Source organism: Uloborus diversus, chromosome 6 (genome assembly GCF_026930045.1).
Source record: "Uloborus diversus isolate 005 chromosome 6, Udiv.v.3.1, whole genome shotgun sequence".
NCBI classification, from domain to species: Eukaryota; Metazoa; Arthropoda; class Arachnida; order Araneae; family Uloboridae; genus Uloborus; species Uloborus diversus.
Genome location: NC_072736.1, coordinates 51,047,289 through 51,191,467, shown reverse-complemented (window position 1 = coordinate 51,191,467; position 144,179 = coordinate 51,047,289). Strand labels below are relative to the sequence as shown.

Below are 144,179 nucleotides of genomic sequence, written 5' to 3'. Positions count from 1 at the left end.
CAACGCAAACAAAGCCCGAAATCGTGTAAGCGAAATCATCCAGCGCATAATCGGGGTTATCCTATATAAAATTATCATCTTCACTCCCCATTAGAACAACAACATCCGGTTCGTCCGGATCCGCAGACGATGAATTGTGAGCGGGAGCGGTTCATTCGAACCACTCGGAGTGCTGCCCTGACAACGAATGAGTGAGGGCGCCTCTCGAAGCTTAGGTTTCGGTTCAATTTTTGAGAACGCCTTCTGTGTGTGTGTGGAAGGTCCATCCGCAGGTTTATCTTTATTAAAAGGCAGCTTCAGCGTTTGGCATTTTATCTCACCCTTTGGCGATTTTTTTAAAATCATAAAATCATTCAATAAATTTTCGTTTTTGGTGCATTATTTATTTATTTTTTGATATTTACTTTATTATTATAAAGAAAGCGAGAGAGAGTAAAAAAATTCTCTCTCTCTTTACCTTTACTATTATTCTAGTACATATTTAAATTACCGACATGCGTCACTTGCGCCGAAAAAAAACCTTTTTTTCTATTTTCTTTGAGATTCTATTTATTCACATCGTTAATACTCGTAAATACCAGTCTAGACTATTTTTCATTTCACTGCTCTCCTTCGCGTTTAATGAAAAGAGTAAGAGATGAGATTTATCTAAATGCAAATCATTTTTAAAATCTAAGCAAGCAAATGCGAGAAAAAAAAGAGTTATTTTCGTTTTTGCTAATGCTCAGTATTTTAATACAAAAAGCCAATTTTTAGACTATCATTTTTAAAATGTGAGTTTACCTGTTAATTTTACAATACACTCATTTGTTCAAATACGTCTTTTTTAAATGAAGTGCTAAATTTTTTTTTTCTTTTTTTTTTGGCAAAGCATTGATAAAAAAAATCAGTCATTATATTTAATTTATAAGGATATCAAAATACAAAGTTACAGTCTGTTGATTTTTAAAAGTTACGTACTTGAATATTTGTCACCTGAGCTTTTAATGCGGAACTTATCTGTGTAAGAGCTGTGGCTGTTGATAGAGACTATTCGCCCACTTTAGTTGATCCCATTATAAAAAAAATACTTTGCAAAAAATCTCAAAATATTGTTCGTAATAGAATTTTTAACACTAAAAATTTGGTTGTTTTGCTTTTCTTTCCTGGTATTAGTTTTCAGGTTGCTAAGATTCTGAACAATTCCAATTCCAAGTGGTGTTTTCTCCCATTAATAATATATTTCGTTCTCTTCTCTTAAAGATTCTATTCACCCTTTTAACTGCTGTGGGATCTATAAAATTGATTTGCAGTTGCAGACTCGGATACAGACCCGTTGTTCTTTGAAATATCGCTTAAAGGAATATTAAAGCTATGTGAAAAAATAACAGCTAAAAAAATCCAGTATTGCTCAACACTGTTGGGATTCGAATCACTCATTCGATTATAAATCTTTTCAAATTATCCAAAAAATCCCCATTTCCTTGGATCTTGATGTATGGGAATCTTTCCACATCCTGCGGAACCGATCTAATTTAGTTAACGACCTTACTACGATTCCGTGTTTTACTTCTGTGTGGACCCCATTTTTGTAATCATTTCGTTGTTCTATTAATTTTCATCTTTTTATTTTTTTTATTTTTTTCCTTTCTTATTTTATTTCGTTATCAACTAATTCCATTATGTTTATCCTTCACTTTGTTTTTTTTTTTTTTGCTTTGAATTTCTCTATTTGTTACTTTGCTTCCGAACACAATTTTTCTCGTCGGTAAATTTATTACTAATATATTCGGTGTAGTTTCATTCTTGGAAAATTTGCATTGTTTATCAGATTTCTTGGAAAATTATTACTTAATGGTTTTTTCCGAATCAAATTATGGCTCCAGGTGTCATTTTGTCTTATTTGTTTTATTCATTTCAAATTTTTGGTAGTTATGCTGTCTCCTGTTCCACCGTGTTGCTTTCCTCGGATGACTTTTCATCAAAAAGCTCTCACTTTTTTGCATTGAAATAGGTGTTTCTTGTAACACCACAACACGTATCTGCAGTAATGTGCAATTTTTGAGCATCAAAATTTTGGTTAATTGATTCATTTAATATTCATGCACAAAGGTATTTATTGTTAAGAATATGTTTTGCTTATTATCCTTATTTTTCGGATTTTCCGTATTTTCGATTCTCCGAATTACCTTTGATCATTGGTAGTCCAGATAAACGAGGTTTTATTGAACTTCTATATTGTGAAAATGCATTGCGAATTGATTAATAGAACCTTAATTCTTCACGCAAATATTAGAAAATAGGTTTAAACACAATGTGAGTATTTAATGCAATTGCGTCACATCCAAAATTTTTGAACCGTTCCATCCTTTGAATTCATCTCTAAGCGCTTTACAAGTGGAAGTAATTTGTATTTAGAAAAAAAAAATCCGCATTTATCTCGACACCGTAGAGTAACTAACGCATAACTCGCAAATGTATTCAAGAAAATCTTTTCCTTTGAAATACGCGGCGGAAAGAATCTCAGCATCGTCTCATTTGCGCTCTTTATTTCCTTTTGCGAGTCTCGCTGTTGTGAGAACTTGCGCACCTGCGAGCACTCTGTCGGCGATGATATCAGGAGAATAATAGCGTATATTTAGCATCAGCCAATGATAGCTTTGGTTTTAAGATTCGCGGTTGATTGATGTTTTCCTTGGTTGAAGATAATGTGCTGATTTTATAAGGAGATCAGTTGATTCGGAAAAGTTGGATTAATTCGTTTATGAATATATGTAATATAAATTCCTCCAGTAGAACGATTCTTAACTAGTTAGGTGTACTGGTATTGCAGGTGGTAGCAGTGATATAGAGCTGGGATTTTCACAAGGCATAAAAATGCTCCTTTACATCTTTTAGAGTCATGAACTTCGTATATGAGAAGCGAAAGTAGGAAAATATATTAGAGGTTAAGGATATTACAAGTGGTAGCAGCGATATAGCTGGGTTTTGCACAGGGAGTAAAAATGCTCTTTGACGCCTTTAAGAGTAGTGAATTTGGTTTTTGAGGAGAGAAATATACAAAAGTATATTAAAGGTCGCGGGTATTACTGGTGGTAGATGCGATATAGCTGGGGTTTTCACAAGGTGAAAAAATGCGCCTGAATGTCTTGTAGATTTGTTTAATTCGTTTAGGGAGTGTGTTAGAGAGCGTGTTAAATGTTGGGAGTCTCGAATTTTCCGCACTAAGGCTAAGTGTTCTGCAGAATTCCGATTTTTTGGCCCACCCTAATGTTTAATAATGCTTGTATTTTGGTTAGCCTCACCAGGGAAGGAAAACAGTTATTAGTTAGGGTAGACCGACTAGTAAATGAGCACTAAATTGTTTTTTTTAAACCATAATGTTGTCAAATATTGTACCGTCAAAATATTTTAATTGATATGGGTTATTATTTATAAAATCGTGAGAGAACTGTTCTTTCAGCTTTTTCACTCAAATCATACTACACTGACTATCAATAAGTATTTGGACACCTGTAATAGAAAAGAAAAACTAACTTTATTCAAAATCAATAATTGATAGAGCCTCTACGAGAGGCAATTACCGGACCCTCCCGGGCATGCTTTCCACAAGTCTTTGTATGACAGCTAGTTGTATTTTCTTCCACTCAGCTTAGAGAAGGCATAGAAGTTCCTTCACCAATTTTGCACGGGGAGTGCACCCCTGAATTCGGCGATGCAACTCGTCCCAGAGGTTCTCGATAGGGTTCAGGTCTGGGCTCTGGGCAGGCCAGTCCATTCGACGAACTCCATTGGCACCATACCAAGCTTTGGTTAACCTCGAAACATGACAACTGGCATTGTCGTCCTGAAAGTAACAAGGGTTCAACCCGTAAAACTGCCACAACGTAGGAAGCACATTGTCATCCCAAATAGTGCAGTAGGCATCGGAGTTGAGCTTACCATGAATGGGGACCAAGGGTCCCAGCCCATACCAAGAGAAACACCCCCAGACAATAATTCCACCTCCGCCGAACTTTACTGTTGGCACAGTGCATTCTGGAGGGAGACGTTCTCCAGGTAGACGCCAGACCCAGACCCTGCCAACCGAACGGTAAAGGGTGAACCTTGATTCATCACTCCAAAGAACTTGTTTCCACTGATCTACAGTCCAATTTCGATGTGCTTTGCACCACATTAACCGAGCAGCGCGGTTAGACTTTGTGATCAAAGGCTTACGGGCAGCAGCACGATTATGAAAACCAAGCAGATGTGCTCCCTTACGGATGGTATTATTTGAAACAATACTCCCGGATGAATGTTGAAACTCCTCTCGGATGAGGGCCATCGGTTGGGTGCGGTTCTTCCGAATTTCTCTGGACAGTACTCGTCGGTCTCTATCTTCTAGTTTCTTGGGTCTGCCGACTCGGGGCACATTCCGACAATGATCGCTCACCTTCCACTTCTTAACCACATAGGCCACTGTCGATTTTGGGTACTTCAGATCTCAAGTAATTTCCCTTAAGGATCGGCCACATTTGTGATACCTGATAATTATACCTTTCTCGAAATCAGAGAGCTCCGAACTGCGAAGCATCTTGCATGCGACTAAAGCCGATGCTGTTTCCTACACGATAAATACCGGCGGAGGCCGTTATGTACTTTAGGACCGCAGATATCGACATTTGCATAGGTGTCCAAATACTAATTGGTAGTTAGTGTATAGCACAATTTAACGATACTTTCTACTATTTTTTGTGAATGCATCACTGCCAGTTCGCCTGACATAAAGAATTTAATTTTTTTTTTAAATACTTGCTGTTTATTCATTTGGGGGCGTTCGTTTGCTGGTCGGTTTGTCATGTAACTTAAGACAATTGCTGGTTTTGGAAATAAATATTCTTGTTTGCGGTTTTTTTTTTTTTGACGCAAAATCAATATTAAATTGCTTTTTTTTCGTTTGATAATTCTAGCCGTATGTTCTGAGATAATAAATGTATGTGCATATTAAATAATCAATTATGGCTCCTAGTATCAAAACCAGCTTTGTGCAATTTTTGAGATTTTGCAGGACGTAGAGAAAAAAAAAACCGTCCCTTAAAAACATTTACGGATTAGGCTTTTTTTTAATCTAATTTATTTTTTAAATTGAAGCATTTTAAAAATGTGAAATATTGCGTAATTCTTTAATTTTAAAGTAAAAATGATTAAACTTTGCAATCGTTAATGCTTGTCTGATCTAGATATTTTTTTTTTTTCGTACAAAAAGCTGCTACATTACTGAGAACTAGGTTCAGATGAAAAACACAATACGTCATCAATAAATGATTTGATGCATTCAAAGTAACTGATATTTAATGCATTTTTTGGAAAACAATAGACGACACACGATGCTAGAAATATGTTTTTCAGACAAAGACGAGTCATTAAACAATCATTATGAAGCTTTAGTTATTTTGTTTTGCTATTTGACTTCTTGATGAAACATCACGCAATAATGCTTATCCACTTTCTTTGAGAGGTAATGTGGTCATTTAAGTGAAGTAAAAATCTTCATATTAATGGCATTTAAATGTCTTCTATATGCATCTAAATCATTGAGGAGAGATAAAATGGAGGGAGTGAAGACTTTCATTTGTGAAGCAAAGAACTTAACCAACGAGTCACGTGGAAGATAAAAAAAAAAATCAGGAAATCATTGAAAGAAATCAGTTTTCTTCGCAGAGTTTGACGCAAAACGAGTTAACCCTTCGTCGTTGTTGGATAACGTGACTTTGGGTCTTTGCCTCGCATTTTCTCAGTCAAGGATTAAACTCACTCCCTCCATCTACTAATTCCAGCTCTAAGATCTAAATTTGTCAAAAAGGAGATAGGAGCTTAAAAAACGTGTTAGATTTTTAACTTCCTAGATCTAGAGTTTCTTTTGCCATGAATTTATTTGTTTAAGGCTTAGCATTATTTCGGACTAGCCGTCATCTCAAAACACTCAAGAAAATTTTGAAAAAGGGACTTAAACCAGAATTAGCCTGACTGACTCATTTTTTTTTTTTTTTTTAAAGAAACCGAATAACGTGCCTTCTAGTGGTTGATAAAATATAATTTTCGAACATCCTATCATCGTTTTAACTAAATACCGTCAGTCAGCTGAAAACAGACGGTACTAGGGAAAAATCCCTTTAGTTCAAACACTAAAATACGTTTTCAAAATAAGCTTTTTTTTCAATTAATTTATTTTTTTAAACAATTAAAAAATTCCCTTTAAGAAACACTTTCTAAGAACAGCCCCTGCTACGACGAACCTACGATGGTCATACAATTAAGTTTGTCATTGTCAAAATCTAGGAACTTAGGAAAATTATCATATAACTTATGGGGCATGAACCGGTATTGGACCTAACAGACCAACATATTAACATTAATTTAAAACCTTGTGTACTTATCAAATTTGAACTTCTTTGGATAATAATCTTGATCTTCCTGGAATATTTGCTTATTATTTTTGAATAATTATTTTGAGTCCCGTAGAATAATAATTCTGTGCTTTTCTGATTATTAATATTGAGTATGTTTTGGATATTAACTCTTAACTTTTTTGGAGGTTAACTCTGATTGTTTTAAACATTACTTCAAAACCTTGGACGTTAATTTGGGGCTTTTTTTGGATATTGAGCATACCCCCTTTTCGGATATAAATCCTAAACAACTTTGCAAATTAGTTCTGAGCCTTTTGTTTAATAACTCTTAGTCTGTTTGGGTAGTAATTCTGAACCTCCTTAGATATTGATTCTGAGTCTTTTTGGATATTTGTTCATCATGTAGGGGAGACCGGGGCTATTATGTGAAGGGGTAAGTGTGCGAATGTTAAATGATTTTCTCGGTTTTGGTTTGACAGCTCTGCGTGAGCTGTCACGTAACCACGTAGATGCCTCGCTACTTTCAGTGTATTTTCAGATAAATGTACCAAACCAAACGTGTTGCAAGAGAGAAAAATGTTTTTTCGCAGTGTTAAGTATTTTTTTTTTCATCCTTAGTTATTTTCTTGTAAAACGTATAATAGTAGAGTAATTTACCAAAAGTTATTAATATTGAATAGCCCATGCTTCTACGCAACAAATGACGTCTTATTCGGATTATTTTGTGAAACCATCTTTGAACCAGTGTAACTTTATTTTAATACTGCGAATTGGAGCTAGTAGGCGAACTTCTTTTGAGTTTTTCGGGGTAAGTTTGCGAATTTGCATACATGCCCTCAGTTTTTAGAGTCAAAACATTAAACAATTGAAATTTGAATTCTATAAATTGTCAATGTAATGAAATAATTGAATGAGTTACACTAGTCTTGATCTTATCATTTCTTATAAACATGCTTATACAATTGCCAACATACGTGATCTTCTTTTCGGAAATGAGAAAATACAGAAGAAAAACAACAACGGTAAAACCGCACCAGATGTAATGCTGCGTGTATGGTGCATTCCCTAGCGAATAGATGACAGCTGAAAAGTATCCAGATTTCTTAAAGGATTTTGCTAAAAACACTAAATGTTTAAAGAAAAAGCTCTGATTCTCTTACTAGTAGACATTTACGACTCCAACGTCAGTAGAAGGGCTTGATTTTTGTAAGTAAACTTCTACACTACTAAAAAAAATAATAATAATACTCTCTTTCTCACCACATTGTGGCCATAAGTTGCTGCCTCTTGATAAGAGTCTACATAGCCCACTGAAAAAGTATGTTGATTTCGCCTGTGATTCTTAGATGGTGAATAATCCAGGAAAGTCAATGACTTGTACCAACGGTTTGAACAGTTGCTTTTCTACAAGAAGGCCCATAAATATTATGAATGGTCTCAAAAAACTGGTGCAATTCCAACATTTTTCAGAACTGTGACTTCATGCCAAGTTTTATTACTGATTGGCGAGACTCCCAATCGCCTGGATCTATGAGTGAATCTATTTGCCCCAAAATCAACCATGTTGGAAGAAGGTAATAAAACTGGATAAACTTGTCCTAGAACAGATTCAGCTGCTACTTCATTCAGTAATTCAGATTTAGAGTTTCTTACTGAAGATAGCGCTATGTCTCAGCTAAACCCACAAATGTTTCTGAGCATTACTCCAGATCATATACTCGTACGATCTTATACTAAAGCTGGAGAGGGTCAGATAAAAAAGGAGGGAAACGAAAGTGGTCTACAGAAATACTCTTTAATACTCCAGTGAAAAAGGATCTTCAGGAAGAAATAATCTTAGCAGAAAAACGAAAATCATCAAAAGAAAAAAAAGTCCACAAAACATAAAAGAAATCTCTGAATCCAAAAAAAAAAAAAAAAAGGAATAAGAAAAAAAAAAGTTAATTTGAATTTTGACATTTTGAATTAAAATTTTGTTTTTCGCAATCACGAATGTGTGTGTGTATGTAGGCGTTTGTGTTTGTATCTGTGTGCAGGCGTGTGGGTATGTGTGTGTGCGTAGGTGTGTGTATGTATACTTGTGTGCTTGTGTCTGTGTGCAGGCATGATTGTGAGTGTGTTTAGGTGTGTATATGATGCGCGTGTGCGTAGGATATTGAAACAACCTGGAAATGATCTGATGATGATGGAGACCTATGATTTTCGCAATCACGAGTGTGTATGTATGTAGGCGTGGGTGTTTGTGTCTGCGTGCAGGCATAAATGTGTGGGTATGTATGTGTGTGTAGGTGTATGTATGAATGCCTGTGTGTGTAGGATATGGACGGAACCTGGACACTTTGCTTGCTAGAGGAACAGCATCGGGAGGAAATGGTCGACGGGTGGTGCTGTATAGGGAGGCGGAGGGGGGAAATAAAATCATAGGAACATCAAAACAGTCAAGTGAGAACAATAAGCAATGTGATTGCTCAATAAACCCTAAAGAAACATAAAGAAAAAGTACGGAGGCAAGTAAAATAGTTCATTTCAAATAACGTTTGCATTTTTCAGCATTTACTTCTAAAATTAGTTAAACCTTTTATAGTGTAACAAACCTAATTTTAAAGCAATTAAAATACTAATTTTGCTTTTTTTCATTCATTGGTAAATTTTACTTGCTTATTTAAAGTATCATTCAGGCTTTATGTAAATTTTTCTGTGTCAATTATGAGTTTTTCTCAATTCGCTAACATATCTCATATGGCTCGCCAATTTACCCCGTGACGGGGCAAGTGTGCGAACTCTGCGAAGGTTCGCAAAAAATTATGTCAAAAATAGACAAAGGATAGTACGGTCAAAAAAAATTTTACTTTATTGCTGATACCATACAAATTATGTAAGCAATAAAAGAAAATTTTTTTTTTATCTACAAACTTTAAAAAAAATAACTTTTAAATAGTTCGCTAACTATCCCCGGTCTTCCCTATTTTTGTCTTGATAAATTACATAGGCTAAAATAGCTAAATTGAAAATACAAAGAAATCTCGTTACAACAAACTTCAAGGAATCGCATTTTTTGTTCGTTGTAAAGAGAATTTTATTGTAATTATATTTAAGCTGTTTCTTGACAATTTAAACAAAACTTAACATTTATTTCGTTTTAACCAATGTTTTGTTGTTTTGGTATTCGTTGTGACGGGGCTTCACTGTACTAAAATTCCAATAACTAAAATTGTATCAGAACATTTGACTTGAAATTAGAAGCAAGAATTTTATTTCATCGCACACGAATATAGTAAAATTTTACAGAGAGTGAGTAAAATATTTAAGCACTTATTACGATATTAAATGCTTAAAAAAATACATCATATGTTTTTTAACTGTCAAAAGCTCTCTATAATGAGTAAAATGTTTTAGTGAACTAATATCTCTCTTATGAAGCAAATGAATCAAACACTTTCCTGTTAAACAATTTGCGAAATTTTTTTCTGTTTTTACTCACTAATCATTTGAGCAGATATTTTCTTACTATCAGTATTTCTTGTATTTACAAATTTAAATCTTATAAATAAATTTCAGTCACCATTTCCCCCCATTAGTGTTCTATTTTTAGTGATGCTTTTGAAAAGAGTAGGTTTATTATTTACCATACGAATTTAATTGTTTGCTTCATAATTAATATGTTAAACAAAAGAAAACAGATTTTACAAAAGCTAAATCATTTTAATCCAACTGTGTAACAACATAAAGCAAAGTTTAAAGGCTACTTTTTTCCTACCATTTCATTTTGACTTGAAAATTTCATTTATATTTTTAAAGAAAAATATAACACGTTTAAGACGTTGGTAATAGTCCGCGTCTCTAGTGCGAAAAAAAAATCTAACGCCGAAGTAATCCAAAAATAACTTGGAAACCCAACTCAAATAAATACTGCTTTCGTGAGCGAAGAAATTAAACTTAACCAGTTCAGGTTCAGACACGGTTTCCATGGTTACCTTATGTGATCTACCTCCAATTACCTCTGCAAAAACGACACCGATCTTCCTCGTCGTTCTCGAGCAACCCCGCAACCCCAGCCCAAAATAAGAAATTCCTCTTTCCGTTCACAAACAGAGCTGTTATGCAAATTGGGGTCTTTTTTTTTTTCCTTTCCCTCTCTCTCTCGCGAATGAATTGCCTGGGAAGAGGTTTCCGTTTCCGATGTCTCCATCTGAAAAGACCTTTGGGAAATGTAATTGTTCAGGAATGAAAGAACTGAATAGGTTGCCACCTTTCTGAGAAGGTATAATTATTTAAGCATGTGGATTTTTTTTTTCAGAATACATTTTAAAACCAAAAATCTAATTTTAATGTGTAGACAAGGGACTTTCATTAAGCAGTTGCTAGCTTAACGTTTAATACTTAGTTGAAGAATTACATTTTTTTATCTACCCTAGCAACCTTTTTTAATGCTAAAGTTTTCTCCATAGAGAATATATCACGTGCCAAATTTTGTCTCTAAACTTTACAGAAAAAATATCTGTCAAACTCAAACTTTGAAAAATTGCAAGTTTTATTAATGCATTTAAACCTACTGGCTGGGTGGAAAGTAAATACAGTCAGATTTAAATAGCAGGAACTTATAATACGAACATACCTTTATCTCGAAGTTTTCATTAAGTTCCAAACTCTTGAGACCGTTGTAAATACTTCCCATAACTCGAACTACCAATAACTCGAACGTTTTAGCCGGTCCCTTGGGACTTCGAGTTATCGAGAGTTGGCTGCATCTCAAACTGCGGATATCTTTCTTAATAGTTAGCCTATTTTATTGAAACAAGTTTTACAATAGAAATTACGAACTTGAGATCCGCAGAAGTGGTCGGTTCTCGTACTCGAAGTGAAAGCAGTTCTTGATGGACTTCACTTTAGCTTGTTCGCTCGACGAGGATTACAACACCAAGTCAAGAACTTTGGTTGAACTAGAATTTTCCCGGCAATGCCCTCACTAATGTACTGCAATAGTTGTCACTTTTTTTTCCCCGGACGCAACATAATTGCAACTATTATATTCTGGAGTCATTAACACTCGTGTAAAATGCTGGTGAATTTGAAAATTTGAACTTTTACTGTGTAGCATTACAGCAATAAAAATAGGTTCAGTGAAATTGGCTATAAGAAAAAATACTGGATGAAGGAAATGGAAGGATGAAGATAAAAAAAATACTTTTTTGCAATAAAAATGACTTCCTTATATAGGCTAATTATGATAGGAAATATTGACAAATTGAAAAACATTTTCTTCCATCCTATTGTGTTCGTGCATTTTTTGGGTTTAAGATGAGAATGATTTTTTTAAAATTATTATTTTAAACGTAAAATGTATTTAAAATTAAGTAAAAATGATGTTTCAAAAGAAAAATATTTTGAATTTTGTTAACTCTGGGACAAAATAAAAAGTATCAAAATAGTTTTAAAATTTTTTAAATCAGCTTATATTTCCTAAAAGTTTCTTTTCTGAAGGAAACAAAGCTTTTTTTCCTATGATGCTTCAAAATATAATAATATTGATCATAATAACAATAAAAATAATCACAATGCTTTATTAAAAAATCTAATATTCTAACAAATGTTATAAAATGTGTAACCACATAATAATTTCCGCAAGAAAAGACAAAGACAATTTAAGTTTGAAACATGGAATATTCTTTTTTTCTTTTAAAAAACTTATCTCCATTGTTCATAACTTCTTTTGTTCGGTGTTTTTTCTAAGCCATAGTTTCTAGTTTGAATGGATATCTAGACAATTGCTGTAATTAAACTTTTACCAAACTTAAAACTTAAACCTACTTTAAAAGGTTTCTGTTTTTTACAAGTAACCCAACACCTTTTGATGACAGGTTATGTTCTGGATTTAACATCGAATTTCAAAAACTGTGTACACTTTTGATCAAATATATTATTCTTTTGTCCTCTTTTTTTATCCAATAAGTTCAAAAAGAATAAAATCTAATTATTCTTACTCAATTGAGCATGACAACATAAATATATAACGGTTCGTCATGCTATGCTGAATATCTTAATTTAGAGAAGAAAGATCCACTTCTTCCTTGAGCCTCTTTGTCCATACCATTTCTTGCCGACACCAGTTTACTCTGAGCAGTAAATTATTTGTTTGAGTTTCCATGGAAACTTGCAATCATATCTGCATCCAATTGCGGTATTTTCTTCACAGTAGCATTTGACAGTGATACTTTACTAAAAAAGTGTTCCTTACGTGTAGACAAGTAAAGTAAATAAGTGATTACATAATTTGTATATCCTGTATTGAGTCTGTAACCAAACCTGCTCTTTGAAAATTTTAAAAGTAAATTGTTTCTCATTATCCTTATTTTAGGGAAATAAACGATTTATTTTTGTTTAACATTTCTTATTTTTCTTACCTTTACTGTTTGTGGGTTCTGTAAGAACAAAGATAATTTTGATTGATTGTGGTCAAGCTAAAATATAAAAATTTTGTCATATTACCTATAATTTCAACTATTTTTCTATTCTCAATCGAATATCATGGTGGAAGTCTTAACTGGGATATATATAGTGCCTGTGAATATTAATAACTGCTACAAAAAAAAGTTAAACGAAAAATAATAAAGAAAATTGATGCGAAAGCAAAGTTAAAAAACTGAAATTCTGTATTTTAGAACTGTTATCTGCGTTTCATCTAAAATACATAGGCGCAAAGTTGAAAGGGATGGAGTTTACTGCTATTATTTTATTATGTTACACTTAAAGTATTCTTCGTGCTCATCATTACTTAATAACTACTGATATAACAGTAAAATGACAATTGGTAAAATGTATCAAATAATACTGATTAATGGAATCCTTAACCATAAATCATAAATAGACATAGATAAGTTCTAAATTAAACGAATGTGTCGCGTTTATAGAGACAAAATCGGTTCAATCCATTGGAACTGGGAAAAATCTGTTCTTCCTAAAGGTACTAAAGAAAAGATATTGAAGGTGACTAACTTGAACTACAGCGCTTGTAAAACAAGCTTTTTTTTTATACGTGAAGGATTTTGATGGCCAATGCGAATGACAATATTTTACGAAATCAATATTTACGTTCGGGAACCGTAGCACAACAAAAACACGTATTTTGACAATAGAATTACGAAGTACGAGTTTCTGAATTGTTTGTGTTCAAATTATATGACATTATTTATTACAGAAAAAAAAAATCCCCACCGCGTTGTCAAGAGTAAATGCGTACTACACAAAAAATAATGAGCTTAATCTCACAAAATACTAGAATGTATATCAGCGGAAAGTATTTCAGGCTTCGAAAATTTAAGGGTCTCTAGTGCGATAAAATGTTTTGCAGCCTTTGCCTAAACATAGCAATTATTTCCACAAAGCTGATTCACCATTTTGGAACACTGTTTTAGGGGATCCTACATCCATTGGATCCCTCAAAACAGTGTTCCATTGGATTTGGGTGTTAAAAGCGTCAAATATTGTGAAAGTTAGTTTCAAAGGCCTTCACCTATGTAAAATTTCATCCAATGGAGTCCTTTCCGAAATTTTAAAAGTATTTTTTTCCTGGAAGATAATACAAAAACATAGGTTTTGACATTTTTTTAAATAGTTTGACAAAGTTTAATATTTTTAAAGAATTATTTTTATAGGCACGCATATTTAGTATATTTTTTTGCTTCTGCACATGACATTACAAGTGATGAAATACCGTTCACCATTAGCGACAAGCGCAAAAATGTATTTCGCTTCTTCATTCACATGTAGTGGCAACGATATGGTTGATAGCAAGCGTAGAGTGCAATATTTAATTTGCTTCTGAATTATCATAACCTTTAAACGCAGTAGACAGCAAGTGTAAACATTCAACACGCCAGTGGAGTAGCGCCAAAGTACATCACTTGTGACGTCATAAAGACCACGCCCTGTTTGAAAAATTGGACAGTTTGAAAAATTAATTAAAAATTAAACGTTTTTAAAATAAAAGATTTTTCTCGCTCCATATTTTTTTTTGAGCAATCACGATTGCTTATTGCTTTCATTTGACTGTTTTTGGCGTCCTATCATTTTATTTTCCCACCGCCACCCTCCGCACCATCACCGTCGATCGGCTCCTCACAATGCTGCTCCTTCAGCGAAAGCCGTCTCCAGGTTGCATCCATGTCCTACACACACGCGCATACATACACAACTACACACACACACGCACACATACACACACACACACAAACACACACATACACAAACACATACACACACGCATACATACAGACACCTACACATACAGACAGCTACACATACACAACTACACACACACGCACACACACACACAAACACACACATACACAAACACATACACACACGCATACATACAGACACCTACACATACAGACAGCTACACACACACACACACATACACACAACTACACACACATTCATGCCTGCACACAGACACAAACACATATGCCTACACACACATACAAATCCCCCCCCCCCCACACACATTCATACACACAACTACCCACACACTTATGCAAGCACACAGACACAAACACACATGCCTACACACACATACACATACCTCCTACACACAAACACACATACCCCCACACATAAACACACACGCCTACATACACACACTCGTGATTGCGAAAAACATAATTTGAATTCAAAATGTCAAAATTCAAATTATTTTTTTTTCTTTTTTTCTTTTTGCTCATTTTATCATCTTCAGTGACTAAAAGTAGTATTTTTGACTGATGGAAACAACCCAATTCGAAGATTATCGGGTGAGGAAGATTTGAAAAATCTGGCCAGTTGATATGGAATGACTCATTAATTGTTGTTTTTCTGAGGTAGATATTTAACCATGTGATTTTCTAACGTGTACCTAAAGTTTTTCGCTTATTGATTAAATAATTAAAAAAAGCAACGATAAAATTAAAAATTTTAAAAACTCTCGACTGAGTCGTAACTGTAGATTCAGGAAGGTAAATTGAAAATCCTTTTAAAAGCCTTATATTATTAAAACTTAATGTCAAGTATTTTACTTGCTATTAAATAGAAACTGGCAACAGATAAAAATTTTTAAGTATTGCATTTTATTTCCTTGTGGGCTAACAATGAATTCGGCTATCAATCGCGTGAATCAAGGCTTAGCCGTTATTAAAATCTGCTTTAATGAAACGTCACAATTCGAATTCTATGAAGCATGTAAGTTCCAAACACATTCTATCAGACGCGGAATTTTTTTTTTCTTATTTTGCTATTAAATTTAAAAGTTTTTTCACTTCAAAATCGCGAAAAACCTTATTGAGTTTTTAAAATTATATCATCGTTAATAAATGACATCCAAAGATGCAATCTAGCTAAGAACACTTTTGATTAACTCTCCTTTTGAATATTTTTTTATTTTTTTTTCAAAATCGGTCTATCCGTTTAGGGGTTAGAGTGCCACAGACAGATACACATTCGCGTCAAACTTACAGGGTGTCCTGAAAAAGACTGATTGTTTTCAAAAATTTATAACAAGAAAAGGTTAATGGTAAAAAAAAAATAATTCTTGCTAAAAATTCATGTGGTGAGCCGTAAATTTTTTATCCATGAGTTCCAAATTTTAGTTGAAAAATTTCCCAATAGATTGCGCTGCAGATAGTGAGCCCGTAAATAAAAAATAGATAGACAATTACATCATATTTTTTCGAAAATAATGAACAAAAGAACAAATCAACATTTTCAAACAATCGTTGACTGAAATCCCATGTCGCAATCGAAAAAAAATCGGTGGATTTCGATTCTTCGTTTTCGACTTACAGGCTTGCTATGTGCTGCTCCATCTATTGAAATATTTTTGAACTAAAATTCGGAACTCTTGAGGGAAATAATTTAGTTCCCGCCACATGAATTTTTCTGCAAGAATTTGTTTTTTATCATTAATCGTTCTCCTGTTATAAATTTTTGAAAACAGTCAGTCTTTTTCAGGACACCCTGTATAATCCCCTTCTTTTGTGTGTCGGGGGTTAAAAAAGACCATTTAAGTACACCTACTGATTTCCAGAACAATTGAAAGGGGTATAAGTTTCAGAATTACTATGCTTAAGAAGTCAACGTTTGCCAAAAGAGATCTATATACAATATACTTCAGAAACTCAGAACCATTTCTTTTCGATCAAGAATAACCATTTCCTCAGGAAGAAATGGAAATCCGTGGACCCTCTATCGAACTTAAAGATCCCTTATTACCTTGTTCTCTTCAGAAAATTTTTAAAAAGATTACAGGTTATGGATGAAGCGTAGAGTACGTTACTATGGAAACTTGAAAAAATCATTACGTTTCATTTCCGATTTTGCAAAAGTTTTCTCACAAGAAAACTTATAAATCTAGGAATCCTCTTATCAGCTTATTTTTTCTTCTACAGCTCATGGTGTCAGTTTTTCAGCCATTTTCTTTTTCATTAGAAGGGGATTTAAAAAATAATAACACGAATGAAGAAAATCTTGGATATACGTAATATAGTAAGAGTTAAAATGAAGTTGCTATGGTGATATAACTGGAAAAAAGAACAATAGGATGAACGCTAAAGTTTCTCAGATACATCTAGTATCGCCTGCTTCCCGACACTGAATTAGATAGTCAGATTTAACCCTCTACGGGTGAAGGAAATATATACTTCGTTTTTGGTATCTGCGACTGACCGATTGGATTTGAGATTAGATTCCAGTTCTAAGAGTTACACCCATTTAATGTATCAGAATGTACCGAAAATAATTCTTGTAAAAGCAGGACAACGTAAGGGAGTATCACTGTTACGTTTACTCTGTCTGCAAAGTATTCCTTCAAACTTAAAGAAATAACTGTCATCACAACAATCTCTGTATGTAACTCGCTATCATACTCACGGGGTTTAAGTGCCACATACATACATTAGATATGTTCGTACTGTAAAATATAAGATTAAAACCAAAAATAAATGATATCTACAGTCATATTACTGTTTTTCACATAGCATTGATGTTTAATAACAGCAATATGTTTTCCATACTACTGTATAAGTTTTTTGGTGCATTTACAAACTAACTAATGTTCAGAGCAAGTAATGAATTTTTTGTGCTAGTTGTGCCAATTTAATGATACCTTCAGTTTCATATTCAAATTTGTGCTTATCCATTGTCAATATCTTGCAATGCCTTCATCTTTCCATTAATTTATCTTAATAACATTAATTGCACAGTTAAAAAAAAAATGGTTCCAAACATTTTTGATCAAGTTGCTTATCATATCTTAAATGTAGATGGAACTCGATGGGAGAATCTACCTTTACACAATCTATCAGCTTCACGTTTTCAAACAGACAGTCAAAGCTATCCCATAAACCGTAGTTGCAATTAATCCGCTTTTTGACAATCAAGAAAGAAAATCATGCATGGCTTTTCCCAGCAAAACCGTGATTAGTTAAGATGCTTGAGTTCTTAATATGAAATTGTGGATTTTAAAAATAAGTAAACTATTATTTTAACGAATAGTTCAAAGTTGCTTAGCGATGACGCTTCATAAATCTTAGCCCCGTTGGTTATTTCAGCGATTGTCATGTGATCTCTCTACACTGTTGAGTTTGTGGACTTATGTTTTTATCACGGCTGTCGATACATATTTGGCTACACCGTAGACACTGATGCACTTGAAGATTTTTCTAAAAATGGGGAAAAAAGATATTGTGAGCGCCTAAGACTATGGATATATTAATATATTAAATAATCTGATCTAATTAATAACGAATTTTGATGAGGCCACAGATGTGATATATTGATCTCTGCACTAGACAAAAAATTGTCAAAAGTTAGAAACAAAAACAGCAAAACCCAAAGTATGCACTTGCACAGGGTGACAAGAAATAACTTAGACGCACATAATACACTATAACTTTAATGCTAATGAAAATATTACGCCCAAACTTCAAAATAAATATGAATACATTATTTCGTCTAGTATATTTACAAATTTTCAAAGTGGCTACCTTTAGGATTAATACAGAGCTTTAACCGTGTCACAAAATATTCGGCTCTGGGTAGCAACTCACTTACTGATATTTTATCCCATTCCTTGCATACGGATTTCTTTAGGAATGCAAAAGTGTTAGCAAGTTTAGCTCACCACCTTGTCCCAAGGAACTTCTTTCACTGTTGAACTGCGTCAACGACCCCAATCTAATGGGATATGAGCTAGTGGGAAAATATTACTTGTTTTTGTTGATCAATTGATAAAATTAGTCAAGAAACATATCGCAAACGCATTTTGGTAGATGTTGTTTCACCTTGGTCGCAAAAGAGCTTTGGAAACAAAAGATGGACCTTCCAACAGGATTCCACGCCTGCACACAGAGCTAAAAGCTCTCAAGACTAGTGCTAGACACATTTTCCACACTTCATTGGAGCTCAAAAATAGCCACCGTATTCCCCAGATTCGAACCCAATTTATTATTCTGTTTGATCAATCGTGGAGACTCGAGTGTGTGCTAAATCACATATACTTTGGAATCCCAAAAGAAATCTTTATGCAAGCCATAAGATAAAATATCAGTAAGTTAGTTGCGGCCCGTACCGAAAATTTTGAGATACGTTTGAAGCTCTGTATTAAGGCTAAAGGTAGCCACTTTGAAAATTTGTAAATAGACGAAGTAATGTATCCATATTTATTTTGAAGTTTGGTCGTAATATTTTCAATAGCATTGAAGTTGAGGTGTACTATGTGTGTCTAAGTTATTTCTTGTCACCCTGTAATGGTAGCTCTAAACAAAATGGCCCTTGGAGAAGAAATTTATGAATGGTAGCAAATTCTGGATGACTTTATCGGCATTTCCATTACCGTTGTGACCTACAGACAAACGGGACCTACTACTCCGGATGTAGGCATTTGTGCTACGATTACGGGAACATTAAAGTTTATAATATAATTTTCGTTTCGTGTTCAGTATTTTGAAAACATTCTCAATCAAAAAATTCATTTACTGAAGTTATATATTGTTTTTATAAAATAATTATAAACCTAGAAAGTCGAAGAGGTGAGCAGTGGCAGTACACAGTCGTGAATAATCATTATCTATGGATAAGGCACATAAACAATAAATGTATTTAATTTACTCACTTTACAGTGTCAATGTATCCTTTCAGTTTTATTAAATGCCATACACCATTCAGATTAATATTTAAAACATTAGTTTTTATTTTAAATATCAAATAAAACAAATTCCTTCCTTTTTCGAGAATGATCCATAATCATGTCATTTTTTTCTTTTATCTACTTATTTATTTTTAGTTCCTTTTACAAAAAAGGAAGCATTGTATTCGCAAAAAAATTTTCACTCAAAAATCGACCTTAATTTCCATTTTACTCACCCCAAATGAATATTGAGTTTTTTTTTTTTCGACTCGAACACGCGTGGATAAGTGCCTTAGAACATATAGGCACGCGAAATATCCATAATGACGATTCCCGAGTTAATTACAACGAATTTTCTCGTAAGTATGTGAGGATGTGCGGATGTGCGTATGTATGTCGCATAACTCAAGAACGATAAGTCCTAGGAAGTTGAAATTGGTACGTAGACTCCTTGTAGGGTTTAGTTGTGCACCACCCCTTTTGGTTGCATTCGGATGTTTCTAAAGGGGTCTTTTGATCCTTTTGGGGGTAAATCATTGTTAATTTTGATGTAAACTGAAGTGTTGTTATAACTTGGCGGACACTTGGCGATATATCGCCAGTCTTTTGGTCGCCAAGTTTTGTATATAAGTAAAATTCAAAAATTAAAAAAAAAACACCGTAATGCGATAAATGTTGATGTGATGATGATAAATGTTGCTTCAGTTAAAATAATTTCGAATAATCGAGGCTCTACTGTACTACACACTGCCATTTTTCTGATCGTAGAAGTTATATATGGCATACTTAGTAGATTTACCTATTAAAACGGCTAACAGCCTAATCTTCGTATAAAAATGAACTCTATAAAATGTATCTAACCATAGTTTCCTGTACGATTCGCAAGTTCTTTACACTTTTAAAACTTCATTCTCAATGCTTTGAAAAATTGATCAGAGTAAAACATATATAAAAATCTTTGACAGATGGAATCAAAACCATTTTCTTTTTTCAAAAAAGTCTGATCTGAAAGTAGTGAGAGAAATTGTAAGCAGGTAAGACAATTTTTAGTTTCAGCTAGTTTCTTTGAGTAAAAAGTTTGAAGAAATTGGAGACGGAGCGGAACCATTCTTTTAGTTTCCTTGGAAACATAATCTAAGAATAATAGATTTTTTAAAAGAAATCAGTTTATCGCAGGGCTTTAGATCTCTTTTTGCATTTTTGATGAAGAAAAGGGGATACAAAGTAAGATTTTAAGCCCATTTTTCGGCGAAATCAAAATCCATGATATAAGAATAAAACAAAATCAAAGCAATATATTGTGTATAAGAATCCAGCAGTCTAAACTATTTTCCTTTTAGTAGAAAAATAGCTACAAAATTCTAGTTTTACAAGACTCGCTTCCATAAAGCTTGAACGATAAAATCAAAGAATATCTAATGCTATTTCATAACTCAGAACTAGACTGCCGTGTGCAGGTAAACGGCAGTATCTGCAGAAAAGAGTTTTCGAGGTATTGTAAGTGGATTTAATGTTAGCCATACGGAAATTAGACGTTTTTTCGAGCCATTTTTTCAGCGGAAATAAAATAAGCAAGCTTAAAACTAACGTACAATAGATGACAAAAATGCAAAAAAAAAAAAAAAAAAAAAACTCTTACCTACATACACCCACACACTCGTGATTGCGAAAAACAAAATTTGAATTTAAGAAATCAAAATTCAAATTAATATTTTTTTTTTCTCTCGATAAGATGAGTCTTTACGGGCAGTTGTCTGAAACAGCCGTTTTGATGTAAGATTTTCATCAAGAAATCATTCTTTAAGGGAAAAAGGGACTTTTGAATTTTACTTTTCAATTTTATAATTTTACACCATGTATTTGAAGTAATAGAACAAAAATAATATTTTCATATCAATATTAGACATTTTAAATGTTAATTTAAAAATTTTAGGGTTAAAAAAGGTGTTTTGTGAGGCATATGGAACGCAACATGGGCAGAATTGAAAACACTCCAGGCGCAATTCATGTAAACGAAAACCAACAATATTTTTTTTCCAGATGTAGTTTATCCGTATGAACATAAATGGGCATTGAATTCAATCTATGTGCGTATATAAACTAGAAAAAAAAAAGCAAATTATGAATAGAATTTTACGTTTTTTTAATACGTATGCTACTTTGCTAACAGCGGATAAATAGTAAATTTTTGTATTTGGGTAAAGTAATGCCCAGTTTTATGAAGTATAAGACTGTTAATGTGCTCAAAAAATTTTGAAGCGATACAGTGAAAAATAATGCGGTGGGAGCATTTCGAGCCAAAAATGATGATTAAAAACGTGTAAACAAAAATCAGCTGATACTTTTATCCCTTTAAATACCACGCCCCCTTTTTTAAAAATGTAAATAAAATGCGTAAAAATCATAATATCGCAAAAATGAAAATGGATTATCAAAGCTGGTACTAAGCTCTATTTTTTTGGCGCAAAAACAATTTTTGTGAAATTTGGTTGATTTTCCGAATGTATAAGGTCCCTTGTCCCCTTAAGCACGCAAGAATGAGCGAAGTGATCTGATGATACAGTGAAATGCATATTGAATGTATTGTGCATAAAATATGGCAAACGTACCTATCTATGAAATTAACTGTCATCTAAACGTACTTAAGCGTGGAATGATCTTAATGTATTCGCCATGAAATGATATGTCAAGTCAACATATTTATCCTTAAAACGGGCTGTCATTGAATCAGCATTTATTACAACCGGTGATAAAAATAGCGTGCCTTATATTTGGAGGAAAATGCAGACAATTTGAAAACGCAAAAATGTAAACAGTGAAAGGAAGTTGTTTTATTTAACATTGAGCTTGGCCTAGTTTAAAATGTTGGATGGGGAAGTTATCTCGAATTTTGAATGTTCCAAGTTATGAAAATTCCACTGAAAAATTCATTTGGCTAGTACGAGTAAAATTGCTACACAAAATAGCCGACGTTCTATACAGTTGAAATACGTTTATACGACATATGGGGAATTATCATAGCGAGTAATACTTTGCGAGTTTTCAGCGAGTTAATAAAAACTTTTCCTTGCGAGTAAATCTCTTAAATTACGTTATGATTCCAATATAGATACATAAAAATATATTTTGATAGTTCATACTTTTGTGAATTCACCGAAGATTAGGCAATTACTGTCCTATTTTTCCTGCAGCGGATCTAAAAACATTAACTCGTTATTTACATCATCTAAAATGTTAGCGAGAGTATAAAAATACACCAAGATGTTCAGCTAGCAAAATGTTTTCAAAATTCATTACTTAGAAGCTGCTTGTTTGAAAAACTTAGTGAAAAATGGTGGATCGAAAGCGTATCACAAATCTAAATTATTTCTGTGTGTCTCGGCTATTAGGAGTTTAGACCTTACTTAGTAATTTCTTACATCAAATATGTTAAACAAATTAAATTAAAGTGTTTTACATTTTCACTTTTCTTATTTTAACATAATTACTAAGTTTGTGTTAACGTTTCAAACTTTAGGTGGATTTTCATAACGTGAAATACTTTGCGCGCTTTCAAAATAGTTATCCAAACTATTCCAAACAATAGCCTAATCTACTTATTAAACGTTGCTGGAATAAAAGAAAGCCTGCATTCGAAAGTTAACGATATTTAAAAGAAATAAAGAAATTGGATAGATGAACTGAAATTTGTATAAAATTTTAACTTTTAAAAACAGTCGGAACACATTCTTGATGGTGAAGACTAAGAAATTTTTTGGAACCTATTTTCAGTTTTTCTCTTTTACTTTTTACTTTATTTATTTATAAATTAATATATATTTTTTTTTTGAAGCAACTACATAAAAAAGAACTATTTTGCTTTTTTTTCTGTCACTTACTACTAAAAAAATCATCTGAATGTCAATAGTTTTATTACTTTGTTTAGTGGACTTTCTGCACATTGTCTTGTCCTTTTAATAATGAAAAAAACTTTGAGTAAAGAAACTGATTGAAAGAAAAATAACCTGTGATGGACTAAACCATAAAATGTCATAATGGAATTGAAAGACTTTATCATCTTTTAAATTAATTGAAAACCTGCGACCGATTACAAAGCTCATAACTATCGGTGAAACATATTTAATCCAGAGTTGATTTTTATTAGCCATGACTTATCCAAACATTCTAGTGAAATATTTACTTTCTGACCATCGATTACATGGAAAGGCTAATATCTAGTTTATAGGTGGAAATGGACGTATCTATTAGTTTATAGGGTTGTTAGTTGGTTTGTTACAGATGTGCACTTTTGCCTCTCTATTATTTCGCCTTAGTTTTGTAAAAATGAAAATTTGATCTCAGCAACATTTTTTTAATCTAAAGTATATTCGATCTATATTCTCAAGGCAAAAATTAATTGATTCATTTATTTACAACAAAGTTTTGAGCTTGCCATTTTGCTTTTACGTTCCTGAACGAAATGAAAATATTTTATTTTCCTTTTGTTGTTTCCATGGTAACTATCTTTGTTTTCCCTTATTTCATTTTAGAAAATGCAATAAATGAATAAGGCACTAGTGACATTGTGAAACGAATGCATCAAAATCCCATCGTTATTTTCCCTTCTCCGCTGCTAGATTCATTCAGATGAAATAGTGTTTACTTGGCAGATTGCCAAATTACATACAATCCGCGGTCAAACAGTATGTAATAAATATAAATTTTGTAATACAATTTTTGCTTATGTACGTGCAATATCCCGCGATTTTTTAAAAAAAAAGTTTTTTTTAATTTTTTTTTTTTTTATGTACGAGAAAATCTTTTACAACAATGAAACCTATCTGTTGCACCAGGATATGGATTTCATTCCGATCATATAGGTTCAAATGTATGATTTATGTATGAAATTGCTATCGAGATGTCCATCCCACTACTCAGTGAGATTAAAAAGAAATCAACTGCATCAACACTTGCAGCTCTACTCAAGCGCAAATTTCCTCCCAAAATAGAACTCTTCTTGATGAATGCGTTCACGTGACTGGCAGCCTTTCATTTCTACCTTTTGTCAAACCGTCGACATGTATACGGCGCTAAATAACCTGCTTTCATTGTTAGAACTTGGGTTTCGTCATTCTGGGACGCTTTGGCGAGCAAACCGTATAGTAACATTATTTCAGTCATTAATTTTTCACTGTTCATGATGCGGAATGGCAAAGGGATTATTTGTGTTAATTTAAAAGTGACATTACATATTTTTAGAAGCACTCTCCGGGTGTTCTAAAACTTACTTAAAAAGTCCGAAACACAAAAAAAATCGTCAAACTTTGCAAGGTTTTTTTTTCTTTATTTCATTATTATTTTTATTTATCATTTTGAAAAAAATCTCCGTTTTTCTCTGCTTAAAATGACGTTTGAATCTTGTTTCCATCTTAATTATAACAAAAGCTTTATTTTTGATTCATGCCTCTTTAATGAAGATAGTTCTTAACTTTAAAACTTTAAACACATTTTTCTCTTAGATACAATTTTTTCCGATTTTTCCTTTCAAATTTTTATAAGTCAAAAACTGATTAAGATAAAGTAAATGAACTTTGAAGCATATCTTTTTCAAACAGTTTACTTAAAATTCTATTCGGCAAATTTGAACAAAAAAATCGTTTATTACAAAAAATGTGAGTAAAAAAAATATCTTAGAATTTTTCGATTTTTTATTTTCCAATATTGTTTTTTTTTTCCTTTTTCTTTTTTTAAAATAAACTTTAGATATTTGTGCTTAAGGTGTTGAAGAAAAAGAAATGAAAATTCTCCAAGAATATTTTGAGTTTTAGCGATTTAAAGCAACTCATTTTTTTAATAGAATAAATTAAATTTAAAAAAATAATAATAAAATAAATAAATAATAATCATTTATGCTATGATTTTGCTCATTAAATAGATGGTGAATCAGTGCAAAAAATTTCAGAACTCTTAACTGTTCAGTAATTTTTTTTTCGAAATGTGTCCCAGATCCCCCTAATTTATATGAAATCACTCCCACACAGTTCACGAGTAAATATGACGTAGGTTGTGGACTGATTTTTCTTCAGAGTCGGGGTTGTCCATCCCCCCAAGAGCAATGGAGCATCCCGCCAAAGACCAAAGATTACTCAAACCTACCCCCCCCAAAAAAAAAGAGAAAAAAATGCCCCTGAAGACATCCCCTTTAAACATTTTAGTGGCACCATGTGCCTCTCCCCATATGGGCACCTCTTCCAAAGAAATGGCCCAACCCTCTCAACCTCTTTAAGGCTACAGAAGCACCTCTAAGAACTAGAGCTTCACCCCCAAAAAGAGTAAAACCCTTTACTACCCCCCCCCCGCAAGAATAATGTCAATGGTGCAGTCGGCTCCAGCACCCCATCCTCTTCCTAAAGGATATCCCTGCTTAAAACAGGACATAGCCTTCTGCAAGCTTATAAAATATTGGTTCACATCCACGTCACAACTACGAGAATAACACCGAAAATAAGAGTAACACCCTTCAAAACACCCCGTAGTCCTACCAAAGACCATATAGCTTCGCATAAGACTAGACACTCCGGTAGAAATCAATGCTTTCGCGTTTTCTCCCACTTCAATGAAAGTCGTTGAGCACATAAAAAAAACTTCACAGGCGTGTTGGCGATTGAATTTTGGAGGAAAAAATGTTTTATACTGTGTGCAGCGATTAATCGCCAAGTTCAGCCACTGTGCGTCGTGCGCTGTGTGCCGTGTTTGAATCAGTTCTTCTCCCCTCCCTCTGGCGAAGGGTGGTAATTATATGGGCATTTAAGCCTCAGAGAGGGTCATTAAGAAAAAATGAAAGCAAATAAATAAGCAAAAGGAACACAGAAGTGTGTTGTATCAATAACAGACTGTTTACGAAGATGCAAAGATCTTTCTCATTTCTTTTTTTGCTGTTTTATTTACTTTTATTTTCCTTTTTCACTGCCTATTTATTTCTATTTAATTCATTGACTTTGTATTTATTTACTTTGTGAAGCGAATGCAGAGATGTATTTTCATTTTTGTCACAATTTTTTAACTTATAAATTTTATAATTTCTCTATTCACATTATAATTTTTATTTTTTTCATGTCAACAAATCTTGTATTACATTACAATTAAGTTCAAGATGTCAAACTAGCAGAAAGAAAAAGATGAAAATATAATGTATTTAAGTTAAGGAAAAAGTGTTTGAACACAACGTGGGCTTATAATCTGCGGACGGTTAGAAAAGGGTTATGATCCCCATGACTCTCCCCTCGTATCCCCCTGTTTAATACCGAATATTGATCGCGTCAGGGCCGGATTTAGAAAAGGGAAGGCGGGGCAACTGCCCCGGGGCCTCCACAGCAAAGGGGCCCCCACAATAAAATTTTTACAAAATATCCTCTTTTTTTTTGGTATTTCTACAAAGAATGATTGCACAAGATAATATTATTATGGATATATCAGAAAGGGGGGGGGGCTCCACTCCTTCGTTGTCCCGGGGCCTCCACACTTCCAAATCCGGCCCTGGATCGCGTGAATAACAAATAATTTAAAAATAGAATGGCTAAGTATTTTGTATTCAGTTCAGATAAAATTATCGACGAAACTAAAGTATTATTAATGCATATTTTTTAATTTTTCGCTAATATTTTAGGTATTTTTGATGCATATTTGTTAGAATATGTTAATGATTTTTTTAATGCATATAACACGACTTACTTCGTAAGATTCTTGTGCTTACTATTAAGAAATCGTGTTCTATTGCGTGCTTTATCTTTCCAACAGGTTTCTAAGTACAACTGGAAAAAACAATATTTTAAATAATAATTATTTCTGAAATCCGCAGTTACATATGGTTCTTTATTTTCCTTCTATTTATGTTTAATTTCTTACATTCAGTCGAATCGGATCTTTAATCGACAACCAATTGATTTTTTTTTTCTTATTCCTCCTTTCATGGCATAGAATTCAAGGATACCTTCATTATAAAGTTTAGTAACCTAATTTCGTTCTTTCATGTTATGTCCTATGACTTGGCGAAGGTTTTTCAAAAAATAAATAAAAAGTGAAACAAAATACTAATAATAATCATTAAAATTATCAAACTGCTGTTGTTATAAATCTCATTAAATTAGGATACATAAAGCAATAGAAATAGATTTTTTTCTCATTCTCCATCCATCCCAGCGCCCAAGCGTTGGTATCTGAGCCGTAGAAATGTTGCATTCTACTGTAACAGTAAACGTAGATATAATTCCTCCCTTTATTTAGCCTACCTTTCATGAGTTATTTTTATTTGCAACTGTACAGTTAAGAAACTTTGTTCATCGGCTCTTTGGGACAAATGCAACACTTATACTGCTGAAAAGTATGAAACGAATCTCACAGGAATGCGTTTTTAACGAACTAATCTTGTTACAACAGGTATTTCAGCATTTTAATATTTGAATTAATTTCGAAGAAAAAAATTTCATTTTCAGGATAAAATGATAAAAAACAAAATAATAAATAAATAAAGCATATGTTATAGGAATAAATGATTCAAAAAGAACGTGAGCGAGTACTTAAATGTTTCAATTTTTTATATTATACAAAGATAAATTATTTAAAACGGTGACTACTGCTTATTCAAGGGGACTATAAATTCTATATTTACCGGATTATCAGTATTCAAATGTGTTATTCCGAACTTTATGTATTTCGCTCACTCCTAAAAGAATTTGACCATCAACCCCCCCCCCCCCTCTAGAAATCCGGAACGTTTTGTAGCGTAAAACAGAAGAAAGTTTTTCTTTTTTTTTTAATTTCTCATGTCAGTAAAGGAAAAGAAACAATTTTTTTTAATTCTGAATTTTGAAACTATGAAACGAGTGAAAATTTGAAGAAACACAGAAAAAGCAATTCTAGTTCTCATTAACTACAAAGCATATTTGAAATTTAGACCCTTAAATAGGACTTTCTGCTATCTTTCCAAATTCAATTTTGGGTCGTCCAGGGTCAAGGCAGGTAGGTCCCTTATCAGTTTGGTAGACTTTCCCTCCTCCAGGAGCGTGCACAGAAATTTCGGGGCCCGTCACAAATGACTTTTTCGGGCCCCTCTCCATATTGTTTACCCGTATTTTCACCCCTAGTCATAAAAATATTGGGCCCTCTTCAGGCTCGGACCAACAGGTGTTCCTTCTCCCCCCTGTGAACGCCCCTGTCTCCCCCCCCCCCCAAACTCTTATAAAACTTACACTGCACCGATTTCGAGCCGGGGACTCTCCAAGGACCGGGCCCCAAGTTTCTGATTAGGCTATTATCTGGTTACCAAGATGTGCCAAATTCAGCTCCTTGATACATTCTGAGTAAAAAATGTAAAAAACATGATTCTCGCGTTTTTGCAGCACATTTTTCCAAGATGATTTTTTGTGACTGATGTGTTGCTATTTTTTTAATATCGGATTCAGTAGTTTGGAAGTTCCTCTGCTATTCCACCACATGGGATTTCAATTCGACACAGGCTCTTAACTTGACAATGTTCTTATGAGATGAGAACACCTAAGAAGTTTTTTTGTGAAGGAAGTAAATTAGTGCGGTCGACGATAAGAGTTTATAGATTCTTTTGTGTGAAGCCCAGGGTAGGAAAAACTCTTCTGCCCCTGCTTCTGCGCTGTCTTCGGCTGCGAAGGAGAAAGGACAATAATAGGAGATAACAAAGAAAAATTGGTGACAATGAGGCAGATAAGCAAAGCTGTGGACAAACGCGGGAAGATTTCACGCAAACGGCTACTGCACTTTGAAATACTGATTTACACCCTGAAGATGAACTCAATCCTTTGAAATTTGAATGCAAGGCAGTTCGGTATGGAGTTAATGTTAGCAAGCGTAAGTATAGAATTATGAAAATAGTTTTGAAAGTCTTGTGATTAAAAAGAAAAAAAAAAAAAGTAGGTTTCATCCACAATTACGGGGTTGCGTGACATGAAATTTTTCAAAATGTTAACTGAAATTTTAAACTTAAAAATATGTTTTTCCAAATTAGATTTATCAACAAATTAATTAACATTTACGCAATTCATGTACATACGTGTGCGTGTGTTTTCCTTTCAAATTTCACGAAATCGTAATTCTAAGCGAAGGAAATTTTTCAAATTGAAGTCGTAAAGTGCGAAAAATGCCAAAGCAAGCCATCTTTTGTAACAAAGTATAGAAATTCGAAACACTCTTCCTGGCATTCATTTGAATTTTGAGGTCTTGAATTCAAATTACGGCCGCGATAAAAACCATTAGTAGAAACAAGAAATCCAATGAGCAGGGTCTCAAACTAACCCCCACACTCCCTTAGTTCTATTTTTACTATTTTTTCTAAAAAAAAGTCTATGAAATAGTTTTAAAAAATCAAAATTTTTTTGGGAATAACGTTTTGAAATTTCCATCCCGTTCGCTGTTGCGCCCCTGGAGAGAGTTACTCCGGCCAATCCCTATTTACGCCACTGTTTACAAAGATTATTTTCACAAATTTCTCAAATGTAAACTATATTATTATACACAGGTATACCATTATTATATCAGGAAACCCATAATTTATGGAGCCGTCTCATATTTTGGCGCCCGGGATGACCCCCCGCTTGCTCTCCTCTTCGCTGCACTATTTTGCAGAAGTTGATAAGGTTTAAAAAACTTCTCAGTCATCGACTACATTACTTAAAATTTTTTATCTCGCAAGATTTCCCTTCAATTTTCACTGTGAAGTGGGCGACAAATTCGTTAGATTGAATGAATTTACAATTATTTTTTAAATTCTCACTCCTGTTAATTTTGTACTAGGGGGCTCCACTCCCTGCTCGTTTTGTTCGCCAACCTCCGCTCGCCACTTGTGGCGCGTAACGATTGGTAATTTTAATGCTTACTCCTTGGTGCCCTCGGGACATACAGGGTTCATGATATTCTCAAGACTGGATGTTGAAAGCCCAAAGCGGAATGGCTTTCTCTGGATGTTCGATATCCAACGAGACCAGTTTCGACCTGAGACATTCCTAATCCAGAGGAGATTGGGTTAAAAGACACACAGACAAATGCGTGTTTACCTAAAAATTTATTTCTCGTAAAAAAAAAAAAATGTCTACAAAACTGATTCATTTTAAATCTTAATGTAACTTTCTTGAATTTTTAGATCTCTTCTATTTCAATTTATTTTTCTTTTACTTTGTATATTAATTGGGTTAAAAAAAACGAACTATAAGTCAAATAAATACTTATGTGCAAAAAGTAAAATGAGAAATAACGCCAAATAGCACACTTTGCAGATTACTGCAGATACGTGTTTCGGCGTTACAAATGAATGTCCTTTTCAATGCAAAAGAAATGAGCTTATGTTTGAAAAAACATCGGAGAAATGGTTAGGTTTCTTTTGTCGGGTGTCTTTTCAACCAAAAGCTCATTTCTTTTGCATTGAGAAAGCCGTCCATTGTAACGCCGAAACACGAGTCTGCAGTAATCTGCAATTCAGTCTGTTTGACGTGGTTATTTAATTTTCACAAACAAATGGGGTGGTTTCCTTCAGTCAAAAGTAGTACTTGTAGTCACTGAAATCGATAGAATAAGCAAAAACTATAACTTGGACCCAGAAAATACTTTCATTTTCCCAACACTTATTTTTTAATTATTTTTTTTAAATGTCCGATTTTTCAAACAAGGCGTGGTTTTAATGGCGTCACAAATGATGCAGTTTGCCGCATCTTTCACAACGTTTCCACGTTGTGATAATCAAGAAGCGAATTAAAATTGCGCTCTATGCTTGCCATCAACCATATCGTTGCCAATACACGTGAGTAAAGATTTTTGTTTAAAATATATTTTGATATTTGATCTATTACTGCATCTTTTTTTTTTTGGCACAGTTTGATTTGATCAAGAAGAAAAAATTTGAACTTAAAATTAAAAAATTCTTAGTAGTTCACAACATCATATTTTTTTCTTTTTTTTTTTTTTTTTTGTTTTGTTTGTTCGCAAAAACTTAAAGCATTAATAAGAAAAAGCGTTGGAATTAAAGGGGCGTGTATAAAAATTATTTTGTTTAGTTTTAGTTTTTGACAGCCCACTCCAAACGTATTTGTACTTTAGACTTTCTATGGCATTATGAAGAACACATCGCCGCTTAATCAGCGTCCCGTTAAATAGATTTTCAAAAGAATGGGAAGAGGATGTAAATTGAGTTTCAAGATTCCGTAGGAAATCTGGAATCAATTAGGTTTTGTTATCATTGTCGCGGGAACTGAAACCGGTGGTTAGTATCCCCGTCCTTTCTCCCCACTTTTTCTAAGAATTCTTAGTGTTGTAACCTTTGCGCCAATTCCAAGAATCTCCAGTTCAACTTGGCGGCTATAGCTCTGAATGTCAGTTTTTTTCAAGCACCAGTTTTCATTCTACTTACGCTTGTTTTCCTTGCCATGCGTAAAAACCGGTCGTCGAGTGTCCAATCTTCACTAGTTCTATTATCTTTGGTCCTACCTCCCCCCCCCACAAATAAATTTTTCTATCGCAGTCTGTGTCACAACCCCACATTCTCTCTCAAATCAATTCTACATGAAGGGGGACATAGCCTTTATGGAAACTTGCAAAAGTCTGGCTCACAACACGTCACATTTTGGGGGAATAGTCCCGAAAAAGAAGGTAACCCCTTTGAAACGACACCCCTCCTCCCTAAAATGTCAACGACGCAGCTTGTGGAGGAATCCCACTCTCTCAGTTTATAAGAGACTGACCCACATACAAGTCTCAACTAGGGGGGAAAGCAAGAAAAATACAGATAAACAGATGAAAAAATTTCTAGTTTTGGATCAGTTTTCTAGTCTCCCCTGTATATTCTAAAATATATAGTCTCCTATCTGCATTGGAGACACCTCTTGAGAAACGACATGTTGATAAGATCCCAAGCTGTCTGTTTGAACGCCTAAGCTATGGGACGATCATGGGCGCCCATATGCAAAATTGTAAGAGAGGGGGGGGGGGGGGCTCAGATATTTTAACCATGGTTTAGCAGGATATTTTCCCCATGGAGGCAGATTTCAGGACAGGTTAGAGTCATTAAAATTTGACATTTTTAATTACTTATTTTACCTCCAGCTATTAATGAATATTTTTATATTTTGGCAAAGAAAAAAATACTAAAAGCAAGAAATCTCTAATTTCTAAGGGGGGACTCGAGCCCCCCCCCCCCCTTGTCCCCCTATATGACCGCCCTTGGGGTCGAAATAAAAACTTATAAATTTGAATTATTTGATTATTTTGTTCAACCTCCTTCTACTTTTATCCATCAACTCCCTACCGTTTTGGGTGATGCCATAGTAATGGCATACATCACAGAACAAGTGGTTGGTTCTTCTCAATCCTGGCTGTAAGCTCGGGTGTTCTGGGGAAGCTCTAACCTCTAAACAAGGGGCGGATACAGGATTTAATTTTAGAGAGGGGTCATGCTCAAGAACGTAGTCTTACGTACATTTTTACTTCCTTTTACAAAAAAGGAAGTATTGTATTCGCGAAAAAATTTTCACTCAAAAATCGCCCTTAATTTCCATTTTGCTCACCCCCAAATGAATGTTGAGTTTTTTTTTTCGATTCGACCACATGCGGAAAAGTGCCTAAGAATGTATAGACACGCGAAATATCCATTTTGACCATCACCGAGGTAATTACAACGACTTTTCTCGTGACGTCTGTATGTATGTGCGTATGTGTGTATGTGCGTATGTGCGTATGTATCTCGCATAACTCAAAAATGGTATGTCCTAGAAAGTTGAAATTTGGTACATAGACTCGTAGTGGGGTCTAGTTGTGCACCTCCCCTTTTGGTTGCTTTCGGATGTTCCTAAGGGGGTCTTTTGCACCTTTTTGGGGGGAAATCATTGTTAATATCAATGCAAACTTAAGTGGTGTTATAATTTGGTAAACACTTGGTGACGTATCGCCAAGCTTTTGGTCGCCAAGTTTTTTCGCCAACTTGGCGACGATTTTTTTTTTTAAATAACTTGGTATTAACTTGGCCACCGATGGAAATATTTAGAGAGTTAATCATTGAATCACATTATTTTTATTTATTTTTGAAAGTACAGTAATTCATTTTCAAAATTATTTTTTGGCAACATGGGAAAAACAAACGATTTCTTTTTTCTTACTTTTTTTTTTTTACTTAAGTATTATTTTCCCGAAAGAATTTTCACTCAAAAATCAACCTTAATTTCCATTTTGCTCACCCCCGAATGAATGTTGAGTTTTTTTTTTTTTTCAAATCGACCACATGGATAAGTGCCTAAGAACGTATAGACACCCGAAATATTCATTTTGACGATTCCCGAGTTAGTTACAACGAATTTTTTCGTGACGTCTGTACGTACGTATGTATGTATGTGCGTATGTACGTATGTGCGGATGTGTGTATGTGCGTATGTATGTCGCATAACTCAAGAACGGTATGTCCTAGAAAGTTGAAATTTTGTACGTAGACTCCTAGTGGGATCTAGTTGCGCACCTCCCCTTTTGGTTGCATTCAGATGTTCTTAAGGGGGTCTTTTGCCCCCTTTTGGGGGAAATCATTGATAATTTTGATGTAAACTCAAGTGGTGTTATAATTTGGCGAACACTTGGCGATATATCGCCAGTCTTTTGATCGCCAAGTTTTGTCGCTAACTTGGTGACAAATTTGGCGATTTTTTTTAAGTTTTAAATCTGGTTTCAATTTGGCCACTGTAGGAAATATTTACAGAGTAAACTATTAAATCACATTAAAATTACCAATAATGGGAAAATGACATGAAATTGGAGTAAAAGGAAGTCATGTGATTCACACATCAGCTCGTTTTTTCTACGAACAGCATCCCCCCCCCCTTTAAAAATTCTTCAAGTATACAAACAAATGTAATTGAAATCCAAAAAATTTTACAAATATGCTTACAAAAATCATAGAAATCATTGATAAAATCATTTTAAAAGTTTTCTTTTAAAATAATTTTTCAGTTTTAGAATAATCGACAACTTTTTTTTTTTTTTTTTGTTACGATTATCACATTTGTTTTAAACCAATAATTTCAAGATTCGAGTGCCAACGCTATTATATATTTTGTCAAATTTTTCGAACAATGAATAACTTGGTCGAATAAAATATCTCTAAAAGTTTTGATTAACATTCATATCCTATAAGTTCCTTGCCTAACGGCAGTACTAATAGAGATTTTCCTAAAAGCTTGCCATATCGACCTTTTCAACTTTGTTTAGCTTTTATGTATTTGGGATGGCGTAATATCCAATGTCGAAGTTGTAAAGATGATTGATAGTTTAAAACTATTGAAGCTCTTAAAGTAATTTAAAATTTTTTATGTTGAAAATAGGGATGAATGTCCAAAGAAGTTTATCATATAAATATCAAGGTTGTCCGATTAGAATCAAAAACGTTATTCAATGAGACAAAAAAAAGGGTCTAGAGTCACCTATCTACTAATCACAACGACAGTAGATTTCAGAAATTTGAGGTAAATGTTTGGCCGCAAGTGTAGTGAAAGCAAGAAGCAGTTTCGATTGCTCAAAAACTGAACCATTATAAACTGATTTTGGAACTACTTCTAACTACGTTCAGCTTGTTATCGCTCAAAGGATTTGATTAACGTAAAGGCAGCGAATGTTCTCAAAATATCTCCGGGTTCCGGTGTTAAACCAGCTTATTGCATTTATTTTGTAAATAGGCAGGTCAGACCACTTTTTCTTTGTAATTTATCTGTAGTATCTGATTGTAGGTATAAAATAAGACGCAAATCATACTTAGATCAGATTGTTTATTGCAAGAGAAAACTGATTTATACGACATTTCGATCATTATCTTTCATCAACCTTTCATATAAGAACACTTTAATTTACAATAAAATACAACAACGTCAGGACGTTAATGGTTTTGGCAAGTATGACCTTTAACACTCATATTCATTTACTCATATGCATTGCTTAATTCGTTTCTTTAGGTGTCCTGAAGTGTCATTTCGCAAGGGAGGTTTTTTATAAAATAAACATGATACTTCATTTTCAGGTAAAAATACATCAATATTTAATACCAATGAAATGTACTACATATTTTTTCGTTACGTGTGTCGTAAACTGGTTTAACTTTGGCCTTTCTAGATCACAAACATTATTTTTAATTAACCATTACTGGTGGTACTTATTGACGTTTCGTTAGTTGAACCAATGTTACCTGCAAAAGTCAAAGTTAACCCAGTTAACAGTACATAAAAAGAACCAAAGGTGACCAGGGTTCCTATAAAAAGACACCCGTTTACATGAGAAAGGTAAAGTTAATTTTATTTACAGTCAGAAAATAGAGCTGTCATGCATTTGCGCATGATAAATTGAATATAATCCATTACTATTTGAAAATTTCACTTTTGAAGAGTAATCGGACTAACTTCTAAATAAAATATTTCGTTCTGAAACCTTAAGTGATAATGCTTTTTCTGAAATTTTCATCTCTTAATTTTCTACTTGTAATTCAATTAAAAATGAACATTCAGATAAAACTATTATAATTTTCCTTTTGCAGTATTTTTTTTTAAATCTTAATTGAACGTTACAACTTTCTGGAACTTAAAATTGTTTTCTGAGTTTTTTTTTCACTTTAAAAGGTGTTTGAAATGCATGTTTTACCTTTCGAACACTATGAGCAGAGAAGATCATCCAAAAGCTACTATTTGGATATTGAAGGGCTCGGGGCAGAAATGGGACAAGCCACAAGGGCTTGGGATTACCTTTCGATCAAAATTAGTGGTTCTCATTACTAAAGTTGAAATAAACATGACAATGAATTATGTCATTCGGAGAAAAACATATCTGGTTTTTAGTATTGCAGAGTATAGATTATATAATCCTTTGAAAAATTGTAAAAATATTTTTATGAGTTAGAAATTGGCCCACTGAAGATTCAAATCATGTGGCATATCATATTATTGCCCCGAATCGTTCAATTGTACTAAAAAAATACTTAACTCTCTTTTACAAGGGAAGTGTGTTTGATATGTGTTACATATAAATGTAAAATTTCACTAAAGAGAGAAATAGAGGGAGAAACTTGAAGCAAAAAAAAGGGGGGGGGGTAATCCTTAAAACTTGTGTGTTGTCATCTTTGGCTTCTTTTAGATTTCACTAATTCACTAAATGAAGAACAAAAAAATATCATACAATGTTCAGGTGTACAAAACACTCTTCATAGTATATTATTGAGGGTATTAATGTATTGATGTTGTGTTTAGTCACATTCTGAACTAATTATGGTGATTTAAAAGGAATTTCACATGATTTTTACATATCATATCAATTTTTATTTTTAGCGAAAGCAATCGGAATTCTTAAAATCTTTATTTAATGAAGTTAGTTAAGCTCAACACTTTAATATTTTCAAATGGCACATTTCATTGCTGATTCACAGAATTCATTTTTTTAAAATTATAATAAATAATTATAGAATATAAATATGGATAATAATAATTATGGTAGGAAGAAGATTAAAAAAATTCCCCCAGTGAATTATATTATCTGTATTTTTTTTTTGTTATGATTATCACATTTGTTTCAAACCAATAATTTCAAGATTCGAGTGCCAAAACTGTTATATATTTTGTCAAATCTTTCGGACAATGAATGACTTGGTCGAATAAAATATCTCTAAAAGTTTTGATTAATAAGAATCATCTATTTATTCTCACCCTAGAAACGCCAAGTGGAGTGTTTTATAACATATTTTGGAAATTATGTTTTAGGTAGGTAGGAAAATGTTTGTAACAGTACATACTTAAATGAATGTTCACATAAGGGAACCATGGGATAACATACATACTTTCAACCTAATTCACATACCTACCAAACCAACTTGCTTCAGGTTTTTTTCAATTTCTTTACTTTGTCAAATTTGTTTACATCCGTATCATAATTATCTAACACGGCTTACCACATAGAGTGGTTTCTACTTTTCTCGCAAAAAGCATTAATAGCCATGCTTATCGGTTTTGATTTCAGTACGCACATCGAAAGCTATTTTTGTAAAACAAAAATGAGTACAGTCTGGCCACCGATGAGATGGAAAGACAGACATCCAGTTTACAGGCGGAAATTGACGCATGTATTAGTTTTAAGGAATGCCAGCGTTTGTAGATGCATGTTAGCCTCTAAATTAGGCAGAGTCACATCACATTGAAATTATCAGAGCACGCGCATTAGATTTTTACTTTTTCCTCTCACTCGACAGATTCGTACTGGACGTTTGCCAATCCCATATCATCTGTGGGCACACTGTATATACTCAATTCCTGAAAAAAAGCAGAAACAAACTTAGCACGAGTCATGACAATCGGACCCTTCCCAAAATTACGCGCTTTGCTGCAATTGTCTTCTTTTTTGTTAGAAACAACAACGCGTGGTAAGGCATTTATTTCATAAAGATGTTTATTCAAAACAAGTGGGGGAAATAGCTTTTATTCCTTGCCTAGAATTGAAGAAGGTCTCGATAGCTAAATTCACAAATTTATATTTGCTTAAATATTGCCTTAAAATTAATTCGTGAATTTTTCTAATAATTATTTTAAAATTTCTACTGTTCATTTCTGTTTTCGGCAACAAGAAAAAAACTTACCCCAGCAACTCTAACTGGCAGTACAAAGCATTTAAAAGAAAAGAAAAAATGATCCAAAACAGAAAAAAAAACCTCCTTTCAAAAACGAGATCTTTTTTTAAAAAATGCAAAAACAAGACTCTCCGTATCATATTGGGTGTGGTGTATCAGTATTTAACATCTTATCAGCCAGAAACCACAAAGCAGACCGGAGAAACCACGAACAATATTTATCACCACAAAAACTGATTAATTAAAAATATGAATCCCATTCCATTTTCAATTTTACCAATTTTGATAAGCGATTTGTATTAATTTTCACATAATGAGATACTTATTGAGCAAAATTTTACCGTTTTGTATCTGGGATAATATAAAAAATGTCTTAACCCCTCCTTTTTTTAAAATTTTTATATTCGAGGGAAAAAAAAATGTTCGTCACACTAAAGTTTTCAAGCGAACTTGAGTTCTTTCAGCTCTTCAAAATAAATCAATTTCATTTCCCGTTTTCATCTTAAGCAGACCGCGTATTCTGATTCTATGTTTTTGATAGTTGTCATGACTTTTGCTAATGATGCACATCGAATGGGACCGTACTTCTAATAAAATTTATAATAAATTACATTGAGTTATACGACATGTTAGGCCAGTAGGTACATCTTGTAATTGATGCACTAATATAAAGCATATAAACTTTTTACTGTACAGAATAAGCTTTGATTGAAATATATATGTACAACAAACTTTTAATAGTTCAGAAAGTCGTATCACTGGATGCTAATTTTCCTTTTGAGCACAGATTGAGGAACACCTTTATAACAATGCGCGCGATGATTTCTCTGATGAAAACACCTTTGATAATGCAAAACCATCTCTAGTTGTCAATTCGCAACTCCAATAAACTACAGAGGGCGCTGCAGCAACTGTCCAATGGTGGATGATAAAGGTAAAACAAACAAATACCGTAACTTATAACTTGCTTTGACGCTTAGTGAATGGCAGTATTTTTTCATCGTGTTTGTGGGAAGCTTTCTTTTTTATTCTTCTGAAATTACATGACACCATAAACTGTCCGAAGCCTGTAATTTACCCCAAAGAAAACACGTGGAATGGAATGTTTTACCTTTTTCTTTAGTATCGTTTATCACCGCAAGGTAGCGTATTCGAGGTCTGGAGTTGCGAATAGAGTCACTGTACAAGACAGGCCTACGCCTCAGCTTAAGATCAGCCCCTTTTTTGATTGGATTTGTCATTGCTGCTGAGCTAGGTTTTCCAGAGCAAAGTTTCGAGACATTGCCGAGCTTAGCCAAATTGTAAGTAATGAATATTTTATTTAATAAAGAATGCACGTACCACTAATAATTGCTAGCAGTGTAAAATAAAAAAAACGCGATAATTCGCCAGAAAAGACAACCACTCCAACACGCTCTCCGATCCAAAATGGCTGAATTTCAGCTAATGCGTCTGCTCGTCTGTATAGTGGTCTTGTAAATAGTCCAATTAGGAATAAGTCATAATGCAACAGTACTTAACCTTAAGTTTTTTTAATCATTTTCTTGCAATCAAATTCGTTAGAGCTACCACATTGTAGTAACATTATTGCGTTATATCATAAATATATCGCAGTGGTTCTGTTAGACTTTTTCCTCCTTAATATAAAGTTGCAAGTTTGTGAGCAGTCAAGTTTCCTTGCCTGTAACAGTCATTTCAAACCTGTATGAATAGATAGAAATTTCCTTGAGATTCAGTTAGCATTTTTGATTAGAAATAATTAAATATATATATTCTGATATAATGTACAAACAACTTCACCTGTTGATAAGGATGAAATTTGAAAAGTGTTTTTAATATGAATGGATAGTGGTTAATACCATAAACAATTCGCATGTACCACAGTATGTATTTCGTGTGCTCTAGTAGTCATCACAAATGCAAAGTGAAATAAGTTTTAATGATCAACTAATGTTTCATTTTCGTTTAACTTACCGAGAGTAGAATCCTTAGTCTAAGCACAAGTTGAACTTCATATTAATGTCATACATATTTATGTATTAAATTCAGAGCTTGAAAAATGCTTAGTCCCTAACAGTTTGAAAAAGCTTCTGATCAATACACAAGATGCATTATCGTCCATCAGCAAAAAAAAGTCATTAAAGTTACAAAACACCATGGTTTATCCACATAAGTATTAAATTCTTACCTCATGTGTTGTTTTTACTCTGTTAAAAAATGCCATTTATGCATTTCAACAAGCAAAATTGAATTTATAAAAGTTTTAATTAGTAAAAAAAATTGCGTTCAAGCTAAATATGCTCATCGTATGCATAATTATTCGGACCATAGAGACAGCATATTTTCATCGGATATAAAACTTAAGAAAAATTCTCAATCAGTAGTAAAGTCCTTCTTATTAGTTTATGCAAAAATATTTTGTTTGCATTTTTGCTTTAACTATTTTATCCTTCTGATTACATCACTTTCTTAAGTTGGTCACTCAAACCCCATTTCTTGTCTATTTCAAGTATTTTTGCTTACAGTGATCACCTACTTATGCTTATTGACTGCATGACTTTATTTCGTTTTGACGTAACTTTGATGAAGATTTAACCAGATCCATCTGCCATGCTGGAAATCTTAAATACATATTTTTTTTTAATTACAACCGCTGTTGGTTGATTTTATTGTGATTTGTGTCTTATTTTTCATGTTTGGTAACTATGAATTACTGCACTATCCACTGATAAAGCAGCACCTATGGATCTAAAAGAACATTTATTAGCAAAAGTTAGCAGTTTTTGCACTGAAAACATTGATATTTCTGGTTTATACGGTAAACGTTCGGTTATGTTATAAAAATAGTTATCACTGAAATGGTGAGCTTAGCATATGTTATTCATATTCAATGACATTTACAATTATTATTTAGTTTTGATTACTTTTTCCAATGTAGTCATTACTTTTGTACCATCATTGATTCAACTTTCTGAATTGTTTTAAAGAATTGCTTTAGTCGTATCTACCTTATAGTAATATTCAAACAGAAACTTAAAAAATGCCCGAATTGGAGGATTTGAATACTTTAATATTTCTTGCAGATAACTATAAAAAACTGAGACTTTTGGCTTTAAAAAATATTGTGGCATGTGACGTTTGTTTCAACTAGTTCCGTAAATTGTGTGATATATTCAAACGGTAATAATCTATAATCATGCAAGATTCATCAAAGATTCATTAGATTCGATTCTATTCATGTAGATTCAAAGGAATGGCAGGATTTAAGCCCTTTTGTTGCCCAGATACTGTTTGATTCTCCAATAACGCTAGTCTTTTCATAGAATAATGTTATAACTGGTGTCCGTATTGATGTGATGCACATCTTGACGTTGTTCCCTGTCGTTCTTCACGTAGAATCCATCTTGATAAGAGCAATTGTCTGCACAAATTTATCAAATATGTTGTCATGGTTGGAGTAATTCTCAATTCAGGTCAATTAAACTTACTTGAACTGCTACCACTTCATTGAACCAGAAACGCTTTCAGTTTAATAAATATAGTTCTTCGTGGGATAGTTCACTGTCCAAAGCAAAAGTTTGCTCAATTTGGTGTTGAAAAGGCATAACTTGTCTAGTTTACATGAAATATTGTTCTTCTTCTCATCAGAGTGAGTTGCGTTAACTTCAATACACTTTTGAAGACTGTGTGGGTGTTGAGTATGATTGATGTTAACTGGATGGATAAATGTGTAAAACTCATCACTGATCATTAATAGCTAGCATGGACTCTGGAATGCTTCGATACATCCAACCAATCTTGTTTACTTTCGCAAACATTTATCTTTGATTGTCCTTTGATCTTTTCTCATAACCAATTCAACTTTTCTTGGAATGTAAAGATCCGGCTTAGTTTATGCACCCCAACTTTTAAAATTTCGACTTCAACGTTTGCTGTTTATGCAGTCCATAACCACTTTTGCATACAGAGTAAATAATACTACGTTACATCCACACTTTTATTTCGTTAGCAAACAGTAGGAGATCTACCAAAACAGTTCCAATAGCCACATTTTCTGTACAAAGCTCTTTTTCTTCGTCGCCGCCATTTGTGGAAACTGTCTTCTAAGGATTTTCCTAAATTAAAAAAAAAAAAACTTAATGACAAATTTTTTGGAAAAAAATCATTATTATTATCACAAAAAGCATATAATATTTTGATTAACCACAAAATAGTACGATATGTGTTGCATATTTAGAAAATGACTTGTGTATCTATTTTCCTTGATCTTCAGAGCTTTCAATTTTTTATTGGAAACAGTTATTTGCTTAAAAACGTAGTTCAGCTAAATTGACTGCAAATTTATTTCAAGCACATTACCGTTTTTGGATTATACCACTTGCTTTGCTAAAATATCAATATAAAATGTACTTTTTAATTAAATAAAAATGTAAACGATTGCCCTTTTAACCAGGAAATCCCACTTAACTTTCCTCTACCTTTCTATCAGCGTTGGTTTAGCAATGGAGAATCTGAAAGGAAAGTAGTAATGTGGAACTTAAGGATGAGTGACTGGGCGTGAGAAAGCTCACGTTCATTTCAAACTACAAGATAAAGTAATACTGGTACAAGAGATCAGGAAAAACACCGCTTCATATTCTATTTCATTTTTATCTTTAAGGGGTCACATTACATTCAAAATATTTTTTTAAGTTTAAGAACACTATGTGATTCCTTAAAGCCGTAACTTGCATACTTATGTAGCAATAAATAATTTGTTTTCAAAACATAAAAATACTTTCTACTTTTTTTAAAAATTCAAAAAATTTAGGAAAATTTCATTTTTTTTTAAATTCCAAAGGCGTTTTTGTTTTTCCCCTTTTTCATTTTTTTTTTCGATAAACTATCAAAGTAATAATTTCTAAAAATATGTGCATTCATTTGCTTATATATTTATTAGAAAATTTTCTGTGATTAATTTTGTAAAAAATCATAAATATTTCTTAACAAATTTTGTTTTTAAAGGTATACCATGCTCGAGACATTTTAGTAACTTATAAAATGCTTATCCAATTCCTAGTTTCGTTAAATATTTTATCCTGATTGCAAAAAATATTACTTTAAAGCTATATCTTCAATATTAAAAAATCCTTAGGGATTGCAATAACATGAAAACACACACACACAAAAGATAATGGAGTAAAAGCAATTTAAAGTTTTTCTATTGCACAAGAACTCATAGCGAGCATGACCTAAAACAATTCATAACTTTTTAAATAGGTGAACTAAATATATAAAATTTTTCCCCTGTGTTTGGACTAGTTTTTAGTTTTGTAATAAGGAGTTAAAAAAAATTGATCGTTTGATCATTGTTGAAGTAAAGCAACCCCTTAAACAACTAAAATAAGTAACAAAAGTGAAAAAAAATTTTTTTGCTAATATCACAACTGAAAATCGAAACTTTCATAAAGCACGATTGGAAAAAACGGAATATTGAAACGATTTTTTTTATTTTTTATTTTTTTATTTTTTTAAATTTTAAAATGTTTTTGTCAATTCTCCTATTATTATATTTGAAAAAACTTGCTTGCAGTCGTATTTGGATCATTTAGATCTTTGCAGGAATTAGACATTTAAGAATTTTTCATTCTACGTTCGAGATCAAGTTACAGTAGATCAATTTGAAATGAATGAGTGGCAATGTAATGTAAAAATAACAGCTTCTTTGCAACTTCAAAATACTCATTTGCCAGTCAACAAGGAACTACAGAAGAAAGTACAGAAAAAGCTATTTCACTTATCTTGCAAGTACGCGTGACCTGTAGTTATCTTTAATTCACTGTTTGCTTGTTTGCTTTCTTCATTGTTTTCACTTTTTTTTTTCATTAAAAAAATCTCTGAAAAGCTAGTTTAGTGTTTTTTGCATATTTACTTTGTTTTGTTTTATTTTCATGATTTTTGTTTAAGCTCACAATGCATTTTTAGAAAAATCTGTCATATTCATGACAGTTTGCTATATTAATGCAAGAAAAATATGTCATATTCATATATTTATTTTATGGTACAGTAAACTCCCGATTATTGGCACTCAGATTATCCGCGGGTCTTTTCACATTCTTTTTTTTAAACTTATGATTGCGTTATTGTTCGTTTTTAGGTCTTGCAAACATTTTAACTTCCTTTTACAAAAAAAAGGAAGTATTCTATTCGCGAAAAAAAAAAATTCACTCAAAAATCGACCTTAATTTCCAGTTTACTCACCCCCGAATGAATATTTTTTTTCTACTCGACCACACGTGGATAAGTGTCTAAGAACGTATAGACACACGAGAAATATCCATAATGACGATTCCCGAGTTAATTACAACGAATTTTCTCGTGATGTCTGTATGTACGTGTGTATGTATATGTGCGTATGTGCGGATGTGCATATGTATGTTGCATAACTCAAGAACGGTATGTTCTAGAAAGTTGAAATTTGGTACGTAGACTTCTAGTGGAGTCTAGTTGTACACCTCCCCTTTTCGTTGCATTCGGGTGTTTTTAAGGGGGTCTTTTGCCCCTTTTAGGGGGGAAATCATTGTTAATTTCGATGTTAACTCAAGTGGTGTTACAATTTGGCGGACACTTGGCGGTAAATCGCCAGTCTTTTGGTCGCAAGCTTTGTCGCCAACTTGGCGACAAATTTGGCGATTTTTTTTCTTTTTAAATCTGGTTTTAATTTGGCCACTGTTGGTGATATTTAGAGAGTAAACTATTGAATCACATTAAAATGACCAATAATGGGAAAATGGCATTAAATTGGAGTAAAAGAAAGTCATGTGAGGCACACATCAGCTCGTTTTTGAACTTATGATTGTGTTATTGTTCGTTTTTAGATTTTGCATATATTTTTTACTATTCAATGATAGTAGATGCAATGTAGCAATGTTTATACATATTATTTTATTGTATGTGAGAGTGTTATTAATATTTTGTAGCTATTGTATGCACTAAATATCGTTTTTCATTCATTATTCGGTTTATCCGTGGTTTTCGTTTATCCACGGTTACCGTGCCACCCCACTCCTCGGTTAATAGGGAGTTTACTGTGCTTTTATGTTTCTGCCATGCAAAAGTCAAGAAAATAACTCTCTGATATACATGTACATTAATCTAAAATGCATAGCCAGCACGTCTCTAATAAGCGTGTTTTTCTTGGTAAAACAGCGAATTCCATTATTCTGTAATAGTGGTACTTGCACGGTTTTGCTTGTAGTAGAAAATTAAAAGGTCATTTGGTTCGCCTGTACATTTACAAATAATGGATGATGAATTTCTCGCCAATTTGCTGGCCTACGTTATGGTAGTTTGCTCGTACACGTTATGATAATTTGATCAGTAAAATGTTCTTAAAATTGGAATAGAAAGAGAACAAAATCGAACTTTCGAAAATTCTATTCGAGATGCTCATTCCTACGCTACGACCTAATTTTGTGCCAAATTTCAAGAAAATCGGCAGAACGATCTAGGCGCTGTGCGCGTAACAGACATCGCGATGTCCATACACACAGACTGTCAACTTTATTATTAGTAGGATTTAGGTTAAAATACATTGGTTGAATTCTATGTGCAGTTCTTTTAGCTCCTCCCGATAAAAGAAAACGATATAGGATATATTATGTGAAAAACATGAAACAAAATTGTAAAGTTGGTCACATTAAATGTATTTGCTGCAAAGAAAAAATAACTCCTAGTTCAAAATATGTTTTTGTTTTTTTATTTATTTATTTATTCATTTATTTTTTTCACTATTTTTGACCCAAGTTTTTTTCTTGATAGATTTGCTCCGAGCTAACGATTTGTTTTCACAATATTATTGGGAAAAATGAGCAAATGTGTTTACTTGGTTCTCTTAAAATCTAGCCTACGCTTACGTTTTTTTACTCTTGATTTGTTCTAACATCGATTCATTTCTGACACTAAAAGCTAAGTGCATGTTTTGCTTCTCTGCTGACAGCATATTCTATTGTTGTTTTTCCACATGAATTCATTTAACGTTGAATACGTCATTTGTGATGGCAAATCTTTACTGAGGCCCTTAGTAAAATATCAACTATTTTGATGAGTTTTATCATCACATTGTACATCACATTTATCAATTCAGATGTAGAAAGTCCTACAGCGGTGTTAAATCTTAAAGAGTGCGGCAGCAAAAAAAGTTTTTATTACCATCATTATTGTGCTCTATATATAAATATTTTTTTAAAATTAATAAACAATTTTGCTATAATTCTAATGACATAATTTCTTAAATATAAAGATACAATAAAACTCCGGTAACTCGACACGTGGAAAGCTCGACTACACCGGTAACTCGACATTTATCTTTCTTATGATTGGCCCAATGCGAATTTCAATGGACAGAAATCTCTCTAACTTAACATACAGTTGCAGAAGCCCTGAAAAGTTGACATCCAATTGCTATTTTAGTCCGATTTTTGCTACCAACTTTCATATTGACTTTTTCTCAGAGTTTTATGCTGCGGTTTCTTGGTCAGTCAATCCTTTTCTGGAAAACTCTTTTAGAAAATTCCACCATTTAACCAGGGGAGTCAGCCTCCACACCCTGAGCTGTTCTTGCTCTTAGTGCAATTCTAAAAGGCTAGAACAGATGTACCCAGAGTCCTTTAGGAAAAAAGGGCAACATGACATGTTTTTCAATCAAGTGTGAGCAGGACTTTTTATCTTTAAAAGACCTGACCGACAAGAAGCTTTTTCATCTCTTTTCAAAAATTATTGATTTATTCCATATGAGGTAGGTATTTAAACAATATTCGTGATTGTATTATGTACTTAACAAAAAAAAAAAAAAAAAGAAAAAGAAAATTCATTTACACGAATTCATTTTCATTATGTGAATGATAAGCATTGGTAAGTAAAGCATACATAAATTCTTTAAGGATTAAAATAATGAAACCTCAGCAAGTTGACATCCGCTTAGGCCGACATGTTTTCATGCTCCCTTGGGGCTTTGAGTTATCGAGGTTCCACTGTATAAGATTTCTCTTGTTGTTTAAAGCTGAGTTGCCAATGGAGGGATAAAAAATAAGTAAAATCATAACCAAGCAGTAAATCTGCTTTTTACTTTCTTCTATTTCTAATACATAGAAAAAATTATTAGATCCCCCAAAAAAATTCGAATTTTGACGAATCTGCACGTTTTGAGGGGCGCTGAGACCATTTTGACCATGTTTGTAAACTATCTATCTGTAAGTGTGACCATTTTTTTTTTTTTGATTGAGAAGTAAAAAACTACTGCATGAAATCGTACGATGCGTTTTACACAAGTGTACCCTTATGCGAATTGGCACCTCTTTTCTCCATTATGCGTGCCTATTATATCTCATGAAGTAACTGGCGGAATCAAACGAAATTTGGCCCATATGTTGACCCTTATGGTTACAAGTGCTGATTCAATATTGGTGCTAATAGCTCAAAATAAGAAGGGGATGGACTGTGCTGATGAACTTTTTTTAATATTTGTGACTGCTATACATCAAGAGGTAAAGAAAAGAATCAAACAAATATTGATTGACAGGTAGACCTTGGAGTGTACAAGAGCTGATTTCATTTTGTTGCCAATGGTTACAAAACAGGGTGATGCAATCAAACGTTCTTATTTGTTCTTCGCGTGTCCTATATCTCAAGAAGTAGTGCTACGCTCTTTTCTATAAATTTGCTTTTCAAACTAAAGTATTTTTTACATGTATCCATACTGTGGAACATATCACGGCAAAGTTACAATTAGGTCACAGCGAGTCACGATGGTTACATTCACAAATGTATTACGTCTTGCATTTGTTACGTAGTACACATTTGTGACTCGTTTTCGTGTGAATTCACTGCAGCGTGGCAGCAGCAGTAAGTTTGTAACCGGTAATTTTGTGACGTTACGAAGACTTACTGAAGCATCAATTTGTGAGGAAGCATAGGACTGCCATTCGAAAGCTACTGCAGACAGTTTATGACTTAACACATGTATATCACGATTTTAAAACGATGTGGGTTCTTATGTGACAGTCATGAGGCTTTCACATAAGTTTCACTCAAGAAAAACTTCAGCGGATTTGCAATAAAAGCGCATAATATGTAAATAATTATTTATCTTTTCCAACTTTTGGCATATGAAACTTTTTATATCCTTACTTTCAATTAAAAAAAACACTTAGTTGACTTACCTCCTGTTTCTTGGGGCATGAAATCTAACATTTCATTCAACATAGTCGTTACAGAATCCATGTCCCTTTAGAGTGAACAAAAAAATAGTTACTATTTAACAGCAAAATAATAAAAATATTAATAATAATAAAACAAGAATTACAATCATGTAAATAAATATTTCATGAAACATGATACTCTTTAATTGATTTTCGTATTTCAATCGAAGTTGTCCCCCATACTCCAAATAACTGTAAGTCAGAAACTGGTGGTGCATTTAAAGGCTCTAATACCCCTCCCCCCCCAAGAAAAAAATGTAATGAAGATTTGTTTTATGCTTAGAATTGATGCATTTTACAACCCTATCATTCTTTTGCATCGAAACTGCATAATTTTCGTGTAAATAAAAATGAATATCGGGCATTATAGCAGCGCCATTAAGACCAAATCATTAAACTTTAGTAAATTAGGAAACGAAATATTTCTTACAACTTGGAGGGAAAATAAAGGTCCCTGTCTAGAATTTTATTCCCGACAAAAATTGTGCTGGTTTTGTTGCTTGAAATAGTTATAAAAATATATTTCAATTTTTAAATACTTATAGCGAAAACAAATCATTAATCACTAAATTTAATCATTAGGATTTTGCCTTTTACTCTAAATTGGTGAAAGCCAAAAATGGTGAAGAAAAAGCACATTTTTTTTATATAACTACTTGTTCCGTACATCAAAGGACAGGTTTTAGGAAACTATCGTATGTCCTTCGACGGACTAGACAAGTCTATTATCAGCACACAGTGGATAATTTACTTACTTTTTAGTACCCTCCAAGTACTTACACAGCGTACAAAGTAATAACACAATTATCAATAACCTATATATATTTCCTTTGTTTTTTAATTATATTATCTTCGAAAACAATTGTAAAAAAAGAAAAAAAAAACGCTTTTTAATACTTTAAGACTCATTACACAAGTTGACTTCTTGAAGACAAATAACTAAATACATCAAATGCATGTGCCAAAAAATTAATGGTTGCGCTTATGAAAAAAGACACATGTACTGAGATAATTTGCATAAATAACTCTAACTGGGGTTGTGTAATAAGTTACACAAGGCTATTACGTTCATTGTTCAAAATATTTTAGTGATTGACCCTGATCTAAGCGATGAAATAAAAGGTTAAATCTTATCATCTATGAGTTCAATTGAATTCAAGGAAAACTTGAACATATGATAATTAACATTCCATTTTCTGCTAAGTCAGATTCAAAAGTTGTACTTAAAATTTAAATTAAACTAATATTTATGGAAAAATCCTTACCAAAAAAAATATTCTTTTGGAAACTATATGGCATCATTTCTGAACCTTTCTAATGCTGCGACTTCCTCAAAAACGAAAGAAGTTCTAAAAGTTTTGTAATCCCGTTGCTGCAAAACTTTACAACATTTTATTTGTCAAATTCTGAATTTGGTAACTCGTGATAATGGTATCAAATACTTTCTAGAATAAAATGATACTTTATGTACGGACAATATTGTTTTTTTTTTTTTTTTTTACAAAACAGATTTAGATCTTTAGAAATCGCAGCTTGAAAAGAATAAAGACAACTAAAAAAAAAGCAAATTTTTCGGGAGACCATTTTCTTAAATTGTTGCGATTTGTAATTTTTTGTTGTTTCATTCATAACAGTTCCTAATTTTTGGAATTTCCCTTAAAAATGTTTAATACTATTCTTTTTGTTTACTTCAGGCAGTTTTTTGTGCTAGCCTTTTAGGGTTCCAACAAATTTTAATCAAATTTAAGTAAAATTAAATTTTAATCAAAATTGCATCCACCGGCAACTTTGCTATCTACGACTTGTGTCTTTATTCCATATAAAAGATCAGTTTTTAAAAATCATTATTATCTAAAAATCTCATTTTCGGTATTTTTTGAGTAGTGTCACTTTTCTTTTCAAGCAACGAAATAAACGTGTCTTGGGTGGTTCAAAAAAACTTTTTCTCAGCTAGAGTCTAGGACACCCCCTATTTTTTTTAGACTTACTAATAGTATTAAGCTTTAGAAGTTTTAGCTTCTTACTCAAATTTTAAGAGGGTGCTCAATGACCACTTAATTTAACATTAGCCGTAGAATAGAAAATGCCACAAATTTAGAAATATATAATTTCCCTAGCTGTTTTTTTTTTTTTTTTTTTGCAAGTAATTATTTTAGTGCAATGTATATGCAGATTACTAGTGTATATTATAATATATAGCATTGTTTTTTCAGTTCAATGTATTTTTACCCCCCTCCCGATACTTAAGAAGTTTGGGGGAGGAAGCTAAAATTCTTCCAGTAAATTACTATCCACAAGTCTAAAAATATTGAAGGGTGTCCTGCTATCTAGGAGAAACTTTTTTTTGCATGTATTTTTGAACCACCTATGCGTCATTTTAGTTAAGAGACGATGGTGTATTACAATGTTTGAGCCGACGCGACGTCGATATAGACGACTGAAAATGGTCAGTTTCATTTTGAGTTTTTAGGGGGCATTCAAAACAAATTAATAAACTTCAAATTATTAATTTTTTACATTATTCTGCATTTCTTAAATACTATAGTTTAAGTTGAGAAAGCGGAACTATCCCCTCACCTTTGTATCGATATTAGTTCTTCCTGGTGGTAGTCATGTAATGGCGGTCGCCAAAGTATGAGTTTGTCTAGAACTGCCACTCCAGAAGAACGAGGCCTCCTCTCTGAAAAATAAAGGAAGAAACGTAATGCAGGCAAAATGATGCATCACACTGTTTTAAAATTTAAATTTTAGCGGTTTTAATGTTTCTCAACTAGGCAAAATGAATTATTTTCTCTTTTTTTAAAACAAAAGTATATAATGCCACAAGTTGTAGTGTTTACATTTACATTTTGTAGATTGCAAAACGAAGTAGATTGCAAAGTTCAAGTTTGTTCAGAACTGTTTAGTTTAAAATTGAAAAGGTTTGTCCACGTTTCGTAGCATTTACATTTACATTTTGTAGATTGCAAAGCAAAAAGAAAAAAGAAAAGATACATAGCCTTTGATACGAAGACTGCTGAAAACTTTAAGGAACACGTAATGTGTTTCCAGTATGGTGACTCCGCCAAACTTTTAATCTATTTGATGGCCTAATTCATTTATTTTACTGTTTTTTTTACGGTTCTATGGAAATTTTATAGCTCCAAGATTTTAGAAAAACAATGTTTCTCAATAATATAACGGAAAGACATCTATAGCTATGACTATTTGCAGTTTTAACATTTGTCGCCGATTACCATTAAAAATAACTGTTGAACAGCTTAAAAAATTGAAATTTGGAAGCGTTGATAAATCGAAATTTCTTTACTTTTCGTATCATATATTATTGAATGGCAGTTACCATATATTATTGAATGGCATTTTGGGGGTTTCCTTTCTGCTTCAAAACGTTGCGAACATATTTTCTTTTGTCAAAGTCAATGGGCTATTGTTTCAGAATCATTGGAAGTTTTTGACAGAATTTAAAACTTTTTAATTCAAAAAATAGGGCTAAATTCCAGATGAACTTTGAAATTAAAATCAAGTTTGAGTGATTATTTTTTGAGCAGATATTCAAGGAAAAGGGCATGTGACTGATCAGGCCAAACGAAAAGACAATTGTTTACTCCACACAACAGGCAAAAATATTGGGGTCAAAAGTTTGAACAAATCACTTAACCTTAGTACTTATATTAAATCAGCAAATTTTAACTTTCGGTTCAGAATAATGTGCATGGAAAATATTTTTCCTTCTGACCCTTGCCAAAAAAAAAAAAATAAATAAATAAATAAATAAAATAAAATAAAATAAATTGAAAGTTTTGTGTAAAAAAAATCTTTTTTACTTTTTAGCCGTTGCCAAAAAACAAAAATGAACAATAGTATTTAAACGGTTTATTGTAAAAACCTATACATATCCCTTATTATTTCCATAAAAAAATTAATCGTTTCTATCTTTCTTGCGCTTTGAGCTAATTTCTCTCGGATATAATTAAATTGTGTTATAAAAGTATAAGGGAAAAAATCGTCCAGCTGCTCCCACCTGTGACAATGGAATCACCCTACTAGCTGCGAAAAGTAAGAAAGGGATCAATACCGTAGTAACTCGTCATGTCCATTGGATGTGCGTGAACAAGCAATCTACACTTGTGAATCTCTCTGAGCAGGAGTTGCGTACAGCAAACGAGATTCACCAGATGCTGGCTGTCCACTGGAATGCCGTCCGACACGTCCCTGAAAAAAAGAAGAGGAAAGATCAACTTTAGACATCCAGGGACAAAAAGCTATTTTAAGTTTACTGAATAAGTTCAGCTGAGAAATGCCTTTTTTTGTCAAGTAGCCACAAATAACATTTTCTGACCAGAAAGGGGAGGGTGTTGTACTTTGGGACGTTCGGTACATTGGGACACTGCTAATTTCTAAGAATTTTATTTTTCGCAGCCAAGTTTTTGTAATCTCTAATAGTAACCTTCACTACTAAATGGTGCCACAGTAAAAATCAGCATCAAAGGAGTAAAATTGACGATTTTGTGAGAGAAAGAAACTTTCATGACTCCAAAGTAAATATTTTCTTCATTTTTATTCCATTTCCTGTCTTTGTATTTGTAAATTTAATCAATTGAATTTAATTTTGTTACAAAAGAGAAGTACTTTAAGTATTTTGTTTATAAGAAAATAATGATAGTGCATCCAGATTGACCATTTTTCTTAAACCCAGGTGTGCTACCATGGGACAGTCGAACATTTGGTACCTCAGGACATGTTCCAAAGTACAACATATGCTTGGTTCTTAACAATTAAGATATGTTTAAGAACATGAAACAATGTTCTAATATTATGTAGTCTTTTAAGCACATTTCATGTTAGATAATAATTCATAATTCATTATTTATAATTCATAATTAATTATTTATGATTTAATTCACTACCAGGAAAAAAATAAGGTTTTTTTTTTTTTTGTTTTCTTGTACAAAATTGGTTCAAGTATATGGCTGCTTCCTGAATCAGGAAGACTTTCCATAGTACAAAAGGATATGTCCCAGGGTACAATAGGAGGTTGTACCTTGGGGCAGCCTGGAACACTTCAAATGGTTGGCAATATTTTATTTTCAATCTGTCTGAACTTAAAAAATGTATTTTACATAGAAGTATGTTGGGGTATTTTAGTGTTACTTTTTAATTTAAGTTCAAATAATTGACTTAAAAAATAAAAATATGAAAAGCGTCCAAAGATACAACACTCCTCCCTACTGAACGTTTATGTATCCAGGAACGCGGAGTCGGAGGAAAAATTCTGCACTCTGAAAATTTTAGAGCCTTTGACTCAGATTCCGAAAATGCAGGCCTGCCAGTGTTGCAGACTGGGGGGGAGGATAACAGACTTCAACTCCGACCCTTTTATCCCGAAATAAGTCCGACTCTGAAGCCTTGTATACATTTTAAGGCTGAGCCCTGAGGATATTAGGTTGGATGGGGGAACAAATCAAAATCTGATAAACTCTAATTAATAGTGCGGAAAAATTGCCTTTTTAGAGATATTTTGTTCTGTATAGGTATTTTGGCAGCAAAAAATGTAGATTCTTGACGCGTTGTTCAATAAATCTTTTCCTCTTTATTGGCACAACGTTTTGTCTAATTTCCTAACAAAAAAAATATACCAACACAAACGAAAAACACAAAACATAGCGGGATTTGGAACTTTTTCTTACACGTGTTTTGCAGTAGCATGAAAGTGTCAACTCAGTCGAAAAGTAGAGGCCTGGCGTGAAATCGAAGAAGCATTAGTGTTATGACAGTGAGAGCGCCCGGTGATCAAACTGACAAGGAACTCGAATTGGTTCTCAGTGGCCCTGCTTCGAGAATATTTCCCTTCTATTTTTTGAAGCAATGGAAAAAAGGTTACACAAATATGTATTACACGTTCCTTAAATTTTTTTCGTGCGTCTCCAGACCTGAAAATAACTTAAAATCACTCGCCACCTAGCCGCTAACAGTCTTAATTTGGTGACCAAAATGCTCACCGAGTCATTTTTTCAAAACAGTACTTGCCACAGTTTATTATTACTTCATTGAGTTTTTTAACAAATTATATTTGCCTCCCTTAGTTTGCGACGTGAAAACGAGTTTTCCATGATTTTCATCTCGCAAACGAATAAGAAAAACTTATATTTTTACAAAACTTAATGGTAGGAACAATATTATTTCCTTAATTCCCATTGTTCCATTAAAAAAAATATTCATATGCATAATCACATAAGCCAATGTTTTCAGGTAAAATATAAATCCTGGGTAAAGTGGCTACTAAACTATGAGGATCTGGCCACGACTAACAAAAAGAATTGAATTTTTGGTCTATATGTCCATATATTAAGCTACAAGCACAAATGAAAGAGCTCTGCACCACACAGCTCCAAAACCATCGACTGATTTTAGACCCCTAAGTAGGAGTCGCCATGTTCTTATCAGCGCAGACAAGGGCGTGTCCAGCTCAAAATGGGAGGGGGGGGCATATTCATCTTTTGTGAAATCCGAGGGCCCATTGCTCCTTCTGCATTTGGAAGCAATGTAGTTATGCATTTGAGTATGCATTTTGTTATCCCCACAAAATGCATTTAAAATACTCTGAAAATTGTGTGTTTTTTTTAGTTTTCAAGACGGGCTTGCGGGGAGGCATTTCTCCACATTTAAACATTTTCATGGTGTATGGGGTGGATGTTGTGGTATTAACACACTTTTGCGAAAGAAAGAGCACTTTCTTTTGTAGAGAGTTTATGGAAAGGGAAGTGTTTTTGCTACTGTTTTACCTTTCGTTTTCTTCGCAGCTGTATTAACCTCAAACATCTATAAATCAGAATAAGATAACTTGAAATTAAAGCACACGCCAATTAATTGTCTGATGTTTCTTTTTTTTATTTCCCTTAGTTTTGTTTTACTATTTTCTATTCTGAAAGGGAAGCAGTCCTTCCTTTGCCCCCTTCTAGATACGCCCGTGAGTGCAGACCTCTAAGAAAATAACGAATCATTAGTTGAACCTCTAATTGAAGGTGCGGTTATCTAAGGAAACTTTTCCAAGATTAAAAGTAGATGGCAGCACTATAAGTCCTTAAGGTGAAGCACAAAATAAAGGAGATCCTATTGGCGTAGATCAGAGAAGACACACAGAGGGTAGAAAAGTATCATGTTATTACAGTACTTGTACAAAAAAAAAAAGGAAAAGAAAAAAAAAGAGAGTAAGAAATCTAGTTTTATTATTCTCAGAGTTTTTTTAAATAGATTTCTTAGAAAATAAAAATAAACGAAAAAAATGATATGCAATGGTTCTTCTCATCTACAAAAATAATAGTAAAATCCAAAAAAAAGGAGAAAATGTAATCTTAAAATATGTTTTTGATTTTATTTTAAAGGAATTTTATTTGCACGAAAATACTTTGAAGAGTTGAACAAACCAACTGTTCGAGAACCTACTTCTATAGCTTTCTTTCAAAATGGCTATTTTCAAATATAGATTTGAACAGATTTATTTTCGACTTTTTACTAAATTATTTTTCAGCGATATTTTTTACGGAACAAAAAGCATCTTTTTTATTTAGTTTTCCTTTATTGCATCAACCCGAATGTAGAAAGAAAGGAAAAATAAAGATAAAATTAAAAAACCTGGATTTCGTTTTCATTTACTGCTGTATCCAAATCAAATTTATGTGAACACTGAAAAATTCCTTCGAAAATAGGTAAAATATTACTTATTTTACATAAAGTGTGAAGCGTTTACATTTTATTTTGAAACCCAAATCTTCACATCATATTATTTTTCGAGCAAAAAGTAATTTTGAAAATGCATTTATTGATGCATTGTAATTTTTGCATTATGTACGTCTCATTTACAAAATTACCTTTCATTTTTGAGAACTTTTCTTCATACATTTGTAACTTTCACTGGACATTAGTTAAGATCAGGTACGTTTTAACTTTTTAAACTAAACGGTAAAAGTCATTGGCAAAACATTCTGTTAATAGAAGCCTGCAAATGCTTTGAAATGTATCCCATGGAAGATGAAAATGGTAGGATGGGATTTTTTAGGTTTCCGATATCATTTTTATTCATTTCCGTGAAGAGGAGGGATCCCTCTAATACGTTTCAATAAAAATAGATGTGTTTATGGTACGTTAGACCAGTGTCTATGCACAAATAGATTCCTTCTGAGAAATTGTTAGACAGTTTTTATGCTAAATTTTGATGCCACATTTGAATTTTTTAATTTGGAATTATTGACAAGGAAATAATTTTCAAGTTAACTTATAACTTTCCCCAAGTGAGGTTTATACATTCAAAAGTATTCTAACAGTTCAATGATTATAAATATTTTAACATACCTTCTATCAAATGTTTTAAATAAAAGCAAAAAAAATCATATCTCTATGCACTGAAAAAGTGTTGTCATGTCCGTATGAATAAAATGCTACACCATTTGATTGCTACGTGTCACAACTCATTGCAAATATGTGCATGATTCACGATGACTTCACTTTTTCACTCAGCTTTCACTTTTTAGCACTAAGCTTTATTTATTTCTCATACATGTTCTAATTAAATCAAACCCATAGTTTATTTTTTCATTTAAATTTAAAAATTGACTACTGGTTACTCTATTTAATTGCTACATGTCACACTTCTTCGAAAATGCTTCACGATATTTAACTAGATTCAAATTTTAAGCACTAAGCCTTACTTATTTGCTATACGTGTTCTAATTAAAACAAGTTCATTATACCCAAACTAATTTGTACTTGAAAATTGACTTCTAGTTATAGCATGTTTAAAAGCAATTCCATACATCGAAGCAATTTTTTTTCTTCCATTTTTCTTTTCCTTCTTCTTAGCAACACCAACTAACGAGTGTTCTTCATTTCGTGGGGAAAGAACTATCTTTAAGTCGTTTAAAACAACGCTTAAACAAGGTTGTCGTCGAAAATGTATCCCAATGACTTATAAGAAAAGCTATTTCTGATTTAATTAAGAGAACTTTCGGCTTGTATCAACAGTACGCGGAGGAAAACAACTTCTTTTCGGCGAAGTTGACTTTGTAATTACACCCATCGCTGAAAGTTGTAGTCACTTTTCTTTTTTAGTCTTCTGAGCAGAACACATTTTCCGGAATCGAAGTTTTCTTTAAACTTTGGTAGTCGAGAATCGATTTTGCTTAAATCGTTTCGTTGATTAGCTCTATTTTAAATTTAAATCTCGCAGTCGGCTTCGATAGAAAATGATTTTTTACTTCGAAAAGTAAATTATGTGAAAAATTGACTTGCATTTACATGAGATATAAGAAACATATCTTTCAATAAACGGCTGGCATATAGGCTTGTCAGCCGTCCCGCTTTGACCGGGACAGTCCCGTTTTTCAAACAAAATCCCGGTGTCTCGGCCCGTTTACTTCAATTCCCGGTAAAAGATAAATTTGATTACAGATGACCAAAAAAAATCTAAAAATAATTAACTATGAAGGATTATTTAAAATAATAACTTTATAATTTCTGTAACTCAAAGTCAGACTGACGTAAATTCAAAAATTGCAATTTTCTGTTTATTACTGCATTGTAGTAGATTCCTAGTCCGCATCGAGCTATGCAAACGTAATTCCGTATTTTAAAAACATCCTCTTATTATTTACCAGTGTAAAAAGAGCGCGCATCCTATATTCTTTGCATGTGCCAGACAAATGATTTTCCTATCTCCTGTAAAGTAGCGATTATGTGACTTACGTCAATCTGGCTCAGAGGTACAGATTTGAAGCATTGACCTGTAAAATTAATATCGGATGAGTATGTGAGGAGTTTACAACAAGATTAAAAACAAAAAGAGACTTTCTAAAAAATTCCTAGTCAAAGAACATGCAAATATTGTTCAAATTTTCATTCCTCTTCAAAATTTTCCTTCTTACTAAAGTAACTTTAAAATTTCAACCTGTAGAAATTAAACGTTTAAATGTATCTGCTTGCGTCATCTATTATTTATTACACCTGTTTTAGGCTCATATGTTAGTAACCATTTATTTTTAGCATTAAGAATGAACTACCCTCTAAAACACTGTAAAAAACAACCAGGGGTGCGTACCCTTTAGAATACTTGCTACGCTGCCGGAAGGGGGGAAGGGTACTCCAGTATCGCGGTTGAACCTTTCAGAAATCTGGCAAGCCTACTGATATATGATAAGTATTTCCACTTATCTTTTATTTAGAAGTATGATCATAGGTTTCTTACACGATAGCTAAATTATTAATATTCTAACACTCAAAATTGTAACAAAGTAAATCTCGATTATGAGCTGGAAATATTTAAAATTTTATTTTGCCAAACAATGAATGTATTTTACATTACGATGTAATTTTGCCTTAGATTCAGTGGGGGTTGGGGGGTGGAAACTTACAACCTATAATGAATATTGGTTTGTAAGTCAACAACAACAATATTACAATATATTACCTGAAAAAAAAAACAAGTAAAAAAAATGCAAAATGAAAAGCACATCTGTGACTTCACCTGCACGTTTTCTCTCATGCGACACTCTTATCCTTTTTGCGCAGAAAACAATGAAAAAATGATATTAATTATAAAGTTAATTCATTAAAGAAAGTTAGCTATTTAATTTCAAGGTTGAATTTAAAAAATGTGGATTTTAAAGTGGTTACTTGACTTGAATCAAAGAAATCTTCGACATCCTGTATTATTTGAAAAGTCATTCTTAAAATCCACAAATGTATGCTTGCTTAAGTTCAGCCTCGAAATTATTTCGTGAAAATTACTAACAAAACTAACCTTAGAATTACTACTATTTTTCTTTGTTTTCGCAACAGTTTAAAAAAGAATACGTCACTTCCGTCACACAAAAAAACTTACCGATTAGAATTCCAAACCCCTTTGCAAAGAAAAAAAAATATTTCAACCAAATTTTTTCTTTAAAGTGATACCTTAAAGCTACATAAAAATAAGTTCGGAATTGGGTTTGCCCTCGTTAGTGCCAGCATTAGATTAGTTTTCGTCAGATACGATTCAATGTTTTCTATACGCAGTTGCCTTAAAGACTTCAAGTCATACCCATGTGCAAAACACCATCCATTTAATCAGACATTTAACTTCTGAATCATTTTTTCGTACATGTTTTGCGATAAAACATCTCCAAATCCCCGAAACTTCGCAAAAGATGTGCCAGAACTAAGTTAGGTTGGAACATGGATTGTCTTCTGCCTATGTGCAGGACTTGTAAGAGTTCAAGGTTTTCGTTTTCTGTGTTAATTCAAGTCTTCTATGTATAGCAAAAATTGAACTGTAATTTACACTATAATGAAAACAAAGACGGAAAATGGCCACTTCCAGGCTTTTCTGTAGGATTTTCTTTTGCGAAAGAAGACATTAGTAAAAATAATGATACTGATTATTACTCTTCTGTGCTTAAGATATACCAGATACAAAAATTTGGCTTATAATAGTATGTACATTACAAAAATTGCTAATTTGGCAATACTTGGTTTGAGGACAAGTTAAAGAAACATACAATAAGCAGTCCTTCAGAATTTAGCCAATTCCTAATAATCTCCATTTTCTCAGCCGCAGAACAGAAAATGCCATTTTGCCGAACGTTAGGTCTAACGATTCTCACAAAACACATTTGCGACAGATGCCCTTTTATGCGATGGATGCAATTCCATGTGCCAAGTTGCGTGAATAAATCGCGATTTCTGTACAAAAAGCGAAGTTTCTCATTCAAGCTATCCACTCTATTTATCTCTATGAGCGCCCTAAATCTCTTTTTCAATGGAGGAGCACAGATTGGTGCTGTTTGGAGCAATGAAGAACAGATTGCGACAAAACCTCGATCTGATACGGGAATGTGCTGTAGTTCTATGATGTTCCTGTTTTTTTACGTATGGAATGAAGATATACTTGGACTAGTTTTATTTTGGTTAAGAAGACTTTCTACAAAGAAATGAATTTATTATTTTATGATAAAGCAATTGAACAATAAATTATATTTTCTGTTCTATGTCATGCTAACTTTATTTTAGAACTTTTTTGATGTCTTCAACGATTTCAGCCTATCTCCAGCTAAAGTAATTTTCATTTTATTCCGTTTTGTTCATGAAATACGAGTACATACTCAAAATGTATATATCGCACACCAACGTTGTACGTTTTATCAAATAAGGGATGGAACAGCTGTCAACCAGTTGAACAAGTTTTAATTAGTTTATAACTTTTAAATGTAATAAGAAAGAGTAATGTTTAATTAAATTCTAAATTAGTTGAAAAACTGTTTCACAAATGCTGACTTTTTACTTTTTGAAAAACTTTCGTAGTTTTTAGTTTAATAACATGCTCAGCTTCATCAGGTGTGCACCTTTAGTTCAATTGTGGTCCTCTCAGACTGACTGAAGCACAAAAGATGATAAAATGCAGACTCTTGCTGTAGCTTCGCAAGATTAGCAGTCAAATTACCTGATTACCTACTACGTGTTTGCTTGCAATTCCGTTTTAGCTTCGGCAAAGTTTACTGTAGGAACTTTCCTTCTAAACCAAAATGATGTCAAGCTTTAACTACTATAAACACATCTAAATTTTTTGGAAGGTTCCCGATTTATTCTAGAAACATGACTGGCTTTTATTGGAAATGTTTCTGAATTCTTCAAAAATATTTCATGTTACTTCCATGATGGTTTCTGACTTTTATAGGGAAACTTTGCTTTTTTTACTGCTATGGTTTAGGCAGCAATAAGCAGACCTGCTGCCAACTTTTAAAAACCTAAATTAGAGTTTAATGCGGGGGGGGGGAGGGAGTTAATTCGCACATTTTATTACGAATGAAAATTACGCAATGCATAATTTATGTTTTAAATTCTGTACCTCAGAGCCAGATTGACGTCAGTCCAAGAAATGTGATTTTCCGTTTATTAATGCATTGCATTGTATGTATAAGCCTATTCCGCATCGAACCGTGTAAACGTAATTAGTATATATATATATATATATATATATATATATATATATATATATATATATATATATATATATATATATATATATATATATATATATATATATATATTTCATTTTTTTACCAGGCTTAATAGAGAACGCGTCCCATTCTTTGCATGCGGCATGCGTGAGAAAAAAAAGGTTTTCCTCTCTCCTGGACAAGTAAAACTTTACTTTGAAAAAAATGCAAGTAATCGATAGCAAGTTTTTTTTTTACATTAACTGTGGCAAGGTTATTTTACTCATTTTTAAACAGACATTTAAAATTTTGTTAGAAAAGCAATATTATCTAAATGATTACAATATGGATATTGTCTGTAATGTTTGAAAAAATTCCTGTGATTATAAAGAAAAAGAAAGGAAAAAAAAAAGAAAATCGTAGGTTTTGGACACGTTTTCGTAGCGTCGTAGCTCAAGGGTATAGTTCGTAGAAACTACGATTTTTTCGTAGCAGTTGGCAGCTCTGGCAATAAGGTATGCGAGTCGTACATTAGTTTCCCTTGGTTTTTACTTCCTTTTACAAAAAAAGAAGTATTAGCGATAAAAATTTCACTCAAAAAGTGATCTTAATTTCCATTTTGCTCACCCCTGAATGAATGTTGAGCTTTTCTTCCGACTCGTTCACACGTGAAGAAGTAAGTGCCTAAGAACGTATAGATACGCGAAATATCCATTTTGATTATTCCCGAGTTAGTTACAACAAGTTTTCTCGTGACGTCTGTATGTACGTATGTATGTATATGCGTATCTATGCCGCATAACTCAAGAACGGTATGTCCTAGAAAGTGGAAATTTAATACGTAGACTTCTAGTTGGGTCTAGTTGTACACCTCTCCTTTTGGTTGCATTCAGGTGTGTTTTAAGGAGGGTCTTTTGCCCTTTTTTTGAGGGAAATCATTGCTAATTTCGATGTTAACTCAAATTGTGTTACGATTTGGCGGACACATGGCGATATATCGCCAGTCTTTTGGTCGCCAAGTTTTGTCGCCTATTTGGCGACACATTTGGTGATTTTTTTTTTTAAATCCGGTTTCAATTTGACCACTGTTGGTGATATTTAGAGAGTAAATTATTGAATCACATTAAAATTGCCAATAATGGGAAAATGACATTAAATTGGAGTAAATGGAAGTCATGTCAGACACACATCAGCTCGTTTTTTTTTCACTTTGAGGAAATCTTTGTTGCTGTAATTTTCTTTCTTCTCAGGTTATCCGAATTTTACAGTTTGCTGTTTACTTTTTGAGGTAGAGTGTAACAAAAACAGAAGGTTTTTTCTAGTTCAAATCACTGCTTTTTAACAATGCACTTTCTGTAGGTGTGCTAAAAATCTACCATATTAACAGCAAAAGCGCAATAGTCTGTGTGCTTTAAAGTATTTTTCGAAAATATTGCGTTCACTTTTAATGTTAAATTAACGTTAACAACATAGTTTAAAATAGTCTGAAACTACAAAAAAAAAAAAAAAAAACCTTCATTTGAAAAATATCATCTTATGAAAATCTATTTCGAGAACTTTTAACTCAAGCATATTGTAGAACAACTGTGAAAACTTGAGTTTCAATAATGATACTTCGAGGAGTAAAATTTCGTTTTTATATGCAATTCATGCTTTTATTTCAGCAATGTTTTAGCAATTGTGCTGTTATTATGGAAATCAAAAGCAGATACTTCTGCAATATAAAATATTTCGTAAATATTTTTTCCTCCAAGTTTACTTTCTCGTTACTTACATAACGTTTTAGAAATAATTACTCTAATTCTTTCTTACCGTAAAGACCATCTACTGACTTAAAAGATACTCAGAGAGAAAGAAATTTAATTATTTTATGTCCGTTAGAAAAGCCCTTCCTTTCTTTCAGTAGCAATCGTCGAATCCGAAATCCTAATTGATAGTTTGTCGGCCATTACCACTGAGAGGAAAAAAAAGCCTTAGCCATGAAATTATGGGAGAAAAGATGACGCTAAATCTGATACCAGGAACGTAAGAGTTGCAAAAATACAGAGCAAAAGATTGTCCATTACGTCTGGAAAAGAAAAACTCAATGCATTTGCTTCTTTTAAGGGGGTCCCGGACACATTTTGAAAAAACTTTATCAAACAAGTTCATAATTTTGAATTTTTTTGCATTGATTCAACATCTCTATTTTATAAGCAAAATCATTACATAAATATGTTTTTTGATTTTCATTAAAATTTATTTATTTTTTATTTATTTATTTTTGAATGGGGTTGCATTAAATTGCTAAAACACAAAATATTCTTGGTTAATTTTCAAATTTTTTTCAAAAAAATATACACAAATATCTAAGCTTTAATTTTTATTCGATTATATATTTATTTTAAAAATTTCGAAAAAATCAAAAATACTTTTTTTTTTAAAAATCATATTTTTTGCGAAAAACGTTTTTTTCAAATTCGCCGAATAATAACTAAAGTAAACTGTTTGAAAAAGATATGCACAAAATTTCATTTCTTTATCTTTATCAGTTCTTGACTTATAAGAGTTTAAGTGCAAAAAATAGGGGAAAAATTGCATCGTGGAGAAAAACGCGTTTAAAGTTTTAACGTTAAATATAGTACTAAGTAAATGCAGGCAACAAAAATAATTATATCTTTCGTTCTAACTAAGATAGAAACAAGATTCCAACGTTCTTTTAAGCAGAAAAAAAATGGAATTTTTTTTCAGATGATAAGAAAAAATTGTAAAAATTGACGATTTTTGTGTCCCGGACCCCCTTAACTTCAAGCGAGCTACCGCTCCTGCTCACTATTGTTCTCCAGTCCCGGGAACTGCAGTCACTTCCCTTTTAGATCAGTTCGCTTTCTGGTTTCGCCTTTTTATTTCAGCCAGAGTCCAGGACATCCCCCCCCTTTTTTAAGACTTAGTATTATGCTGTAAAGTTTTAACTTCTTACTCAAATTTTAAGAGAGTGCTCAATGACCCCTAAATTTAACATTAGCCGTTACATAAAAAATGTCACAAATTTAGAAACATTTAATTTCCAATTCTTATTTTTTGTAAATAATTATTTTATTGCGATATATATAAATTACTCTTGCATATCATAATATGTAGCATTGTTTTTTCAGTTCAATGTTTTTTGTTACCCTCCCCCCTCACCATACTTATGAAGTTTGGGGGAGGGGGTTGACACCCTCTTTCAGCTGAAATAGGAAGCTAAACTTCTTCCAGTATATTACTATCCACAAGTCTAAAGATATTGAGGGGTGTCCTCTTATCTAGGATAAACTTTTTTTTTACATGTATTTTTGAACCACCCTAATGTTCAGGTTCAATGAAACTCATAAAAATAAAAAATAAAAAAGATTCGATTTTTCCAAAGTTAATAAATGTTCCCGGAATTGACAACTGTGCCAAAATAATTGAGGTTCAAAGTTTTCATAATACGTAATAAAAAAAAGACATATCCCACGCTTTTACTTGCGCTATTACATTAAAATGACAAAAGCTAATTATAAGTTATGCTCTCAAAGCAAGAATAAAATTCAAATTTTCATATAGGAATGGAATAATAACAATAATGGAAGGGAACAATAAATATTATTCGTGAAACTGACTTTACTTCTTACCCTTGATTTTAGACAGAAACTCTTTTTTTAATTTTAACACTCGATTCAAGTAAAAAATCAATAAATCAACATTAATCATGCTTACAAAGTATAAAAATGATACTTGGTTTAAATAAAGTTATGAAAGAACTAAATATATTTTTTCTAATATGTAAATTAAAGAATTTCATAAACAATTTAATTAATAAATATATGTTATAATATTATTTTCATAACAAATGTTATAATTTAATAATTTTCATAAATGAATTACTCAAATGTCAAAATGTATCAAGCATTATAAATACCATTGTAACTATTTAAAAATAAATAAGCTGATTTCTAATGATTTTCAATCCTTTTTCTGAAAATAATACTAATGAAAACACAAGCCTAAAATGCACGCAAGTTAATTTACGATTCAAGAGTATTTATAACATTGAAAAAAAAAAAAAAACCTGAATCCATGTTAAATGCTACAAAAGATAAACATTAAGATTGCACAATGTTTCAATGACTTAGTTCAAAAGCACACATGTACTTAGTTATTATGCTTAAAGCATTAGGATTTCTTTTTAATTACACGCATTTATGTTTGTTCGATAAATACCTGAAAAGGTAAACAGCTTCCCCTAACAACCATGTTGACATGCTCAAACAAAAATATTTAATGATTTACAAATCAGTTCTTTTTTCAAAATAAATGTTTACTCTTGCTGTGCAGTTCAATGTCACTAATTGAAAAGAGTTGGATTTACTGAAAGTTTTCATTGTTGAAATTGCTGAATTAATATGTATGAAAAGCAAATTCAGCACAATGTTTTGATCTGATTAGCCATTTTTTCTTTATCTACAAAACAATGTCTACAATAAAGAGAATGATTATGAATCATATTTTTAAAAAAACATTCGCTTGAAATGTGTTTTTTTTTTTTTTTTGAAATTTAATTAAATTTCTCTTTTATGTAAATTTGCATTTTTTTTGTTTTGATAAAATTTGAAGGCAATTCTTGTTCAAGTTCAAGTATGTTAATACTACTCACGAAATATTAATAACTGTCTGATTTTTAATTGGTTTTGTTTTAAACGCAATGCATAAAAACTTACTAAAGAATATACGAGAGAAAATATATACAGCTGAACCCGCTTAATGGATTAGCCATTTTTCCACGAAAACATATTCTAATAAGCGGGAGAATGATTATGAATCATATTTAAAAAAAAACAAACATTTGCTTGAAATGTTTTTTTTTTTTTTTTTGAAATTTAATTAAATTTCTCTTTTATGTAGATTTGCATTTTTTTTTGTTTTGATAAAATTTGAAGGCAATCCTTGTTCAAGTTCAAGTATGTTAATACTACTCACGAAATATTAATAACTGTCCGATTTTTAATTGGTTTTGTTTTAAACGCAATGCATAAAAACTTACTAAAGAATATACTAGAGAAAATATATACAGCTGAACCCGTTTAATGGATTAGCCATTTTTCCACGAAAACATATTCTAATAAGCGAGATATTAAATGAACCAGGATAAAAATAACACTTTACATTGGTTTGGTAAATTGAAAATGTATCATATTAAGCGGGACCTTCTTTAAACTTATATTCTAATGAGCCGGCTCGACTGGATTTAAGAATAAGTTACGGTCAAAAAGAATTAAAAGAAATTAACATTATAATAAGGAAGCTTTGGTGAGTAATGTTTTGACTGAGGATTTACCAAGGTTACATATTTGCTTAAGTTTTTAACGTTGCACTGTGTGGAAAACACTACTTCAAACTTTAAATAGAACTAACTAATTATATTCCCGACATCCGTCAAAATTATGAATGCAGACATTCACACACTATAGCGTAAAGGTCTCTTGCATCATTTTGTGCGATAAAGATCTAAGCGTGCTGCATTTGGCCTGGCAAATAAGCTACGGTCTGTGCAAGTCAAGTATGATGTTGGATATTTCGTCCAATGTTGTCCCTGAAGAATTATGTGGCAACCTGAGAGATCAAGGAAACATCTTGAGAAAGTTTATGGTTGTCCTGTGGACTTTCCCCTGAAATATAACAGCACTCAATAATGGCTTGGCAACAATCTGAAATACCAGCAACGGACAACTTACGTTTACTGTTGAATGGAGGATATCAATTGTCCCAGAAAATTGCTCCCCAGGTCGTACTTCTTGGACTGACTCTAATGTGTTTCTCGTCACATAATTCCTAACATTTTCCTGACCCCATCACTGCTTCCAAGAACACAGAAGATCTCCAGTCCCTATCCAATGAAGTCCAGCTTAAAAACATTGAAATAGCTGATGACAGTGATTTGAAATTGATAGCATGGGGGGGGGGGGGGATTGCCCTAGAAGCTTTCCGAAGATGAACTCCCCGGTATTTGTTTAGTTAGTTTCCTGTTTCACTTGCGTACCAGTAAAAGATTGTACTTAAGCTGCAGCAGCAGAGGCTACGCAGTAGCTATACCAATATCGAGTCTGTCATAAATTTTACGAAGTAAAAATACATGTTTAATACTTTCAGCCATCTTTCACTATCTATTTCAACTGTAGGAGCTGCTAACAACTCTTCGTTAATCTCCTTGAACATGTTCTTGTGTGGGGTTAGTGATATAGTGATCGGAGAGATTGCTTGTCTCACTTAAGATGAAGGGTTTAACTCCCTCTCTCGCTCCGGATGAACTCGCTCTTGCTTGTGTTCTTTCACCTATTGCCTTTATGTGTTCTGTACTCTATGCAATAAAAAAAATATTTTACGTGAAGAAGGCTTTATCTCAATTACGTGAGCAATAAACTCCTGGAAGAAGAAGGAAAAAAAAGTAAATGATCTGAATGTAGCTTTTTGATCAAAATCCGATTGAATCCGCTTCTGTAACACACTCTGCTTTTGTCTACTGTGCAATTCTCCCACTTTAGACATTTACAACTTTCTGTTGACTATTATTTTCAATCCTTCCTATGTTTTTTTTTTCATATTTTATTTTATTTATTTTTTGCCAAGGACATACACGCTTGTCGTTTTGCTTTATCCTATCGATAATACAACCCAAATTCAAAATAGGGTAGACCGACCAGTGAGTGAACACCACCCAGTGAATGAACAGCGCGTCATTTGTTTTAAAAAAATAACCTTCCAAAATTTTTTTCTGAATAAGTTCACTACAAAAGCGTTCTTTATTGATATTCTAAGCTATCTGACACCTGATTGGTTACTTTGGATACGTATTTTTTTCCGGGAAAAAAATTTGAAATTTTTACTGCCGTGAATCGTTCTTTCTCTCTTTCAAAATAATAAGGATGGTTTCGTGCTAGCAATTATTTTGATACATATTATTTTTATCGATAAATATTATTTTTTAACTCTACGATAGAAAATTTAAGTATACATATTTAGGCTATGGATTTAAATTGTTTCAGTCAATGCAGAATGCGTAGATTTTTAGGTAGAGGGGTGTTCAGTCACTGGGTACGAAAAATTGCGAAAACCCAGTGAATGAACAATGGCAAAATTTCTTTTGATTTAAAAAGAAATTTGAAGTTTCTTTTCTCAATAATGAGATATTTTCATTTCTGTACTTTTTTGTAATGCATAGTTTTATATGCTTATTTATTTATGTATTTCATTATATATTTTATAATTTCTTTATTTTTGTCTTTGCACATCTCTATCTGTATACTAACCTACCTACCTACATCTATCTTTCTATATCTTTATCTCTCTTGATAGATAGACAGGTAGATAGAGAGATAGAGAAATAGAAATATATATAAAAAGAGAGAGAATAGATAGGTAGATATGTATGTATGTTTGTATATAGATAGATAGATAAATTGATAGAGGAAGATATAGAGATAGATATATATAAAATAAGAGATAAATAAGATATATAGGTAGATAAATTTAGAGATAGAATAGGTAGGTAGATAGATAGATCGATGGATTTATTGATAGATAAATAGATAGGTAGTGGTTAATAGATAGATAGGTAGATAGAGAGACTAATATAGAGATAGATAGCTAGGTAGAGAGAGTGAGATATAGAGATAGATAGTTGGTAGATATATAGACAAGTAGATAGACCGATAGAGATATATTGGTGGATAAATATAGATAGGTAGATGTACTGATAAGAAGATAGATAGATAGATAGATAATTAGATAGACAGGTAAAAAAGCAGGTAGATAGGTAGATAAATAGATTGATTGGGATAATAGATTGGTAGATATTTACATGTACAGACAGATAAATAGGTAGATAGTAGATAGATAGACAGATAGATAGATAAATAGATAGATAAATTGATAAGTAGATAGATAGATAGATAGATAGATAAGTAGATAAATAGATAGATAATTTGATAAATAGATAGATAGATAGATAAGTAGATAGATAGATGGATATATTAATAAGTAGATAGATAGATAAATATATAGATAGCTAGATATAAATAAGTAGATAAATAGATAGAAAAATAGATAAGTACATTGATAAATAGGTAAATAGACATACAGATAGACCGATAGATGTGTAGATGGAAAAATAGATAGAAAGGTATATTAATAAATGGATAGAGATATCAAAAGATAGATATAGATATATAGATAGATAGATAGCTATAAATAGTTATATTGATTGATAGATAGATAGACAGATACATAGATAGATCTCAAAGAAACTTAGTTTCTTTTCGAATCAAAATTTATCATGTTCATTCACTGGACCAATTTGTGTTCATTTACTGGTTCGAGGTGTTCATTCACTGGGTTGCTGTGCCATTTTTTCTTTAAACACATAAAAAAGTCGTAAGCGGTACCATTTAAGTTCCCGCGATTTTTTAGAGATATTTACATAGATCAATTAAAATGTTTTAGCTATCACGATCTGTATAGTATAGAATTTAATATTACTAGGATTTTTTTAAAATGAAATTACGCTTAACTGTTCATTCACTGGTCGGTCTACCCTAATAGAATATCAGAACTGTTTGAACAAAACTTGTCCCCGAGTCAGGAAAAATGAACGCATGAAAATTAAAAACAGTAAAACTCGTTATTCATGAATGGGTAAATCAATTTAAACAATTCTTCAGATACTATTTCAACAACTTATGGATCATTAACACATTGAAAAGATATTTTATATGAGGCAAAAAATTAGAATAGTCTATTCATTCCATGTGAGTTTTAAAAAGTAGCGAAAATATTTGCATACCTCTTAACCGATAGTTTGTCACAAGTATGGAGTTTGACACCCGGATAATTTTACGCTCTTTTAAGAGACTTTTATTGCTCGAAATGGGTCCTCAAAGTGATAAATAGGAAAAAAACGAAGTTACATATTGTATCATTTCTTACTGTTAGAAAAAAAAAAAAAAAAACATCCAACTGAACTTAAATGAACGTTTTACAATCTATGATACGCAAGATTTTAAAGGAATATTGAAGGACAGACCAACTGAAACGCAACCGAAGTAAACGAGGGAAATTAAATTGTAACAACCGGCAGAGATGAACCGAAATTAAAGAAAATCGTCCAAAATAATCGTTTAAAAATGCTTCTTATGGCCGAAAGTGTTGGAAAAAATGTATGCAATACATTCTACATATGCAATACATTCATAATGGTTGCAAGAATGTATGCAATACATTCTTGCAATTATTGCATACATGTATTCAAAACAATGTATGCAATGGTTGCAAAAACTGCAGTTTTAATTACAGATCTACAGGGCTGCGCCAAGCCTGATCGGCGCCGTAGTGCAAATGTCTTTTGAGAGCCTTTATGCAGTGGCGTTCAAGCAAAATGTAATTAACTCCTGGGGCCAGGTGTGTAGTCAACTGTAAAATGGGGGAAAAAAAACTTTTGGCATTTAATTTATTAAAAGAAAAACAATCTTTAAATTTCAATTTTGGAGCGCAGTGTACGTTCTTACTTCCATAGCTCGAAGTTATTTTAAGTTTTGGCGGATGTAAGGGAGGGGCGATTGAAATTGACTTTTGGAATCTGACTTTTTCACTTGGAAACCTTGCATTGAGCTGCCGTTAAAAAAGAGATTGGCAGTTTCAGTTAATCAAACATTTTACCCCAACAATAAAAAAAACTTGGAATGTGATCGAAATAATAATTGCTTGCATGTATGCAGCTTAAATTTCTAATATTTGATATACTGTCCAGAATTCATATCGATCAAGATTTAGTTTGTTTCTGAAGAAAATGTTTCAAAATATAGAAAATTGTGAAAACCCCACTTTACCGAGATAGTGGACTTTTTAAAGTATGCCTGTCCGAAAAAAACTAAGCGAATTTTTTTCAGGCTGGACCTGGTTTGGCGAACCCTGCCTTTGATATGCTCATGCATTTTTGTAAAATATTTTAAATATCAAAGTTAACAGCGCTCTAAATATTTCTCTTACTTATAAATAATTGTTCAAAGTGTTATGCCTGTCAAAAATGGCAACAGAATACTGAATAGATTTCTTAAATGAAGAAGAGGATATTTCCCGTTAAAAGCTGAAACTAAAATCATTTCCGGTAAAACAAAAATTCTAAAATACGGAACCATTACAAAAGGCATTGAATTTACGATTCAAAAAAAATACATAGTCTCTCCAAAGTTTTTTTTTATTTAATGCACAAATAGTTAAAGAGATAAAAAGGACTGAGGATAATCGAGTAATTATGATCAACTCGTTACTTTTCAGAACTAAAAAATTAACCAAAATTATTGTCTGTGATATGTAAATATTGCGCATATCTAAGTACTAGGCAAATGTGCTTACCGTATTTTTTTTATGTATGATAACATGAAGTAGTGGAACTACAACAAAATAAAAATAGATATTCACCGCAAGAACCGAAATGAGACAAGCAAATTTCTTGCTCCTCGTATGCTCAACCTTGTGTAATATAGACGTACCGAAATAGCATTCACGGTTGCATATTAAAAAGGGAAATGCTAATGTATGCATTAATCAAAGTCACTTGTTTTCAGTGTAAAAAATAGCGCTTTTGAATAGCATGTTTAGACACAACAAGTCAATAATTTTTCCTTTTAGATTCTCAGCGAGATGGATTTTTTTTTTTATGAGCAGTATAGTTTCACTGCCTCCATTGGATATAACGAAGAATTCCATTTTACTTTTTGGTTACAGTTTATTTTCCCTTCATTTGAAGCATTTTTGATCGATAGAGAACGGCGCCTTTTTGGCTCTGGCGCCGTCGTGTCTCGCACGACCTTGCACATAGGGACGGCGTGGCCTTGAATACAATAGCTGAAAATATTATTGAAACTACATTTATCTAGTTATTAAAATGCTTAGAATGGTGATAAACTTCTGAAGTCAACGAAATTTCTACCGGATAAAATCGGGAACAATTGTGAATTACTAGAATGCAAAATTACTAGAAGCCAATCACAGCATCGTCGATCAGTTTTTCTATCTTTGCTAATCGATTATTGACGGCTTCCAGAACAAACCCCATAAGAAAACTACCATGGTTCTTCTTGACCTCTCAGCTGTTTTCGACAGAGTCTGGAGGCAGAAACTGATCATCATCCTACACAAAGCAGGCATTACTTCAAATGCTCTAATCTTGATCAATGATTTTCTTAGGAAAAGAAGCTTAAAAGTCAGGGTTAATGGTGATATCTCCACCATTCACCATGCCTGGGCTGGAGTTCCTCAGGGCTCCGTACTTAGCCCTATTCTTTTTCTTCTGTACATGAATACGATAGACCTCCACTACAGTAAAGAAATAAACGTTTCCTGTTATGCCGATGATATTTCAATCTGACACACCACTCAAATCTCGAAGTCTCACAAAGAGCTCTTAATATCTGCATGAAGGGCATTGAAATATGGTCCTAACATCTTAAGTTTAAATTTAATCCAGACAAAACAAAATTTTGTGTTTTCTCAACAGACAGTAAAAATAGAAGCTCGTTCTATTCTATTTTAAAGCTATTAGGTTCAGAAATTAGACAAATTTCTAACCCCAAGTATCTTGGACTAATTCTAGATGCAAAGTTAAGATTTCCTAAACTCCTTGAAAATGTTTCAAATAAAGCACTGAAAAAGCTAAACATCCTTAAAAGACTTTGCGGTGCTTCCTGGGGATCATGTCCAAAAACTCTCAAGAACACCTACACGTCTATCGTCAGGCCTGTTCTCGAATGCGCAGCACCCATATGGGCAACGGCAAGGCCTACTGTTAAAGAAAAGGTAAACAATGCTCAATACAGAACCTCTAAAATCATCACTAGAGCTGTTTCTTCAACGAATAACATAAAAATTGAAAAGGAATGTGACCTTGCCCCCTTGGAAAGCAGAAGAAAATTAATAACCATTAAATTTACCAACAAAATCCAAACCCTTGCTGATCGCCATATTTCAAGTAGAACCTATGATGCATGGAGTGGAAAGTGCAGGCTGAAGAGATCCTCAACCCTCCAATTTGATCATGATATAAGGAATGATATCAATCTCAAATAAGAGACTTTCAAAATTTCTAAAGAGCCTTACAACATCTTGTGCCCTGTTCCCCAAATTAAAATATTTTTAAATTTCTTATGGCCTTGCACAAAGAAAGAGCCCACAGCAATAATCAAAGAAAAAGATGACCATACCATTGAAGAACTCACGTAGGCGAAGTCAAGATCTGACGATCGCCTACACAGATTTCTCTTCCAACTCTAATCTGGATAGAGGAGGAGCAGGAGTCTTTTTCATCGAACCAGACGGAGCGCATTAATGCCACGGTTCTCCTGTTGGGAAAATCGCCTCGAACTACACATGCGAACTCGTCGCCATCAAAAGCGCTCTGGAGATTTATCTTTCTAGGCAGGACCAGAGTTCCAGAGGCATCATGATTTTCTCTGATTGCAGATCAGCATTGCAGGCGATCCAGAAGGGCAAATGTCAATTTAGCCATCAGATCACTGAGCTCACAAACAAAATCATTGCTGCCCAAAGATCCTGCATTATTTTACCATGGATACTGGCTCATGTAAATATTTTTGGTAACGAGAAGGCCGATTAGCTCGCAAAGGCATCCCGTAATTCTCCTCATCCATCCAATTCCCTAACCCTCGTTGACGCCAATGCTGTTGCTGGCCGAAGACTAATCGGTCAACAAGCGAAAAAAAACTCCATTCCGGATTTGAACTCTGACAGAGTCATATCGACTACTATAAGCAGACTTAGAACAAATCAATTAAAGGGGATGAGGATTTCTGCGGACGGACAGTGCAGTTACATCAACTTTTGTCCTCCTTTCCCTGACGACATCCCACTGTCTTGTCAACATATCTTTAGCTGTCCAGTAATCCAGGCCAAACTTTTTAAACATCGGCTTAGAAGACCCAGTGGACCCACTCTATACAGATAAGGCTGTCGAAGTTGCAAAGGCTGTCTACGACAGCTTCGAAGCCATATAATTGCACATTATCATAGACACGACATTATCATCATTTTCAGTATTTCTCTAAGTTTTGGCTATTATGTTTTTGATTTCAACTATGAAATATAGTCACTTTATTAATAATAGTAGCTCTAAAATGTTTTGCTTGGAATATCAGTTTTTGGGCTGTGAGTGTTAAAAAATATTACAATAAATAAACAAAGGGTGAAATAAAACTTGAGAGAAAAATATTTTGTTACAGCTGAAAACTGAATATGCAAGTATGTTACATTCCGCTAGTAGAAGATATATGACTTGATTTAAGTATTTATCATCAGAACAAATTGACATTTTTCCCAAATTGGCAGTTATGAAAGACTAGAAATTCAATAAATCTCCGACATTTTGTATCGCATAATTAAAGCAATTAGAATTCTTATGAGAATTTTCACACTCACCCCCAAGTTCCCCCGAGTGATATCCCCCCCCTTCAGCAAATAAATAAGACAAAAAATTAAAAGGGGACTGGTGGAGGAAAACCCCGTTCGGCGTTTTTTTTTTTTTTTTTTCTGTGCTTTAATTTATATTTTAGCTGGTTAATTCTCACCCCCTTTAATACTATTTTCTTGACTCGAGCAATTAATGTTTACGTTATTTGTTCTTATTCAGCTAAATAGCGTAAATTTATAATTATTATAATAGTAACGCTTAATAAATAAATCAGAAATATACGTTAAAACCTTTTTTAAAAAAATGAAAAAATTTCTCTTTCTTAGGAACGCAGTATCAGATAAAAATATCAACGTTATAACAAACGCGAACAAATCGTTCTAGATTAAGAAGCCTCTGCCTTCAAATATTTATTTTTAATATTAACTGAAATATTAATTAATATTAGTTTGTTTCAAACCAATTTCCAAAATACAAATTTTGTTTTCAGATTTATAGTTATTTCTAAGAATACTCCAGAATTTTTTTTCTACTTTTCCTTTTAAATTAAGCTTAAAGAAAAATAATCGGACGGTTCGATATTATTTAATTATATCCATTATATGTAATATTTATAGGGAAAAGATGCTAGAGAGAGAGAGAGAGAGAGAGAGAGATTTGTAACGAAAACTGCCGATTAAAAAGTTTTTTCTCTGCGCTCTTCATCATTGATATTTAATCTTACGATAACCGTTGCTAAATTTTTGAAAAAAATTTTTGTTCAAAAAACATGCAGCAATGAAGATACGATAACAGGAAACACCGAACAATATCATTTATTTTCAACAATGATTGCAATCGATACTTTTAATGAGGAAATTTTGATATTCCTAAAGGTAGTTTTAACGAGCCATCAAATTTGTAACTTACGCCATAGGTGGGGAGTTTTCTAATTTACTTTATCTTTTGATTGGCACGCAAGATGAATTGTGCTCGACACTGCAAGTTATTTTGCATTGGTTTCATTTTTCCATAAATTTATCGATTAAAGATAAAATTCAAATTGAACAAGAATATTTTAGCTTACGTAGGTTCTAAATAAAATTCACAATTACGTACCATAATTTTTAGTATTTCATTTCTAATGTAAGAACTAAACGAGTTGATGTGTGCATCACATGACTTCCTTTTACTCCAATTTAATGTCATTTTCCCATTATTAGCAAATTTTAATGTGATTCAATAGTTTACTCTCTAAATATCGCCACCAGTGGCCAAATTAAAACCGGATTTTAAAAAAAAAAATCGCTAAATTTGTCGCCAAGTTGGCGACAAAGCTTGCCGACCAAACGACTGGCGATATATCGCCAAGTGTCTGCCAAATTATAATACCACTTGAGTATCCATCGAAATTAACAATGATTCCCCCCAAAAAGGGGCAAAAGATCCCTTTAGAAACACCCGAATGCAACCAAAAGGGGAAGTGCACAACTAGACCCCACTAGAAGTCTACGTATAAAATTTCAACTTTCTAAGACATACCGTTCTTGAGTTGTGCTACATACATACGCACATCCGCACATCCATACATACGAACATACGGACGTCACGAGAAAAGTCGTTGTATTTAACTCGGGGAATGTCAAAATGGATATTTTGGGTGTTTATACGTTCTTAGGGACTCATCCGCGTGTGGTCGGGTTGAAAAAATAACTCAACATTCATTCGGGGTTGAGCAAAATGGAAATTAAGGCCGAATTTTGAGTTAATATTTTTCCGAAAATACAATACTTCCTTTTTTGTAAAAGGAAGTAAAAATAGTGTGCTGTTGCCATCACGAAACTTTTTCAGTATTTTATTTATGAATTCTTGGCTCTGATGTAATAATTGCAACAGAAAAATTCTGTTTGCAAAAGCTGCATTAAAGAACAAAAACTGAAAATAATTTTAGAGCCTTGCTTAAATTAATTTAAAAAATGTTATTTCTGAATAAATAGAACTTGGGTCCAGATAGGAATTTTAAATTATGGACATTTTTCCGTTCATTTGAAAACAACTAAATAAATTACACCAAACGATTGCCTACCGCCTTGTCTAGTGGTTAGAGAAATCTGACTGTGGATGGGAAGGCTCTTGGTTTTAATCCCGGCTCGGATGTAAGAGAATGTAGGGCAAAGTAAAATGGATAAGATGACTGAGTTTTTTGAAAATGAACAAATCGGAAATTTGTTTTAAAAATTGCAGTAAATAAAGAAAGACCATTGTATTTTATACTAAAACTTGCGTTGAAACAGTATTTTTTATTTTTTGCAGTAAATTGGAGTCTTCAATAAAAAAAAGTGGAAAAATATCACGTTTTTTTTTCAAGGGGCAAAGTGAAAAATAAAATATTTTTGTAATGAAAAGATTTCTTTTTGATTATAAAACATAATGTTGATCAAAAGAATCAGTAAATAAAAGGTTGAATGAATAAATGTATAGATAATGAAACAATAAAATAATAATTAATAAGTAAACCAATTAATATATGAAGAAAAATAAATGAGCGAGTAAAAGAATGAATGAATAAGAAAATAAGTGAATGAATGAATAAATGTAAGTGGATTGCTAAAAGAAGGAATGTAAATGAACTAACTAATAAATGAAAACGTAATTGATTATATTAAATGATTGAGTGAGTAAATCAAACTAACTATTTCACTTTCCCCATCCACTTTGCCCCGTATCTACTTGACTAATTATACAATTTATTTGAAACACAAATAATCTTAATATTAACTAAATTAATACTACTATTAGGAGGTCTCAATCAATATTTAAAATGTTTATACCAATAGCTTTATCATTTTATAGTAACAAAAATAATTTTTGACTAACGACAGAATATTACAATATGAGTATCATTTTTAAAAAATTGCCTGCATTACAAAATGTTTTAATCTTTCCAGACTGGAATGGACTACATATGGTACTATATAGTTAAAATAATACCAGGTAGGTGAAGCTAAAAGCAGAGATTATATTTCACCATTTCACTTTGCCCCGCTATTTCACTTTGCTCCATGTTCCCCTACTTTCTCTCTAATGCTATTGTCCTCTCTTTATGTAAATGTGTTATCGTGCTGTGAATGGTTGCCTGCTCTATAAACGGGTTCATATAGCATGTGTGTACTGTGGAAGTCAGACTTCACACCAAATTACGGTATAAAGTTGAAAAAGTGAAGCAGCGCTCCCCAAATTGCCGGCGCAGCTGGCACAAGACAACAACAACAACATTAAACGATTGGAAAACATGTACTGTTGTCATCAGACGATCGCAATGACCTGGAATCTATATTTGACGCTAGTTCACAGTGCTGCACAAGAGAAATATGATGCACAGACAGAAAAAATTTAATATTTTGGCACATATGTTTCCAATGTTAACTGATGTGTTTTTCAATTCTGTCAACTACTCGTGCAGTGTCAACTACTGGGGATTTTACCTTACATTTAATTAAAATGAAAAGTAAATGTTTGGTGCAATTATTGTTTAGCCTTCATCGTTAAAAATTACTACTTTTGTCAGCATAAAAGCTTTTTCATTATACTAGAAAATTGATTAGGTAAACGAGATTCTCTTGTAATTGACTTGATGTACATCAACTTTATCGTAAATGTTAAGCGACATCGGTGTAAGCCATTAAAAATTACTTTAAAACAATGAACTTTTATAAAAGTTGGTGCACAATATTTTTATTTTAAAGTACAAATGTTGAAATTGTAATCCTTTTGAAATTAAAATTGATGCAGTTCTAATTTCTTTTGGAATTTTTCTTTTACAAAACTTACTGTAATTCGTTAAGATAACTTATGCCCCTCTTTCTAACCACCGTAAATATAAATCGTTAAACAGCAGGAGTTTAAGCACTGAATTTTAATTAGTCAACAAAAAACCGTTTTAAGATTTATTTGGCTAACAGCTTATTAGCTTATCGTATTTCATGCTTAGGTTTTTGCAATGCACTTTTTAAAAAAGTAGTTCTACATCATTGTTTATTCAAGAATTTTTTTGAAAAACGCATTACAGTTTACTTATTTATAAAATATCCAAGACACCTTTGAAAAGAAGAGTTTTGACAGTAACAGTGCTGTAAAAGTCCCACACTGAGAAAAATGCAGTTTTCAAAAATGAGTTCATTCATGCTTCCAAATTTTCTTAAATTCTTTTGTTTCAAATATGAGTACCCATGTTTTCAAATAATGTGCTAAATTATTAAATACTCAAAAATGAGTACATAATACCCAGTTTTGAAAATATTACACATTCAAAAATGAGCACAAATACCTCAAATATGAGCACATATGTTGATTTGAGTATTTAATGAGCATTTGAATGTTTCAAATTTGAATACCACGTAGTCGGAGCCATTTTGACTCGCGATATGTTCAAATTTGAGTACTTTTTCGTCATTTTTGAAATTGTTTTTAGAGTGCAAATTTAATAACAGACAAAAAGGAGGAACAGTCACCTTGTACGAAATTCTTGTTGTTAAAGAGATTGCTGATACTTAAAGCTGACAAAAAATAAATAAATAAAAACGAGGGAAGTAAAAGCCAACGCTAGAGAAAATCTCTTCAACTTCCTCAAGATCAAATATTTGAAAGCAAAAAGGGATTTTCGGGAAAACGATGATTGATGGGATAGAAGTCTTCAACGAGAAATATCAATAAATAAATTTAACGTCTAGGAGATTTATTTCCCTGCAGTACAATTTAAAAACACTCAAATTAATGAACAACTTTGTCATCCGGATAAATATTCTGTTGAGGGGGGGGGGGGCATATCAAAAGTGATGTTGTTTCTAACAATGAAATTTTGAGCATCAAATTTTAGACATTCATATGAAATTTAGAAAATAAATCAGGTCTACTGAGATTCATTTGGTGTGTCGACATTTGATGGTATTTTTAACATTAAAAAGATAAATAATGTAAACAAACATTAATATTAAATTAAAAATTTAACCCGAAGTATTTAACCCTTTAATTTAAAAACCTTTCTTATTTGCAGACCGCACCTGACATTAAGATGCACGTCTAAGAATGAATGAAAAAAAAAAAAATGAGCACATTTAAACTATCTAAGAAAGAAAATTACAAAACCAAGATTTGTTGTTGCAATCACTATTGATTATTTTATTATTATTGATTATTTTATTATTATGAATTTTCCATCTGTTTTTTAGAAACGAATTTTTGAGTACTTGACTCCAAATTTGCAATAATCGTTCTAAATACGGAATGAAGTTGATCGGTAGGTTTAAAAGGTTCTAAACATTGTTTTTTTTTTTTTTTTTTTGGTTCATAACATCAAACATAGCAAAGGGATGCATGGATTACTTTTCATAGGACCATATGTCCCAAAGGTCGCAGATTTGACATCACTGACTACACTGCAAAAAATAATTGTTGTTTTTACAGTAATATACAACTTTTTCCTACAGTTTAATACTGCTCAGCTAAATAACAGAGAAAAACTGTAAAAATATTTTAGATTGCGCAAAACGATGCGCAAAAGGTGTTTCTTTCATACGGGAACAGAAACTAATGAATTCAAGATATTGGCAGCCATGTTTTTTTGATGATTCGCGTGTGCTGAGGCAGGACTGCTGAGACTGTAATCCATGTTAAAGGTAAGTGCTGGTTATATTATATTCATTCCCTTTTCCGCAAAATATAGTTTTCTTTATCATCGAGAATGTATGTAAAATAACAGTTTATTTTGAAATCGCAATTCGTATCCCAATATTCGTTGATGCTGACTTTGCAATTTCTTATAGTTGCTAAGTTGTAGCGATTGCTTTCTAGCAAAAATCCGAGTAGTTGTTGTGATTCTGAATATTTTATTGCATGTGTGATAGTTTTTAAACATTTTCTGAAACTCAAATTTTATTTAAAAATTAATCAATTCCTTTCTTGATCGTATATAAAGTTATTAGAACATTAAACTTTGTGTACGATTATATTTTGTGTTATATACTATGTCAGTACTTAAAATTTAAATTTTTATTTTGTCTAGTGAATTTTTAACATATCGCGATTGACTTCTTTCTTCTGTTTTTTTTCTTTCTTATGTTCAGTTTTAAATTCTTTAACATTTTGCATTTAACCATTTTATTGAAAAACTTAACGTTATATCATCAGTAGCTTTTATACATAATTCGATGAATAAAATGAAAATAAATAAAATAACAACGTGACAGAGAGACATGCAAACAGTATACAATTTACTGATATTTTTTGTTGAAGAATTTGACACTGTGGAAATACAATACTCTGATGTCTGAACGACTCAAAATTCTCTGAAATCTGGAGCCAGCTTTCATACTTAACGGTCGAAAGTAAAATAATAATAATTGAAAAAATCATCGATAAAGAACTCAAAAAAAAAAAAAAAAAAAAAACCCCTCAAAAAATAAGCATTTTAAAATACAAACACGAAACCCTTGTGTTTTAAAAGTTTTATATTTGCGTCAGCAGGAAATTAAAGTTTTACTTCAGGAAAATTGCACTAGTACCACTGAAACTTGGGAACGTAAAAATAATTTTAGAAACTATATTCAAAGGCACTCGATTGGAGGTCACGGGAAGTCTCTATGACCTCCCCAAAAATGCCATACTGGGAAAATTTTGTCTGGCTATTCGGAAAATTTGGGGACATAATTGTAATGTTGCAATTTTTAAATTCTCGAATGTGCAAATTTCATTAGATATTGTACTTAATTGTGCGTACTTAATGTGTGCATTTACCAGTATTTTATCAATCGGCAAATATTTAAGTTCCATTTGGCAAATTGAGATTATACGCCTTCCCAACATATTTAAGTTCAGGCCGTGCCTGGCTATATTTTAAAATTTTCAGCTTTTCAATTCTGATCTGGCAGTGTTTCGTTCTCGTCAAAATTACAGCTTTTAAATTTAAAGTAGAATATTTACATTATTATGCATTGTTTGTCATATTTTATTCGCTTTGAAGGGCATGCTCATTTAGAAAAGTAGATGCTCGAGAACTACAGGAGAATTTGAAACTCTTACAACCTTGAAACTCATCAGTTTCCTTACATTTTAACTTTTAGAACACTTTGAGTGTTAAATTTTGGCATCAACATGTTCAGGATGAAGACAAAAAGTATATTATAAATAATGAAAAGTGTGATTCCGTACTTCACTGTCTTTCACTGCTTATCAAAAGTAAAAATATGTCAGATTGTTATCCGTGTAAAATGAAAAAATCGGAGAATTTCGTTTAAACCTGTAACGGAGATTCAAGCCAACACCCGGTAAGATCTTTTGCATTTGAATACGATGGGTTCCTTAGCAGTTGAGTTCTTTAAAGTGGGGGGGGGGGGGGGGCGATTATTTTCACAATAATAGACGATTTTTTCAAGAAACTCTCCAGTTTATTTCTTTAAGAAGAAAAAGTGAGGTTTAAGAACATTTTGTCAGGTTTCAAAAGATAAGAGAGATTTGTGGCAAAGCTCCGATAACGGAAAGGAATTTCTGAACTCCCGGTTTGAAATTTACCTTAGCGACCAAAGCATAAGAATCGAAAAAAACCAACAAATCCTCTAATTAACAAAGTAGCGTCATAGAACACTATAAGTCAACATTAATTGAGAGCGGCTTTAAAAGGAAAAACCAAACCCTTTTTTGAGCTTTTTGGGGGAAGAAAAGCCATCTATTAAACAAAACTTATTTTGAGCTATTTGAGGTAAGAAAGCCATCTATTAAACACTAACGGGGTTTTTTTTTGGATGCATTTCGTATATTGGACTTCCAAAACAGAAAATAAGCAAATTGGATATGAGAACTCAACAAGGAGTCATGGTAAGATATGCGTTTCATACGAAAGGTTACAGAATTTGGGATCTCAAAAATCGCGAAGTGACAGAAACGCTGAATGTTAAATTCGATGAAAATAAATTCTGGACGACCCCCCCCCCCCCCCCCAGGAACGAGAAACAGAGGGACACAGTTTTATTTCACTACTGAGTAAATCTGAAGTAGAAGAAGAATATCCTGAGCATTATAAAATAGCATGTTGAGAATTAAATGGGTTAAAGCAAGTCCAAGGCAAAATAAAGAATACAAGGTATTATTCTATTGACACGACGGTTCTAAAGTCCGAATCGTGAAGCCGAGGTTTATTGTTCTGAAAATAACATTGAATATGACACAAAATATTTTAATTTCACCTTGTGATGATAATTCAAGAAAAGTATAGGATTTTTATGAAGATAGGGGGGATAATTCAAGTATGCTAGAAGCTAACATTTCCGAGATTTAAAATTGGCAAAACGGAATGGCTCAAGAAATTCAGGTGATATGAGAAAGAAACGTTTACGTATTGGTTCCATTGAATGAAAGTTTTAGAAAGAAAAAAGGGTACAGATGTTTTTTTTTTAATTTAAAAACAAATGAGCAGAATGAAATAATGCGCTTCAGACCAGACTGGTAATTTTAAATACCCACCAGGTGGGGGGGTGGGGGTAATTTTTCGAAAGTGCTCTCCAGTAATTTCCTTTCCTTTGATTAAGGCTTTCTTTTCAATTTTTTTGTATAAGCTACATTGAGTCCATTTCCATGCAGATGTTTGCAATGAGTATCTATATGCGGATGTAAAAGAGGAGATTTGTGAAACAACCTGAAAGGTTTGTCCGTCCCTGAAATCTAAATTTTGTCTGTAAATTGAATAAATCATTGTCATTCTGATACAGATTACGCCTCGAATCACGACGACCAGATTTCAATGGGGGGGGGGGGAGGGGGCTTGTAGTGTTTTTGGATAGGGTACGAATAATATGGTGGTACATTCAAACAAAAATGCGTACAACTGTCAACGATGGAAGCGGAGTATATCTCAATTAGTGAATAATCTAAGGATGTGAGTTAAAGGAATTTTAAATCAATTGGCTACGAAAAGAGTTCAGAATTTTAGATTGTCACAGTACAGAGTACTATTAATCAATCTAGTTGCAATCGATTTTTCTAGTTCTGCAATAGAAAATTGCAGAACTAAGCAGATTGATGTGGGGTACTATTTCCTAAGGAATTTGATTGAATAAAAATGAATTTGGAATACAATTTGATGAAACTAAAAATAATGTAGCTGATTGTTTTACAAAACCTTTCTCTAGGGAAAATTTACATAAAGCTTGAATTGCAATGACATATTTTTCTAGGGTTTTTTTTTTCTCTTTTTTTGAAATGTTTCAATTATTCCATTATGTTTAAGTTATAATTTGTGCACACAAACGGATGGCCTGTAATATATTTCTATTTTTTTTATTCATGTCTTAAAGTATTTCATTCCAGCCGCCTGAATTTCCTTCATCTAAATTTATTCACTAATGCAATATTATTTCTATGATTTTAGTGGTATGCAAATGTAAAGAACTACGTAACTTGTGACCAGAATTGAATGGGTGGTCTCATTTTATTAAGATGGCAATTCGTGGTTGTGTTCCGCTTGGAATTTCAAAGAAGCCTCTAGTCTGAACGATGTTGCGATGATTCACTTAGTGACATGAATGCCGGTAATGGAAGTTTATAAGTACCTGTTTCATTTATATTTTTATGTTTCAGGATGTAATTTGTAATCACAAATGCTTTTGAGCTTTAGAGCGGTTCTTAGCCACTAAAGCCTATCCGACGGTCTGTGTGCCATATTGGGCCCCTGAAGCTGATTTTTGTGTGCCCGTTGTCAGGTTTTATGTTACAATCAAGAACTATGTATTGGAACAAGATAAACTAATTTTTGTTTTGATTTAAATGTGATGGATCATACAATTCATTTACGTCTGGGTTTTTTTAAACTTGTAATTCAATATTGGTTTTTATGGGTAGTTGAATAATATCATTTCAAGAATCACCGGAATATAGAAATTTCTGTTAGTGCTAAATTGAATGTAATTTATTTCATTATTTATTTATTTTTTATTATATTTTTTTTCAGTAAATTTTGGAGCACTGATTCTTTGTTTTTACATGTTAGTAAAATTGAAGGAACCAAATCAGAATGTTAAGTACTTTATTATTTATTGTACGTATGTTTGTAAAAATTTAAAGAAACAAAACTTAAAGTCAACTTTATAATGAGAGCAACAATAAAGATTAGAGTTTAAAGTACGATGTATTACAGCGTATGAAACTTTCTTCGTATATTCAGACTTGTGACACTTATCAAACAAAATTATAGATTATTTTTATTGTAATGTAAATAAAAAGCAGTTATTTTGCAAATGTGAGCATATTTAAATTTACAGTTAAAAGAGGTGCGGTCTTCTGGCAAGCATTTCCAAGAAGGGTAGCATTGTTTACAACAAGGACGGCGGGCCAAATGTGGACTTGCAATTTCTTAATGATTAGAACTGGCAGTATCAGATTTAATCTATTTCTTGACATGTTTGTCGATTTATTCTTTTGTTAAAAACTTTCAACTTTTCTGATCGATTTTCACTTTTTACTGAATTGACTTTAGCTAAGTCATCTTGATTTGGGAATATAGAATTGTTTCTTCCGAGTTTCAGGTAAATTCTGAAAAACTTAAAGATAAATTGTCTAAATCATATCAAAAGAAGTAGCACTTAAAAAAAAAAGCCGCTGGCGGATTAAATGGGGATATCGATAGCTGTTCAAAACGGGGGGGGGGGGGGCGTCCACATTTTAAAAGACATAAAATATAAATGAAACATCTTAAATTATGCTTAAATATTAAGACAGATATAAAATAGAATGCTCTTACGGTATTATTTTATTTCAACTCAAATGATTTTTTTATGCAGTTCCTTAGTACTTAGAAAAAAAGCTCCAAAAAATTAAATTTAAACAATATAACACAATTGTGGAATAAAATATATGAAAAAAAATATTTTAAAAATTACAAGTAAAATATTTCATATTAAGTACAGAAATCTAAATTATTTTACATCACACATTGTTTCATATTCAGGTTTCTAATAATGGGCAGCTGTCGAAGAAAAAGAAATATGAAGCTGGTATCAGTAGCTGAACATTAGACTCAGCCAGCTGTTAACAAGTGTTGGAATGGAATATGAGTTAAAGAAAAGAAAGAAAAAACATCTACGGTTTTCAGTGCCACTATAGCAACTCGGGGAGGGAGGGGGGGGCTAAAAGAGGCTACATGCAGTATTCATTATTTTAAATGAATACCTCAATATTTCCCAATTGGATGTCCTAAACGTCGACCTTGCTCCATTTTCTAAAAAATAATTCTCTACCGCATCCTAATTATTGCTTTGAAATAAACATATTGCAATCCAATAATCTGGAGCCTATTATAAGAAGAAAACTAGTTTTAAGTTTTATTATCTTTAAGATTATATATTCTCCCAATCACCGATCACTTCAGTTATCCGATTGAAAAAAAATAAATATTACTCTTAATCAAACGGTCTCCTATGTATTACAAAACCCTTTAAAACTACCGAAAATTAGAAGGATTTTTTTGAATTGTATTTCAGAAACCAGTATAAATGCATTTCTTGACATGGAAGATAAAATGTAAGATTATGTTCTTTTTTTTTTCTTTTTTGAGTTCTTATGTAAAGTATTCAGATTAGGTCTATTTTAATTAGACACTAATAAACCACCGTTTCAATTGCGTAGTTTCCAAATTGCTGCACAGCAGTTTTTTTTTCTCCTTAAAACAACATATTTAGCGCTTACCCTGGTTCCTGAAATAAACGATTCAATTACAATTTAGGTATATGTTAAGCGGTTTCAAAATAAATGCAACTCCTAAGGCAATCTTAATTTTAGATCATTCAGAGTCATAATTTTAATCATTTTAGGGCGTATTTTTATACCTACGTAATTTGATTTTTCCATGAATGCTTTTTGGTGTCCACAAGTTTTATGAGATTCTAACAATTTTTATTTTGACAGATGCTTTCATGATATAAGGCCTAATGATGGCACCTAAGTCGACAAAGATGTCACAAAGAAGAATCAAGTTTGTAATGTAAAAAACATTGGCCTTGAAAAAATTAGCATTCGGTTTTAAATGAATTTCTGCAATTTCACTGTAAAAACTACTAATCGATATTTATAAGTGATGTATACGAAATAAAATAATTTGGCAATTTTTAATGGTGTGAATGTTTCATTTTTTCTCATGGAAAACAGTATAACATAATATAAAGTTATATAACTTTTGGAGTAGTAAAACCAATTTTTAACTTTAATACTAGTACTCATAAACCTGCAGATTTTATTATACCGAGTGAAAAATTGTTTCTGTTTAGTAGCTCTGAAATTTTAAACCGTCACATATTTATAGTTTTTATCTATGTAAATTTTAAAAGGTTAATAGGAATAAAGTATTATCTAATCTATAATAATCAGTTTAGAATAAAAACCATTCTGTGCAGTCTAAATGCTGTATACTGCACATATGGTGTGAAATAAAATTAGTTTGTTACTAGTATTTTTCAAATAAAGTAGGTCCAAATGCAACTTATAACATTAAAAAAAGAAGAAAACCATGAAAATATTCTGTTTTACCATAAAAGAAAAATAAATGCATATAATTGCATGCATCAAGTTAAAATAAACTTAAAGGTTTAACGGATTGCATATTGAAAAACATTTCTCACGTTATGCTGCACATTTTAGCATTACAATAATGCTGGAAGTGAAAAAAGTACTTTTAGTGAAGATACGATGTAGTATTTTCAGTTATATATAAAAAACCTTTCTCATTTATACTACCTCCATGGATCAAAAAGTTTTGTATTATGAAAAAGCTATAACTGTTCTTAAAATAAAGCTTCAGACCATATTTTGCAATTTCTTTAAATTTGTAAATTTTTAAGTCTGCAATAGAGCTAAAAGTTTTTTGTAGAAATGAAAATGCACCACTTTTTCTTCTTTAACATATGTTTATAAAATATTGAGATGGGGCATTGATTTATTTTGTGTACAAGGAAATTAATATCAATAAAACATATATTTAGCAGCAGTTAACTATTTTTATGTAAAAGTGTTTTATATTTCTTTATTTGTCGCTTTTCATAGCCTAAAACATTATTTTTGTTGTTGAAAAACTTAAGAAAAGGAACAGATTTCGTATGTAGGCTGATTTATACAACGTACATACTGATTCAATTGCTTTACTTTTCGATATTGTTCTTCAGCTGTAAAAGCAGTGATTTCGGCTATGAAAAGAAACGATAGGGTGAAAAAACCCTTTTGCATAAGAATTGATAACTTCATTTTATGGTTTACTGCTGTTAATTTTACTGTACAAATCATTTATAAAACCGTATACTACTGCTGCTTTTATGGCACAATTCAGTTGATTCCGCAGCATAATACTGCTAACTTTACAGTTTGATACTGTTAATTTTGCAGGGCAATTCCGTTACAAAACAGTATATAACTGTTAATTTTACATATTATCTCCGTTAAATTTACAGGTCAAGTCATTCCTAAAACAGTATATTACTGCTAATTTTGCAGTTTGATACTGTAAGTTTTACAGGGCAGTTCTAGTAAAAAGCAGTATATTACTGCTAATTTTACAGTTTGATACTGTAAGTTTTACAGGGCAGTTCTATTAAAAAGCAGTATATTACTGCTAATTTTACAGTTTATCGCTGTAAATTTCACAGTAAAAGTCTGTTATAAAACAGTATATTACTGCAAATTTAACAGTTTAGAATTGTAATTTTTGCAGTTTTTCTTTGGAATGCGAGCTGCCAGTATTTTACTGTAAAAACAACAGCTTTTTTTTTTTGCAGTGTATAAGTACGTTTTATCTAGTCATAAATTAGTATAAGTGACAAAAGAAGGAATGTGAGCAAGATAGTTAGACCAAAAAAAAAAAAAAAAAGAATTTAGAACATCTTACTTGCAATTTTTAAATTAAATTTTCTGTGTTTCATAAGTCCGAGTTAAATAAAAAACCAACTTTCATATAAAAAATGGCAAAAAATCTTTGATATCGATAGTAAGAAGTGCTAGTCATTGTTATACCACTGAGGTTGTGAAACTTTTCAGCTTTGAGCACATCATTTTACTGCACATTAAGAGTTATTTTCTTTTTATTATTATTTTTAATTATGTATTACTCTGTCGTTGGTCGACCGGTGGGCAATGTTTTCTAATCCCACCAAAAACAAAATTAATAATAGTAGTAATACATTTAATTTTGTCTATTTAAAGGTTAAACCTAAGCTAATCTAGATTTATGAGTTATGGGCTTTTGAAACCATTTAAATAATACAGGTTTCCAAGGTTTTTCTTGATTTAAGTCATCTCTTTTGAATAATTTTAAAAGCGGTTTTCTATTACAATACTTGCTACTCTTGATCTGTCTTGAATGGGTTACTTAGTAGGTAGTTGATTGGTAATCATATCCACACCACACTAGAAACAGTCATCACACTGTCTTTAATGTTGATCAGATAAGCTTTCATTCGATTGAAAAAGAAAGTAAGTAACAGCATTTGCGAAGTTTGTTGCTGAAAAATACAACCAATTATTCTGAGGCTGAACTTAAGCGAGCATACACATGTTGGTGACGGGCTTTTGAAATTTTGAAAACTTTATAAATAACCAAGGTTTTCAAGGCTTTCTCTGGTTCAAGCCACCAATTTAAAAGTAATTTTCAGCACACATATGTTTTTAATAGATACACAGTACTTTTCACTATTAAAATGCCAGGTATTTTAGCTGGAGAAGTTAAAGGTTTTTAATATGCTCATCAAACGGTAGCTAGATAAAAATCTGAAATAGCTAGTAAGAAAAAAAATGCCATAAAATAGAAAAAAAATTGAAAAAGTTAAAACTTGTTGCATTTCTTAGGAATGAAAAGATGCTTTAGAAATCGCCCATACTAAAATATTCAGACACTAAATACCTCTTTCTCCATCTGTCATCAAAAAGAAAATGAAAAAAAAAAAAGGAATCCATCTAGTTGGTTTTTACTGGGAGCTAGTAAGAACGTGACATCTTAAGGAAAGGACTTCGAAAGTTCTTTTGCAGTATCTTAGAGATTCTATCTTTTCAATAGAATAAAAAGCCTTCTACGGGGATCTTCAAAAAAGAAGGGGCACCTCTAAATTTTCTTTTTGAACGAAACTGTCAAGTGTGTTAGAGAACTTTTCGAGGAAAATTTTGTTCTGATCGAAATAAGAAACATTGGATTAAAAAGCTCATAACCTGATGTTACATCGTCATTTGCAAATAATGACAGGACTTTAGGTGTGCAGGAACTTTTAGCGTAAGTTTCTCTGTTAAAAACCCATCTAGATATCGTTTAAATTTATTTATGTCATTCAAACTTTATATATTTAGTATATGGATTAAATAAGAAAGAAATTTGCAATAATAGAATACTAACTAAGATTTGTTTGGTTCCTTGTCAATTTGCAATTCTCAAAGCCAACTTGCTGTAACTGAACGATGAACATTTTGCGCTACTGGTGAACAAGCTGCAACACGCTTTAAATAGCGGCTGATGACTCGTATTGTTGCAATTTCATTTCCCCGTATTCTACTCATAATGTTTATATTGAATGTCTTCTCATAATGTTTATATTGAGTGCTAATAACATACCTCAACGACTTTTTCTTACTGCTTTTTAATTAAAAAAAAAGCTACAAGGTGGTTGTCCTGTAAAAATACTCGAAAAACAAACTTTTAATAGTGTTGAAATGATGATACCCACAAACTTTGCCATAGCAAACACAAAGGTGTTTTCAAGAGAAGATTGCTACTTTCAGGAAATGAAATCTTATAGTTTGGTTCCGGTATGTTGGAAATTGACCTTGAAAGGTTCTAACTTCATTACGATTTCGCTTAATGAAGAAAAGTTACTGTCACTGAGTTAAGTTGGATTATCGCTAAAATAACTAAATTCACTTCCCAATAAATTGTAGGTTAATACGGTTTCAGATGTTAATAAGCACTTTATTTTATTTTATTTATTTATTTAATTTTTTGTCGTGTCTATGAGAGTCGCATTAGATGTAACCGTAAAACTTGAGGACGGCCTTTGTGACTTTATTTATGTTTTCGGCACATAAAGTTTTACCGATGAATATAAATCTCCCATTCTTCTTAGATTAGCGCTTATAGCTGAACTGCCAAAAAAGGTGGGTCAGTGTCAATATCGTATCTGGGCAGTTGCACAAATTCCGTAGAATCTCCCTCCTTCCCTGTCGATCTTCATGCCTCTGGAATGTTTGGTTCTTAGCCTGACAATGGTTTTTGATGTGATTCCATCTGCATTTACATGTATTTCAAAGCTGGTGTTTCGATGTAATTATTTTTTCTCTTAATTTAGATTTGACTATTGAATCAGCATCTGCGAGATCAACGGTGTAATCGTCAAAATTTAGAATTTTGGCTTCTTTGGCTAATTTATTTGCATTTCCATTGCCTGTAATATTAAAATGTGCGGCTATTCACTGAAGAGTACAAGTTTTGTTCAATTCTTGAATATCATAATGGTATTTATACAGAACATCTGATTAAAAAATATATAAAATCTTGATTTAAAAAAAATGCAAAAAAAAAAATGTAATAATAATAATAAAAAATAAATAAATCAATCAATAATAAGTAAATAAATAATCAGAATGTTGCGTTCGAAATGTTACAGGAATCCAGTTTATACGAGGTTGTAATTACGATTAAGCATTGAGGTGTTATCAAATTAGTAGGCGTCAACAAAGCATTGCAGTTAGAAAGAGATGCAGATGAAATTTATTCGGATAAGTGTATAAGGATTTTTAAGTTGCGAAGGTAGTGTTTATGCATCTTTATTTTCAGCTGTGGAAAAATTTGCATTACGGGATTTACTTTTTACACGAAAGCGAGGGCCATTTGTCAGTCCTCCTGGTAAGCAGTTATCGTTTTATCTTTTACATTCAACATAGTAATTAGATTTTTTATCGATAGATGGCGCCGTCAGTTATCTCCAGTTCCACGATTCGGACATAAGACTGAAGGGAAGGGAAGTTTTCTCTAGTATGACGTACCCACAGGGACTGCTTTCTCGAAAGGCCACTGCAGTTTCAGGTTTGCAAGTTAAACTAGCGCGACCCTAGATTTATTTATTAAGTTTTTTTACGGAATCAGCCAACAAACTTACCTTAAACTTCATGCTATATTTACTTATCAGGGGGGCTAGGCTCTATGAGGCATTGAGGTCTACGAGGAAAACAATAAAACTTGGCACGCGAATAAAACAAAGACAATTTTTTTTGAAAAAAAAAATAAAAATAAATAAACACTGCAAAAAAAGAAAAGAAAACGTCAAAATGCGGGAAATTATAGCGAAAGGTTTAGCTGTGATATCGAGTGTTACGGATCCAGTGCGACTTCAACTTTCTTGAAATGAAGACACAGTTCTTGAGAACACACAGGAGATTTATTTACACTATGTACAGGAAAGATCGTTAACAACTGCTAAATTAATCATCAGCAATTAAGCAAATATCAATCAACACCTTAAACTTAACGGTTACACACGTATTTACATTCAAATACGCAAAACAAAACAGCGAAATGCCTCGCATTAAACATAGCTAATACACAGAGCAAAATAAATGCTCTCAGCCCAACGGTTCCGTCGAGACTGACTTTTTATCATGCGGCACGCTATTTATAGACATCGAAAGAGATCTCTCAAATATTCCAGAAAATCGTAGACGGTTCTACCTCTACCTTATTTCTTTCCATTCACAAATTTTATCATTCAGAAATGAGGGGACCGTATACTTCAGCCGAATGCACAGGGGCTGTATATTACAAGAAACTATTTACAGGTTACGTTACTACAATAATTTTAGATAAAAAATAATTTAATAAACGCCAAATTTAGCTAAATCACGACAAATTAATCACAAAAATAATTACTACTTACAGAATTTGTAACACGAGATTAACAGGTTAACTTAACCACAGTATAAAAGTTGAAAGTAACAAACCAATGCGTACATCATATAACTTACTTTTACAACAGTTTAATAATAATAGGGCCTTGGAGTCAGCAAGGAAACACTTTAAATATTTCCCCCCTAGTTCGTCAAGAACCGATGCAGAAAAACGTTTTACAGAGATTATTTTTCGCATATCGACAATTTTAACGTGACTCAATGGACAACTCTCTAAATATCGCGAATAGCGCCAAATTGAAACCAAATTTGAAAAATAATTTTGTTCGCCAAATTCGTCACAACTTCGCGATACATCGGCAAGTTGGCGACCAAAAGCTTGGCAATATAAGCCAATTGTTCGGCAAATTGTAAAATCGATTGAGTTTGCATTGATATTAACACCGATTTTACCCCCAAAAGGTGTAAAAAACGCCTTTTGGAACATCCGAATACAACCAAAAGGGAAGGAGCACAACTAGACCCCATAGGAGTCTACATACCAAATTTGAACTTTCTACGACATATCGTTTTTGAGTTATGCGAGATTCGTACATGCGTACATACATACATACATGCTTACGCACATACAGACGTCACGAGAAAAACTCATGGTAATTCACTCGGGGATGGTCAAAACGGATATTTAGGGTGTCCAAACGTTCTTTGGCATTTATGCTAGTGCGGTAGGGTCGAAAAAACCACTCAACATTCATTTGGGGACGAGTAAAACGGAAAATTAGGCCAAAATTTGAGGGAATTTCTTTTTGCGAATACAATACTTTCTTTCCTATGCAAAAGGAAGTAAAATACAAACATGAACGAATAAAGATAAAACTTTTATGAAGGGCATAAATATATTGTTTAATATTTCCTTAACTTATCGTAAGTAGGAAATAACAAGATGTGACTCTTTATGCGGGCTAGTGCTCCGAAAAATATCAGAATGGCTGCTTTCGAGTTGGCACATCGCACATAGCACGACTTACCGTTATTCCCAAAGAATTATGCGATTTACAATTTCATTCCTCTCTGAAGGATCGTTTTCTCGTTTTTCTACCGTCATCCTATATTTATGATCTTTTGGGGATCTATTCACAGAATAATGCATGACTGATGTTATTCCAACACACATTTAGAAGTATAACTTGAGCTTGAGAGTGTTATTGAATAATTTATAGCAGAAAGGTTCTTTTGCTTCAATATCCTTTTTCCCTTGGCTGCTGTATCTATCCTTTTAATGTAAGGGCTCTTCTGAAGGTTTTTTTTCTCCCAGCAAATGTGTTACAAAGGAATAACTGCGTTTTTGGCTATACTTTGAGGATGTATCACTGTCTAAAGGTAAGATGTTTATCAATCAATTAAATGGTTTATAACAGAGGTTCCCAACCGGTGGTTCGCGAACCCCCAGGGGTTCGCGAGGTGCAGGAAGGGGGTTCGCGAAAATTTCGATGCAATGGCGGATTTTTCCTAGTTTGGTAAAAAATTATAAAATATTCAATTTGCACACATAGTTACTAAATTTTTTTTTTAATTTGAAAACGCGCCAGACTCTTGTATTAAGCTCAAAAAAAAAAAAAAAAATCTTTCAGCGGTTTTATAATCTTGGTTAAAAAGAAATTTTCTCTTTTTTTTTTTTTTTTTTTTTTGATAGACAACAAAAAGAGATATCCTTCCTTTTTTATTGCGAGGCGCCATGCAGAAACGTTGTATTAAGCTGTGGCGGGGATCACGATGACCTTAAAAAGGCGCCGTTGCGTGGAGTCAATCAAACAATATACATAATATACATATGTCGAAAAAAATAAAGAATTCTCAAACGATGCATCATAGGGGTATTATTTCTAATCTGGTTAAAATATAACTCGGGAATTTCCGTCGAATTCAGTCATCGAATAGCAGACATGACAGCAAAAGGCTCTAAACTTAAAATTTATTACTGGATTTTACCCATCTGTTCGTTTTCAAAAATATATAACATCAGCATGCTCATAGTTCTGGGGAAATAGTTGTTAACAGACGTATTTAGAGATACTTTAGAGATGCTTGAAAACAAGTGATTTTGTTTGCAATTGGTTTTGCTACGTGAACTTGCTAATCTGTTTGTGAAGTTATAATCGTGTTGGTAATTTTTATGATTTAATAACTTTCTGCTGTTATGGATCGATGGTTGAAAACTGGTAGTTTGGTTGAGCGACAAATGGACAAGCGGTCAATCGATCAACCCTCAACATCAGCAGTAACTTTCGAATCAACACAGGATATTGAAATAGATAGCTGTAATGAACTGCCGTCTCCCCCGACTAAACAGAAAAGTGAACTAGGGGAGAAAAAAGGAAAAAGGAGGAAATATGACAGTGACTATTTACAAATGGGCTTTTATTTTACTGGAGAAGAGTCTGAACCTAGACCGCGTTGTCTTCTCTGCAACGAAGTTCTAGCGAACAGCAGTTTGAAACCGTCACTTCTGAGAAGACACCTCGAAACAAAGCATCCGACACACAAGGACAAACCTATCGAATATTTTAAAAGAAAATTGGAATATAATAAAAAGTGTAGCGTCTCTACGTTCCTGTTAGAATCCAACGAAGATAGTAAAATGGCCCTTGAAGCTTCATATCGAGTCAGTTATAGAATTGCAAGATCTGGACAGCCACATACAATTGCAGAAAATTTAATTGGACCGTGTGCTAAAGATATTGCTAAGTGTATGCTGGGAGAAAAGTCAGCAAAAAAAATTGACCTGGTTCCGCTATCAAACAACAAAGCATCACACAGAATTATTGATTTGGCAAGTAATGTGGAGAAAGAACTTGTGAATAGAATAAAAGAGAATAATTTTGCGATCCAGCTTGATGAGTCGACTGATGTAGCAAACGCTGCAATATTACTTGTCTATGTTAGGTATATTTTTAATGATACAATTAAATAAGATGTACTATTTGCAAAACCTTTGAAAACCAACACAACTGGAGAAGCAATTTTCGAACTGGTCAACAGTTACTTTGAAGAAAATGGAATAGATTGGTCTTTGTGTGTGGGTGTGTGCACGGATGGTGCAAAATCAATGACAGGAAAATTTGTTGGCTTTGTGGTGCGAGTAAAGAAGATCAACGAGAAAATTGAATGGACTCATTGCTGCATTCATAGACAAGCATTAGCATGTAAGCGTATTCCCGCAGAATTATCCGCTACTTTGAATGATGCGGTAAAAATTGTAAATTGCATAAAATCACGTGCCACAAACTGCCGTCTATTTCACGCGCTTTGTGAGGAATTGAGAAGCCTTCATGTTACTTTACTTCTTTACACAGAAGTTAGATGGCTTTCCCGTGGCAAAATTTTGACACGCTTATTTGAATTGAAGTCAGAAGTCCAAGCATTTTTTGTTGATCATCCATTTCACTTGTCCACTTGCATATTCGATCCTCTTTGGATGCAAAGGCTTGCATATTTAGCTGACACCTTTTCAAAATTAAAAGAATTAAATCTATCCTTGCAAGGTGCAGTTGTTAATATTTTCGTTGTATATGATAAAATTGAAGCTATGGTAAAAAAATTGAATTTCTGGATCCAATGCCTGGAAATGGGTGAGTTTTCTTGTTTCACTTCTCTTAGTAGTTTTTTATCAGAAAACTCAATGAAACTTGATGAAAGCGTTAAAAGAAATGTATGTGAACATCTGCAACATCTTGAACTAACTTTTGACGAGTATTTTCCTAATAGGCGTAACGTCCCTCTCTCAAACGCAATCCTTTTGAAGGAAATCCATGCTTAGAGAATACCCTGACATTACCTGGAAAGGAAATGCTCATCGAGTTATCCTGTGATAATTCATTGAAAACTACCTTTAAAGAGCTCTCGTTAATTGACTTCTGGCTCAGTGTAAGAAATGACTATACCGTTTTGTCCAAAAAATTATTACCAAAATTATTACCCAAATTTTATTACCATTTTGTACAACATATCTGTGCGAGAAAGGATTTTCCTCCTATACTTATCTCAAAGATAAATACCGAAGCAGATTGAATGCAGAGCCTGATTTAAGACTCAAACTGTCAGACATTGAACCAAACTTTCAGTTTCTTTGTTCCGTCTAACAGCCACAAATATCGCATTAAGGATTTTTTCCCCAATTTAAAGTATGCTTAAAAAAATAGTTGGTTTATAAAACTTCTTGTTCATAATTTTTCTTGTAGATGTAGTTTTAACTTTTTATTAATGTTTGCACTTAATGATATTTTACAATTATATTTTTGTTTATTGCAATCAAATGCTGCAAAAAATGGAAAGCAAACATGCTGTTTTTTTATTGTTTCTTACATGTTACTAATTTCAACATCAGGGAGTTCGCGAACTTTTTTGCCTGTTCCAAGGGGTTCGCAAAGAGAAAAAGGTTGGGAACCGCTGGTTTATAACAAGTAATGGAAACGTTAGAGCCAGAAACCTTTTGCAGCTATGTGTCAAAGAAAAATATTGTCGTTTTCTTTTCTCCTTTGTTTTTTGATTGAATTGCTTTGAGAAAATTTAGGAATGTTTTTCACCACACTATTATTGACTTTTTTTCCAAGCGAATATTTTATTTTACCAGAATAGAAGTTAGCATTCCATCTATTGTTAGTATTTTGCTATCCGTAAGTAAGCATAAGTTATTTGAAATTATTTTTAGTGCATTTCTCGGTTTACATGTAAACAAGTTTAATTGACCAAAATTATCATCTGAAAATAAAATACACTGTTTTATATCAAATCTGAAGGTCACGTCTTAATAGAATGAAATGCTTTTGGAACCGAAGTAGTATTACCCACAAACCTGTTTTTATGCGGTGGGTTGGGACCGCATTAAAAAAAATCGCATAAAAATAAAATTGCTCGAAACTTCACGAGTAGCTTTAAAAAGTTGTTTTCGCAACACAGTTAAATTTTTTTGTTATGCGGTGCATGTGGACCGCATAAAAAAAGTATCCCATGGAAAATAACCCAAATACTTGCAAAATTGTAATATTTAAACGGAGTCAAAACAAACTAAGTGATAATTTTTGCCAAGTTGTCAAGCAAAATTTCCCGAACAAAGCTATTTTTGTTAAGTCACAGTGACTTCTCTTCGTGGTGCCTATGTCGTCCCTTCGAAGATACTACCTCACACTCGTTTTAAAAATAATTTCGACAATTGAATCCTAATCTGATTGAAATTTTAATATACCACAAAAAAAAAAAAAAGAAAAAGAAAAAAAATCACATAAATAAAAAAAAAAAAGACCGCATAAAAAAAAAAAGGTTTGGGTGTATTTTGAAGCTGAAATAGCTGAGCTCAAACTATAACTACGCAATGACTTTTATGTTAATTTCTCTACATTTATCCCTCCATTAACGCACTGAGGACTGTTACGGATTCATTTTCATTCCCTATAAAATATTGTGTTCATTTAAATTTATAAATAGTTAACAATTCAAAATGGTATTTTTTTTTCTTAATGGGGGGCTGGGGGTAAGCACTAATTTGAGGTTTCTTTACCCTGTAAATAAAAAATTCCAATTATGATAGTTTAGACAAAATAATTGCTGTATAAATGATTCGTTAAGGATATTTGTGATTCTTGACTTAAAAATCAGGTACTTACGATTTGATCTGTGGCATTAGGATTCTATTAGCCGCTCCACACCTTTCGACACACTTTTTTCTAAGCACCCGGATCTTATCACGGACTTCTGGACCGTCCTGGTTCTTGCCCACGTGTATAAGCAAGTCTCGGAAGGCAGCTACCTGGCCGTTCAAATCATCAATGATCTGTTGGAGTAAAAAATATTATAAAGGGCCATTCTTAGGTGGACTATTCTATGTGATTGTGAATAGTTTTGTCACAAGATTTTGTTTCATAAATACAAATAATGCAAGCTAGAAGTTTTTATTTTTGACCAGCAGTACCCGCATGGCGATGCCCGTGCTAAGAATTTTGAAGTTGAATTAAAAAAAAAATCCACGCCCCCTCCCACTTCTGATCTGAAATTATAATTTTTCTTTAACTGAAATGCGTACACACCTTTTCAAAAACCTATTAAAGTCTCTTTGCAGTTACAACTATTCGCCAAAACACATGAAGACATTAACTGTAGCTTAAAACTCAAAATAAGCCTTCCACTGTATAGTTCATCGCTTAACGCGGCAAGCAACCGCGCTGCCGTACCCTGTCCTTTAGCGAGTGAAGCGGTTTTTTTTTCTCTACAATTTAAAATGTTTCGCCAAATAAACAATACTATGATAAAAGGGTTATAAAGAACAATCACAATTGAATATTACGACAAATCAAATTACTTACTTAGATTTAGATAAGTAAATATCTTCAATTATAAGAACATAAACAAAATTTGAAGAAATAAGAAAAACAAATCCCAATAGAAAAATCCTACAAAAATCAAATTAGTACTTGAATATCGAAAAAAAATTTCAAAAATCAGTTCGTTGACCACAACAGTCCCACTATAGCGCCACGCGTCTGAACCTGAGCGAGGTCCGAGCCTTACACCGCCACCTATTAGGAATTCATAGAACTAAACTTACCCCACCATCTATTAGGAATTCTCAGAACTAAACAATTAATTAAACATTTAACTTGCAATTATTTCGGTCAATCTAATTTTAAAAAAAAATAGTACACACAATTTGACACATTCTTTTTGGTTTGTGGGAGCATGAGGGCTGCCGGAATTGCAAAATTATGTATATATTAAAATAAAACAATGCGTGACTTCTGCTATTTATCAATAATGCTACATGATACTTTATCTCAGGCATAGCGGTTGAACATTTAGTGACACATTTTATGTTTCAGCAAAATTCTACTCCGTGTCATGTCTCTAAATCGACTCATAGATTTTAAACAGAAAGAAGAATTTCAATATTAAACTGGTCAAGCAACTCTACCAATCTCAATACGATCAAGAATTTGTGGTACCGTCCAATGTAAAGAAAGCAGTTCAAGACCTGGTGCGCCAACAAAATTGAGCTCGCTGCCTTATCAAAGAGGGTATGAAAACACTGTCAGAAACGATAAAGGAAACAGGTCGTAGAATCCGTGGGTGAAAGGATTAAAACATTGAATCCAGTAAAAAATGACGCATTCTAGTATTGATATTGTTTTTTTTTCTTTAGAAGGTGTTTTTCTCCTTTTAATCTGAATATTCTAATTTTTGACTCAATGTAAACTTTCATCACTCTAAATTTTTGGATTATTCTCTCAAAGATTATTTTTAATTGAGCATATTTAAAATGAAATGCACACTGTAAGGTCTAAGAAAGGTGGTACGTTCATTTAAATACCTAATTTGCACTTATGTTTGGTTCGAATAAACTTTTTTTCCAAAAAGTGAGAAGTATTCTATTATTTTGAATTTGGGTTGTAGATAGCAACAGTAAAGATTTGTCATAAGAACTATGTAAAACATCAAAAGTTAGTCCGAATAAAGAAAATAATTGAACCACATGCGATAAAATACCCGTGACGGAACGGGACCCATACAAGACCCGTTCAGTCACCGGAATTTTATTGCGCATTCATTAATTATTTTATTTAAAAACGATAAGTTTAACGTTCTACGGAATCCTTATGAAAATCCTTGCTGTTGCTATCAAAAATAACATTTCTAGCTTGTTTTATTTATATTTATGAAACAAAATATACTAAAAAATGTCCCGTTCCACCAAATGGAATGGCCCGTGTCAGTTTCTTTTTGTATGTACACTATCATCTGAAACTTATGGATATAAACTATTACTTGCACCAGGGGTTCACAAACTTTCAGACTCAGGCCTTCCCTTAATTGAACTATAATGAAAAAACTGCTGCTGTCTCTCCTTTCCAAAAGTTTTAGTTTCAGATAGAAACTGACAAAATGCATTTCAGATTAAATTCACGAGCATGGTGCCGTGCTCGATATTTTGACCTTATGTAAGCTAATGCTGAAAGACGATTTCCAGAGATAGGTGACTGAAACTGCTTCAGAAACTTTTAATGAAGGATCGTAATGCTAAAAATACTTCCATGTTATCTCAACATTGAAAAAAAAAAACCTCATTAGTTTTTAAGTCTTACTGTGAAGTGTTGATGCTTGGCCCCTCCTTTTTTCCCGATATGTCCATTTTCGTTAAGGGTTGATTTCGGGACGAAAGTTGAAGAACGGGATTTGTAAGTGCGTAATTGGTTCTAGAACTTGAATGCGTCGCCTTGAAATTTAAGAAATTAGGCAAAGAGGTAAAACATTTTAATTTTATGCTGTCAAGGCTGATGTCTCATTGGACAGGTGACATCCTAAGTTAGTGTGTGGGTCTTGGTTTTATTTCATTCGGCAGTCATTGGTCAAAAACAACGACACCTCCTATAATTAATTTCAATTGAAAATTGATGAGAGTAGGCTTGCAATAAAAGACTACAAAGCTTGTCATTTTTACGTTTTCGCCAAATTAAGGCAGTTATTGCTGCAACGTAAACATTTCAGGTCTCAAGAATCACATAACGAAAATATACATGGAGTATCGCCAAAATGCCGCTAAATTCGAACATATTTCACGCGTCCTTTCTTCCTTTGATACCTATTTTAAGGAATGGACTTCGTCTCAAATGATTGACAGGGGTCATATGATCGCGGTCAGAATATATTTATTTTTACTTTATTTTGTGAAGTATTTACGCCTATCTTGGAATTCTTCTACGCCCCCCCCCCCCCACACACACACTCCCGTCCTAGGTTGAGAACCTGTGTCTCATACCATCAGCACATGAAACTTTTCGCGCCATAGAACTTAATACAATGCAACGGGGGAACCGTAATTAAAATGTGACGTTCTTGCAGTGGCTGCAGGGCGCTGCAATATGGGCTTAAAAACGACATCTCAAACAGGGAAATCTGCCAGAAAAGAATTATGTGAGTGGCAGCAGGCCACTTTGCACAAATAAGGAACTGAAGCGACCCCAAGGCAACCTAATCTATAGATTAGGTTACTTTAGACTAGGGAGTGAAGCTTTCAGAAAAGCTGATAGATATGGGGAATAGAGGTTTATGTTAAGAAAAATGATGTTGTTTTTTTTTTCCTGAGCTCCATCGGATTCACTTGGGTGTTTTTCTTTTTTTCTCTCTCTCTCTATTTTTTCTCTCTTTAATTTTCTGACCCAAACTTCAGAGTCAAGTATGCCAGGACCCGTTTTTTGATGAATTCATTTTCGTAAAACCATTTATCTTAGTACTAGCAAAAATATCCGGCGTTGCCTGAGTCAGAAATAATTGTGAGAACCAATCGCTCTTTCATTTGTTTTCTGTTTTAACTAAAAGAATTGAAAACACACCGCTTTAACGTGATTAAAAATCGAGCTTCTTCCTTACCAATAAAAGTCAAATAGCAATAAGTATAAAGAGCGAAAGAGTATTCAGTTAGAAACGAAAGCACGACATTTCAGCATGTAAAAATTGGAAGAATTTCCAAAATATGAACTAACAAAAACAAAGATCACTAAAAAAACAGTGCGCTATATTTATTTAATTAACTAGTACACACACACACACAAAAAAAAAAAAAAAAAAAGTCTCGACCATGTTTCCCAAATAGTGCAAAAAGTAGAGTTTCCAAATATTTAAAAAAAATTTAAATTTATGTTAGCTCCGGAGCCTTGATTCAAAATTTTTATTATGATTACGTGTAAGGCAACGAATTTTTCTAACAATGGGTTTTATATTTAATGATTTAATGGGGAAATTACATGAAATTTACTGTTTTCCATCATAACTTTTTTAAACTACGTTTTTTAGGAATAAATAATAGCCTATGTTTCTTCCAGAGAATGTAGCTATCTATGGTGAAAAAATATTTAAAAGCGGTCCAGTAGTTTTGAAGATTGCTCCGGACATCCTTACATACAGAAGTAGCCATTTATGTATATAGATTTTGAAATATACATTTAAACAGTTTCTCTCATCTAGGCATATAGTCTTTTAAAATCAGTTTAATAAAAAAGTTTTCCACACAAGCAACTTCATTGCAATCCCGAGTAATATACTTCAGTATCATAGTGGTCTGAGTTTAGCGTAGGATTATTTCCAAAAATTAATTAATTAATTAATTAATAAAACACCTCAAATTCCTGCTCTAATTAACTTGTGTTCCGAGACTTTAAATTGTGCATAATGAAAAAAAGAAAAATTTTTGATTAGTACATTACTTCGAGTTGTGAAAAAACGAAATATGGTCTCCTACTACCCTATTAGGGAATTATGAGGAAATTTTTCTTCGAATTGGTATTAAAAAAAGAACAAAAATAAAGTTCAAAAATCCCGCTTCAAAATGCCGAACCTCAACGTTATCTTCAAGTCAATTTTGCAACTATTTTTATGAGTGAAGGTACTCTATATAGCAACTGCAATACCGGTATAAGTATACACCAAATACCGATACCTAGTTTGCAAATTCGCAATAACGGTGTTTGGTTAGGTAAAAACCGGTATTTTCGGTATTCGCTAAAAATACTTAATCGTTTTCAACTAAGATTTTTCAGTTTAACTTGTTGGATGTCTACTGTTATTTTAAAATGTAAATTTTTTTCTCCATTAGACAATGATTGATGGAAGAATTTAACTTCAAGAACGCGATTAATGAAATATAAATAAATTAAAGTTGCAGAAAGAGTACTGATGATATATCACATTTTCGTGCATTTATATGCATTATGTTTTAATTTCTTCCACTTCCTTGTTCACTCATTTGCCGTGTTGTAAAAGTTAATTCAAGTATAGGTACAGATATATATATATTTGTACATTGTATAATTTATTCCAATCATCAGTATCAGTGCTTTACACTGCTAGTAAGTAGTTACACTTCTAGTAGTAGTACTTCCAACACAGTAGCAGTACTTTGTTGATAGTACAGTACCTAACAGTAGCAGCACTTTGGGTTTTAAATATATGTCCCAACTACTGAATTTCGAGAAAAACCTTGTTGGTACAACAGATGGTAGTTTACTGCCCACTGTATTATTTTCTGTCCTTTCTCGCTATTTAGCTACATACTTGGTTGAGATAATATTTAAAAATTATACAGTGCCGTTGCGAAAAAGCATAGTAAACTGTAAAATATTTTTACATAAGTATAAAGGATTTTGAAAATATTACGGAAACGTATAAAAGTAACTGACAAAGGATCAAAGTTAGTTAGATTCATTGCAAATTTCAGCCCAAAGATGAAGTAAACTTAACCCAAAGCTAAAACAAATCTATTCTGATCAAGAGAAAATCGTTGAAGTTAATAATAATATTGGTAAAGAATGGTCTCCAGTAGAAAATTTTTTATTAACTATTTATTAAAAAAATCCTGTACACAATACAAAGGAAACACGACAAAAGCTATATATCCAAACGCAAGAGATCGAACCATATAAGGATGAAGGACTTTGAGGCAATTAGAGAAGGTGTATCACGCATCATTAACCGTACCACCGAACAGCGTGAATTCAGATAGAGTATTTTCAACTGCAATTTACGAACGAAAGTGAATTCCAGACTAAGTGACAGTTCAAGATGCATATATTTTTTATTAGCATTGATTTTTTATTCTAACCTTGCTTTCTTGATTTTTTATATTCGTTCAGAATAAAATCTTGAAATTAATGCACATTTAAGAAGTTATGAAGCATTAAGACGAATGAAACAATTATATTATAGATTACTTTTTGAGAAATTTCTACTACCGGTATTCCAGTATCATGCGAATGAAAAATAGGATACCGGATTGCACTTTTGGTCCGATATTGTAATCACTAACTGTTGGGACTTCTGGGCAGCACGCAAAGAAAACAAACTGGCATACAAATAGGCAAACACTGTCCGTAATATACGTAATAACAAAATTGATTTTTAACTCCAGCATATAAAATGCAGAAAATTCAAAAACAAAAATAAATAAATAAATAATAAAGTAACTAAATTAAATTAAATAAAAGCAAACGGGTACTAAATTCTGCATGTACATGATTGTAGTATACAGATTTCGATTCCTTTGCAAACGTTCATGCTTAAACTTAAACTTCATTTGATAAGAACATTAGATATTTAGTAGAGTAGAGTAATTATCAGTGCGGGAAATTAAAATAAAGTCCACGTAAGCGGAGCAAATTGAAATATTCAGTACGACGGTGGTGGAGTTACATCCCTTACGGTTGAATAACGAAAATGATGTTGCAAAGCCAAAAAAATTGAAATCTCCTCATGGTTAGCATTTTTTTCCGTGAAAGAAATAATTTTTGTCCTTCTTCAACTCCACTTTAACAAATACTTGTCAATGTTTTTCTCGTGAATTGAAAAAAATCTTTCCAGATGATTTTTCTTTGTTTTTACACTTTCTATTTATCTCATAATGTATGTATAGATAATTTTGATTTTGTGCGTCTATTCATATGCTCATTATTTCAACATAAATTTGTTACTTTATATTTAATTTTTCTCAAAATTTTTCACCTTTTAATTAAATCAAAACTTTTGATTCGTGTTCAAAACTCTTTACTTATAAAAGCAACAATTCGTTTATTTATTATTTATTTATTTTTATTTATTTGTGAAATTTTGTGAAAATAAACAATATCACTTGATCTAAAATGAAAAAAAAAAAAAAAAAAACATTAGGGTAGACAGGGTCACGTTTATGCAGTGCCTTTTTTTTTCAAAACGAATTATAACTGGAGAGCCAAACGGTCATAACAGAATGATTTTGCTCTCTAGCACATATTCTCACAAGTTTTTGAGAATCAGTCGAGCTTCGGTCAAGCATGCAGAAATAATAATCTGCTTTCTACCAAATCGAGTAAGTTTCGTGTTAAACGTTTTGAAGCTTATTGTGAATAAATAATACTTAGTTAAGAAAGAACAAATATATAAAAATTAGCAGAATTTTATCCTTTTTTACTTCCTTTTACAAAAAAGGAAGTATTGTATTCGCGAAAAAATTTTTACTCAAAAATCGCCCTTAATTTCCATTTTGCTCACCCCCAAATGAATGTTGAGTTTTTTTTTCGATTCGACCACATGCGGAAAAGTGCCTAAGAATGTATAGACACGCGAAATATCCATTTTGACCATCACCGAGGTAATTACAACGACTTTTCTCGTGACGTCTGTATGTATGTGCGTATGTGTGTATGTGCGTATGTGCGTATGTGCGTATGTGCGTATGTGCGTATGTATCTCGCATAACTCAAAAATGGTATGTCCTAGAAAGTTGAAATTTGGTACATAGACTCGTAGTGGGGTCTAGTTGTGCACCTCCCCTTTTGGTTGCTTTCGGATGTTCCTAAGGGGGTCTTTTGCACCTTTTTGGGGGGAAATCATTGTTAATTTCGATGTAAACTCAAGTGGCGTTATAATTTGTCGGACACTTGGCGATATATCGCCAGTCTTTTGGTCGCCAAGTTTTGTCGCCAACTTGGTGACAAATTTGGCGGAGTTTTTTTTTTTTTTTGGTTTCAATTTGGCCATTGTTGGTGATATTTAGAGAATAAATATTGAATCACATTAAAATAGCGAATAATGGGGAAATGACATTAAATTGGAGTAAAAGGAAGTCATGTGATGCACACATCAGCTCGTTGAAAATTGTACTTGAATCAACAGAAATGTTTTTTTTTTTTTTCACGATAAAAATAAATCCAAACTGGCCCACGGGGCAAGTTTACGCGTTGACGTCGGAGCATTTTTACGCACGTTCTTATGGTGTCTTACTTCTATACGTGCCGTATCTTTTTCGCTCCGAACTATCTCAAACCTTTTTAGTATTTTCAGGCTATTTAGTTTTGAAAATCAGGATCTATTTTTTAATTGATTTACAAATTCGTATCATATAAGTTACAATCATGTAGTGCTGTCTTCATGCACATTCAGCTTTTACTTTATACACTATTCAATCTGTAATAAATTTGCTTTATTTTAACAATGATAAGACATTATGTGCAAAACAGTAACAGAACCACCTTTGAGGTCAAAATAAAGATGCGTAAACGTGTCCCGTGTCCGGGGCAAGTTTACGCAACCGACTTGGACTCAAAAATAATTTTTTTCACCGTTAAAAACACAAACTATGAGCAACAACTGAATGTAACAATTTTGACTACATTAACTGCTTCATAAAATCCCCATGCCTAAAATTTTCTATCTTAAAACATAAAAATTAGAAAATTCATTGAAAAAAATCTGCGTAAGCGTGCCCCGGTCTACCCTACTTTCCATCCAGTTGTGTTTTCTTGCATGCTATGTGTGCATTTTGCATTTAAAATAATTATAAATGTTCGTTGAAGAGCGTGCTTTGTGGAAAGAAGTAAAATATTTTTTTTCTCTAAAATTGCATCCATTTCACGATGAGACTTCGTTTTTGGAGTTCCTTGCAGGTCTCATTTGGGCCGGTGAAAGCGGTAGCAGCAGCGCCCGTTAAAAAGATGAACCCTTGACATTTAGCGGCTACTCCACTTGAAAGCCTCGGTTGACCAAAGCGCATGCGCCGAGCGCGCCAATTTCCACAAAAGCGCGCGGAGATTCGGGATTTTGCCACAATGAAACTCTCGGACTATCGCATCCCCCATTTCCTCAGCGGACAAGAAGCTTACATGTTCGCAAAGTTGCAAAAGTTTAATCCAAAATGTCTTTCGCAATAAATACTTACTTTTTTTTTTCAAGCTGAAAGTCCTTTTGCTACATAACGGACAAAACAGACGCCAGTGACCCGTTGTGTCAATTTCGTTAGTAGTTACATTTTTTTTTCTTTTTTTTTACAAAGCGGTGCATTTATTAAATTTATTGAAGTTTATAAACAAAATAATATTAACATTTAAGCGATATGTCTGGTGTCTTGGTTCTAAAAGGGGCTTATTCAAAATCGTTAGTCGCAGGTGAAAAAAATAAATAAATAAAACTGAACTCACAGTCATTATGACACTGACTGTTTCATTTTTTAAAAGTAAGATTGATTTTAGAGGTGGCGATAAAATAGCGGTTGACACACGGCTTTTTAATCGCCACCTTCTTTTTCATTTAGTCTTCCTGTGGCCAGTGGGATACTATTTTATCCCTTTACTACACAATAACATATATCGCTCATTAAAAATTTAAACCTGATAAACGCTTGATGCTTGGCATAATGTCATCCTTTTATTTCAAACTGTACAGAATAAATATTAAGAACTTTTCACTTGAAAAGGATTAGTTTGCAACAGTTTATTTTTTCGGGAACCTGTTAAATCAAAGATTCGAAAAGACTTAGTCTCATAAATTTTTTTCTTCGTAAACATCAAGGCAAAAAATACATATATATATATATATATATATATATATATATATATATATATATATATATATAACTAATTAATAGTTTTTTACTTGAGCTTCTGAAGCAGAATAATAGTTTACTTTAAGCGTAATACGTTTAGTTAGAAAATTTTGAAAAAAAAATTTGCTAACGTAAAAAGACCTATGAAGGCACGAAAAATAAATATTTAAACTTATAAAAATGAAAGAAAAAGCTGTGTTGATTTTGTGCAGGCTATCAACAATCTCACAATTAATTTATTTGTTCTAAATCTTTGCCTAGTTTTTATTTAGTTTTTAAACATTTAGCTCATGGTTTTGTGACAAAAAATATTTATTCTTTAATATAATGATCTCTTAAAGAAAGTCTGATTATATTAGAAGCAGAAAATTACCTAAAAAAGTTTTGAAATTTTGTAGGAAAAGTGAAACATTTCGATTTTTTTAGTATAGAAAAATCTGAATGGTGGTCTGACTATGCAATTTCATGATTCGTAATATTTTTACCAAATGCAGTTTAAACCAATTTTTTTTGGTGAAGTGAAATGATTACGATAAATTTTACTTTTCAAAGCTTAAAAAATAGATACATAGTTTTGAAAATTAATATTTTATGGAAGAACATGTACTGAAATGTTATTTTTCATATTTGGTATTAATTTTCTACCTTTAAATAAAAAATAATTTTTTTTTAAATTTGCCCCAGATATGAGACGAAGTGATAAATTGGTTTAGTAACGTTTTATGTTCGATTATTTTTTCCGTAATTGAACGAATACGCAAACAATTGAATTAGTATGTAAATAATAAAATAAAAATGAATACAAAAGGTTCTTTATGGAAGATCCACGATCAGAGACTAACTATGCAAAATGCGATGCTTCCATTTGGAGTTAAATAATAAGAATTTTTGGCTGGTAAAACTGATGTTGCTGAGACCCATGTATACGGTGCAACCATCTAGTGTTATCAGAGGGTATTTTATAAGCCATTAGTATTTACAAAGTGGTGGTAGAAAGTAACGAACACCCACCACGAGGTCTGCCGGTATTTCATGTTCATTTGAATTTTATAAGATTTTAGACCTAAAAATAAAGAACTTTTGCACATTTTGAAGAGAAAGGGGGTCCTCTGTCCATTACTCATCCAGTCGGAGACCTAAAAGCATTTAGAAATTTGAATTCCCTTGTTTAAAGGTGTAAATTTTAATTTAAAAAATTGCACCTCATTTTTCGTGCACTGTTACCTGGAAGGACATTAATTAACCTGAATGCTAATTAACCCGAAGGACAAAACTACATTGAAGGACTAGTTTACCTTCTTCGATTCAAGTGAAAAAATATTCTAAGAACGAACATGAAATAAGTAAAGTAAATTAAACATTTGTTTTCTAAAAACGTGAGGTAAAAAAAAAAAAATGATTGCTTGTTTTCCGAATAATTTTCTTTTCTCGAAGCTTTCTCCTTTCTAGACGCAAAATCGATTTAATTTGCCTTTCCTCTTCAGATAGCTGAAAGCGATGAAAAAGTTGAAAATTTCCGACAAAAAAAGAAATTCAATAAGTAGTTATGCGCAAGCAATATTGAATCTCAAACTCCAAATGCGGAAACTGTATGAAAAAACTCCCATTTTCCCACATATATTTCTGGCTACCGATATTTTTATTTTACTTATTTATTCATTTATTCTTAATCGATGCACAGATTTTTTTCTTAAATATACGACTCCTAGTTTGTGAATTTCAAGTTTATATATCGGATCGGTTTTAACGCTATGTCTTATAATAATAAATTCCGATATAAAACTGTTGATATTTTTAGCTATTTTATTTATTTCTTTAAACTTTTGATTAAAATAACTAAAACTATTCAATCATGCTTGGGACTCAGACATTAAATTATACTTTTATATTAATACAAATGATCGTTATTTTAATCTTTATACCTTTATTTAGAATATCTAATCTAAGAAGGTTTTTAGTTATTAAACATAAATTGTCCTAATATTTTAAAATTATTTATCATTTGAACAAAAATGTTTTAAATTCTAATATTCATTGTTCAACGAATGAAAATTGCGAATCGTGTGTGGAGAGAAAAAAAAAGAAATGCTTTTTGCAAAAAGCATGTAGCCTTAAATTTAAGTTTTCAAAAGGTCCACGTCAAAGCTTAAAAATTAACATTTTATTTATTTTTTTATATTTTTATAACTTTCTTTGTGTAAATGTACTGTAAAGAATGCAAAGGGAGTTATTAAAAAGTAGTTTGGTCTAGTTGTTTTTAACGCATGGTATTCTAAACAAATTTACGGATATCATAACGAACATGACAAAAACAAAACTTTTTAAGCTGAACTTCGTTTTAAAAGTAAGAAATCATTTGTTATAATTATTTCTCCAAAATATTTTGCTTCAGAAGAAAAAAAAGAAGTATTTCCACGTAACTTGATTAGATAAAAATTAATTAATAATAAAACTAGTCTAACTTCCTTAAACACTAGTTGTACATAGGAGGCATTAATTTTTGAATATTTAATTTTTTATTCCAAACATACTTCAAAAAGTGATATTTGAAAGAATGACATTTAAGTTTTGAGAAACTTCGTAAAGAGAAATAATTATAAGGGATTAAGCTTTCGACATTGAAAATTGGAGATACTGCTAAAGTATAACTGGATGAAAAACATATCTCTCTCTTCAGAGCAATATAAAGTAGACTAAGCATTAACGGTTACCATTTATAGTTACCAGTTGCAAAAACGTACAGATATGATAAACAGCACTATCATAATAATTTGCTTAATCTACTCACATATTTGATAGTGTAAGCAAGTACAAGGTTTAAAAGTGAGATAACATTTGAATTTAATTAGAATGAATGAAAATTAAAAATAAAAGTAAAGCCGATTTGCTTCAAAAGCGTCTCAATCCAACTCATTTACTCATTTTTATCGGAAATACTTATTCAATAATGCTAATTCAAAAAAGAAAACAAAAATGAATGCGTACACCAAATGTTTTTTATACCTCCTTCACACGAAGCAACTCAGTTCAGTCAACTTTCGAACGAGTGGTTATCCGAATTTGTAGCCAGGTAGAAAAGTAAAGGAATCGCATCCTTCACTAGGGTTCCCAATCCCGCGCCAATTTTAGTCCCGCGAGATTTCGGGATTGTAAGAAGCTAGTCCCACGGGATCTCGGGATCCCGCGGGGGATTCACTTTATTCTACTAAAAATAGAAAAAGTTCTGTCTTTCAGGAATTACTGCTTTTGTTACTTGAATTAGTAGTTTTTTTTTGAATTCCGTACACCAATTGAAAAGCAGTACAAAGTCAAATTGCAATTAGTAATTTTTGTTTGGTACGCAATAGTGTGCAGTAAAAAAATCCAATGCATCTTCACAAAGCATCGCTAGTACATGATGAAAAAGTATTTTTGCTTAAAAAAATAATGCGCTTGACGAAAACACGTGCTGTGGCTCTACTTTTACAAAAGATCCCCATTATCTTCATCTTCTTCTGAAATAGATTTTTCTACTCTTATGCTTGGTTTTTGCCCAAGAACTGCAAATTTCGGATAAAAACGATAAAACGATGACTGTGTAGGTTTTGCTGTGTGTGTGTGTGTGTGTATCCAGTTTAACTCGCATTTAGAATACCCTTGTTGTTTCATAAACGTTGTTCATTGAATCAGTGCATTTGGTTCATTACTGCAAGGGGTGAGTGCTACTTGGTTTCACCAAGTCGTAGGTTCAATAAAAAATTTTCGATAATTTCGCTAATTTTTCCTCTCACTTGAAAAAGACAATCTAAAACTTGAGCAGCTTAACTTACTGCACTGTCATGCGAGTCATCCTATTTTTCGTTCAAGTTTCTTTGTCGTCTCTTTTAGAGTCGTGCCAAATACGTAAATAATGGCAGGTTTTACATTGCTTTCTTTTTTGCAGAAAAATAGTGTGCACTTGAAGTTAAAGGTTTTGAGTGCATTCGTTAAGCTTACAGAAGTTGTTTAATATTGCATTGAGGCTACCCGAGTGGGTTTTGTAATCTGTAACACACTCTCTTTATTTTTTCGAAAGCGTAACTTTCTGGATTTTAAATTTTAGTGATGGTTTTCGAAAATATTTTTATTCTCTACGCATTTTCTCAATTATTGAGCGTATTAACACTAAATCCTTCGAATGAGTATACGAATTCAATCTCAGAAAATTAATTCAATTTTTATTGTGTTCTTAATGGTAAATCCACCGTTCATTATATGAGACAGAAAGTTGGTCTTGCTCTTCTTGCAGATATAAGAGGAAAGTTCTTTTAAACTTCAGATGATGCTTGTGAAAGTTGTCATCTTATGAACAGCAAAAGTTGGAAAACGTCTACATGGAAAAAAAAAATGTGGGATTGAAAATCCCGCGGGATTCTGGATTGGAAACCCTATTCTTCACACGGCAGTTTACTCATCAAGTACATTTGTCGCTACCATTTTCATCCTGATAGAATCAATTTTTTAGTTATTCAACTCATCGGGTCATTTCCAAGCGTTCACTCTACACACGAGTAAACTATTTGAGTCAACTCGGTTCAGTAGTGTTGTGGAGGAGCTACTCGAATCAGAGCAGCTATACAAATAGGCCATCGCATCAGCTTAAGTTCAGCCATTTGGAATCGGATTTTTCATTATTGCGGAGCTAGGTTTACCACATCAAAGGTACGGGTTTTGCCAAATTAGCCGAAAATAATACTTTATTTAATAAACAAGTCATGTGCCGGTAATAATTGCTCGCAGTGAGAAATCGCCGAAAGCGATAACTTGCCAGAAAAAACAACAACTAAAACACCCGCTCTGATCCAAGATGGTTGATCTTAAGACTCATTTTTTTTAAAGCTGGACACTTTTGATAGTTGATGTCTTCAATTTTCGTAAAAAAAATTCAGGATGTGTTAGTGGTGCTATGATAAGAAAAAAAGGAAGTTTAAAAAAAAAAACTGATTTGTTTGACCTTAAATATAGGTAAAAGTTTGAGGTCGGAAAAAATCTAGCTATATTTATATATATGATTGCTTTGCTTCCAAAGCAATGAGTGAAGCAAGCCAATTCTTTTAAATGTGGGCACTACTTGATACTAGGTACATGCTAGCATAAATACGTGGCTCAATCAAGGCTTGGAGGGCAAAGGTCAATTGAAACTGCGCCTTTTTTATTTTATTTATTTATTTATTTTATTTTATTTTACTTTATTTTTTGCCTTCTTTAAACCCGGATATCTGCTAACGCCATGAGTAACCCTCGAAAATAAGTAAATCATTAACTACTCACAACAGTATAGTACAAAGAAAAATATAAAATAGCTTTCGTTTCTCTTGGCGTTAGTAGTTAAACGGTCTCTGATTTTTAAAAATGGCTAAGTTTACAGGTCAATAACTTTGTTCGCGACGGATCAACATTTTTGGGACACAGCTGTAGTTATAGACTGAGTGGTGTAGTTTAACGTCAAGGTTAGAAACCCATGGCAACTAATCATTTTTTAACTACGCGGTCTCAAAGTTGATAATTTGAAACAAAAAGAATCAAAGTTTTAGGTCAATTATTCTGAGTCATTAACTTTTCCTAAGTCAACCCTGATTACCTGAGTCAATAACTTTGAGCAAGAGCAGTAAATATGCCGTACATGGTGTAGTTTTAGACTCATGCCAGAAAACCATGAGATCTAATCATCTTACTTAATTGAACAGTCTCATAAATGATGATTTCAATACGAAAGAGCGTTTTTTCACGAGTTTATATGCTTGCTACTCAAAATCTTATAAGTTCAAATTTACCGCTTAGATGATAATGAATCAGCAGCTATACTTTAAGCTCCCAAAATTTCATGCTTCCAGTGTAATAAAACTTTCTGTAACCTTGACAAAAAAATGGTAATATATATCAGGTCACTTGACGTGGAACCACTCTGATGTAAACAATATGCACATTTCACCCGCATTTTTTGTTATTGTCTAACAAACCGGCGTTTTTTCTATTTTTTTTATTTATATTTTTAGTTTTCAGCCATATTTTATTAATTTGTTTATTTATTAAAGTTTATTACTAATTAGTGTATATAAAAATTTTACTGTAATTATAAACTCAATTTCTTATCCAATTGCAATCCTTTTCCTAAAATTTAGCATTGATTTACGATTATTTTAAAGTCAAAAATAGCCAAAGATGCATGTGAATTGTCACAATACTATATCAGAGTGATTCCACTTCAATTGACCTAAATTTTTAAAACTGTCCCTGCTCGATCGTCCCTGAATGGGATGAAATTTTATAGAGTTGTAGAGATGTCTTTGAAACTAACCTATGCAAATTTTCATATTCCGAGATCCAAATCCTGAGGATATAGGATCTCCGAAATGGCTTATCAGTTTGTGAGAAGAATTGCCATGTTGTGGTCAAGGTTACAGAAAATTTTATAACACTGGAAGCATGAAATTTTGGGAGCTTAAAGTACATTTACCTGTTAATTCGCTCTAGTATTTATGTGATTTTGAGCTCATAAGGTTTTGAGTAGCACGCATATAAACTCGTGAAATCATCATTTTTGAGACTGTTTAAATAAGTAAGATGATTAGATCTCATGGTTTTTTGACATGAGTCTAAAACTACACCACGTAGAGCATAATTACAGCTCTTGCTTAAAGTTATCAACTCAGGCGTTTTAGAGTAATTGACCTAAAATGTTGATTCTTTTTGTCTCAAATTATCAACTTTGAGACTAAAAAAGTTGATTGGTCGCCATGGGTTTTAAACTTAGACCTTAAACTACAGCACTTGGATTATCACTACAGCTGCGTCACTATCTCTACAGTTGTTGACCTGTTGCGATTAAAGTTATTGACCTCTAAACTTGGGTATTTTTAAAAAATCATCGACTTTGAGCCCGTGTAACTGCTTAAACTAAGAGAAACCAATACTGTTTTATGTTTTTCTTAAGTTTTTTTTTAATACTGCGGTGAGTAGTTAACCATATACTTATTTCTGAGGATTACTCGCGGCTTTAGCAGACATCCGGGCCCAAACAAGACATAAAAATTTTTAAAAAATTGCATTTTCAATTGACCTTTGCCCTCAAGCCATGAGTAAACCACCAAAATATTTATACTAGAATGTACCTAGCATCAAGTAGTATCCTTATTTAAAAGAATTGGCTTGGTTCACTCATTGCTTTTGAAGCAAAGCAATAATATATTTAGCTATTTTTTCTCACGATCTTAAACTTGGACCTCCACTTGAGGGCCAACAAGTCAAATTAGAGAGGAAAAAAGCTCCACTTTTTTTTTTTATCCCAATTCTAGTAAAATAGGAAAATTGAAGGTGTCAACTAACAAGCCCCCATTCCCTTTGTCCAGTTTTGAAAAAATGACTCTTAAGCTGTTCCGTCAACTCGTATATATAGGGAAATTAGCTGGAATACATTCGGCTTACTAGTAGGAAAATTGATTCAGCTAAGTTGCCTCGTGTGGAAAAAACGAAGAACGCCTGTTACCGAGTTGACATGCATTTTTTTGCTTTTCGTGCCTCGTATAGAAGGTCTTAATTTAAAAAAAATAATAATAACCTTCTAGAAAAATGAAGTGGATAGAGCGTTTAATGTTTTTGGCACTCCTTAAGAAAAATATTTTTAAAATGAGTTGTGCTAGTTAAGATTCAAAACATTTCCGTTAATGCTTCGTAATATAGATCCTCTAAAACAGAGGGTGTATTTTGAGCAAAAATTTTTTGAACAATATTTTATAAATTGGATTGTTTTCCATTTTTCAAAAGTATTTTTTCTGGAAAAGCATGGTCGTAAACACAGTTTACTTTTCTTTTGACTTATTTTCTTTCTTAAAAAAAAAAAAAAATCTTAAAAGACGTTCAGACGTTGCTTTCATTTTCGCTGCTGACGTCACGAGTTTGCAAGTCGCTAGGGTTCCCAAAAATAAAGTTTCAGAACATTGCTAAACTTCGTCAAATGAATTTTTCATTTTACCAATTGCTCGCATTGAAACAAATCACTAAATGGCCATATCTTGTCAGAAAAGACAACCACGTGCTCCGATTTAAGATGGATTTCCTCACTTGTGACGTCACACGATGAAGCATTTTGTTTTAGGAGTCTGACATTTAATAAAAATAATTAAAAATTAAGTGTTAGGCTCCATGGTATAATAATAATAATAATAATTATATATATATATATATATATATATATATATATATATATATATATATATATATATATATATATATATATATATATATATATATATATATATATATATATATATATATATATATATATATATTTTTTTTTTTCCTTTTCTATCATTTTCAGTGACTAATGGTAGTATTTTTAACTGGAGGAAACACCTCCTTATTTTCATCTCGATTTTTATTTTGAAAATGTAGACTTTGCCTTTTGATTTATCATCCCAAATGCTGTTTTGATTGTCTAAAAACAATAAACTATTGTTTACTTCCGCCATTTTGTTGCTGACATATTCTTAACTTGTATCCGACGTCCCTCTACGTAATTCAAAGCGATCAAGTCTTCGATCGCTGCGTTTTATGGCCTACTTTAGGTGGAGCAATAAAGCATTTTATAGCAACATGCCGCTCGCAGTGACTGGAATCCAATTTTAAAAATGTATAGCTTCTTGAAAGTGGAAATTTATCAAGAAAAGATGCCTCCTATTTGGGATAAGGTTCTGGGAAATTTACTCTGGTGGAATTTTTGATTTATAATAGACTGCTATGGCCATAAATTCTGATTTGCATGCTTGACGAGTTTTGTGCAATGATGTTAAGTATGTGGAAGCATCTTTCAATATGAAAAATAGACAATTTTAATATGTTGCTTCATCAAGCTTAACTCTTATTTTGTTAAAGGACCATGATAATGAAATTACTTTAGAATGAATCTTTAGAGTACATTTTTCACTGTTACTAATACTAATTAGCACTTAAAAATGCTTTTCCAATATTGATATTGGCTCAGATAAAATGAAATCATACCTTTCAGTCTAAGTTATTACCAGTGTTGTACTTTTGATGTCATCCGAATGCACCGAAATTCTTTTCCAGCAGGGCTCTTATGAAAAACTTTTACTTGTACTTTAGTACAGCTTTTCCTTTCCCAAATTTTGTTAGATTATAAATTCGGAGACATTTATTTTTACATTAAGCGTAAAGTTTTTCAAGGAATTTCTTTACATTAAATTCACGAAGTTGTGTGGTAAAAACTGAAGACTAGCATTTTTTTCTACAAAAAACAAAGCCAGATTCTGCGGCTCAAACAACAACTTTTATTACAAAAAAAGTGCTATTCTTTAAAAATATAGACTCACACTGTTAGAAATTTATGTGTAAAAATTAATATACACTATAAAATCACATACTACACATCAATGGAGTACGTTTTGAGTTTGAATACATTGTGAACATAAATTCAACAAGTGGTTTGCGTATAACTCAGTTGTAGACCTGAATTTTTTAAACCAGAATCAAACTCACGTAGTCATCAACTCAAGTTGAACCTATTTCTCGTTAGTGTTTCAGAACTAGAAAGTTTAAGGTTTTTCCCCAGGTTTTTATTTCGCAACCTTCATATTTGTAAATCAATCAGTGTTGTACAGTCTTGCTCTTGCTATTCATGAAGTGCAACAAAATTTATTTTCAAGATGTCAAGGACAATATTTTTAACAGAAACTTCTTTATATGCCCTTAAATTTGACCATGGATTGGAAAATAATGGGAAAAAATGGAGTTACCATAGTATTGAAGAATAAATAAATAATTCTACATTCGTAGAAGAAAGAAGCACTTCTGCATTCGGAGGGTTAAAAAAAATACTTTTATGTTAGCAGATTTTTTTTTTTTTTACTTCAGCATTCGAAAAATAACTAAATTCTTTAGCATTCATTAAATAAATTTATACTTCTACATTAGTATAACAAAAAAAATGTATTCGTACAAAAAATAAATGCTTCTATATTAATGCTAATTAATATAGAAGCATTTATTTTTTGTACGAATTAATATTGTGGAATAATTTAGTGCTTCTACATTCGTAGAGTAAAAAAATACTTCACTAGTTGTAGAACAAAAAACTGCTTCTACATTCGCAGAAGAAAGAATTACTTCTGCATTTGGAGAACAAATAATTTCTTTTAAATTCTTAGACTAAATAAATTATTTTAAATTCGTAGAATAAACTAATACGTATGCCATCTGTAGTACAAATAAATTCTTCTGTATTCATAAAACAAATTATTCCTTTACTTTAGTGAAATAAATAAATGCTTCAACATTGTTGGAATAATTAATACTTCTACATTAGTAGAACAAAAAATACTTCTGCATTCATAGAATAAATTAATGATTCTAAATTTCTCAATTCAATAAATACTTCCACATTTCTAGAATAAATTCATATTCTATATTCGAAAATCAAATAAATACTTTTGTATTCGTAAAAAAAAAATTATTAAATACCGCATTCGCAGAATAATTAAGTAGTACTTCTACATTAGTAGAATAAACACAAAATTTAAAATTTTGAACTTACTCGTTCGCAATCAGCAAGTTGGAGTTCACTGCCTTTGCTTGTTTCCGGACTGTCATAGACTGCAGGCCTGGATAGTCTCCGGTTGATAGCGGCCCGGATACCGCCGCTTAGGCTAGGCTGCTCCGCCCGCCGTTTGGCCAGGTCGGCGGCCGCCCCGCCACTCATGCGAGGCTGCACCTAACACTTCCACACTCGTTGCCGCCGCCCTATCTGTAGATCTTTAGATTCACTGGAGAGCACAAGCAATGACAACTAAACGCACGTAACACAAAATCTGTGGTTACCACTGAATAGTTTTTCGTTAACTTTTTTCAACCTCAATTTAGAACATTATCTTTTTGGTGAAGATCAACTAAGATATTCCAATTTACACAAATCAGAGAGCTACTTGGGCTGCGTTATCCTAAAAACTTGATTTGACGAAACACGTTCCATCATCTATTATCCTTTTCTACACCTAATCGAATATCCTTCGTTACTGCAGACGGTATCTACTCATTCAACGTTTGCTAAGATCAATACCTGAGTTTCACGTCTGAGTACGTCTCAGTTTCACGTCTCAATACGTTTTAGTTTCACGTCTCAGTACGCTTGAGTTTCAGGTCTCCGTTTCACGTTTCAGTATGTCTCAGTTTCACGTTTTAGTATGCCTCAGTTTCACGTCTCAGTCCGCCTGAGATTCACGTCTCAGTTTCACGGATATTTATCATTCAATGTAAAAGCAAACATTGTCTCTGAACATCACTATGAATCCACAGCAAAAGTCTATTGTTTTCTGTTACCATACAATTTTTTTTTATGAAGAACATATGAAAATTCTATTCACCAAGCCTGTTTACTAAACGTAATGTCGTTATCTGATAATAGCTCTATAAATAATATTTAAAAATAATAATCCATGTCTACTACAGATTCTCATTGCGTCTGCCTTATTTTTGAACAAAGAGCCTTAAAGTGCTTTTTAAATTTCATTAATTAAGGATTTAAGTAAGGATAAAATATTTCAGTAAAAGTTCCTACTTTACTGAGACATTTTATGCTTTCCCCATAAACACGTTTTTTTTTCATCGAGCAGCTTTTTCTTAGTGCCAAACTTCTTAAAGGTGTCAAGAGCTTGGTTAAAATTAACGAGGAACTTGAGCACGTTTTTAGCTGACAACAAGGGAAATGTAAACATGCATTTTTAGATTTCATATACTTGAAAATTAAAAAAAGGCGTACAATTTTTCAGAGCACAAGCCAACAACTTTTCTTTAAAAATTTTAACTTTAAAATTCTAAAGAGTTCTGGTTCTCAAGACTTTCTATTGCAGACAAATATAATAAAGCAGTTTGTTTCTTCATTTAAATACTTTACTAAACATTTTGATAATATTATTCACTCTCGTCTTTTATACAAAATTATACTGCAATTAAATGACAAATGATCTTAAGAGGTTTCTTCCAAAAGATTATTTTGGCTGCTAATTTGTATACGATATGTTAAATGCGTATCGCTTGACAAAACCTAGCAAATATTCCAGATGTTTTATAATCATGCGCAGAAGAAAACGAACAAAATACAGTAAATCTCTGGAATGGTTTTAATCCAATTAAGGACTTTTATCTCTCAAACAAACAGCCGTAACACAAAAAATGTCTTTTACTAATCTCCAATTATTTATTTAATATTGCACCAAGCACGAAATACCGGCTTTATCTTGAATATTGTAAAAATATATCCAATGTTATACAGATTGTCCAAAAGTACTATTAACTTTGCATGCACATTTCTTCGCTATTAAGTTAAAAAATGGTTCGTGGTAACTTACAACTGATATATTTTTCTGAATCATCGTTTCTAAATAAAATACGTAATTTAAAAGCACATCTTGAAGTATTTTTGCACGTTTCCTTCAATATTGAGCGGTAAAGAAATCCACTGGATTTGTTTCACTATGTTTCAATATTATTTTCCTTGTAATAAGTATTCATTCGCCGGTATAAATACCTGCTAGTATTTTTGCAAGTTTCCTTTAATATTGAGCCGTAAGTTGTCCACTGTGTTTGCTGCACTGTATCTCTATATTATTTTCCTTATAAGAAGCATTCATTTGCTGGAATAAATACTTGCTAGTATTATTTATTAACGTTCAACGAAACATAAGAAAGAAAGATTTAAACTAAAACACGTAAGTTGTATGGAACTAGAGCATACGAAAATGATGCATTTTAAATGCTGTTTATGTATTTTAATTACTATAAATTTTAACCAGTCGTTTGAATACTTCGGATAATATCACGTGTAATTAATGTCAAATTCTTAATTCAGGTTTGAAAGATTATTAGATGATTTCCGTGATTCAGTTATTTGATTATGAAAATTCATTTAAATATCATGACTTAGTTTAATTAGACGGTGACGTCGTTAATGCTAATGAACGTGCATAATTAAGACAACAAATTCCTAATGAGATCAGAATAGTCCTCGATGTAAACATACCTGTTGAAGATAATGGATTCATTGAGTTAATTAAAGATTCCTCCACTCTGCAGAGCAGACATTAATCAGATATCAGATGGAGTAGCGAACATTCAGTATGGTGTTGTGAACAACATGAGAAGAAAAAATAGTTTTTCTTTAAATTCTTATGTTTTAGAAAGGTTGAAAATGTATAAAAATGCTTACTTTTGTTGAGTTTTGAGAATGCAAGGCTAACTAAAGAGATTTCATAAAGTTTCCAAGATTGTAGTTCACCAAGAGTGAAATTATTTTCCGTTTATATTTTGACAAATGATAACAAAAAAAAAAAAAAACTGTAAGCGAGTGCAGATGCTTGGAAAATAATGGGAAAATAAAAATATTAGTAATCCGCTTCGATATGTGCTTTCATTTAAAGTTGCTTTTTATCTAGTAAAATGGCTCTATGCAATTTCAAGTCGTTGACATTTTCATTTTTAAGTTGAAATCGCTTTTTCAAGACGTATTTTTTCGCTAAATTGTTGTATTTCAAAAATTGATAAATTACAGCATTTTTTGAACACGAAGTTGAAGCACAATTTAATTGTAATATCTTACAATAAAAATTTTAAAAAGTTCATGATTTGAAAACACATGCGCATTATTAAAAAATCAGTTGTTTGTCCTAACACGAAATTGCAAATTTTTCTTTAGGAAATGCATTTTTTTTTCTCATTACAAGTGATACATTTTCGAAAACCAGATGGAAACAACGCTTTTTTATGTGCTAAACCTAAATTTGCATTAAGATCTTAATTTTAGGAAAAAAATATTGTTTTTTGATGTAACTATTGCAAGTTTTGTTTAACCCACTTTGTATTTGTCTTCATAAACTAAACTTACATAAGAGTTCTTGCGCAATTGCAGGCTTAATTCAAAAAATAATCTTCTTGCACGAGCTTGTTATAATATTATTAAGAACGAAACTTCAAACATTTACATGTACTAAAATATTTTTCATTCCTAAATTTAGATAAACTGATATATTTCTCCAATTTGTACGTGAATTCAAAAAAATTAATTACAGGTTTCAAATTCTCTGGTATATATTGAATTTTTTTATAGCCAATTCAATGAAAATATTGCATTTTTAATGCAATACTTAGAATGTATGAACATAAATTCATTTCATTTAAATTAGTTGTAGATATTTTATAGTTTTTAGCCTTACTTAGCCACAAAACCTAAGATAGCTCTTATGCTAGCATGATATTCTCCATTGCATAGACATTCAGCACTAATCACAAAGCGCTGGTTCACCAGGATTGTTTGTAACGCATTTCTGTTACAAATATTTTCATTTTTCACATTATATTGAATCACTTTGTAGTATGAATTTCTAGTTCAAAACATCTAACCATACAGCTGAGCAGTGCAGTTTTGTCATATTTATATTTGTCCATTTTAAGTTGTTCCGTCAGCGCACGTGTACATTAATGCACTGAAGATACGTAAACAAATGTCTTAGCAGTTGAAGTTGAATGTTTTAAGTTTTACAGACTTCAATGAGGTACATTTTTTTCTTTATTGCTAAGAGTTTTTTTCTCATGAAGTAAATAAACAATGCAGTTTCTTTTTAATAAATTAATGTAGAGAAAAGCTACATTTAAAAATATGGCAAAACGAGTTCAGTCTTTCACTCCAAATGCAGTTTCAAAATGACGAACAGATGTGGGTTTGTCGGAATCTTCTAGTATCAAATAGAATTTCAGTCCTTATTTTCTCAGTTCGCTGCATCTAAAAAAAGAATAAAAATTTAGTCTTAAAGAAAGTGCAAGTACATTGTAAAGCATATTTAATGAGCTATAAGAGACAAACTACTTCTGGCGGGGGCCAAGTAAACGGCAGTATTGGGAGACATGAGTTTTCGAGATATTTAAAGAAACCCGTTTTGGATTCAATCCTGACAAGAGGGAAGATATTTTTCGCGCATTTTCCAGTGTAAATCAAACGAGCAAGCTTGTACAGTAAAGCCAATGTACTATAGATGAAAAAAAAATTCAAAAAAAAAAAAAAAACAGAAAATTCAACAAAAAAAAAAGTTGCAGGCACTGTGCTTTACCTTACCATGGCGGACGTGTTTAAGAACTCAATCGTATACATATTTACTGTAAATAAATAGCTATGCAAGTAATAAATTCAACGGTCCTCTTTTTGTGGTACTGACTGTTCTACGCAAAAAAAAATTGTCTGCTGTGCGGGACTTTCTGCTGCAGAATGCAACCCAAATTCAAAATAATAGAATATTTTTCATTTTTCAGAATTTAACACAATATAAGAGTAACGTAGGTGTTTAAATGAACGTGCCACCTTCGTTTTTGACCCAAATGAATAATTAAGTGGCCACTACTGAAGCACTGGCCACTACTGGTGTGTTTACCATTGCTCCCCCCCCCCATTTTTAAAAAATAATTAGTTGTATTTTTGATACTTTATATGCATCATTTATTTATGGCTTCGAGGAACAATATAAGAAATATCCATATTTGCACCAGAAACATTATATTTTATGGTTATAAGCTTTTATCATACGCATTTGCAGTTTCTAAAATTTAAAAACATTGAAAGACATTTATCTTTTCTTAAACATAATTTATTGCTTATTTTTTCCTGAATTCCTATTAAACCATATTTTTTCCTCAATTTTTAATGAACCCCCATGGTTCTGCAATAGTTTATGATTTTTTTAACCAGGAAAAACGATTTTGCGTTTAAATTGAAGGACATACATTACTCAAATTTGTATCTTTAACGTCTATGTGCTCATAAGAATTTTGAATGATATATTAAAATCGCTCAAACAAGAATCCAAAGATTATTCATTTGGAAAATCAAAAGAAACATTTGGAAATCTATATTTTGCTCTAAGCGATCATGCATCTGCAGACGACATTTTTTTTTTTTTTTGTTTTTTTTTAAGTTAATTTTTGGGAAAAACGGTTATGATCGATATCGAAATTCTTTCACCAGCAAATGGCTTTTAGCAAGATATTTCTTAAAGTCATTTATGCAATAATTGGTTTTGCAAATGGTAAAAGTATAAAAAGGAAATTAAAGAAAAACATATAGGAAAAACGTAATGCAACGATTTTCGAAGAAAATTCTAGTATACCTTAAAACTGGAGAAAACCACAGAAAATTGGAAAAAAAAGTACACAGACCGATTAGAGTTGTGGTATGAAAGATAGTTTATATTTTTATTTAATGTTGTTATATTTACTATTATTTTGTTTAGTTTTAAACTTTCCGTAAAACTATTGCTTTAATTTAATGTAAAACACGATGACTGTTTTTAACCGACTTCAAAAAAGGAGGTTATGATTTCGTATTGCGACTTTTTATGTATGTTTACGAATTATTCCAACACTACTGGACCGATTTGAAAATTTTTTTTTTTTGTTTGGAAGGGTATACTTACCAGATGGTTCCATTGTAATTTGGTCTGGATCTGATAAGGGGTCTCGGAGAAATCCAAGAAACTTTAAATTTCATACGTCACGGTCACGTGATTTTGCTGTGATCGGTGTATTTTCACACATAAGGTTTTGGCTTTCTCTTAAACGATTTTTAATTCTTGCGGCACATGGATGATTAATTTTCGCAACGCTGCGCCGCCTGTTAATTTTTTATTGTAGGTGTTACTAATATATTTACTACTTACTTCATAGCAAAGCAGAAAATTAAATATATTTTGCTATTTTAATAGTTGAATCAATTACCTTAATATTTTATTTACTAATAAATGACTTTATTTACGCACTAAAATATAAAGTTCTTTATTTAATATTTCAGTTTTTAAATATATTTAGTGTTCAATTGAGGGGGAATTGAATACAGAACACCCCTCCCCCACGATTTAATTTATATTCTTTAATAATATACATTATAACTGTGTGTGATTTCTGAAGTTTGACCAATATTCTAGATTTATAATTTCAAGATGCCGCCAGTTCAATTTGAAATTAGGGTTACATTAATTAGCAGGCTTCAAAAAAGGAGGAGGTTATGAACTCGTCGGATTTGTTTTTTCTTTGTACAATGTTCCATAAATACTCGAGTGTACACACGGAGGGGGGAGGGACAACTGTTAGTCCGGGCCCGAGCCTGAAGGGGGCCCAATATTTTTATAACTAAGGGTGAAATTTAGGGGTAAACAATATGGGGAGAAGCCCGAAAAGTCATTTGTGATGGGATCCAAAATTTCTGTGCACGCCCCTCTTATACCGATAAGAAAAATTCTTTTTTTGTTTGAAACGGTATACTTCCTCGGCAGTCTAATGGTAATCAAGTTCAGGTTTGATGAAATTGAGGGAACTCTTCAAATATCATACTCACATTTAAATCGATTTGTAGTTTATTAACTTTGTATATCGTCTCACTTAGTGAACCGGTTTTATGCCTTTTTTTTTGTTTAGTGGTGGTTTTGTTTAGGGGTGGTCCAACTTAGGTTCCAAATCTTTTATTAACCTTATTTGTTCTTTAAGGAAAAGTTAAAGGTAAAACAATAAATTTCATGCAACTTCCTTCACAAACGATTGAATATAAAATCCATTGATAAACAAAGGCCATAAAACTTAGGTACATACTTTCTTTACCTATAGTTACAGAAAGTATTAAAAAATATATTATTAAGAGTAATGATAATGACAATTTTGAATTAAGTATTCTCAGAAGCAAACATAAAATTCATTCTAATGGAATTTTTAATCTTCATCTATAGTGGGGCCATGTGAAGAAACATGCGACTTTTATCACGAGTTTATGACATGTTTTGCGAAACATAAATTACAATTCACAATATTACAATTCTAAAATTTACAATTTTACAAATTTAAACTTAAAGCGTTTTTTTTTTCTTTTATGTAACTCGTTTATTTGCTTTCGGAAAGCAAACTTTGATAAAGTTGAACAACTAATGATGAAGACAATTTTTTTGTACATAGTTACGCATTTGAAAAAGCCTTTCTTCTCAGTCGTTGGAAGTCTCCGAGACGCTCGCCGTGTAATTTACACCACTTAAAAGCAAAAAATAAATTACTTTTAAATTTAAAAAAAACCGCCTTCAAAAAATACCCAGGAACTAACTAAAAAGCAAAAAATAACTGACTATTCTTACATTCTATTTCCTATCCAAACATAGAAATGAAATTTATTTTACAATTCCAGTAAAAAATCAACTAAACTGAACACCGAATTATAAAATAAACACTAATTTAAATTACTATATGATTAATTATTTTAAATACCTAACTAATTATATACGATCTCTTAATTTTTAATAACCTTTTGAAGTCGGGGTTTCCTATAGACTACTACCTAAAGTAACTGAGTAGGTTTAGTTTTAAAGACTAATTTTGCGTATAGTTAAATTAGTGTTCAATTCAGGATTCGGTGGGTTGTCAGTTACGTTATGTATAGTTGTTTATAGGAGGCCCCGACTTCAAAATTTTATTAAAAATTAAAAGATCGTATATAATTAGTTTGGTATTTAAAATAATTCATCGTATTGTAATTTAAATCAGTGTTTATTTTATAATTGGGTGCTTAGTTTAGTTGATTTTTGTACTGGAATTGTAAAATAAATTTCATTTGTATGTTTGAGTAGGAAATAGAATGTAAGTGTAATCAGTTATTTTTTTACTTTTTAGTTAGTTCTTGGTTATTTTTTGAAGGCGTTTTTTTTAAAGTAATTTATTATTTTATTTAGAGTATTAGTTGAAATTAAAAGTATCATGCGACGTTGTAATTTTGTTGCTGTTAATAGAAAAAGTTTCGTAATATGTGCAAAACGTTTTATGAAACTTTAATCTCCATGATGAAACATCTATTGCATAAATAATATAATCGGCAGACAGCGAGTCATTTGTTATACCTGATCCATTGCCTTTGTTTGAACTGTTTTCTATAAAAGGTTATTACTCAGTAGTAAGAATGTATGATGTAAATGAGGGAGAAATTTACATTAAAATTAATTTGCACAGCAATTACACTGTGCTATTTTTTATTAATCCCGCAAAAATAGGCATCTACAAAAAATTATCGTATTTTTATTCAAAAAATGTTTTTTCTCAAACGATTAAGAAAATATTTCCCTCCAAAATATGGAGTATTGGAGTACATGAAAATATTATCGTTGCATTTTTTTTTTAAATTAAAGTTCTCATAATTGAGGCAATGAGAAGCAAAGGGATATAACTGGACATTTTCAAATTTTGAGTAAAACGCGTATAAATACAACTTCCTAGATAGGCTTCCATTGATTTTTTTTCTAAATCGTGCTATACAGCAGCACCTACCAGGGCTACTAGTACTAGCTCTCGCCCGAAGACAAAGGAGAGGTTCAACCTACCATTTGTACTGGTTATCTCCAAATTTTTAATTTTGCCACTTACATCCCTTTGCTTCTCACTGTCTCAATTCAGAAAGAAATGGCAGAATTTCAAATTTGGTGAATTTATCACATAAGGCAGGAGTGGCCTCATTGACTAGAACTACAACATCACAGTTTAAAAGCAATCCAAAAGGGGAAAAAACCTCAACCATGCCCACAACTAGTTATTTATCCTACTCTATAAAGCTATTTTTTATTTGTTGTATTTGTGCGCAAACTTGCTATACATTCATATATTTACATGTTAATACTTTTACAAACAATATTATCGATAAATGTCAGACATAGTATCCTGCTAAAACATTATTTGTTACTGTTGTTAAACAGAAGAAAAAAAATGATTATATTTGTTTGAGTCACAGTTTAAAATCAAACAAAACCGGAAAAAAAAAACCTTAACAATACCCATAACTATTTACCCTACTTTATAAAAGAGGTTTTTTGTTTGTTGTATTTATGCACAAAATGGCTATATATTTATATATTTACATATTCATACTTTTACGAACAATCTTATCGATATATGTCAGACATATTATCCAGCAAAAACAAGCTTGATATTGTTGTTAAAAAGAAAAAAAAATACAGATTATATTTGCTTCCTTAAATTCTACCTGCATAAAATAAGACAGTAAAGACTTCTTGCGAAATTCAATAAGTTGAGTGTTTGGAAGGCCTCAAGTTTAAATTTTCTATGCGTAAAAGAAAAACTTCTTTACTGACGTTTTTCGTTCGAGGAGCACCCATCGATCATCATTTTCCTGAAAAATCGTTCCTTGGCGCCAAATATTTGGCTTTCCAGCAAGAGGGTGGGATTTTCTTTCGGAAAGTTTTAAAATACTTCTTCATGCGTAGTTTTCTGTCTGTTAAACACATTGATAATGTGTTTAACTGTTGAAGTCATGGGGAGCGAAAATTTTTTCAGCTCAAGTACAGTTTAAGTGCATTGTTCTAAAAAGTCATTTAACGACTATGCGACGATGAACGATGGCTTCTTTTAATTTTAGTTGCTTTCCTCTTTTGATCATAAAAAAGATTCTGTGTTAAAACATGCCTTTTTATTTCATTACTAGCGGTACCCCCACGGCTCTGCACGTAGTAGAAAAATTAAAAGGTCATTTGGTTCGCATTTATATTTACAAATAATAGGTGATGAATTTCTCGCCAACATACTGTACTCATAAACTCGTCCAGGTTATGGTAATATAATCGTCCATGGTATGGCAATTCGCTCGGTAAAATAGGCTTAAAATTGGAATGAAAACAACAAAATCGAATTTTTGAAAAATCGCTTCGATGTGCTCACCCCTATGCTAAGAACTAATTTTGTACCAATTTCATGAAAATCGGACAAACGGTCTAGGCACTATGCACGTAACAGAGATCCAGACATCCAAAGACACAGACTTTCAGCTTTATTATTAGTAGAGAAGAAAAAATTCATTATCTGCTTGATTAGACTATTTGAAAAATTTTTGGAGATGATGTACTAAAAGAGATGGGGCAGAGTGGATGTTTTCCAAATGAAACTTTGCCTTGTACCTATGAAACACCCAAGAAAATTTTTAGCAAAACCGATATAATTTGTTAGTTAGAAGAAAAACTTTTCAGCAAATCCACAACCCACTACTATTAATTTGCAAATATAGTGAAGGCTAAACTTTTCATCGCAAACAATTGGTTTCTTTAAATGAGCTATGGTTAAGATATCGTCTTATTTTTATCCGTATTTTGTAAAAAATGTTACTATATATGAAAGTCAATTTTGCCTTTAGATTTTTTTTTATCTTTAGTAAATATTCAGACATAAAAGATAGTTCTTTAAGTCAAAAATGCTACTTAAAGATTTACAAACATCAACTCTTAGTCAGTTAAGCTTTAAACTGCAATTAAACAAAGTGCAAGATTTTCAAAAAAAAGTTTTGCAGCATCACCGCGCTATATTCATTAGAAACAATCAAAAAGTAAATTTATTCCATTAAAATTTAGATCTATGCATTCTTTAAATACTGTAATGAGCAAATAAAACACGTTTGGACAAATAAGAACCTCTCCGAGTCAAGATAGCCATTCAGTTCATTGAATGCTACCTGAAGAATTGTTTGTTTTTTTTTTTTTTTAATTTAAATCACGAGTTTACCACAAATAAACATGAATGTATAATAGTGTATCTCAGTAGCAGATAAAGGGTCGGTTAACTTGAATGCAGTAGGGGTCAAAATTTTGTTTTTTAAGAAACCCAATTATATTAATGACGATTGATTTGCATTGACCCTGATTTACACGTGTAAAAGAGCGTCAAAGCTCAAAACCTTAACAATTAATCCTGGATTGTCTGCACTAAACATGATTAAGTTTTGTATTCAATTACATTCAAAAAATACCTAAAGTGTGCGTTGAAAGTCGAAAAATATTGCAACTACCTTTTTTTTTTACTTGCGTAGATGATATGTTTCATACTTGTGCATTTTATTATTGAGGCGATAAATATGCATTGTTCACACAGAAAAGGTTACGTTCAATAATTGCTTTTATCCCCAAAAGTATTCTTTTATTTTCTCGTTGACTATCAGGGAAGTATAAGTATTTGTTTCTACGAAAGGGCTCTCCATGGATCAACCGGTTTTTTTGTGTTTAGTAAAGAACAAATTGTACTTGCTTTTAATCCTTCTTGAAATCTGAAAGCAAGTGTAAATGCAATAATGTTCATTTATTATTATTAACCGACTTCAAAAAGGAGGCGGTTATCAATTCATACCGTATGTATGTTTTTTTTTTTTTTTTTTGTTTGTCCACTCATAGCGTCTCACCTAGTGAACCGATTTTGATGATTCTTTTTTTAATGGATAGGGGATGGCTCAACTTAGGTCCCATTACTTTGTTTGACCATATTCGTTCTTTAGAAAAAAAGTTATGGGCAAAAAACAGTAAATTTTATGCAATTTCCCTATTAAATGATTTTGTAGCGAAGTTCGCACATTTTCATTCGTGGATAACGGTGGCTCAGTGGTAGAATTCTCGCCTCCCACACGAGCGACCCGGGTTCAAATCCCGACTAGGACAAACTGAATTTTACTAAAATTTCGATTCTACTGTTTCCCGTATGGAGCCCGTTTTTTAACCGACTTCAAAAAGGAGGTGGTTATCAATTCATACCGTATGTATGTTTTTTTTTTTTTTTTTGTCCACTCATAGCGTCTCACCTAGTGAACCGATTTTGATGATTCTTTTTTTAATGGATAGGGGATGGCTCAACTTAGGTCCCATTACTTTGTTTGACCATATTCGTTTTTTAGAAAAAAAAGTTATGGGCAAAAAACAGTAAATTTTATGCAATTTCCCTATTAAATGATTTTGTAGCGAAGTTCGCACATTTTCATTCGTGGATAACGGTGGCTCAGTGGTAGAATTCTCGCCTCCCACACGAGCGACCCGGGTTCAAATCCCGACTAGGACAAAGTGAATTTTACTAAAATTTCGTTTCTACTGTTTCCCGTATGGAACCCGTTTTTTAGTATGGAGCATTTTTAAGAAAAAATGTGAAGTTTCGTGATGGTAACTTCTTATTATTTCTGAAGTACCTACATTTACACTAAAAAGAATGAAATAAAAAAATTTTGAAAAAAAAAAAAAAATAGAACCGACTTCAAAATTGCTCTAAAAAGTGAAAAATAATTTTATTCTTTAAACACCATCGATAATGCTTTTAAACATAATTTTTGAAGTTGGCGCAAAAACGATAGATAAAATCATTCACAGCCATAACTCAAATACAACTATAAATTTAACCAGGACCAGTTTCTTCACTATCACATACATTATGCATTGATGACAGCATATTTGAATAGCGATATAAATGTTTCGTTCGTAACTTTGGATGCTTTTCTGAAAAAAAATATGAACGCAGCATGGTTACACTGGATTTTACGTTTTGTTTTTGCGCCAACTTCAAAAATTATGTTTAAAAGCATTATCGATGGTGTTTAAAGAATAAAATTATTTTTCACTTTTTAGAGCAATTTTGAAGTCGGTTCTATTTTTTTTTTCAAAATTTTTTTATTTTTTTTATACATTGATATTTACTAGCGACAAAAATGCAAAAATATGCAGTTAGATACGAACATATATTTGCTTATAATGTAAGCTCCATTAATTACTCGAAATTCATCCACAAACCACCACAAAATTTCATGATTTGCATTTCATTTATTTTTTTACGCTTGCTTTTTTTCTTGTGTTTTTTCCCCATGGCTATTAGTATTTAACACTTGTAATGTGGCTACAATAATAATGTTTCACTTTAATGTCACAGACTGAGTTTATTGTCCTCAGTTTTAGATTAATTATATATTTTTTTAAGGTTAATTATTTTTACTGAATAGCAACACCTTCTCCGACTACTAGTATTATCTCTCTCATCAAAACAGAAGGAAGGTTCATCTACTATTCGAACTGGTTGCCTCCAACTTTTTAGTGTTCTCACTTACATTCCTTTGTGTTTCACTGATACATATTTTGTTTAAAAAAGGAATTTCGTATTTGTATTTAGAGTCTACGCGTAGTTTCACATTTATGAAAAAAATAAGTAACACAATAGACAACACGAAAACATTTTACACGTTTCAATGGTCCGGTAGGTTTTATTTATTACTCAAGACTAAGAGTCAATAAAAAAAAAACTTTTGACCAAAACCTTTTTTGCGGTCGCTCATCTGGTTTGCTAATTCTGCATTAACTACCAGTTTGTTAGGCTCTCTTGGCTCCCTTAAGAGATTTGTCGCCTCTAGCTCACGTGATTCCTATTCCGGGCTGATGAGTGCTAAAAAGCACGAAACTGCAGTCCTCGGATGGAATAACTGAGCTGGAGGTGTATTTTAAGTATTGACCAAAACCTATCTGAATACTCTTTGCTCCAAATATGAAAAAAAAAGCCCTCTTGAGAAACTAAATCAGAAAGTCCTTCCAAAAGAAGGGATTGAAAAAAGCAGTAAAAAACTAACTTTTAGCTTTTTATTTTATTTAAACACTAAAATCTGCATGATGCAATATTAGATTACCTTTTCTCGCCGTTTTATGTGAAATCTTTGCAAAACAATAAAACGCAGCTGTTCCACTGAGCGTTTAAAATCTTATCGTTTCAGTCCTTTTGCTGCTTTTAAATTTATGTTTCTTCTTTATGGTAGAGTGAGTCTGTTTTCGTTTTAGGATGCGGTTTAAATATTTTAACAGAACAAAGCCAAATTCTTCGCATTAAGCTAAAAACAAAGGTAAATTATGGTGCATGCTACAAACTCTCTAACAAATCGTAAATCGGAGATCGAGCTTAAAAAAAAATAATATAATTTAAAATCAGTTTTTTGTATTTTGGTAAAAATACAGATAAATATTTGAACCTTCTTATCATAAAAAAAACTTCCGGCTTTTTGTCCTATATAAAGAAGTTTAAAGACAATGTTAACAGAACGAGCGAACGAAAATTACCATGAAATACACAGGTCAACGCGGACACGAATTGCATAAATATATATATACGTAGTTATCAAAATAATGGAAACATCTGTGAATAAAAGTGATATTTTTGAATGTCCTTCGTAAGTAATAAAGAATAAAACTTGATGTCTGGGGTTTTTTTTATCAATTGCAATGTACATATTCTGGTAATATATGTTGGCTTGATTGAACTTCTGGAAGTCTTGGATTTTTTTTTCAGGCGCGTGAAATGTTGGACCTTTCAAATTTTAAAAGAGGCCAAACTGTTGGAGTGCGACTAGCTGGAGCAAGTGTAATAGAAACATCTCAACTTTTTTGGCGTTTCTTGAGGTACAGTATCTAAAGGCATGACAGCATACTTAGAGCGCGGTAAGACAAGCTAGGCAAAGCAAAATAGTGGATGGAAATAGAAGCTCAGTGAAAGAGACCGACGGATATTGAAGCGAATTGTAAGGTTCAAAAAGTGAAAAACAGCAGCAAAAGTGACCACAGAATTCAATCACCATCTGGATTCACAAGAGTGAGTGATAACAGTCAGAAGGCACCTTTATTAACAGAACATTTACGGCAGAGAAGTGATTCCCAACACACTTGTCACAGAGTGTTTCCATTATTTTGATAACTACCTGTATGTATATATATATATATATATATATATATATATATATATATATATATATATATATACCATCCACAAAAGCGGCTATATTAGCAGCTTTTGGCTGCATTCTCGGAACTCGCCGTCTGCGGTGGCTCATTCAACCACAGTACGGTGGATTGGTCTACACCGTTTTCGACGGTGTACTTTGGTGGCATCCCATTTTTGCCGCCTGGAGTACTACAAATGCTCCTCCCCTTTTGTCGTCTGCGGTGGAACATTTTTTCTCCTGTCTACCGTGTGGCACTTCAACTTATAGCAGGGAGAGAAAGTATAGGCAGTTTTCCAATTAGAGATGAATAATAGCTAGAAGATTTTTTTTTTTTTTTTGAAACGAATGAAACTTCCTTAGAGCCATTATTTTGAAATTCAGACAAAAAACGGAAATTTTGGCAGTGACCATTTTTGATTTTCCTAATTTTTTTACATGTCAAAGTAGGTCATGAGAAGTGAACATTCTGAAATTTTTAGCCTTTCAAAAAAATTTTTTTTCGCTCGTTAAAATTCCCAAAGTTTGAGGTTTTTCAGCGCTTTTTTAGAAAAATTCTATAAGTCACATTTCAGTGAGCTATGGCTCTTTACAGAAACACCATCTCACGGTTATGTTTATATTTATTGGTTGTACTGTATCTAGTGATGATAAATTCATAGTTATTTTGGTTGGGGGTTGTTGCTTTCTTCAGATAAGGGGTCGCAAAGTATGGATTTTACCCGTTTTCGCGCAAGTTTAACCTGCGTTATTTCCCCCAAAAAGCCGCCCCCCGAAAACAATGTTGCATATACTGAAAGTTTATAGTATGAAGAAAGTAGATGGCACAAAATTTGTTTGAGGTTTAATTTTTTTAGGATGAAAATACCCTGATATTTTTCAAATTTTCAACAATTGTGCTTTTTTGATCGCAATTAACTCAAAACAGCATCACTAGGGAAAAAACCTTTTATATATTATGGTACCTGGCTATGTGTAAAACATCATGAAAACGAAAGCAGCACGGGATCTCTTCTTGTTTTCCAGAAAATAATTTTTTTGTAGCTCATTTTATGCGTTTTCAGAAAATCATTCCCATGATGTTTAGAGAATCACAGCGGGATTATTTTGGCAAAAAAGGAATGAGTTTGCATATCGATGTTCTGTTTTTTAAAAGAGCCTGTGATATTATTGAAAAACAGGTATACTTTACTGTAATTCAACAAAGTAACCAAGGATTTGAACATACTTTATGCGTTATGGAGTATGTAGCACAGCAAATAAAATCGGATTTTTCTAACATACACGGTATTTTCATGAAATCTGACAATACTGGCTACTATAGTGGAAATGGCCACATTCAGATAGAAGCAGCAATTTTACACCAGTTAGGACTTCAATTGCTACGCCATGGCTACAAAGAGCCACAACGTGGTAAAGACCAATGTGACAAGGAGGCAGCAAATGCTCAGCATTATCGTAGAGACATATGTAATGGCCTCAGACTTGAAGGAGAGTCTACTTGACATGGGAGGTGTGAGCAAATCTAAAGTGTCCATTATTGAAATTAATGACGCAAAAACAATATGTAAATTTCAGAAAATCAAAAATATAAATTTATATCGTTCGGTAGAAATAAACAACTCGGGATTAAAAGTATGGCAGTAATTCGACGTCGGCAAAGGAAAGGATTTTTCACAGAAGATGATTTCTTTAAATCTGGTCACTCAGTTATTTCGGAATTCTCTTCTGCGGAATATCAACGTCCTCAAAGCGTTGTCAAAGCACAGAAACGACGAAGATTGGACAGGGAGTATGCTGCTTCCTATTTCTGCTCATAACCAGATTGCATGAAGACATTTCTCAAAAAAAATTACTACGAACAGCACATTTACTCTGGAAAACACAGTTATGTAAAAGTAGCAACATCGTCTGATGAAGTAAAGAAAAACTACGTCAACATGCTGCAAGGACAAAAAAGTTCTGTTTCTTATGGTCTTGGTCAGGCATCTACAAGTTAACAAGGAGAAAACAAAGAAGAAAGCGTTTTGGAAATATCTCATGTGAAGGGTGGGCTCTCCCAACTCGTAAAAGTACACGGTTTGCATTGAAACAAAAAGAGTTTCTTTATAAAAAGTTCCTTTATGGTGAGAAAACCGGGAAAAAACAGACACTTGACCAAGTAGAACATGCGATGAGAACAGAGATGATTGAAGACATAAAATTATTTCAACCGAACGAATATCTGACAAAATGTCAAATTCAAGCTGCTTTTAACCGAGATACAAAGCGCAGGAGAAAAAAAAAAGCATAATATATATATATATATATATATATATATATATATATATATATATATATATATATATATATATATATATATATATTATGATATCGATTTATCGTTTTCTGATTTACCTGCAATTAAAATACCACCAATTTGTAAAATCAGAAAAATAAAGTATTGCTAGTATTTTTCTCTTTCTCTCTATACACATATATACATTCTTATTACATCCTTTAAGTTTTAGCAGATCTAATCTGCATACAGGACGCACGTTTTACGTACGAGAAAACTCATAAAATGAGCTACGAAAAAATTATTTTGTGGAAAACAAGAAGAGAACTCATGCTGGTTACTTTTTCATGATGTTTTACACATAGCCATGTACAATAATATATAAAAGGTTTTCTTTCCTAATGATGCTGTTTGGAGTAAATTGTGATCAAATAAGCACAATTTTTGAAAATTTGAAAAATATAAGGGCATTTTTCTCCTAAAAAAATTAAACCTCAAACAAATTTTGTGCTATTTACTCTCTTCATAGTATAAACTTTCGGTATATGTTACATTTTTTCGGGGGGTGGCTTTTTGGGGGAAATAACGCAGGTTAAACTTGCGCGAAAACGGATAGAATCCATACTTTGCGAACCCTTATCTGAAGAAGGCAACAACCCCCAACCAAAATAACTATGAAGTCATCATCACTAGATACAGTACAATCAATAAATATAAACATAACAGCGAGGTGGTGTTCTGTAAAGAGCTATAGCGCACTGAAATGCGACTTTTAGAATTTTTCTAAAAATCGCTGCAAACCTCAAACTTTGGGAATTTTTAACGAGCAAAAAAAAAAAAAAAAAAAAAAAAAAAAAAATTGGAAGGCTAAAAATTTCAGAATGTTCACTCCTCATGACCTACTTTGACATATAAAAAAATTAGGAAAATCAAAAATGGTCACTGATACACCTTGTCTGAACTTCCAAATAATGGCTCTTAAAAATTAACGTTTCAATTAATATCCACTCTAATTCAAATCGTAGAAAAAATATATCTACTTTTATATGACACCTGAAAAATAACGAATCGATAGATACTTTGTTCGATCATCAATTAGTTGACGTCCACATGAGTTTGGATGACATAGAGACATCACTGGAATTTAATGCGGTAGTATACAGGGTATTCCGTTTTAACCTGCAAGGCTTTTATTTTCGCAACCATTAGTCCTAGATGTATACTTCCAGCTGCAAAAATGTTCAAAATCAGATGCAGATTTAAGACATTGAAAGTTTGAAGCAAAAATAAAAATGAGTCAAAAAACACGAAATTTAACTTTTATACGGGCCCTAGGTCGACTAATTAGTATGTAGAGAAATAATCTCCATTGTAAACTGTTACTAACACAAAAAACTTGACATTTGTGAGTCCAAAACTCAAGGAGATATTCCAATTTAAAGTTTTAAGGGATCATACAAATGAGATTGTAACTTATCGCTATTTCAGAAGAATGACAGGTCGTCTAAGTAAAAAGAGCAAGGTATTTATATCTTTCATTGCTATTCAAAACTAAATGCAAATTTTATGCCGTGATATGCAAAAACACACTATAAAACCTCCAATAACTTGAAAAATCACACTCTATGCACACAATTTTAAGCACTTGTTAACCGCTATATTTTCCCCCAAAAGATGTTATTGACGGCGAGAGAAAAGTTGTGTAAGTCTCAAAACGCTGCATTTATATCTCGGTAAATATTTGTCGTACTAATTTCAAACTTTTTGTGTTGGAATTATTTTTAAATTGTGAATATTCCCCTAAGTATAAACTAGGGGACCTGGGGCCCGTATAAAGTTAAATTTTGTATTTTTTGACTCATTTTTATTTTCACTTCAAACTTTCAATATCTTCATCTGACTTTGAACACTTTTGCAACTGGAACTATACATCTAGGTCTAACGGTTGCGAAAATAAAGGACTTGCAGGTTAAAACGGAACACTCTGTATATTACGTGATGAACGGCAAGAGAGTGAGATATATGCTTGCGATCATATGCATTATTTTTCAAAGCTGTTTTCTGTGGGAACGCCATAATTTCCTTAACTCATAGCAATACGTAAGTAAGGTATCAATTTTAAAAATTGATCCTTGTATTTGATGAAAAATGAATAACTAATTCACTTTTTTCTACGGTTAAAAATGAATCACACTTGGTTTCGAAAGATCACACATAAAAACCGTATAAATTCCTGAAAAACAAAAATTTTAACGAATTTTCTGTTCCTCAATATACGTTGGGTGTTTTTTTTATAGATTTCAAGGTCCTGGAAAAGAATATGTTTGCAAAATTTTTCTATCACCCACCAATTTTCAGAAATTTCGTTAATACGTTTTGGATTATATATGTTATCTTAATAGCAGTTAAAAGTTTACCACATTTTTCTTTTAGCTGCATTTGATCCATATATTTTTTTCCTCATCACAGCAACAGAGTATGTAACAAGAGAGTAGAAACCGAATTCACTTTGAAAAGTTTTACGTTTGCGACATTGAGCAGATGGCACTAGGCGTTCCTTATCATTTCGGTTTCACACAAGGTTACGGTAGTTGAAGTTGTTTTTCTGTATGTGGAAAAGCCCTGCCATTGGTTCCCATAGCCTATTTTTGAACACTGAAAGAATATTACGAAAATATGAAGATAATAAAGTAAGAAAAAACAACGTCAAAAAAGCACAAATTGCAGATTACTGCAGACACGTGTTTCGGCGTTACAGGGAACGCCTTTTTCAATGCAAAACGTAATGAGCTTATGGATGAAAAGATGTCTTTTTATCCATTAGCTCATTACTTTGCAATTGAATAAGTAGTGCTGAACATCAAGTTCCTGCATTTTTTTTGTGTGAAATTAAGCCCTGGGCTGCTTAATATAGGGGAGCGAGGGGCTTGTTGTAAAAAAATTTAAAAATGGTGTCATATCTTGAGATGTATTGGTTAAATTATCACTAACTAAATTTTGATTGGTACTCTGACTATTCTTCTATGAAGTCTAATTGAAAAGACATCACATCTATATGTATCTCTTTCAGAATGAAAAAAAAGTTTCTAAAAAAAGGGAAGTGTTACAACGTACCCAGTACTTGGGGTTTGTTGTAACATCTGTTGGGGCATATAGTAACAACAATAAAAACATGAATTGTACACCATTAATAATTTATTCTCTTCACATTTTGCTTTGCTTTCAACAAATAATTTGGTATTCAACGAAAATAATAAAATACTTTTACTAAATGCATCTACTATTAAATCACTAATTGAAATACACTTTTTTTAGGTAATCAATAATTTAACTATTTTAGTTTTAAACTATTAATCCTGTTTTGTATTAAAATCCTACTATAGGTACTGATCTACAAACTAGGCACTTCGAAATCACAGTAAGTTAAATTATAAACCTCCAAATTAAGTATTTTAATTATCTCTTAGTTCTTACATCTTATAATACTCAGTCTGTTCATAAGTCTCTTTATCAATGAATTTAGTCTTTATCTGAGTTACAGTTAATACAAACAAAAGAAATAATATCGCCTCCGACACATCCTACATGTGCCCACATCTTACATACAATATATTCAACCCAATCACCTTTTGAATGACGATACCCTACGCTGCAAACTAGACAATACCACTCTTCAGATTCCGAATCCGAATTTAAAACCCTTTTCTTTACTCTTTCTATTCCATCTTTATTGTCTGCAGATTTTTTACCTTTGTCTTTTTCCCTTTACTTTTTCTTTATCATCTTGTTTCTGCTTTCTTTTCATCTTTTCTTCATATTCCATTCTCAAAGCTTATTTTTCAGGTGTGTCTGTCAAAACAATGGACTTCCTTTTACGCATGTTATTTTATATTTGTTTCCGTGGTGGTGCCTTTGGTAATGGTCTAATTTTCGATGGGGAAAATTTGTTTAGATCAGAGCAACTCGGAGTTGGTTCGTTTGCAGTTTCGAGATTCAACAATAAATTTTCAATCACATTTAGAGAATTTTCTGATTGTTCAGTGGGATCTGGACGATCGGTGACAAAAAAAGGCTCAAAGTCACAGTCTTGGAAAATATCTACATTTAAAGACCAAACAACGGAAGGTATATTGCATTACAAATAACATACAACAATATGGAGCAAGTTATAACATGTTACAACATACCCCGAGATTTTGTTACAATTAACCCCAAATCATAGTTTTTCATATTTAGCGTGTTAACTATTCAAACAATGTAATCTTGAAACCTATGATAATGCATCATACATAGATAAATGTTAATACGAAACAAAATATTGAAAGCTCTATTTAGTCAAAAATAATAAAGCTAACTAAAAATTTACGAAGGTCAAAAAATACGTTTCCTGCCAATAACGGAGGGCTCGCACACACCCACTCACTGCGTCGCCTGACGGGACACTGGAGGAGATGACGTGACGCGGTACATTATAACAGTAAGATTGAGTCAAAAAAAATAGGTTAATAAAGTTTAAATTCTTAGTGAAAAAGCACTGTTACTACTTATCCCTGTTACATCAAGCCCCTTGCTCCCCTACTAAGTTTCGGAATTCAAGCAAAAGATTGCAAATGCCTTAAACTACCTTCCTTGCTGTTATATTCCTGAATCAAATAAAATCCTTTTAAGTTAGATGGCTTCTGACCAATTTGTTTTTTAGATTAAGGGTTTTTTTTTGCATTTGTATTCATGTCATTTAGTGACTTAAGGTGCTATAACTTTATTTATCAAAGTTCAAGTTGTTTTATGTTAAGTTATTTTCATTAAACGGAAGCTCCATCATACCGAAACGTACAAAGGCTTTCTTAGACGAATTAACCTATTGTGATGATGAGGACATCTTGTTTATCACCCTTCAGATTTTTCATTTAATTTAATGCAAAATTTTGAAAGATTTTTCCTATAGATTGCTTTACTCAGAAACCTTTAAACTTTAAAGGCAACCGTAAGTACGAATATTTATTGATCACTAAACTTGCAAGACAATGGAGATGTATTACGAGCGAGTTTTCTCTGCAAAACCAAGTTTACATCTCGACATAAGCAATTTTTCTTCAAAATCCAAATAAACTTCCGAAGAAATATATCAATAGCAACGTATATAATAAAACAAACTTAAAATAAAATTTCCTGCAGAAAATCAAATATTATTGCTGAAGCAATAAACAGAAACTTTTCTTATAAAGCAGTGTAACACTTAAAATATGAACGACATTCTATAAGTAGAAAAAAAAAATAATGTGCTGAAGAGATACAGAAAAGACAAATAAAACTGTTCAGAATTTTAAATTCAACTTTTACTCTTTTTATGCACTAGTAAAACTATCGTCTGCATGGGCAAAGATTGAATTACCCCTATTCCACTTTTTTGTGTAAAAGTTTTAGTAAACACAAGTCTGTGGCTTTTCTCGAGAGTTCCTAAACACTTATCGTTTTACAATCTCAGCTGCTTCTGAATATTAAGTTTCTTACGTACGGCTGAATGAATTTGTTTCCTCACGCGTGCTCAGGTTAGAAAAGTTTTGAAGAAAAAGTAAGCTGTAAAATAGTACAAAATAAAATTTCTTAATGTGATTTTATAAAATTGAATTTGTGAGAAATACATATTCAAACTTTTTATAGCATTTTCGTGTTAGGGTTTCTATAAAGGAGTCAAAGCAGAAATTTCTATTAAGCTGGAACATTTTTGATTTTGTGTTTTAAACAAGTTATTTTCTACTTTTTATTATGTTTCATTATGTAGTTTGGAAAACGCGATTGTTTTTTTTTTTTAGTTTTGTTTTGGTGTTTACGAGGCATAATTTGAACTTATTTTTTCTGTAAGGGGATTGTGCCAAATAAGACCACCCTAAGGTTTATGACCTAGTATCTCGGTCATTTATGGTTCAATTGGCTTTAAACTTTGCATTGCACATTTATCACATAGCTCTTAAAGAGTGAGAAAAAAATATTTTCATGCTAAAATTTAAGTTTCACGTAAGCTTTTAAGTTTTAACAAAGAAAGCCCGTTTGGTTTTATTAGAAATACGGGTTCCCAATAGATAATACATCTACTGTTCATGATGTCCAAAGATACTTCATTCTTTGTGTATTATCGCTTTATTTATTATCACTAGTAACTGTTTTAAATATTAATGTTTAAGTTATTACCGTTAGTATCCTTTTTTAAGTTAACTTTTTGAACCTTAATTAAATAAAAATAAGTATAAACATCCAAGCATTTTGACGGCGTAAAAGTCGATAAAAAGTTAAATATAGCTTCGGTATTCATTAAGAACAAAGAAATATAAACTTTTAAAGATGCTCTGAAGCGTAAGAATCCGTTAAAACTCATAAATTTTAAATGGTTCACAAATTCACGATTTTCTGATACTTCTTTAAGGCAAAAGAAATAAACATTAGCCACAAGCAGCGAAATGCGAAATAATACCCATAAAATAATGATACAAGCATTATTTCGCCTTACTTTTTAAACGAAATGCGGCACACGTATACACATTAATTCATTTAGTATAATTTATCTGCACCTGTGGAGCAATTATCCAAATATTTGTTGATGTAGTCTTGGGGCAAAGCAGATACATAAACAAGGATAAAGAATTAAACAACTTTGTGTTAATATAGTAAAATAAGATGTATCAATTTTTACTGTCCAAAATTGCTGATTGCTATATACACATGTTTCTGAAAGATTTAGCCAAAAATTACTACAGCACAAGAGTTACTGCGACAATATCTTACCAATAATAAGTAAATAAGGAGGTATTTTTACATGATGTGATCCAACGCTATGTAGTTTTTAGCTTTGGGGATAATGAAATCTAATGTGTACCAAAGTATGAGTTGAAAATCTCAATGACGAAACTGATAACAGAAAACATGTACAAAACATCACTTCTGATGCATTACATTCCGCAATTAATTATCCTAGACATTGCATGTATTGTGCATTTTAGCTCTTGATCTGCATCACCATGAGCAAGTGTAATTTATCTTTATATTTTTCAACAAATTATGTATGCCATTCGGTTTAACGTTTTAATTCTTTGTACTAGTTTTACTCACTTTACGTGAAAAATTGCCAGCTATCACCCATTGCTGTTACTTTATTTTTTTATATATCTTTCTTCTTCTCCATTTCTGAACAATAACTGTACCAATTTTTTCCTTATTCGGATCATTCCTTCGAGCTACAGACAGTTCTTAATAGATATACTTGTTCTCCAACCACCTTGTTTATACATTATTAATAGTGTTCGATAAGTAATTAGATAAAATAATAACTACGCAGATAAGCTCAAGAGAAGCAGCGCAGACAGTGGAAATATCCCTTGTTAAAAGCCTCTACTTTCAAACTCAATAAAAAAAAATCCGCTTGAGTTATCTCCCTCTTCCTCACTGCTATCGCATTCTTTTCCGAAAACGAAGCTTCTAACTCAGCAGGAAAATTGAATGGAGAAAATTCTGAATTTAGAACAACTTAAGACGCTGCAGAGATTGGACACGAACAGAATGTGTCATATTCGTAGTCCATCTTTTCTCCTACCTCACGAAATGAGAAAGGGGACTTCTAGACGACAGTTAGATATTGTCAAGTGTATTGCGGGAAAAGCCTATTTTGTTTGAAAATTACATCTTCCTCCATTCTAGGAAAATGTGTACCTAATTTCCCTTAGGATTTAAGAGTTTACTCCCAAAGAATTTTCCTCTGTTGAAAATAGGTTAGGTATATTTTTATCCAAACAGTTAGATTGCTCTCATAGTATAATCATTTCATACGCAAATTTTCAGTAACCTAACGAGAGATAATAAATTTTTTCTCACTTTTCTTTAAAATATTTTCTGCCGTAATTTGGCGCATTGTTGATCGGTGAAACTTTTGGGTCAACTTAGATGAGTAGGCTTTAGATCTTTCGATCACGAGTTTCTTTTGAGTCTCATTCGGGCAACTATTTCCGGATTTTTTCCTTGAACAGCGATAGATGCTCAGAAACTCTACATATCGATATTTTTAGCTAACAACTAATAAATGCCTAAGTTCTAAAAAATCCAACCATGGACTGCTAAGTGGTAATCTCGCTTACGATTCACAACAGTTATTGAGAATTTTTTCATATAGCTCCTATGACTGTTCCCCTCCTATATGATAAGGG

General features: G+C 32.4%; 1 protein-coding gene across 1 annotated transcript; it reads right to left on the bottom strand.

Annotated features, from left to right (window-relative positions):
- Positions 1-42,160: 42,160 nt before the first annotated feature.
- LOC129224677 (uncharacterized) lies at positions 42,161-118,847 on the bottom strand. Its single transcript, XM_054859222.1, has 6 exons — positions 118,683-118,847; positions 98,385-98,551; positions 52,469-52,605; positions 50,971-51,073; positions 48,355-48,419; positions 42,161-42,270 (listed from the first exon to the last, which is right to left on the bottom strand). Exons 1-6 carry the CDS (start codon positions 118,845-118,847, stop codon positions 42,161-42,163), a joined length of 747 nt encoding a protein of 248 aa, XP_054715197.1.
- Between the last annotated feature and the right edge of the window lie 25,332 nt (positions 118,848-144,179).

Coding starts and splice junctions, on each gene's coding strand:
- LOC129224677 (XM_054859222.1), bottom strand. CDS start 118,847: ATGAGTGGCGGGGCGGCCGCCGACCTGGCCAAACGGCGGGCGGAGCAG. Junction 52,606..98,384: donor CTAATGCCACAGATCAAATC/GTAAGTACCTGA, acceptor TCTTTTTTTCAG/GGACGTGTCGGACGGCATTC. Junction 48,420..50,970: donor GAACTAATATCGATACAAAG/GTGAGGGGATAG, acceptor TTCACTCTAAAG/GGACATGGATTCTGTAACGA.